The following is a 144,179-nucleotide window of genomic DNA, read 5'->3' as shown; positions in this document are numbered from 1 at the left end:
GCAATTTTAGCCAAAGTGTAATGAAACTAGCCACCAAAGGGCACTGCAGGCCCTTGCAACGAAACGTTTTTGTTATTGAGATGCTAGGGTTGCGTTAATGATAAGTTCTCCAAGTCAAGCAATAATTGTACAATAAAGTTGTTTACTCATACACATTTTATTGCATATTATATATTAGTACATTAGTTACAAAAAGGCTTATTCTCAATATGGTCCCACACCCAAGTCCACTGAAAAAAGACTTCAAATAGGAGCATCAAGTTTGAAGTCTTGAATTGATTTTTTGGGATGTATGGAGAAAAGAACAACTGTCTTATAAAAATACAACGTCCCAATCATAAGAACATCTAGTTGCAAGTGAGCATCTTCTCCATTCTCAACCTTGAATGTTTGAATTTATATTGTGCACCTTGTAAGTGCTTCTTAGGTTGTTTACGTAGTGAAGCTTTACTTATGGAGATATTTTCAAACAAAAGGTTTGAAATAAGAACATTGAGAGGGATACATATTTAGAATAATATACGAGACTCTCATTTAGTCCTAGCTTTGAATTGGGCTATGGAAAGACATAAAAAAGTCTCAACTTCAAAAAGTCTCCAAAGGCAATAAAAAGAAGTTGTAGAAAGCTTTGATCGAGCACTCATATTTCTAAGAAGGCCATTGATGTACAAAAAATGTGCGTGCAAAGGGAAAATGTATTAATTTTAGGTTAACCATAGTATTATGGATGTTATTAGTGAATAAGTCTTTATATCTTTGTTGGCTCGGTCATAATAATTCTTTTGCTAACGTAAGTAATGACGTGCAAAAAATGTGGGTAGATAGCAATCGAGTTGCCAAGGAGAACATTCATCCTGATTGCTAGCCAATATTTGGGGTTGGTTGCAAAGCTACAATTGGGAGAACTGCTAGAGGACCTCTTAGTAGTAAGCATGGAGTGGAGGGGAGCAAGAATTGTTTGAGCTGTGCAGTAGTGGATCTAGCCTAGAGCCAAGCAAAAGTTAGATGATATAGAGAGCTCTTAAAGGTACTTAAAGGTTCTACATTGTTGGGCACCACAATGCTCGCGGCTTGAGTCCTGTTGTCCCCTAGCTAGAGCCTCCAACCTTGCAATGTGGTGTTGGTCGAGAATTGAGGGTAAGCTAGCAAAGTGCAAGAGTGCACAAAGCATGGAAACCAAAATTGACATTCCCTATACCTCTGAGAGCTTCCTCTGACGGACCCTTGCCGAGAGGTGGAAGCATTCGAAAAAAACATTCTCAGGCAATGTTGAGCAATTTATTGCAAGGACACTTTCAGGGCTCCATCTACATGGGCTATCCTTTTCCGAGAGCACACGACTGCTCGTGACTCCAAAAGGGAATGATCACAAAATTGTATGCGAGGGAGGGGCAGGCAAACGTATGATTTGTGGAAGGAGGGATTTGGAAAGGGAAGAGGTTGGTTTAAATGTATGTATCCTTGTTGTGAAAAAAAAAAAAAAAAACACCCCATCCATACATCGTAACACACACGAGAGAGTTGACAAGGTCTATGCGATTAAAAGTTTAAACACGTGAAGAAAAGGAAAACTTGTTCAATGTGACCCTTTTAAAAGTTCTTCCCTGTTGTTGTTTGTTTGTGAAGCTGTTGTTTGTTTGTGAAGCTCTTGGCTATGGCGGACCGAGCTCTTCCCTTCAAACAAGCTCTCTGTTGATCCTCAAGCTTTTTGGCTATGGCGATCCCCCCTCTCCTCTCTTGATCCTGGCTCTTCTCAAACTCCCTGCTCGCATCCTTTCCTCTCCCCCTGCCCTCCGATCCCTCCTCCCCCCCATGGCTTCTTCCTCTCCCCCTACCGTCGATCCCGATGTCCCTGCTCCAGTTGCCGATTCTCAGGCTCCCCCCCCCCCAATTGGTCTCGATTCCGAGCTCGGCTTCACCCGGCCTGAAATGTTCAAGGGCGCCTTGGCCGGGACTGTGCACCACTACGAACGTCATGTCTTCCTGTGCTTCAAGGAGGCCATGAGCTGGCCCCCGCAGGTCGAAGCTGCAGACTTCGATCGTCTCCCCCGCCTTCTTGCCGCTACCCTCAAGGAGCGCAAGAACGACATGCTGAAAAAGGTGCGACGCTAATCAATTCCTTGCCTTGCAATGCCTACTTAATTGATGGATCTTTTCTGACGCACGGTCTGGCAGACTCGTCTCACAATTTGCGAAGGCCGTGATGGCACGGATTCATCGAATGGAGATGTATTAATTTTCCCTGATATGGTCCGCTACAAGTAAGTGATTATTTATTCATCCGTTTGGAATTTGCGCCCGTATTAGCTATTGTCGCTCTCGTCTGACAGTAATGATCTATTGTTATGGCAGGGGATTGACGCATTTTGATATCCAAAGTTTCGTGGACGAAGTTCTTGTTAAGGAGAGAGAATGGCCCTCTGGGAGGCCAGAAAAGCTTGAGGGCGCTCATGTTTTCGTTTGTGCTCACGCTAGCCGTGATAAGCGTTGTGGCTTTTGCGGACCTGTGCTCATTGAAAAATTCAAAAATGAGATCTCCCTACGGGGCCTCGACGGCCAGATCTTTGTAAGACCATGTTCGCACATCGGTGGCCATAAGTATGCAGGCAACGTAATCATCTACAGCCCGGATGCCAGCGGTGAAATTTCCGGCCATTGGTGAGTCACGCGGTTTGATCATCATTTGTAGCGCGCATCTCTGCTGCTTGTTGTCGCTCAAACTGTGATTGTTCATTCGTAGTTGAGCTTTTACACTTTTTGGAGTCTGACATCCGGAATGTTCAAATTGCTTAACGTTCTTATTTAGGTATGGATACGTTGCCCCGGAGGATGTTGCCATTCTTTTGGATGATCATATTGGCAAAGGCACGATCATAGACAAGCTCTGGAGGTTCGTCGCTGCTATTCTTGTACACCTTAAAGTTTTTAAAATACTGCTATACTTGTTCAAGTACTAGGTACGGTTGGACTGAGTTGACAATTAGGTTAAAGACTAGCTCTCATATTCCGTCTCCCTAAAAAAGGACCTTAGAGTTCGCATAGATCTCAAGAAAGAGGAGTCAGCCTACTTTAAACATGTACTGTTCCCCATTAGAGAGGCAAGTGCCCATATGGAGGAAAAACTACTCCAAATTTTCTTATGGGCAATTCAGATTCTAGTGCTAAGATGATCCATTCTCCGCCTCCAAAGTAGTAATATAAAAGGCAAATGTGTATGGATCTCTAAATGCTGAAGTACTAAGTGACGTGGGCCCATTTTAATTTGTTAATGACATTCGTAGCAAACATGTGATAGTTTATGTTGGTGTGATGCAATCCATGATATACATGTTGAAGTTACCTTTGGAGCTCTCATTGTGATGGCACCTGGTTCATTTGTGTTTGGGATGCCGAGTCTCAACTTGTCTGTTTGTGAGACAGACCCTTGACTGTCAACTCGACTGTGTAAGGGATGGAGTGCTGTGCGGTGTCATGGCATACGTCAGGGGTCAGGCTTTGTCATGAAGTGTTGGCTGGCTGTTGATGGGCTCTAATAACGTGGCCAAGTGGCTACAATAGCTGTGATCTAGGGAGTGGTTGAAGTCTTATCAGAAGTACGCAGGTGGAGAAGAGGTGGGATGGGCTGGGTGAGGACTCTGTGGAAGGAGATTTGAGTGGTCAGCTCCTAGCATGAGAGAGAGAGAGAGAGAGAGAGAGAGAGAGAGAGAGAGTTATCTTCGGAAGGCCTCACGGCCTATGAGACAAAGTACACATTAAAAAAAAGAGCGCCAATACATCTCTGAGTATCAGAGAGGGACAAGGCTTGCACAAGGCATCGCAGCTCAGAATTATTATAGCACACTACTATATTCTAGTCCTCTCATAAATGGTCTTCATTTAATCATTTTAAGAGTGTCTTTGGGTCTAGGTTTAAAGTCTCTGATTAGTGCTATTCCCCCTGATCCATCTCGATAAGCAGCCCTCTTTCCCTCTTTCCGAGCTTCTTTCTTTTTGGCTAATTCTACGTCCCTTACTTTGAGCTGGGTTGGGGTGAGCCCCTCTGAAATCCATGTCTTGGTACCTCTCAACTTGTTGGTTTGTATGAGAACTTTGCTCCTTGGTAGCTTTTCCTGGAATTTTGCTTACCTCTTGCTTTCCCTTGCTCTTCATGTCCAAGACTTGCTTCTCCGAAGAAGCAATTCAGAGCTTCGCATCTCTAAGTTCTCGCTCCAAGAAATAAATCTGCTCATGTGGGTCAAGCTTGCTCTGATATCTGTGGAAAGTCAGGGCATTTGGGGGGGGGGGGGAAGGTGTCAGAGCTGGAGAATTGGCAGAGTAAGAGAGTTTCTTTTCTGGAGGAGTTGAAGGAGTGGAGGTGACACATTGCTTCTCCATGGTGGCCTTGGCTGGCTTCCCCCTTAGTGTACCTTGACCCTTGGAGCTGGGCTGGAGGTGTCAGCCTAGCTTAGGGTCGGTATGGCGAACTGCCTCCCCGAACCTACTACTTTTACTGCTCTTAAAAATGCCTTCTGCTGCTTACTGCTTCAACTCTGTTGCTGTGCGGGGGACCTGGAAAAAGGGAGAAAAGGGCTGCTGGAGGCGCGGACGACTTGCTATTGATGTGCGACGCGAGGTGCTGCTACCCAAGGTGATCTCTCTCTCTCTCAGTACTGACCATAAATCTTGGTTAGTGATCAATCATGAGAGTGCAGTAGTTCCTAGTGTCCATGGGGTCCCCTGCTTTGTCTATCGGCACTATGGTGGTGGCACTCCAAGCAGGAGGGAAGCCATGGCATACAGCCAAGGCCTCTTGTCGATGTGCAAAATGCTCATCCCGCAACCCCTCGTGGCTCCGGTTATGGAGTCGACATAATGCAGCCTGCACATTTAATGCGCGAAGTAGGTGGTGTGGAGTGGTACGTCATAGAGCAATGTTGTGTATGTGTGCCAGATAACCAAGCTGGGTATGCCAAGATTAATGCCTTTTTGGCCAGCCAGGGAATGCAGAATAGTCCACACAAGAGCACCCTCTATGTCAGGAAAGAAGGGAGGGATTTGCTCAGTATTGTGCTTTATATCGATGACATGCTGCTCAATCGTACAAATCCTGGAAAAATTGCAGATTTTAAGGCTGTACTAGAGTGGAATTTGAAATGTCAGATTTGGGGCTGCTTCATTCTTATTTGGGCATTCGGTTTGTGTAGGATGACAAAGGCATTGGGTTATTTCAATCCGAAACTCGTGGAATAGTTTACTCTTTAGATTTCAGAATTGCAAGCCCATTTCCATCCCTATGGAGCCAGGGCTTAAGTTGATGCTAATGAACCGTTTGATGCTACTGGGTTGTAGGATGCCTCATTTACCTGGCTACTGACATTCAGCATGCAGTGTTCAGAGCTGAGCAGGTTTATGCACAGCCCTAAGACCTCTCATTGGCAGGCTATGAAGCATGTGTGCAGATATTTGCAAGGCACCCGGTCTCTTGGTTTGCTCTTTCCTTAGGGGAGGTGATGCCCATTTACATGCTTAATGGGGCTAGTGACTTTGATACTCAGTAGTCAATCACTGGTAACTGTTTCTTTCTTGGACACTCGTGCATTTCTTAGTTAAGCAAGAAGCACTCTACAGTTGTTACCTCATTTTGTGAAGCTGAGTACAGGGCAGCCTTCACAACCACAGTAGAGTGTGTTTGGCGAGGTGTTTCATGCATCATTGGAGGAGCCTACTCCGATCCTCACTAACAATCAGAGTGCCATTGCCGTGGCACGGAATCCTGTGATGCATGCCCGTATGAAACACATTGAAATTCACTATCACTATGTCAGGGAGCGGCTACATGCATGGGATATCAGCTTGGTCTTTTGCTCTAAGCAAGAGAATGTGGCGGATCTATTTACCAAAGTGTTTCCTCATCCAAAGTTTGGGGCTTTTGGCATAGCTTTGAACTTATATATGTTTGGTGATTGATATTTACCTTGTACATTGTGACATTATCACTGCAAGGGGTCTTAGAAATATTCATATTTCCTAAGGCAGTGGCCAACATGATAAGGGTTAGGGGCGCTTTTTCCCTTTATTAACTTCCCCCCTAACCTTAGTTAGAGGTTGAGTTTGTGGGTGGGTGAGTCACCACACATGTTTTGACCCTAGTTAGGGTCCATCCTAGGATTTTGTCTCTATGACTACCCTAGGTTTGTAGTTTGTTTTGGTTGCTGCAGTTTCAGTTCAGATTCCTTCATCTCCATTCTCTTGCCTTCTCTTGCTTCCATTTCTAACAATTCTTAAGAGTAATTTTGTTAAGGCCTTTATCATTCACGTATAAGCGAATAGTTGTATCCTTTTTATCAACCAGTAGCACTCGTGCTCCATAAGGAGATTGGCTGGGACGAATATGTCCCATTCGGATATATTCAGTGAGTTTCCAGGCAGCTTCATCTTCCTCTTTCAAGCTCATCTGGTATGGTTGCTGAAATACCTGTTGAGCTCCAAAAAAGCAACCCAATCCTATGGTCTACCGCATGCAAAGCTGATCTAAGAGTTGTCCCCTTATTCAACATTTTACCTGAAATTCCAGCAGTGTATATGTGTAAAATCGAAGCCATAGCAATGGGCAATCCACCGTAGGCTGAGTCCTTAACCTTGCTAGTGGGGCTAGAGTCCACTGATCACATGCCATCCATGGACTGGGCTGATTTCAACGCCATGTCCTTGCTGTCCCAACATTTTAGAAGTTCATTATAACTGGATTTTCAGAATGCAGTGCATTTCCTATGCACAAATTGAAGTTCTCTTTTTGGCATATATGTCGTGTATGACCATGACATGAAAAAGATTAAAAGTCCATCTTCATCATACATTGTAGAACAATAAAATTATCATCATGCGTAGGATGATCAATTTCCATTGAATTAAAAAATAACAAAGAGTATGACTCAGCAAACTCAGAAGCTGTCTTCTCTTTATTATTTGCTGTGATTTTACAATACTTGGCCATAGGGCCATTGAAGTTGGAATATAAATCAAAATGCCAACCATCATAGGCAGATGACACCTGGTGTGATACAAAATCGTGAAGGAGAAGAGCGAGTATTTTTTAGTGTGGAAAAATTGGCTTTTAGCAAAGATGTGGTGTAGCATTTATGCAGAATAGGCAACCACACCTTTCCACAAAAGTGAAGTGTGCTACCCCCGGGCCCCAACATGTGGCATGACCATGCAAGGCCCATGCCACTCTTCACCTTTTCAAAAAGAGGTGGATAGAATGAGGCTTGGACTCCAATGGGCTCATATTCCCAAGTGTGTCTCTAACTTAAGGGTATACACACTAGGTCCCTAACCTCATTCTAGTGCCAGCTCATATTATGTCCAGAAGGGGACATAACACAGCCGACCAGCCAACAACCCCCCATGTCGTCAGCTGACAGGCCAGGTTGCATGTCTGCCACATCAGCAGCCTGCACAGGCTGCCATGTCATTGCCCATACAGTTCCAGGTCAGAAGACCGTGTCTGTTACCACATCATTATTGGGATGAGACAGATTGGCTTCAAGAGAGGAGAGGTTGAATGTCTGAGTGCATACGCTGGCATCATAGAGGTTATCTAGATCATAGTGGAGGTGGATATGGATACAGATATCATGGTAAGTGTCCAGTTTATATGATGAAGGCAAGATACGTGTGATTGGCTCCTAGTGCCAGGGTTGAGACAAGAATGAGGTGGAGGTAGGGTCCGGATGAGGCAATCCATTACATTGAACCCTCTTCCCTTTGGGAAGCAGTGAAACATGTTGAGATAGTGTGTTGTGTGGATCTGCTCCACCCCAGCTGTTGCATCCCTATCCACTAAGTGATACTTGGTGCAAGTGTCCTCTGGTGATACACAGGTGGCATGATTAGAGTCCTTAGTTGTAACAAGCATGGAGACATTATTCGTTGAGTCTCACTCTTGGCCATAGCTAAGTAGCTTAAAGAAGTGGTAGCATATGCCAATACAAAGGACATTTATGAAGCGTAGCATGTGCTGATACAAATGACATTTGAGGAAAGGGGCATAGAAAGATGCCCAGCATGGTATTACCTGCTTGATCTTAAAGGCTTACTGTATAAATGGCGTGAAGCTTCCTTTCCAGAGTTCAAAATCTGTTTGAGCGCTAGAAAGATCGGATTTGGGTTCAGACCATCACTTCCATTCTGCGACGTAGAACCTCTTTTGCAACTTGTGCACTTTTTTCCTTGTTTTGTTTGGCTAAGCATGGCCTCATAAAAGTGACTTTAAGAAGCGGCCGATTGAAGCTAGAACCCTTGTAGCTACATGGAAGCACCTGCACTCGCATACATGCACATTGAAGATGCACTTACGCAGCAAGGGGGTAAAGATGGAGTTGTCGGGGATGCATCAAAAATCCTGTTCACATATGGAAGGGGGTTGGATAAAGCTTACTTACGTTCTGAGAGAAGTTCAATGTATGGTATGCCCTTATTGCTTCCAAAGTTTTGCACGCTGAATATTGAACATTGTTGCAGGGGCCAGATGGGTCTTATTGAGGCAGATCAGAAACAAGCTCAACAACGACGTCTTCAGGTCAATGGTGGACTACTAGAGGATGAGAAAAAGGGATGTTTCTGTAGTCGGTCACATGAAGAGACAAATGGCCATTTTAATGGCAATGGCAGCATTGGCTGTTGTCAAGAAAAGGCTGATAGTACTGAATCTGTTAGAATGAAAAAGAATAAGAAGAGTGGTAAGGACAAAACAGAGCAAGGTGGTGGCTTTGGTCACTCTTGGAGCTATGTTTCTTCTTGTTTTGATTCATGGGAGAGGGGGGATACATTTGCAGCCTTGGCAGTCGCCGGTGCAGTGGCCGCTGTTGTGGTTGCCTTCCGCCTTTGCAGGAACCCACCCTAAACCCAAATACACTGCTGCACCTTCCATCATAATTAATAAAGAAACCAGTAGCTTCCAATATGGTATAATATCGCAAAAGTTCTTCAAGTATGTACACAGTGTTGAGTTGGACAAAAAATAGTCTAAATTACCCATTACTCATGGTATTCTCTGTAAAAGATGCTGGCAACAGAGTTTATATCAGGTAAAGGGAGCTAATTAGTAAGTTTGCACAGATATGTTTCAGGACGGTGACCATTGATCTTCCCTTGGTTTGTGCTCTTTTGGTGGCAATTCTGAAGCAAAATTATACATCTCCTTGATAACTGTTGATTTCTAGTACTGTGTATTGTTGCTGGCGATAAAAATGTGCATCTATTATGTGAACCAAAGTTGTAAATTATTGAGGGTATATGATCTCATGGCAATATTTGATTATAAAGTGCTTCATTTCTTTCAGGCTATCAGAATATAAGAGGCAAAGATGTAGGCTACATTTCTAGGAACTTGTGGTTCAGGCCTCGTATTGCTTAAATCATTGGTCTCTTTTTGAGCTCTATCCAAGGTTTTGTTGTGTTGCGCTATCCAAGGTTTTGTTGTGTTGCGCTACTGACATCCACGTGATTTTTGTTCCTAGATAGTTTTTAATGCTATGTAGCTACATATGTCAATGCTATGCATTTTTTAAAAGACAGCTTTCATCGTAACTGCACAAGGAAATGAGTTTTCTAAAAACGTATTGCATTTACAATAGTGCTACCTGTGCCTATCAGCCACAGAAGTCTATTGTTTTTGGGATTCATAGCTAGGGGCGTGCATTGGTCATCCCTGCTGTTGTTACTACTGCTCCTTTTTCTGCTTCTCAGGTGCTGGAACCTTTGTAGCAAATGCCATATGAAATAGTGTGTTTTGTTTGCAGTGTAGCAGTGATATGGGTATGGGACATTATGTTTCTGAGATCATGGCCTACACTTTCTTTTTGACCCTAAGGGGCTGGTTCCAACTTTACAAACAGCTACCATTTTCTTTGTACTGCTGCTTGCAGGTTTCAAGGATTGCACTCTAGCTATTTTCTGTTGTGCCTGTTTATTTGTATTTCTAACTGTGCATGGTTGAAAAGCGCTTTCAATTGCTTGAATGATGTCATGAAAATCATGGAAAACGTTGAAAGCTGCTCATAAAGAAAATAATCACTGATGCAAGTTGTTTGTGATAAACTAGTCAAAGGATATTCATTGTTGCATAATATCAATGATTTGGGATGATTGTGATGGATAGTGAAAGAATCAAAGCATATGGGTAGTTGCGTATCTTTATGTAGACCTTGCATGTGGGTGCTTTTACAAGAACGCAAATAATTTATGAATATACAGTGCATTATTCATGTGCTGAAATGATGTGTATTAAGAGGGCCATTTTTGTGCATATGTTGGAACAACTGAGAACAGGATAAGACTTTAAAGGTGTAGCTTTATTGTGCAGTGGTGGTACTAAAGCAATAATGTCAATAGTCTTATTTAAATTATCTGACCAGTATTTTTGAGAGGCCTACTTTGTAGTTTGTCCATTGTGGAATTGCCTATGTGAAATGAACCAATACCAAGCAAACAGCATATAGAACTATTATTGATGCAAAGCCACACGAGGTCTGTAAATATCAAGGGTGAGTATCTTTATCATTAAGTAAATGGCAGGTCAGAGGTTAGCAATCGTTGTAAGATGGAATCTTAGAAGTACATTGATAAATGCTATTGTGGAGACTTTGATAATGTGAACATTTGAGTTGCTCTTTTTTTTAAAAAAAAAGCTTGTCGCTCCTAGACTCCACATATTTACTGGCAACTCACATACAATTAATGTTAGTAATGTATAGCTTGGTTAGCTGTTCAATTGTAAAAGTTAGATTAAATAAAGGCACCATCTTCAAAATAAATGTTCATGGTAATGTTTGATGGTGTGGGTGTCAATCATTCAGTAATGATCCCTAATGGTATTGTATATATTCAGGTCAAACTGCTAGCGAGCAAGATAGCTAGCTTTACGCAGCAATTCTTGTTACGTATCTAGCTATGCTAGTTACCTTATGAGTGGTGCTATCATCACACGTCTTGCATGGGAGTAGTTTGAAGGAGCTCAAATTTCTTTGAGTGTAAGGTAGGTAGTGCAAGTGGTGCCATATTGCAAGGGATATCGCTATATTGCAAGGGATATCTCAAAGAAAAGTTCCAAGGAGTGCAGACAGTTGGCTAGAGTATCATACTAAACACTAAGACACTCTTGGTAGATGATGTGGTACTAGTGATCTGAAGAATATGACCATCAAATGGGAGATGATTGAAGCACTAGAGTAAATTTGATCTCCCAGAATTAGCCAACAAGATCAAGATGAAGCCATCATACTCTCGAGCATAATTGGTTGATCAACATCTTGCCAAATTGAGAGGTATGTGCTAAGGTGACTCTCAATGTCCTAGGGGGATATATCTTCCGCCTGGGTCAATGACTTTTGTGCAATCAATGAGGATTGGTTAAGGCTTGGACTTCTTTACCCTCGATAAAAAATGATCATTACTTAATGTATCCCAATCACGAATAACTCAATCTCTCTTCAATCCTAATTGAGGAGATCGACTTATTTCAATTGGCAATCGAGTTGAAGGAAGCTCAATACATCGAGAAGATTGCCAAATGACAAAACATGTTCTCGGTCAACTTAATAGGAGATTGAGAAGGAGAATACACTGCGTAAGAAGACCCTTGAACTCCAATCTATCCATCATTTTTCCTATAATTGTTGTTCCCAAGAAAATGGCAGCTAAGAGTCTATATTGATTAGAAGAAGTCGAATGTGTTGATAGTGCAAGATCCATTTCCATTTCCTTTATAGATGGGATATTAGATTCGTGGTAGGCCATGCGGTGTACTTTATGGATGGCTACAACCAAACCTTGATAGATGAGGACCAACAAGACACAACCTTCATCACAAAATGGGAAGCTTATGTTGACAAAGTGATGCCATTTGGGCTTAGGAATGCCCCCCTCAACAGTCCAATGGTTTATGCTTGAGACAAGTTTTGATATTACCTTACCTTGTGACAAGGTTTAATGACACTTGGGCTAATCAATGGTAAAAGTAACTCAGAGTTGAGGGGGTAAGCTAGAAGCTCAAATGGGCCAAGCACAAAAATGGAAGAACAAGCTAGAAGATATGCATGTCCAGAGCTATGCTAAGTATTTCCTAGATTTGATAGCTCGAGTACGTAAGAGTCATGCTCAAGGTAAGAAAATTACGTGCGAAGTACTAGCTGAAGTGGAGAAATAGAGAGATGGGCGAACATCGCAAAAAATAAGAGAGTCAAGAAAGGAGCAGAGATTATTATAGCAGAGGTTTTTTTTTTAAAGTTCTTCATCGAGACACTAGGAGGCACAAGCTCATCTCACACCGGCTCCTTGAGTTGGATTCGCCTCTATGCAAATGATGTGCTCTTACTCTCCTCTTCAGCTAAGGGCATTCAGAGACACCTAGGCGCACTCCACATCTTCTACAAGAGACATGATCTAAATGGAAATCTTGGTAAAACTAAGGTTTTGATCTTCAACACATCCAGTATAGTCATGCATAGAGAGCAGTTCACCCTTGATGGGTTATAGATCAAGATTGTTGCATCCTACATTTGACTAGAAGTTCTTTTTTTTGGCGTCATTTCATGGTGAAACTAGTCATGCGGGACCGATTGAGTAGGGGGTCCGCTGCGCCTACCAAGCTTTGGTGACAATTCTTTTACTCTCACTTCCAAGATCCTGGGACCAAGTCTCTTCTCGTTGATTATTTGGTTTGTCTAATGGGCATATATTGTAGCCCATGCTAGGGGGCGGTTGATCTATCTGAGGTGGACTTGAATCGAGTGTGGAGAGGCCCTTATTAGCATAGATGATCGGCACAATAAGCCGTCAATTCCACATACATCATTTTAGGGTCCCCCACTCTAGCTTGACATAGCAATCTAGGTTGTGAGTTAGGGATTTTGCTCCCTTAAACTTAGTCCAACGTAGGTTACCATGGTTGTCCTTATTAGCATCCATGACATTAGCAAATGAGGGTGATCAAAGGTGTTGGGATGATCATATATGCAAATGGTTTGCGAGCCTGAGACATCACATGGACAGCTTGATTCCCTTTCAGTCTTAACGCCCCCTCTATTCCGGTCACCTATCAAGAGGCTAACTAGGTCATTTGCGAGGATCTCATAGAACTACACACATACAAGACGTGGTGGTAGCGAGCTTTTTGTGAAGCTCAACTTCTACAAAGATCACTGCCTACAATATCATTGACTTGCTAGGGATCCACCTCCCCTACTTTTTGAGGTTTTTGATTGGGCAGTTTCATGCTTCCTCACACTAATTATCAAGACTGGATGGGATGGGGCATACCTAGAGAGGGCCATATCTACACCCTATGTGATTTATAGGAGATTGAGTCAAAGGATCACTTTGCCTTTAGATGCCCTATGTCATTAGTGCATGAAAAATCTTATTCCTATAGGCACTTGTAACACTATGGACCCAACCCTTGAATTGAGCCATTGATACAATCATATAAACTCACCAATTTCACAAGCACCATGTATAATGTTCTTAAACCATGGCAAATGCTTGTACTAATCTTTCAAGTACAAGTTCAAGGGGTAAGTGCAAGATGTTGATGCATACAATTGTGAGACACGCTTTGTGATGGTCTAGTATCTTTTTACAACCCTTTACATTATCCATGATTATCTATACAACTATGTCTCAACCCATCTCCCTTATGGTTCTGCCAAAATACTTTCTATGTAAACCCGACTTGCTCTCATTTTTTTAATCAACGGACTTATAGAAGGCCTCTTCTCTCACTAATGCAATCATCACATTCAATAGTAAACATCAACATGATTCCAGCTATTGGCCATTGAGTGAAAAAAATGCAGCTCCATCCTGATGTGAGGAGTTTATCGGAATCAACACAATGCAAGTAAAGGAAGCCGTGACATTATTCTGACACAACAATAAGAGAGTTTCTCCAAATGAGAAGGACGTCTACAGAAAAGGTATTGTATGCAAGTAGTTTTATGAGCACATCATACACATACTTGAAACAATGCAAATCAGTAAATGTCATTGCAATAAGCTGGGTTGTGTTGGAGCTCATGTGATTGTCGTAAACCATCCCAATGGTCAAAATTGTTATTTTATAATAGTTGAATTGTTGGATATCCACCATCTTTTTTGGTAAAAGAATTTCATATTAAAAAAATAGAGAATACAGCTATTTCAAGTTCAAACACTAGGATGGTTAGGGTCCTAAACCTACCTGATGGTTTGAATAGCAATGTATCACTGAGCTAATAGGTCAAACACCAATTAATGTGATGTCTGAAACTAGCCCTATGATTTGAAATAAAAATAAATAGCAAACACAACCAGCATCAGCATTGTGGCTACAATCAAAAGGCTCATACGTTGGATATTTCTAAAATTCTTTTTGATGTCCATACACAAATGCTATTTTTTTCAATACTTGTTGGATACGTTTAAATGTCTTTTCAAGGTCTTTTTGAGGAATTGAAAAAATTTCAAAGTCCTTTTGATTCGTTGAAAAGACTTTAAACATACCCAACCTTTGAAGGAAAATAGTATCATTAGAAAGAATTTTAGACATATGCAAGCCTCGAAGGAGAACTGAAATAGCTAGAGGAGGTTTGAAGGAGAAGAAGTCCTAATTGTACACATGTTACTACTCCAGCCACCATTGAAGGAAAATAGCATCTTTAGAAAGACTTTTAGACATATCCCAGCCTTGAAGGAGAATTGAAATAACTAAAGGAGGTTTGAAGGAGAAGTCCTAACTGTACATATGTTGCTACTCTTTGGGCACTACTAATGGGTCTACTAATTAAAAAAATTCAATATCTTTCTACTCAAGCATCACATTTTCTTGCAATTTTTTACTTTGAGTTTGTAATTTTGAGCTTTAATTGGTTCAGCATTTCTGACTCGCATTAGATTAACAAGAGATTGAGAAATGTGAAAAAATCATACACAAAATCATCAAGTTGTATTCTCACCAAAGCTCCTCCAATCTCCCTTGTTTGGTCGCTGCACCTCAACATATCCTATCGAAAATTACAAGGCACGACATTCAACAGGTTTTGCAGTGTAAAATTAGAAGAGATGTTGTGATCCTGCTCGAAAATTGAGCATTTACGCAAAATAGGAAGCTTGGCAAGAATTTTGTAGCTAAATCGAAAGGGATGTTGTGTGTCTTGACATGAATAGAGGCGAACATTTTATAGATGTGGTAGCTTTTGTGTGTAGCCTCACTCCCCTCTTCCCTCCACTCAGCCCCCTTCCCTCTCCCTCCTAGTTTTCATGACCCCCCAGGTGAAACCATCATAGATTGAACTTCGTTCTTCAAGTCAAACTCCCTGCTTTTCTGCTTCTCATCTTGGGATATTGTTGAATTAAGCTCCTCCAAGGTTTCCAAGCCTCATCAGAAGCAGTAATGGCTACTACTTCTAGGGTACCTTCGCAACAACTGCAGCTGCCTTTGTGGCATTGTGGCCTTGTCTGCTATAATTACTTTGGCCTCGACTGCACTCTGCATAGCCTTTGCTACTACTGTTAATTTTGCTGCAACTACCATCTATGAGTGAGAGAGACTTTCCTTCTTCAGATGAGATGCAGTTGACACCATATCGATGGAGCAGAGGACGGCCTTGCTACCTTTGGTTTTTTTGGGCGGTTTGGATTTTGGATGCTAGGAAATGTGCACAAGGGATTGTAGGAAATGTGGCAATGGTGAGTAGGGAGAACATTGAAGCGACTTGGTAGGGAAGGTACAACTTGAGATGGCAGTGGCAAACAAGGAAGCAGCGGACCTGGCAAGAGGGGAGATGAGATTTTTAAAGGAGCCCTAGATCTCCACTTGGAAACATTGTAAATTTTTTGGTTCTACCTTAGGTTATGGACCCTTCCTTTTCACCCCTCTAACTTTGCCCTAAACAAATTAATTCTATTTTTCACTAATTGGGGGTCCCTATTCCCAAGCCATATGTATATGTAAACTTTACATATTCTTTGACATCATGTGTTGTGTTTTGCATAGGGCCAATGTCAATATGGCCCTTGAGGGGTCCCCTTTTGGGGCACGGACCATATTGACAAGCCATATATGTCTCAGTGGCATCATTCACTTAAAAAAAAATAGATGTATATTTCCCATGTACTGTGTTGTATCATAGTTTAATTAACATTCTTATTATCTCTAAAAGTTTAGTTCCACTAGGTTAAAATGATTGTCCTAAACAGCCCGATGATTTTTTTAAATTATGTCTTGTTGTAGTTTAATGAATGTCATTAGCTTGCCCAAATTTCTTTTCCAACCAACCTGATAGTTGAAATAGCTACATTTTTTTAATAGCTTGATTTATGTTGTTAGCATGCCACTAGCTCATTGGGTAGGTTTAAAACCATCTTGATAGTTGGAACATCATGTTGTTATAGTTTGTTTGATAGTTAAAAACTAATGGTTGACAACCACATTGTTTTAATACTTTAATTTATGTTCTTAGCATGCCACCACCCCAAGGTTGAACCTTCCTGGAGGTTAGAACCACATGTTGTTATAGTTTAATATGTTCTTTATGTTTCATTAATTGTTTCACTTATGGATGAGAACCATAGCCCTTCAACTAGGCAAAGGGGCTTGGAGCATTGTAAGCCATGGTATGTCAAGAAACTTAAAGACAAGAATGTGTGCTATTGTGAAATGCATATACATTTTTACTTGGCCCAACAAGCTTTGAATGACTTGGCCTGACAAGCAAATGCAAACATTGTGGTGTGACGGTGGAGCAACATGTTTGTCCAAACAAAATGAGGGAAGACAACCTTATTTCTTTAAAATAGAGGAGATATGAACATGTTGGTATTGAAGAGATCATATTTAAAAAATATGGCTACTATAGTACGAGAGCAATACATTTTTACTTGGCTCGACAAGCTTTGAATGACTTGGCCCAACAAGCAAATGCAAACATTCTGGTGTGACGGTGGAGCAACATGTTTGTCCAAATGAAATGAGGGGAAAAAACCTTATTTCTTTAAAATAAAGGAGATATGAACATGTTGATATTGAAGACATCATATTAAAAAAATATGGTTACTATAGTACAAGAGCACTCAACAGAGGAAGCTTATAAATTACTGTGTTAAATCTATCCCAAAATACACACTTCACAATCTCATGGCTAGATGGCAAGGCAAGCAATTTAGGATGTGCCCTGCTAATTTTCCTCATGATACAATTATCTCTGAGATAGATGTTGGTGAAATTATTCATTTCAAGAACAAAATGAGATACAAAGTGCTCACTAATTTAACAAGCAGATAGCAATTTTGTTCCATATCATGTATAGTCACCTGCATGATTCTTGTATGACTGATACTAGTCTGTCAACTGACTCACAAGAGTTCAAGAAAGTAAAATTCCCATACAGTTTAGATGATAGGGAACATGACGCCTTGTGTATTGAACATGCTTTTCTATTGCATTCATAAAGATTAATTCTAAACACTTGTACAACAATGTTAAAACCATTGTAGTGGTTGTACTTATGCTTATCAAGTAAATCTTATATTTAGCGTGGTAAAATACATTTAAAAGAGTGACCAAACATTGCTTAAAAAGTGCTAAAATTTACAAAAATAGTGCTAATATGTCCCCTTAGAGAACTTTGAATCAAAAGTGGTAAAAAAAGATCTTAAATCTTATAAACACATAATGCTCGAATTACTTAACATGTACATCCACCATTTAGGTTGCAATTAGTCTTGAATTACTTAACTTGTTAACTTGTACAACCACCATGTTGGTTATAGTTAGCCCTAAACCACGTATATTTTACAACCACCGCCATGGTTATAGTTGATCAGAAAATAGCTTATATAAAGGAGAACTGTGTTCTCATTATGTTAATCATCCAAGAACTCGAGCAGAAAGATTTCATTAAAAATTAAACATGTACATCTCAAAAAGTGTTAAAAAATTATCACAATGGCTCAAGCTTGGGCTTCTTCTTCCCTTCATGAGGGGATGAATCTTGCCTTTATTTTTGTGGCCAATTCATGTGTAGCTACTGCTTTCTCTAGATAGATAGTTGTAGTAAGCAAGCACACGTAGTCTCTTCATGACTTGACCATTAGCATATGACAAACTCTGCATACGCCCAAATAAATTTCTACTATTTTGTTGTAGAATTTGGTGGTTTGGCATCACCATTGTGTCTAGAGTAGGCCCAAAACCCCTAAAATGACTTTTAAATCATTAAATTTGGCCTCTTGCTGGGGCCAAGTGCCCAAATCACTTTCTTAAGCACATTCCTATTAGACACCTATTTTGGTTGTTTTGACCCCTCTGGAAGGCCATTTATCACACGCGAAAGAATGCTCGAGTGGGAACGTCAGAATGTTAGTTTTTTTAGTGTCTCTAGAGAGAGAAAGTATTTTTACAAAAAATAAAGAAAAGCATTTCCAACGTAACGTTGGCCTCTCTCTTATTGGAAAATATCTAGTTTTGTTCTAACCTAAAAGGCACCAAAATGAGCTCCATCTTTTCCTAATGCCTAAGAAATACCACCCATTTCTTGTTTTTGAAACACCATGGCATATGCCAATAGAACGAGACCGTACTAGTGGCACCCAATAGCACAAGGGAATGTTGATGGAGAAAGGAAAAGGTAGCAGTTGATTAATGTTAAGAAGATTTTTGAGAGGAGATAAGCTATGTTGGATGAGTATTTCTCCAACTTTATGTAATCAAGCACATACAAAGGGAGGTGTAGGGAAATCATGGAGAGCTTCTAATGTATCTGCAATGCATGTTCTATTTAATAACCTTTAAAGTAAGTACAAGAGCACTTGAGGCAAAGAGTAAATTAAAGAACATGCTAGAGCAAAATTCTTGCTTTTTCAAGATTGAGTAGCAAGGGGCTAGATCAAGTGTGGATGAAGCGACAATCATGGTGAGAAAGGAAGATGAATGGAGAGACACCCATAGGGTGAAGAAGGAGGAAGTTGAATGGGGAGGTAGCAAACATATTTATTTTTCAAGATTGAGTAGCAAGGGGTTAGATCAAGTGTGGATGAAGCGACAATCATGGTGAGAAAGGAAGATGAATGGAGAGGCACCAATAGGGTGAAGAAGGAGGAAGTTGACTGAGGTGGTGTAGAGAGAGAGAGAGAGAGAGAGAGAGAGAGAGAGAGAGAGCTCTTTATGATCACTTAGGAAATTTGACAAGTGTTCTAAGTGCATCAAAGAAATTTTAGTTTTGAAAATTTAGTTTGCTTTTAATTAAATTAAGAGTAGTTGAGCTACCCCATTTATCATAATTTCTTAGCCATTGTGTTAAGTGGGTCAGTATGTCACCAAGATGTTGAAACAAGGTTAAATAGAGCTCAACTGGCCTACCTTGGAGATCTACCATGGGGGAACATAGTTTTATTCATGTTTATGAGATAGTATAAGATCTCATGCTTATAAGGTGAGGGTCATGGGTTGAGTTTTTAATGTTGTTTTGTAATGTTAGGATATTGAAGTGTATATGAGGAAATGGTCCAACCAATATATAAAACATGTTCCGTGATGATTGTGGGTTATTGTCGACATTACCCATATGTGGTCAATAGTAGATCCATGGATTGTTGTGGGTGCTCCGAGGAGCTATTTCAAGTTTTTGCTAGTAATAAATTGTAGGAGGTTTGATTTGTTGGTGGAGTTAGCATGATAATCAATATTAAAGTCACCTATTATGTATGTTTGAATACCATTTTTGTTGTATAGGTCATCTAATGTTTCAATGAGGAATTGAATTTTTGTTTATGGTGACTTTCCTCTAATTTCTCTTGCTACTTTCCCAGTGTACACTAGTAAAAAAACTCGTGGTAATTCATTGTCTGTAATTTCTTTGTGCGAGTACAACTGTCGCAATGCTTGCACAATGAGCATGGTAGTGAATGTCGTTCTAGACCCTGCATTACTAGATATGAATAGGCAAAATTTTTCTTTTGGTCTTAGCTTTTTTTTAAAGGAGAATGTCATCAACTATGGCACGTTTTTCACATTTTGTTTATTGAAACATTTTATAGTATAACTTGTTCGACAATATATGGTTTGGACATTCTTGTTTGCATTGTAATGGATTTGGAATGTTTTTCAAGTGCATCTATTTACAAAGGCCATTCTTGTCATTTTTTGTAGTTACTGTTGTTGTTGTTGCTATGTAGATGTAGTGTCGGTGTTATTGTTTACTGATAATTTCTTGTATGAAGACATCTTGTTAAAATGTGCCTCGTTCATGGTGATAATTTATGTATTTGGAACATACATGTCCTGATGAATGTCATCGAGCAAGTATTCAAATGATTCGAATGGTTAATATAGCAAGCATAGCTCCTTGTAGTGTTCTTCCAGTTTTGTGTTCTTGTCGTAGTTGTTGAAGCAGATTATTTTTCAATGCTTCTTTTGTCGTCCCACCCCATTTTGCAAAGTGAACTCGCTAGCAAAGGTTGCTAGACATGTGCGCTTCAAAATTTTCCCATGCTTAAGATATTTGGACACAATGTCCTCAAAGAATACGTTTGTGCTTTTAGGGCCTAGATTTTGGAGTTTTAATCACCTTTTTAATAAAATTGTTAGTTCATTGAAAGCCTTGCATTTATGTATATAAATTCCCTTGTTGCACTAGTGATGGGTAATGATAGGCAAAGATAGATAGCTTATTGCACACTGCTATGTTGAGTGTTGAGTATCGTGTTGCCCACTTTTTGGATGCACTCATTTGTAGTGACATTTTTTTGGATGTTGCATGTGATTGATGCTTTAACCGCATCATTCATCTCTTGTCAATTTTGGTTATGTAGGACGTACAGTATGAGGATGCTCCATGAGATTTCATGACAAATTTAATATTTGTGTTTGCTTCCCATAATTTTGAAATTGTAGCGTTGGAGTTGTTTGTCTTTATGTCTTTTGGTTGCCCTTTTAAGAATAGTGTAGGTTCAAAAATGCCACTTCAAAGAGCAAGGATGTACTCATCCTCCACCATTTGCAACTTCTCAAGGAATGTGTCATAATCAATTAGTGTTTTTTGTTTGTCTAATAACATAGTTAAAACAATTCTGAGTTTTTTTTTTTGTGGGTGTTTTTATGAGGATCATTTTGTAGAGGAAGAAGCACACAAGTTTCTTTAATGGGTGGATTCAGAAAACCGAACAGACATTTTTTGTTGTTTTTTGTACATGTCTTCTTGTGCTTGTTTGTTTGTATTTCTCTTAAATGGAATGGTAGCTTTGCACTATCCCTTGTAATGTGGTTGTCCACATATTTTGCGAGGATATCCATATGTTGGTGCATTGTCAACCCATAGCAAGCCTTGATCATGTTGGCTACCCTTGTTTTGGAACTTTGTAACAACAAAGAAGTAATAATTTGTTGGGCTTAAAATGGTGTCATCTTATTGTAACAATGTCTTCAATTCTCGAAACTTATGTGCATAGTATTGTGCTATCGTAACTGGATCTTATCTGATAATGCACTGCAAATCAATTGGATTGTTTGTGTTTTCATTTTTTTTCGGGTCATTGCAAAGTTTGCACAAGCAAAACAACAACGGTTCCCACCTTTTCTTAGCAGCCAAGAAAGTCACAAAGAAGGTAGGAGGACCCACAATTGCCAGAGCATTACAAATACGTTTTGTTTCAATCTTTGTTTATATTCTGCTGATGTGTGCAAGCATATGAAGTCTCTGTAACCTATCCTGGACTATAGAAGTTAATTCTACGTTTGCATCCACAAGCGCGGTCTCTGCTTATAGATTGATTCCTTGCAGTTGCCCTTTGCGCATTCGCACCCAGATTGAAGACAGGATTTGTCGGACCAACACTTTCATGGTCTTGAAAAACAAGTTCTCGATTTCACCGGTCTAGCTACCACTTCACAATCTCTTGGTATGTTGTTTTTGGCAATGTATCGTAAGCTCTTTTCTGTCCATAGAAGAGTGTTGGAAATCCTAGCTCTTCGCAATGCTTGTCATAAAAAAGACTAAGGGGTGTAAATCCTTTCAATGGAGCAACCACTACCGGCTTGTCTTCCAAATCTACAACCTATTAGGATGTGTATATTCCATGCACTAATGTGTCTGTCCCTTCGACGTGTTCCATGTCTTCATTGTTTATTGTTGGTGTCATCATTATTCTACTTTCCTCACTTCCTTAGAGGTTTTTGATGTGTTGCATCCATATTGGGTTAACTTGGACATTGTTTTCTTTGTAGGGGGGGTTATTAAGCAATTCATATAGTGCACACATGGTATCCTTTGGCCATACCAACCCATTAGTGTAGTTGTGGTTATATTGTAGTCGATGTTTTATTACAACCATCGTTGTTGCATTATCATCAATGAAACAAGGCAACAAATTTTGGGCCCTTTCGACATTAGCAAACATGTTTACAATAGTACCATGTAGGCCAAGCTGGCCTTTGTATGTCAATTCACGGATTTGTGCAAAGGGTTTTCTGATAGAGATGAGTTGTTCCTCTGCCTTGTTCGAAGAAGATGTATACTTTGTCTTTGTACGGAATCCCATACTATGACAAAAAATTTTTGGCACCACTTTCTTCTTGATCTGGTCATGGCAGAGAGAACAACAGTCTTGCTCCTCCATTAATATGGCATGTTCCCACATGTTCTTGTTATTCATGAACATTTCATGCTCATTTGAAAATTTCATTTTTGACTTAAATGTAAGACAATCGTAGCATGAGTACGCAAAGCTTGGCTTGTCTTTGATTTTGGGATAGTACCGTGCCTATGATTTGTTTATTCCTATCTCTTTTTTTGTACATTTCCATTTATTACCAGCAATGCTGGGAAGTATAATTTCAATGATGTTGCTTGGTGGAGCCACTGTATGGTTGTGTGTTTCGAAACGATTGTTTAAAAAACTGCTTGACCAAGTTCCTGTATATTTTGTTGCAGACAATTTTGTTGATGTATTTTCCAAGGAAATGTTGTTGCTCAAAAGTAGCAACAATTACTATTGTAAGCTCGTCAGGATATGATTCATTATCTGGAGTAGGGCCTTTGCTTCCCATGTGTTGTAAGTGCGCTTCTTTCCATTTGGAAGTATTGGTGTAATTATCACTGGTGACATTGATTCAGTTAGTAATAGTGTAGTGTATTGGGTTTTGTCGAGTGGCCAATCTTTATATGATGAGAGGAGGCTACACACCAGTAAATATGAACAATTTGTAAGAATCACCAAAAATTTTAATGGAAATTTCTTAGGCAATCAACTACCATGGGACGTGAGCATAAACTATTTTGCAGGAGCTTTGCAATGGCTTCTCTATGTTTTGCAAAGTCATCCTTCTCCTTTGTGAATCTTTCTAGGTCACACCAACTTATCACAAGACTAACCTTGCCATGGGAAATGTGAGCTTGGACCATGTCTAACAAGGCGTCGTACTCATATAAGTCCAATTTAACTTAGCTCTTTCTCTTTTTTTGTAGCCTAGTTGAGACACTTGGCCTGTGAAAGTTTCATGTAGTGCTGCTTGAAGGTTGCCCTCTTGGACCGTTGTGAGGACGGTAAAATAAAATACTCCCAAGGTGTGTCAAGCATGCATAAAATATATGTTATTGGCAACATACACGACAATGCCCTCATTTATGAACTCTTGTACTAGCCACATGAGTGTGTGTCTCTTCTCTGCCATGAATGTTAGCTGAAGCACGACATTGTGTGCTTGGTAAGTTTGATGTGTGAAAATAATCAACAATGTAGTTACTACTCTATTATGCACTTACCATGGCCCATGATCTCAGCATTTGGCCCATCCGTGACAATGATTTGATCTGATGATGGCCCATCAAGGTCATACTCTACTTTTACAATAACAAATGCAGGTCTGATTTCCATCAGTAATACAAATGAAGCCTTTGTTGTTTCTACTTGGTTTGGTGCCCATGGTGTATATATTCTTAAAAGATTCACAATGGTAGCCTATTTCACCTTGTATGCAAATTTCAAACAGTCGAATAGTGCATTGTGAAGAAGAAAGCTAAAATAGTGAAGCTTCCAAAAGTTTAGAAAAACTAGGAAATAGCACGCAGAGTGCATGATGAAAACCTACAACACAAGCTTGCACAACAAAAGGTTAATGAGACAAGAACAAGCGTTACGCAATTGTAGCAAAAAACTAGAACATGTAATAAGGACCTTTGAGAGCTTGCACCATGGCAACACTAGGAGTTCATCTACAAGAAGTTGCATGAGGAGGAGCTTTGGCAATAGTCAAGAGGTGGGAATCGACCTCGAACAACTGTATGGACGATTAGGGAAGCAAGGGAAGGAAGACAGTACACAACAACACAAAGCAACTATAGACGCATTTGAAAGACACGCAAAATAGTGGGCGCATCTATCGGCATTGCTTGAATTGAGAAATTACGAGCACTTCTATTTGTGCATGTATTGACGCATCTATTAGCACGTCTACACTGAGAAAATACGAGCCCGTCTAACACTGCATCTAACAACGTGTCTATTTGCGTGTGCATTAGCGCATCTATTAGTGCATCTACACTGAGAATTAGATGCATATTTAGATGCAAAACAGAGAATACAGAAAGTGAGATTTTGGTATACATCACTATTTTCCAAACATTGCCCATGATTACCAAAGCACATAATTTTAACAAAAACATCAATGCTTTTTTCTCGCTTTTTTGCAAACCCACATATACAAAAATTAAGTGAGGTGAGGAGAATGAGACAATATGTAAAATAGTTTTACCAATATCAATGATGGGCTACGGTTCAATCTCATCCTCAATGAGATCAACCCTTGCCAAACTATTTACTTCAAAATCCAAACAAGTGTTTAGGTCTACAAATACATTCAACCCACTACTACTTGTGCTAATCATGTGCTCATCGAAATCAGCATCACCAATGGTAGGCTCATTCTCATAGGTAATGGCCTCAATATCTGTATCTCCTATCTCATGATCATCCTCCTCTCTCGTATCACGGTCATCATCACCTCCATGGCCATGATCATCCTCCATACGCTCCATATTAGTAAATGTACTATACATCACTTTGGAAGGTGGCATAATAGGTATGACATGCCACCATTATCCACCATTGGTTGATAGACAACCTAATTCAAACACAAATACAATCATGTTACTTTCCTTGCATCGAAGGTATCAAATATTTAAAAGTGAATATTTTTATATGTGTGTACAAAACCTGTTCACATTGTTGCGGTAGTACTAGTGTGTCCTTCTTACTTTGCCAAAACTTTATGGAGTCAATAGTTACAAAGCCACTTGCATGGTGTTTGATTGTTGCACTAGGGCCTCTTTCCACCATGTCCTTAAACCACTTTACATCCAAAACATACACAAAGAAGCATCGAAAGTCAAGCTTAATAATATCTTGGATTATGCCACAATAATCATCCATGGCTCCATTGGCTCCGTCAAAGCTAGCAATGACGCCACAATCTTGTGTGTTTCTCTTATCATCAATCCGTTGTGTTCGAAAACGCTTGCCCTCACACCATATAGCATTGAACATAGTGCACAGGACCAAGACAAAATCAATTAAATAAGCAATCCAAATTATTGAAAGCTCCTAACTTATGCATAACATTCTATATACCGACCTTGCTCATGCATCCCCTAGCATACTCCCATTCTTCCATTGTGATATGCATCCCCTCGTCTTTCTTTGCTTTCTCCATTTCGTCAAGTAGCCAATCTACATGAATATCCTTTGGAAGTGCTCTTAGATACTGAGGGTATGGCACACAAGATCCGTGGTGTGTATGAAAGAGGGCCCTTTCTTCTTGTCTTCTTGCCTTTGCATCCTCATATCTTGTTACCCATCTTTTCATCACATCACTATTAAGCATGCAATAGAGGTTGATATTATCAAGCAACTCCGTGTCTATTACTTTGTTGCATCCTTTCCCTTGAGGCACAATAGAGGTCATCCTTAGGTCTTCATCATCCCTCCATAGTCGTGGGAGAGAGCTATCCACATCAACAAGAAACTCAAAAATATATACAATTGACTCTTGTACCAACCAACCCTCGGCCATGCTACCTTCAGGTCTTGCATTTTGTCTCATGAAACCCTTCAAGGTCTTCATAAAGTGCTCGAGGAAGAACAACCATCGTGCATGTATAGTATTGCATATAGCAATCTCATCCACCAAATGCACTATGAGATGTAGTTGGCTTGTGAGATTCATAGAACGTGGAAATGTCTCCTCCACTAAACAAACCACCTCCACTGACATAACACGAGCATTCTCAAGCGTGGTGGAATCTATTTCCTTTGAGCTCACATACCTAGAAATGAAAAAGTACACCATATTAGCAATATGAACACCTTGCATGGAGCATTGATACGCATCACATTTTGTATCATGTACAGTACCTCACAAGCTCGCCCATCTTGTAAATACAATCCTTCACATCCTTTGATGCACTATGAGAAATGCTAGTAGGTACTATGAACTAAACACAGAAGGAATGGTTGATTAGTTGCTTCAAATTCACTCACAAATTTGAAAGGAAAAAGATATTATGCACATAAAATACTTACTTGAAGCATCTTGTGCCAATCATGAGATTTCAAGCCATATAATTGCTCTACACCTCTTTTCTTGCTCTTTGTAAAGGCCCCCTTCAAACACCTCATGCATCCAGTGGGAGTACGAATTGTAGTAATAGCACGCTTCACTGCCACCATCTCTAGCTTTGATAACCTCCACGGTGCACGAGGTAAAAAAACATGCCCATTTGGTCTCTCTTTTGTGGCCAAGCTTCACACATCCTCCCTATGGTACATAGATCCTCCCTTATGCCTGCGGAATCTCGTGTCCCATTCAAATGTTCCCAAATGGTAGATGCCACATTCTTGAAGATATGCATGGGATCAAGCAGGTGATTGATCTTGAGGTGGGACCAATATGGTAAACGATAAAAGATGGAGTATCTAAACAAAAGCTAGTGTTAGCAGGCAATCTTTATTTCTAGCCAATATAGCATACAATAGTTACAAACCCTTATCAGCTCATGCCAAGTGGTGGAGGAGTCATGGAACCATCCCAAATTCTCATCCAATCTCCCGCAGTGAGTGATTGTGGGAGGACTTCATTCCAAGGGGCAACATATCTAGGATGATCAGGTGGGAGAAATCGATGGTGATTCTCATAGATGACCTTATTCAATGCGTCTGCCTATGAGGCAACAAGTGAAGGACCACAAATAGGACATGCATGGTAACCCGATGTAGTGAGACCTAAACAATAGATGCAATTAAGAGTTGAAGGTGGGTTTAGGGTGCCACATCCTTTGCCTACTCATAATTAGAAGTGCAATGCTTACCTGAACACTCGCCATAGCCTGGGAAGTCATGCATCGTCCACATCAAGATTGCTTTGTAGTTGAAGTCTCGTGACGAGGGAGACCTGCTCACATCATGCACCTCGATACAAAGGCTCCAAATAAAAGGCTCCAAATAAACATCAAGATTTTTGACACTATGTTTCCCTGGAATTAGAAGAGATAACATAACATGTCCTTTCTTAATCGCCATAGAGGGTGGAAGATTATAATTCACCAATATCACTGGCCATACACTGTAAGAGGTGCTTTGGAGACCAAATGGGTTCACACCGTCGATACCGAATCCGTCTCAAGCTCCTAGGTTCTTCCTTGAAGCTTGGCCATGTGTCTTCAATATGCTTCCATGCAGGAGTGTCTGCGGGAGTTCTCCACTTGCCATCGGTTGATCGATGGGAGGAATGCCATGACATGAGCTCTGCAATGGATTTGCACTTGAACATATGTTGGATGCGAGGGATTATGGAAAAATGTCGCAGAACCTTATGAGGCATGTCCAAAGTTTTGAGATCTGCTCTATATCTTGCCTCTCCACAAGTAAGACACTCTCTTGCATCCTTATGTAGTCTACGAAACAAAACGCAATCGTTGACGCATGCATGGATGCGCTTGTAATCTAATCCTCCAAAAGAGGTCACATGTTGCCTTGCCATATCTCTTGAGGTCAGTAATTTATTCTCCCTTGGAAGCATTTTACATAATAGCTTGCATGTGAAGACCATAAATGAAGAAAAGCATTTGAGTAATTGACCCACTAGCATAATTCACCATGTTTGCAAAATAGACTTTAAAGCTTACTTGAGTAATACATTCAAACTTGCATTGCTCCATCCATGGTTTGCAAGTTTAGTAACTCAAGGGAGGCACGTAGAACAGAGAATGTGCACCCCTCAAACAGTGGAGTCGATGCTGCGGTAAAAAGATCGTCCTGCTCCATGCTATTATCCCTCCCTTCGTCCTCTCTTTCCTTCTCTTTTCGTGGTAATTTTTCTCTCGTATCTCCTCTCTTTTTCTCTTCTTTTTTCTCCTCTCTTTTCCTCTCTTTTTCTCTCCTTTCTCCTCTCTTTTATCCCCACTTTTTCTCTCTTTTTCTCCTCTCTTTTCCTCTCCTTTCTCCAATCTTTTATCCCCACTTTTCTCTATCTTTTTCTCCTCTCTCTTCCTCTCCTTTCTCCTCTCTTTTATCCCCACTTTTCCTCTCTTTTCTACTCTCTTTCCTTCTCTCTTTTTCTCTCTTTTTCTCTTCTTTTTCTCTTCTCAGCTCATCAGTATCTTCTTTTTTTCTTTTTTCCAGTTCACCATGTGGCCAGGAAGCTCGTCAGGCTCACCTGCTCTTCGGGAGACCATCTTTCAGGAGTTATATAACCTTTTGGGACACCCTCCCAGTCTTGGGGAGTTATACGGCTACATGACAGGTACTCTAAACACCCCCTAGGAGTCGGCACTATAGACTCCAAACCACCCCAACCCCACACCAACTGAGATTACCCCAGTGGAGTCAACACAGCCCAGCCGGTTACACAGTTGAGCCCCTTCCCCCATGCCATCCTATGCCCCTTCTCCCATGCTGTCAGGAGGCCCTTCTGCCTCGCAGAGCCGTCGGCGTACTCGAGGGCGTACTCTTGTGCAGTCAAGACTCGGTTCTCTAGCTACGAGTGGTCCACGTAGTCCCGTGCAGTCGAGAGTCGCTTCTCCAACTATGAGTGGCTAGTGTACTAGCTCGACATGACACAGTAGCAGGCATAGTAGTAGGGAGAGTGGTGGGGGATGCATGGCACAATGCTTTGGGAGGGGTGGTGGTGGGGACGAGGATGATTCAGTTGATTTAGATGTGCCTCCTGGTGATGGTATGATCTACTATGACATCACTCAGACAGGAGGCATCTTGATGGATGCACGAGGGAAGGACATCATGGCCTTCATGCACTCTATAATTGCTAACAATTACAGAGATTGCTTTATTCGCTACAAAGACCATCCAAAGAGGTTGGCTAATGAGATTGCTTTATTCGCTACAAAGACCATCCAAAGAGGTTGGCTAATGAGACCCTCATTACTGTTCGCTCTAGGTATCCTAACCCCCCAATGTTCAGTTCACAGATAAATGAGCCAAGTCAAAGATTGTTACGATACTTGGCAATAAAAGATCTTCGCTTAAGAGGCAGGCACTAGTGGAGCTTGCCAGGCTCGAGGGAGGTCAACCACCACTGAGGGGCCCACCCCACACCGCTCACAAGCATGAGTGGAAGAAAGCAATGAATTTAGTGAAGGAGGAACCCAGTCTGCAGCATGTGGAGGCACAAAGGATCCAAATGGAGCAATATGGAAACATGCATTTTGGAGTAGGGGGTGTTCAATCATGAGAGGCCCAATTTGTAAGTATCGATCTCAAATTATATTGTTTATGTAGTTTATTAGGAGGTTGTTTCTTTGTACTAACCCCTCTGCAAATTGTGTCGTCTTGCAGCTTGATATCGTGGGCAGGTACACTAATCCTATTGAGACATCCTACCACCACCACCATCGGAGAGGAGATACATGGAGGCACTTCTATAATGACGGGTTGATTACTGAGGAGCAGTATATCCAGGCTATTGGAGCGCCCCCTGAGGTATTTGAAAGTAATTATATAATGTCAAAGAAGCAGAAAATCTTACAGATTGGTACAATTCAGTAGAAGATACAACGCAAATGTCAAACCATAGAGTAAAGAAGAAAAGCGAAGGAAGACTCAGACTGGCCCAGCAGGAGGAGTGGAAAATTTACAAGCACAAGCACTTTGATATTAGCAACCACAAGTTGAGAGCCCCTACAAAAAATTAGAGGCATCAAACAAAGATGGAGCACCTTCTTTATTTCTTTCTTATGCTTCATCCAAGCCATGAGCAATCTTCTTTTTTGTTCCGCAATAGCTTCCCTTGCTCCCTTAGTGGTAGAATTTTCCATAACCTCTACAACATAAGTGACCTAAGGAACATGGAGCAACAAACAATTATCATAGTAACTTCTTGAAACGAGACGAATGAAAACTTATGATAACGGGACGTCGCCTCTTAAGCACACCCTAGATGGGGTTCTACTATGCTCATCATATCTATAGAGAAACAGAAACAAAAATTCGAACTGGAAGATGAAAACGAAGCTTGAAAACACAAGAACGAAACGAATAGAGACCCAGACTTCAAAGGTGTGGTATACCTTTCTCAAATTGGCCGCTACTGGTGTCCATCGAATCACCGAATGCCTATTACTCGTCATCGCAACAATGATGCAATTCTGCAGCAGTCCTAGTATGCAAAGACAATGCCCCGACTCACGTATCCTACCAAGTCTTGTAGGAAAGCACAAACATAGCATGTCGCAATGAAGAAGTTGCCCAACACCAAAATAGCACGTCCAAGAAACACCGCCCATAATGATACTACATACGGAGGACACCCTCCATACGTGAACACCTCCATACATGGAAGGAGGATAGCATGGCTGAAGGAAAACCTTCATGCAAAGAAGAATGAAGTTGAGCAATGCCAGGTCGGTTGGGCACCAAGAGATGCAGCGGTTTTTTGACACGTGGCAATGCGTCAATGATACATGCAAAAATAGGCATGCACAGGCGCCATGCTGACGGGATAAAACCTTCATGCAAAGAAGAATGAAGCAGAGGAATGCGAGGTTGGCTGGGCACTAAGAGAGGCAGCAGTTTTTTTAACACGTGGCGACGTGTCAACGATACATGCAAAACAGGCATGCTGCGCAAGCGCCATGCAGGCGAGATACGCGAGGGGCCAATAGACTGACAAGGCGTGTAATTGTGGAAGCAGTCCATGCACATCCAGAAGGGATGGCGCACACCGACCTGCATACATGATGACTAGGCTTGCCTAACACATGTGGACGTCCCATAGTGGCCACGAAAACCAACAAATAAATAAATCACGTCAAACAAACATTTTGGGCATGTCCCTGTCCTTGGGGGCATTGGCTTGATTGATCTAAGAATTTATGGCCCCATCATTTTCTCTCCGTTTCTCTCTCTCTCTCTTCTCCGTCTCTCTCTCTCTCAACTCTAAATTTCCATTTATGGCCCCATCTCTCTCTCTTTCTCTCTCTCACCGACTAAAAAGAGGGCATGTGCAGACTGCCAGACTAGCTAAAAATCACCGAGTTTCCATGGATTTGGGAAACACGCAATAGTGGGGACTCTGGGTGGAGGGGGCAACACGTGAAAAGAAGCCTTGGAGTGCAAGCCAAGAAAAACTTCATATATAAAAGAAGGGACGATCAAATGCATATCAACAGAATCTTGTGACGATGTCTTCTTCTTCTTCCTCGTCTTCTTCTTCGTCGATGGGCGAGCAGCGCCTTCCTCTTGCCTGCAATCGGAGCTTGCTCCCCTTCATGGCTATGGCGCACCTTCCTCCTCCTACTCAGCCTTCTCATAGCCCTCATCACCATCGCAGCCGCCGCCACCACCTCCACCACCCCATGCACAAGCTCCTCCATCACCACCCCTCCCCCCCTCGCCACACCCATCACCACCGCCTCCGCAAGCTCCACCACAAGTTCCCCCATCCTTTCTCCTTCCACCACCCCCCTTCTTGCTGCCTTCACCATCATCGTCCCCCTGCCACTTCTTCATCTCCCTTAGCCGCCCATCCCCCCCCTCCTCCTCCCCCCGGCCTCGCGGTCGACGACCCCTCTTACCGTTTCGAGGAGCTCTCCCTCCACAGCCTCCGCTCCCGTGCCGGCCCCCGTCACCCCTGCCACAGGCCCCGCCGCCTCAGATCCAGAAACACCGCCGCTGCCCCGGGTCGCCGTGGTTCTGCCCCCCCTCCTGGGGCAACAGAACGTGGTGCTCATTCCCCTCGCGTAGAGATGCCTACTGCACCTGCTGTGCCAGTTGAAGACCAAGCAAGACCTTCTAATGCTTGAGTGTGCATCTTTCGAAAGGCTTCCGACCCCATGCCCAATAGCTGTAGATTGCGCTACGCTGGACCGCTATTGGGCAACTTCAGGAAACAGACATACGAAGTAATACTTGCAGAACTACTAGCTTTGAAGCATGATATATTATAAACGAGGCATCTCGACAGCATTCAGATGCTCAAGGGAGTGTGAATATATTTTTAACAAGCTGGTCGATGTATCGCGACCGCAAGAGATTGTTTCATAACACACATGGAAAGTGGATGACGGACATTCCTTGTTTGTAAATAAATTGTACTATGAAAAAACTATTCAAGACAAGCATCTACGGGCAACAAGCATTCGTATTTTGTCCACTGTGTCGGATAGTTTTGAAATCTTCGTCGTTTGTGGAGATTAACGTCATTTTTAAAGCATATTTTTCCCAATAAATAAGCATTATGTTTCCTCGTTTGTGGAGATTAACCTCATCTTTTAAGGACCTGGTTTAATTTTAGTCGTTTAGGTGAACGTGGGATGGAAAACTATTAACCATCCACAATTCACTTTTGAATTGTTAATTGAGTCACGTTGGAGATTTGAAACTCAAGCTCGAAACAATTACCATACCGTGCAAGTTGAATGCAAAATATCGTTGGATGCTATGGGAGTGTTTGGAGGAACTGCAATGTGAAATTTCATGTGCTTCAAATGGCAAAAGACTAACCTTAGTATTCAATGCTCCTAGGGAGGCCATGGGTCATTAGGTCTAATCATCAAATTAAAATCCCTATTGGAAACCTAATTCTAGGACAAGGTAAGAATCAAATAACACTCAATGCCTACCTTGAATCGCCACTGATAGAATATGGGTAGAATTGTCTGAGATGGACTACACTTCAACCATAAATGATTCTAAATCCACTAGATGTGAATTTGGGTTGGGTGATGTATATGGAACCTTCCAAAATGAGATGTAAGGAATTAATTTTTATCAAGGTGACAAGGATCCTATGGTAAGAGAGGCTGATGTAAGAACCACTAACTTGAGAACTCTCGAGGGAGTGAAGAATATTCAAATTGGAACACACCTCAATTTTAGCCTATAGGAATCGCTCATAGAGAGATATTTATGCCCATCTTGTGTGTGGTTTACTAGCTACAATTGGCATTTGGTATATAGTAGTCTTACGGAATTTCCTCCCTATGACCCTTGTTAAAGACATAGTACTCACCTAGTGTGAAGAAGGAGGTCAATAGCTGCTAAATCCATTGGTTTTTTAATCAGACATTATAGTTTAGGGAGCAACGTCATCGAGTGACACATTTTGTCAAGCTGTCTCACCATTAATCTCACTAGTTGACATAGTAGATGGGAGTCCTTTGCCCATTACATTGTAGACTTTTTATCACATGCAAGCTCTTTCTATATCTTTTGATTGTGGATGCTTTACAACTGCTATCTATATTAGGTTGCCAAAAGGTTTTTTCTTGCTCTTCATTGCAGTTCTTTTTCTCAAGAGCAATATTACTAGTCAGATGGAAGTTTATTTATAGTTTTCATCAAAGTTTTTAGACTCTCAGCCTGAGAGTTTTTTTTGTATTCCTATAGCCTCTCTATCACGGACTCCCTTTTCAAGCAATGTTGTGGTTTTTGTTCTTTCTAGCTGCTCATTGAAATTCCATATTATCTTTCTTTCCTTTGACATTTTCAACCCTTTCTTTTATAAAGGGTTTTGGTTAAAATTGTGGAGAACACTCCATTTATTAACATGTGGCAAGCATGTTTAGACATTTTATGGATAAGGTTTTATGGGGTATTCAACCATTTAATTGACTATCTAATTTATAGCCCCTATGGTCTTTTTAACCACATTAAAAAGGGAGTCGTTTTGTGCTTTGTTTATTTTACTATTCATTGGGCTTCAATGGCCCAATATATCTTTCTATTCATGGGGATGTTTATTTTTTTACTCATGCATCTATCACTAAAGTCCATGAATCAATAAGTCAAGTGTAAGAAAAGACGCCTTCTACATCAACCTTTACTATCTTGCATGAGTATTCTAGCCCAAAACCTGCAAAGATATGTTAAAATCTTGTGCAAAATATGGTTATATCTATGCCATGATATCTTGGTAGTCTACAAAGCTTGTTGGATCTACATAGACATGAAAGATACTACAAAATCTTGCATCTACATCAATGTGCAGGATATGTCAAAATTTTGTAGGATATCTTCAACAAAACCAAGCATTTGGCCACATTGAGATATACTGATGGTCACTCTTATATGAAAATTTTGGTAATATATGGAGCTCTCCATTATCTTTTCTTTTATCAATTTTATGGGACAGTATGAGTTCCATCCATGATTTATCCCCATGTATTAAGACTTGTATTAGTGATTGAGTTATAAAGATCACTCTCTAGCACGTGGTTTCAGAATTGGATTGTCATAATTGGATTGTCATATGCATGACGTGTCTTTTGCAAAGGGTATGCACTACCATGTCACAAATAATGACAATGGTAAGACCTTCCTATTTCCATGAAGTCATGTACCTAACAGGTCTTCCAGGTCTTCATATGCTAGGTACATATATGTATTATGACTAGAGAGAATACACACCTAAATTAGGGTCATTAAAGCATGCATCTAAGGCATGTCATGATGAGGTAGTCTACCACCCATCAAGGTGTACTCTCTCCCTCCTGCTCTCTCTCTCCTTCCCTCCCTCTCTCTCTCTCTCTCTCTCTCTCTCTCCCTCCCTCCCTCCCTCCCTCTCTCTCTCTCTCTCTCTCTCTCTCTCTCTCTCTCTCTCCCATCTCCCTATTTCTCTCTCTTTCTCACTCCCTCTTTGTCTCTCCCTCTCCCTCTCCCTCTCTCTCTCTCTCTCTCTCTCTCTCTCTCTCTCTCTCTCTCTCTCTCTCTCTCTCCTTATCTCTCCCTCTCCCTCTCTCGCTAATTCTCTCTCCTCTCCATAGGCTAAAGCCCGCCGTCAATGATATCATTGACTGGGAAAGAGCCGAGTTGATGATATCATCGACGGGCTAGAAGCCCATCGATGATATCATTGATCGGGAAAGCGTCGGGTCGATGATAGCAGCGATCGGGCCAACAACCGGTTGATGATATCATCGACCGAGCGATGTGCCCATCGATGATATCATCGACTGGGCCAACCGCACGTTGATGATATCATCGATGGGCTTCAAGCTAGTCGATGATATCATCAATTGGGGGAGATCCCATCGATGATATCATCGATCGAAAAAAAAGTTAGCTCCCTTCAGTCCAAAAAAAAAAACGGATGCATGAGAAGCATGAGAATTGAAACATAGAGGGTAGAGGGAGAGATGGAGAGCTTAAAGGGGTAGATGGTAGAGGGAGAGATGGAGAGGTTAGAGGGTTAAACATAGAGGGATTGAAAGCCTAGAGGGTAGAATATAGAGCAATTTATTTTTAGAATTGTTTCTTACTATTTTTAGTAAATAGGATAGACTAGTAATCAAACCAATATGTTTTCCAAAAAACAAATATAAAGTATTTTAAATCATATTCAAGCAAACCACCCCCATTTACAAAATACAGTAAATTATATTGAAGCACCTTAAAATTCGATTTCATGACCGAATTAAAAATAAAAAACACTTAACCATAAGAAAATTACATATACTTGGTGATTTCTTTGAACTCTTGGGCGTATTCTGGAAATAATGAGAAACAAATGTGGGAATGTCATGTTTATAGAGAAAACTTTCTATTTTTAGAAATATCTCTATGCTCAAAACCCTAAACCTAACCCTGACTTCTATGGTCAGGCATATAATTTCCACCTTTCATTGTTGCATGGCAGTATTCGGGCATCCCCTTTGAAGCTTGCCAAAGTTTTGCATGGGAGGTTCATTCGACACTACATCTATCTCAATTTCTTCTTCTCATAGTTCCAAGGGTGCTTCCTTTGCTACATTGGATGTATCTTGTACTATTGGTGGAACCTCTTTTGCGACCTTGGATGTGTCTCCTACTCCTTCACCTAAGCATGATGGTGGAGATAGAAGCCCAAGTACTCATATCCATGGACCTGATCTTCCCATTGAAGAGATTGAAATAATAGATGTCACTGCAAGCACGAGAGGTCAACAAGTGCTATCAAGTATGTGGTCCATGTCTAATTTCATTCAATGGCTCTCTTGTTTTTTTTTTTGAAGCTAGAAATTATTTCTTACAAGGGACATCTAATCCAGATGGCTCTTAATGACTGTCACGGTTATCACAAAATGGGAAGTGGAATTCAATCTCATCTATTGAGCAGAGACTAAAGAGAAGACCAAGGAATGTGGACCTCAAAAATTCTAGCTACACAAGAGGGAGAGCTTGCATAATGATAGACACTGCACATCTGAAAGAGACCTGCAATACTCTTTGTTGTAATAGAATGTGCCTGGTCACTTTTGGGGTTGCAAAATTAAGAGTGTTATGGCAAAATTATGTTCAAATGAATAAAGATGATCAAAACTTTTATTTAGCATGTTCTGTAAGACCTAGGGAAAACTATATAAACAAAATTGGATTGAGTACTCATTCAGTTCAAGGATTGTTTATCTCAAAGCATATAGACTTGTACATTGTCTTGGCAATGAAAGGCTAAAAGATTACATGGCCGCCTCTATAAAGACCCCTGCATTTGTATAGTAGGACAAATGAGAGTGCCTGGACCACATGGCAATATGGTATGCTCGTGGTTGCAAGACTTTGTGCAAAAACATGCCGAGCCTCTTCCAAATAGTGACCAGTTGCACTTACCGGATAATTTTTCCAAGCGTGAGATCCATTCCATGTACAAGGATGCCATGGTTATTGCAAGTAATGAGTACGTGACATACCAACATTCTTTTAGGATTTGGAAGAATGAATTCAACAATGCGCTTTGGTGTGTGTACCATATGCACGGACTTGAAGGCCTTGCGTAATAGAAGTCAAGGACAAGAGAGAGGTGTGTGTAATGATTCCGTGAAATTTTCTTCTTTTTGACAAAAATCGTTTGCTAACAAAATCTAATAGTTTTCTATATTTGCAGAAGAAGCAATTGCAGAGTTGCAAATGCAAGCTCTAGAAAGGAAGAAGTTAGCGAAGCATCGCAAGAAGAGCTATCTACAGCCTGATAAGTACATAACCATCATCATTGACGGGATGGATAAAAAAAAGACCAATCTTCCACACTTCAAACGAGTGCCCAAGGATTTGAAAGAGGAGAACTTCATCATATATCACGTGGTTGGATGCATGATCTACCATGGTGAATTAATCCCCACGGTTTATCTGATGACACCAAATGTAAGAAATGATCCTAATCTCATAGTTTTTGTTCTAAATGATGCATTGAGTAATCTTACACAACCTCTTCCAAAAGTTTTGCATGTCCAACTTGATAACACATCAAAAGAGAAGAAGAATCCAGTTGTGTTGGCATACCTTTGCATGCTTGTCGAGAAAGGCATATTTCTGAAAGTGAAATTATGACTCCTTATGGTGGGCAACACACGTGACCATATTGATAAGATGTTTAGCCAGTTCTCAATGAAGTTGAGAAGGAAAGAAGCATGGGATGGGGATGCAATGATCCACATTTTATAGGATGCATATGTGCCAAACCGATAATTACAAACATGAAAAAAATTTAAGAGATTTTAGACGCCTTGTGTTTGGTGACAATGAGCGAATTGATCGATGTATTGAGAAGCTCAACGAGTTAAGCTTTCAACACCAATTTTGAATGAAGAAGGATCAAGAAGGCATGACATTGTTGTGGGGGAAGTTCTATTCCACATCACCAACTTGGGTTCTTGTCAAAGGATTGAAGTTCTTGAAGTGTGCTCCACAGTGTGAGTTGTATGTGGCACCCTTACAACCTTTACAATCATTGAGGGAGTTGCAACGAGCCATGAAGGAGGGGAGAGATGTAAACCCTATAAGTTCAATCAATGAGATTAGAGAAACAATCCATCATGCTGCAATGTATTTTGAAGATGTGTGGACATGGTGGAATCCATTCTTTACATCCCAAATACTTATCAATCACATTAGGGGAGAAATGGGGTCTCAAAAGGGCCTCCAATCAGTCTTTCCTAATTTCAAGGGATTAGAGAGGGATTTGAGTTGTACCAATGAGAGTGCTAGAAGGTTTGGGGCAATGGTATGTTGAGGTGGAGGGTGGGAAGGTATTCAGAGAGCCCCTATTGGTTGCTCCCTTACACTAGGGACCACCCAAACCATCACCCCCCCTCTTAACCCATGTTTGACCCTCCTACCAAGTGCACCTCCCCCACATGAGCCCAACTGCTTGTCGCTGCCCCTGACTGGCACAACTAGGGAGTTCGTCTACATTAACACAAGCCCAACTAAGGAAAGAACATTGTTGTTGAAAAGACGCTGTGAGCTACAAAGGCTAGGCCCCACAAGCACTGGCATATTCTTCAATGACATCATTGCAAAGTACATCAAAAGAGGGAACCACGTAAGAAGCACATGCCTAGCAACATTCGCCAATACCTTCAACGTCGCCAATGGGGTTGTGCACTTGAGAAAATGAATGTAGTTCGATTCAACAACTACAATGTCCACACAAAATCGGAGGACCATTTCAGGGAGCAATGCCTACTATACCTGCCATTCTACAAAAACGAGCACTGTCTTGACGAGGCAAACCCAACATGGCATGACTTGCACAGCACTAACAAAGACGAGATTGGCAGGAATGAGGAAATCTTCAACAATCTAAAACTATACAATAATAGCATGCTAGCCGAAAGCATAAGCATGGCAATGTCACCCGAAACATTGGCATCAGCTAGTGTGAGGGTAAAAAAATTCAACCTACAAAACGAGATGGGGCGTCACCAAAGGGCCAAGGGATTCCAGAGCCCATTGTAGTGTCCACAACATATCATGCCAAACAAAGCATACTATGACATGTACCAAAAAAAAATCCCTGACCAGCGTGCAATAATCGATGACATTTTACTAAAGAAAAGGAACAGGCCAATGGAAAAAATCTTGCTCTTCTTGTCAGGCAATGTGGATTCGGGAAGACTTTTACCACAATGGTAATTGTGCAGGCTTTGCTACGAGTGTTTTCCCACAACCAAACTTCAGACACTGACCTCACTTGAGCAATGCTAATAGCATAGACAGGCAAAGCAACGCGGGGCGTCGGGGGTAGCACGATACACGCTACGCTCCACCTTCCACTACTAGCAGCTTCATATGTGGCCCTTTTGGCAGAGAAACTCGAAACACCATCTGTAGTGTATAAGAACGTTGACATGATAGTAATCGATGAAATATCGCTTGTTGGATTAAACACATTTGTCACCACCGATATGCGCATGCGTGAAATAAGACACAACCACGATAAGCCATTTAGTGGGGTGGATGTCCTGCTTTGTGGAGACCTGTGCCAAGCAAGGCCCTTGAAGGACGACTCTTGGATATTCTCCCAAGAATCAAGAAATAGCAACATACTTGGCTCTTGCTAGACAAGCCACATCCAGTACTACAAACTGAGTAGGTCAATGCGGCAAAGGCCGGGGCCATTCCTTTAGATACTAAACAAAATCTGCATGGGAGAACAAACAGATGAAGACATTGCATTCTTGAACAAGGCACACATGAGGCCCGTACCGCATAGACAAACAATGCCACACCTATTCTACACCAACGCTACAAAAGATCAGCACAACAACTACGTTTACGAAGCAACCCAAGGAACAAATCACATCCTAGTAGCTGTAGATCACAAGCACAAAACTTGCAACAAAAGGATAAGCATACCTTTAGACCCAAGGAAGACTGGAGGGTTGCACCAAAAAATCAAACTCAAGGAGGGAATTCTAGTTGAAAATTTCTCTACCAACTTTGACATTGTAGACGGTATCGTGAATGGGACGGACAGGTGCTTCAGAGGATCTAATACCAATGGCAAACCACCTATAGTGTGGATAGAATTGACGGATAGCACTGCCGGCACCAAGGCGCATGCCGAGCATAGCAACAAGTACGTCTATGAGACATCGAAAAGGTGGACACTAGTAATGCAAATCACAGGGGAGTTCCAAATTTGGAACAACCACTTCAACACAACATGCCGCAAACAGCTCCCTATTCACCCAGCATTAGCAAGAACTATACATCGGACACAAGGCCTAACAATGGGAGCACTAGCATTCGATCCATCCATCTGTACGCATGGGCTTACAACTACAGAGCACTTTCACGCATTCGGGATCCAAACAACTTATACCTACTGCAAACCCTACAGCAAAAGAACATCAAGGTGGACCGCATAGTGCTGCAAGAAATGCAACACTTGAGGGAAGAATCCAAGTGGATATTCAAGGGGTTCAAAAGAATCGACACAACAAGAAGCATGTGCCTCATACAAAGCCTCAACACAAGGTCGTTCAATGCGCACAAACAAGATATCTTGCACATGGCCACATTAATGAACACAATGGTTTTGTGCTTGCTAGAAACACACGCAACAGATGGTAGCCATGTCGCACTTCAAAAACTCAAGCACGTCGCAACAACGGAGGGGCTGGCCCTAGTCACATATTTCCACGAGTCTGTACATCTCTTGCATGTGCAAAAAATATTCAAACAAGGGTGCGAATGGATGCTCACAATAATAAAGCAAAAAAACGAAAAACTAGAAGCAGTCATAAACGTTTACAAATACCCAAAAACAAATGCACAAACACTTTGCGATGCATTGGAAATTCTACTTCTTTTAGTCCCTCCGAACATGGAAACATATGCACTAGGAGACTTCAACATTGATTATCACTCAAAAAGCTAAAGCACAACCGTCTTGAGGCAATTTATGGAATCAAAACAGATGCAACAACTAGTGTTGACACCAACAACTATCCACGGAACCACTATTGACCACATATGGACCACATCAACAAAAAACAATAAACCAACAAGATCGGCGCATGCCTATTGGTCAGACCACTCAATGGTCCACACTAACTTGTAAAAACAAAACAACACCATGTTAAATGCTCAAGCGCATTAAAAAAAAGTACAAAAAACGGCAAAACATGGGCCTATAGGGAGGAATGCCTTAGAAAAAAGTACAAAAAACGGCAAAACATGGCCTATAGGCAGGAACACCTAAGGCAGGCCAATTGAACATAGTTCAGCCTTGTTTTTTCTCATTTTGTTGTGAAGAGAAACATTGTACTTAGCAGGCCTGATTTGTCTCTTTCGGTGTTAGGAGGCTAGATGCACCATGCAGGAATATATTCTTCATGGACAAAGATTGTTTGTTGGCAAACGAACTTGTCTTGATTTTGCCAAGTCTGTACTGTATTGGATTGTCAATGGAGCTTTACAGCCTAGCAAGCACGATCAGTTTAGTGTATGTGCCTTGATTTTATACCTGCAAGCACGGACTTAATTTGTATTCTTTTGGTAGCATCAGCCATAAATTATTGGATCTAGACTCGACGATATGAGGCCTAGGTTGATCTTGCAAGAGAATTTGCTACATGGGTCTGCGCCAGCCCCCCCAACCTACCTGCGTGCGCACCTGCTTGTCCCCACTTTCCTTAGGAAACCACCATGCCTCTTCTTCATCGTCTTTATTGTTTTTCAAATTGCAAAGAATCCACTTCGCTTCTTCCTTCACTGCAACGTTGATATTATAGTACTGGCCAGATAGATGTTTACTTAGCTCAAAAGATGAAGCATGATGGTGTTAAAATGTTAATGGCATTTCTTTTAAGCTAATAAGTGTACATCCCAAGGATTGACTGGTTTTAATTAATAACTTTACAATACAAAACATGAAGCCTGATGTAAATCTGAAACAGTCTAAGTGCTGTAAATCTGAAACACAATAAATACACTCTCCATATTGACTAAGTGTGAAAAATTCGTTGATACTCAGTTTTCCACAACGTGAGCTTAGCTGAAACTGCTAGTAAACCGACAAGATCATCAGTGCTCAGCAGGGATGGAAATTGCATGTAAGCAGTGGACAGTCATCACTCTCTGTGCAGTCTTGATCCAATGTGCAGGACTCCTCCTTTTTATATCGGGTTTCTTTCCAGTGAAACCTGCGCTTAAGGGTATCAGGTTGGTGCACGTACTTTTATTAAGGACTTGTTAGCAGATGTGTCCAGTCTTGGTAATTTGGTTGTTTGAAGGAGTGGCAATTAATGAACTCATTGTGCATTGCAGGTAGTGGTCGAAGTTTATGAAACATAATCAATACTTATACGAGAATGTTTTTTGCCTTTACAGTGGCATTGGGAGTTTGAAGTCTTCCTGCTATGAAAATGTGGATCAAACTCTCAGTCCAGGCAAAATGATTGAATATCAGGTAGGGATACATCAAATGAAGTTATAAGAGAAGCATTCATTGAGTTGCTGCCTGTTATGTACACTTTCAATGTTGAACAAGCATGAACAATATTTTTTCTATGATGACCTTCCATCCGTATGGTTCTACCTATTATGTACACTTTCAATGTTGAACCATAGTAACATGTATAAATAGACCTGTTCATGCTTTTAAACACAAATTCCCTCTGAAAGATGAAGGGAATTACACAATAAAAGCAACATAGTGCGTAGGATAGAGAGGACAAGGTGGGGTTCCCCTGGTGGGAATCTGAATAATTAGTGAAATATATGAAATATATTTTGCTAGGAAAAAGGACAATCTTTCCTAACCAGAAAACCTTGAGATGAGATGATTGGCTATGGTCAATAGCCGTTTACAACTCTTTTACAAATACTTTTTGCTGGACAAAGGAATTACAAGACTGTTAGGAATTAACCTATACAGAGGGTATCCCATAGGCGGAAGACTTAAGAGTGTCCCAAGAATTACAGGCGGAAGTGTTTAACTACGGAATCCAAAACTTCTTTCCTTATATGTACTTCACATGTGTGTGCAAGCCAGTAAATAGACTGTGAATCAAGAGAGGTATAGCACCAACTAAAGATATATTATTGCCCTCAAATGGACACAATACAAAAGAGAGGCTCAGAGTCCCATCAAACCATGGTCCTTTGACCTTACCAAAGGTTGTACTACTCTCACCTTTGGCACCTCTGGATCCCTGAGCCTGCGTGGTCCTCACTGACCTTAGTACCCTGTCCCGATCCTTGCACCTTGCTGCCCTCAATGTCAGCCTAGATGTGCAGCCCTTCCAAGCTCTTTGTCTGCAGTCCTTCAGCCTCCTGTAGACCTCCAGAAGTAGGCTCTTCAGCGCAATGATTCCAGGCTCCATTCCCTCTGCAATCAGGCCCTCTCCAATCTTGGACAGCCTCATGGCATAACCTGTGCCAGATCTGCCCTCTAGAGGATGCACCATCTGCCAGGTACTTGTTTCTTTGTGCTGCCCACACATGTGGCAGCCCCATATCTCATGTTTTGCCCTATGGTTCACCTCCCCGATACACTCCTCATTTGGGGGTTCACAGATGGGGAGGTGACCACCCTTATTCCAACAAAGACTATGTTTCTTCTGAAAAATTGCTGAAGTCAAAAGATACAATTGTCTGAAGAACTCCGATCTCAGCTCATGGCCATAATATGGGAATCCTATCTGGAGAAAAGAGACATTCAAGAGCTCCTCAAAGCATAGGAAGTCCAAACAGCAGCAACTTCAAGAATCTCAAACTAGATACAGCCTTACAACATGGAGTTTGATTTTGGTTTTCAAGAAGGCAGCAGTCTGTCTGCCCAAGAATTTCAAGGAGAGTTGTGAGATACTCCAATGATTCTGCTATAGGGGGGTAGAACACTAATAAATGATTATACTGGTTCAGATAGGTTGAGGATTGGAGTCCAGTTGAGGAAGATATGTCGAAAGATGGAAGCTTCTGTAGTATACATGATCTCAGATTTCATCCTAGAGGGCGAAAAAGAGTAGCAACTTTTATCTATAATGATAGTGGGTTGCAAGGTTAACATATGGGAGCAGATGCTCTTATTGCCATTGATAAGCAATGAGGTACTCGCCAATATTTTGAACACCGCTTTCAAGTGCCTCTGGCGGTCACTTCTAGGGAAAGCGAGAATAATGTTGAAAAACACCAGTGTGGTTGGATGGATGTCCACCTGTCACAAGCACCAAAGATACGGGAAACTAGTGTAAGTTTGAGAAGCCAAGACAAAAAAGTGAGCAGTTATAGAGCTGGGGAGATGGCTATCAGAGATTTCAAGGCTAACCTAAAGAGTTTTGGCCTAAAATTGATGTATCTACTTAGTTGCTTGCTTTTGCCAAATTAAATAGTAAGTTGACAATTGCAAACTAGGTAACATATGCGCTCAATTTTGGAGTTTGATAGAAGCAGAACCTATAGTCTCTGTACCCAGGACTAGTCTAATCTCCGATAGATCTGTCCCCCCAACTGCATGGACATGCGAGCCAAAGAGAAGAGACTTGGTTATGGGGTTCTAGAAATGTGTGAAAGCATTGACACTTGAGTCTAGCTAGTGCGGCGTACCCTCTTCTCAAACGAGCCTGCATGGATGGACATATTGTGAGATCGGGCCAGGGTGGCCAGGGTCAAGCCCAAGTGGCAGTGACAACTGGCTGCCTAGCCACACCCTGCATAAGCAGCCCCAAGGCCTTCCTGAAATGGCCCAAAAGGGCATGGTTTTATAGACAAGGACCAGCAGCTTGGTCGGCCAAAACCGGCCAGCCTGTCGGTTGTGCTGGCCCAAGGTTGGCTGGCTCCCAGCCCTATATAAGGGGCCTTCAGCCCCCCTTTTCACTGACTCAGCCTTCCTCAGTTCAGGGCTCCCAGCCTCCAGCAGCGCTTCCAGCCAGCATATGAGCGAGGTTTGGGTGTCCTATTTCCGCAGCATAGTTCCATCTCCCGCATGTCGTAGTTAGGGGAGTGGTCTCAGCACAGTTTTGTATGCCGATTTGGCAACCACGTATAAATAAAGCAGTGTACTATAGTTAGGTAGATCTCTTGTGTCTCTCATGCTTGAGTTCTCAAGTATGTTCATCTATGTTTCCGCTCAGCTAGTCCCCGCATGTTACACCTTTGCCTCGGCCTTGAGGAAATTGCGGCTGAGGGTATCTATCTATCTGGCTGCTCCACCTCTTTGAGGTTGGCCTGCAGAGTAAGAGCTGGAGAGACATTAGTCATAGTATGGTATGGCATGGATATCTGGGAGGATGTGACTTGGGGGAGAGAGGATGCACTGTGAGTGTGGGGGAGGGGATAGAATTTGAGACGGGCCAAGGGAGTCGCTAGAAGCTGGGTGGGCTGAAGTGGAGCCATCACAGTATGTGGCTATTCTATCTGCCTGATTCTCTCTAACAAAGGGACTACTTTAACAGAAGCCCTAATGCAGCATAATAATCTCAAGACACAGAAACTACAGAGGATGCACTGTGAGTGTGGGGGAGGGGATAGAATTTGAAGACGGGCCAAGGGAGTCGCTAGAAGCTGGGTGGGCTGAAGTGGAGCCATCACAGTGTGTGGCTGTTGTATCCGCCTGATTCTCTCTAACAAAGGGACTACTTTAACAGGAGCCCTAATGCAGCATAATGATCTCAAGGCACAAAAACTACAGAGGATGCACTGTGAGTGTGGGGGAGGGGATAGAATTTGAGACGGGCCAAGGGAGTCGCTAGAAGCTGGGTGGGCTGAAGGGGAGCCATCACAGTATGTGGCTATTCTATCCGCCTGATTCTCGCTAACAAAGGGACTACTTTAACAGAAGCCCTAACGCAGCATAATGATCTCAAGATACAGAAACTACAGAGGATGCACTGTGAGTGTGGGGGAGGGGATAGAATTTGAGACGGGCCAAGGGAGTCGCTAGAAGCTGTGTGGGCTGAAGTGGAGCCATCACAGTATGTGGCTATTCTATCCACCTGATTCTCTGTAACAAAGGGACTACTTTAACAGAAGCCCTAAACGCAGCATAATGATCTCAAGGCACAGAAACTACAGAGGATGCACTGTGAGTGTGGGGGAGGGGATAGAATTTGAGACGGGCCAAGGGAGTCGCTAGAAGCTGGGTGGGCTGAAGTGGAGCCATCACAGTATGTGGCTATTCTATCCGCCTGATTCTCTCTAACAAAGGGACTACTTTAACAGGAGTCCTAACGCAGCATAATGATCTCAAGGCACAGAAACTACAGAGGATGCACTGTGAGTGTGGGGGAGGGGATAGAATTTGAGACGGGCCAAGGGAGTCGCTAGAAGCTGGGTGGGCTGAAGTGGAGCCATCACAGTATGTGGCTATTCTATCCGCCTGATTCTCTCTAACCAAGTGACTACTTTAACAGGAGCCCTAACACAGCATAATGATCTCAAGACACAGAAACTACAGAGGATGCACTGTGAGTGTGGGGGAGGGGATAGAATTTGAGACGGGCCAAGGGAGTCGCTAGAAGCTGGGTGGGCTGAAGTGGAGCCATCACAGTATGTGGCTATTCTATCCACCTGATTCTCTCTAACAAAGGGACTACTTTAACAGAAGCCTTAATGCAGCATAATGATCTCACGACACAGAAACTACAGAGGATGCACTGTGAGTGTGGGGGAGGGGAAAAAATTTGAGACAGGCCAAGGGAGTCGCTAGAAGCTGGGTGGGCTGAAGTGGAGCCATCACAGTATGTGGCTATTCTATCCAACTGATTCTCTCTAACAAAGGGACTACTTTAACAGAAGCCCTAATGCAGTATAATGATCTCAAGACACAGAAACTACAGCATAGAAATGAGAAGAACTCAGAATATGTTCATCCACAAGCGTGGGAAAACCGCTCAAGAATGAGCTGAACACATCCAGCTAGAAGGTGCTGGGCAAAATAGCAATCAAGGACGATTGCTCCATAGTGAGAACTACAGAAGAGAGCTGTATCACACTCCTTCAGTCTGTGGGCCCGTGAGGGGCTTCAGTGATTGTTGGAAATGTACTGGAATAGGCACCTATTAATAGGCATAGAGGAAGGATGGAACACTGCAAGAAAAGGGATGATCCAGTCTGCAAAACACTCCGCTGGTGTTTGGAGACACAGACTGGGTCTGGCCCAAAACAATCGACTGTGGTCTGCTCTGACGACTACTGCTAAGGCTCCGACCTGCTGTTGCTACAGTTACCTACTTCGCGGCCTATAAATAGGCCCTGGCAGTCCAGCCTATCTGCAGTCCTTCAGCCCTCCTGCCATCCTGCCAACCAATCGCCGCATTGCTGCTCCACTTTCTGATGCAGATAGTCCTCCAAACAGGTCTAGACAGTTGTGCAACCCCTTGCTCCTTGTAATCTTACCTTCTCATGTCCCTTGACCCCTTGTCCCCCTCATATGGGGCCCCATAGGTGGGTCAGTGACATTTCTAACACCCCTTCTCAATCCTTTGACAACAAGTCTCGTGTTGTGCTTATCCAAAGTACCATCCCATTTGTACTTGGCCCGGTAAACCCACTTGGTTCCTATAATTTTCCTCTTCAGGGGTCTATCAACCAGTTCCCAAGTATGGTTCTTCAGAATGGCCTCCATTTCTGCCTCCATTGCAGCCTACCACTTTGGAGTTCCCTTTGCTTCTTCAAATGTCCTTGGTTCCACGATCTTCTGGATCTGAACCATCAGAGCACAATACACAGTAGGTGCTTTTTTGAGGCCTGCTTACCTCCAAAGTGCTCTCTGGAATGTCTGTGACTTCTGAATCCTCCAAGGTCTTCTTGGTAGCTTTCTTTTCTTTACTGGGGTCCATTTTGTTGGCTTAGGTGCCTTTTTTTAAAGGATTGTTTGTCTCCTTTTCTTGCATGATAGCAATCCTAGTATTCAGGGAACAACTGAAACTTTTGGTGCGGTTGCTTGTGGCTACACTCTATCTCTGGAAAAACGCTCATCACTAGTTCTTTGTCTCTGGGTCATACAGTAGATAGGCCTTTGATTCCTCATTGTACCCAACAAAGATACACTTCTTGCTCCTGGGATCCAACTTAGTCCTATTTGTTTTCTTCTTATGTACATAAGCATCATAACTGAAAAGCCTTAAATGGGAAATAATGGGCTTCTTACCAAATTACCTATGATAGGTGAGCAGAATGAGGCTATACTGAAATGGTGACAATTTGCCCATATGGAGTCCTAGACCTTTGAACCATATGGTATCCGAGCATGCTAACTCCTCTGTTCCCCCTCCACCTCTAATGGCACATATGAGTCAAGGCCAGCCAAGGCAGTCTCGATGTAGTGGGGCTGAAGTCCTAACTCTATGAAGATATGTGACACCTGGAAGGATGCATCAAGTTTTAGAGGGGTAGCCTCGAATTTTCTTGGTATGGATCATTCATGCAAGAAGTAGAACCTGTAGTCTCTTGACATGGGACCAGTCTGCCTCAGATAGATCTGCCCCCCACTAAAAGGGGCTGCCATACTCCCAGCTTGGGCGTACAAAAGAGTCGGATCCTGAAAATGGGACTGAAAGCACTAACGCTCAAATTTGGCAAGTGCAGCATACCCTCTGCTCCATCAGGCCTGCATAGCGATTCTCATCATGAAGACCCGGGCTGCAAAGAGAACTCTCAAGTATGTACAAGATGCAACAATCTCAACTAGTGTCTTGCCAAAGATGGACTGCTCTTGATGGGCGGCTGCCCAAGATGTGTAAATATTTATAATTAAAAAAATCATTGTCATAAGTATCTGATTTTAAGACTCTTATGACACCTATGCCTAAAGCAACCTGCTCTCAATGTGTAACAATCACGACACACATACAAATGTGCGCGCATACACACACACACACATGTACACTAGTACGCATATGTATATATACGTAGAGATAGATATATTGTCAATGTGGCTAAACAAGCATAAAGAGAGAGCCATTTGTTATACTGATGGAACATTGACATGGAATATTTGTTCAAAAGTTTCTTATCACACAAACATATTTTATGCAATTTAATTATTGTGAAGTTTAATTGGAAATGCCAAGTGGAAAGGGTATGGGATAGTCTGTCGAAGGTGCAAGAAATCAGGCATAATTAGGGAAGTGGAAAGAAATGGTGGAGGGGAGCAGAGATAACTATTGACAGCAAGGTAGGAGAGAGCTAAGGCCCATTGTAGGATATCTTGTGTTGTGGTTGATCTTTTATGGTATATTAAAGTCTTTCTTAGAGTACCTTGCTGATGGAAATTTACATATCTTTGTTTTCATTCATCTTACTATTAGAATGATAAAGCATTATATTGAAAAATGCAATTGCTAAAGTTTGAAGTATTTTTCTGTATGATTCATCGGTGTAAATTTGAAATAATAGCCACCAGCAAAGTTTATGAAGAAATGCAGCCCTTTTCTGTGAGAAAGTATAACATGCATGGTGCATATACTCTAGAAGCTGTAAGGATGAAAATGTAATTGTTTGAGATTTAGTTATTTTTTGAACACTTGCCTCTTCATTCTATGGTAGCCTTATTAAGTTTGTTTCTAGTGTAATGAAAGATGATGCAATCTTGATTGAAAAATAGCTTCTTTTGGCAGGAGAAGATTGAGATACGCCCGCAGTACAATCGTGTTGTCCTCATGGTAGTGCTTGACCTTTTAAACTACTCAATTAACAAGGTCTATCTCGATTTTATATTTACTTTTTGCTCAGAAAGTACCCATCAAAGCTCTTGTTATTGTTTACCTTCCATCAAGCACATTATTGCAATATACAAAGTGATCTAGCATATACTTTTTGAAAAGTTAGGGAGTGATATAAGTGACACGAGGATGCATGAGCATAATCAGAAACAATAATGTTAAGAATGCAAAATGATGAAATGCTAATGAGACATGGAAATAATGCAAAATGTGTATTTTTTCAGTAAATGTACCAATCTCAATATTCAAGCAATACATAATCTTGTTTAAGCACTTTCTATAATATACGGCGTGATCTAAGCGACAAGAAGATACATGAGCATATACTTTTTGAAAAGTTAGGGAGTGATCTAAGTGACCCGAAGATGCATGAGCATAATAGTAATGATAAGAATGCAAAATGATGAAATGCTAAGGAGACATGGAAAGAATGCAAAATGTGTGTCTTTGTTCAGTATATGTACCAATCTCAATATTCAAGCAATACATAATCTTGTTTAAGCACTTTCTGTATGCTCTCTCTCCCCCCCCCCCCTCGTGGCTTGAATGAGTTATCTTTGGTCTGTACTTTGTCACATAGGCCCGCGAGGCCTTCCAAAGACATTAATACATTTTTCTTTCTCTCTCTCTCTCTCTCTCTCTATCTATCTATACTTTTTTTTTTAAAAAGTGAAATCTTATATTTCTATGTGGGAAACCCCAAAAAGAGGTAAAAACCCCACCAATAAGTACAAAGGAAAAATTTACAAGTAAAGCCTCAGAGCAAAAGTCATGAGGCAGCCAAGTAAAAAGTTACAAGGTCAAACTGGAGGAGGATCAAACACAACATCCTCCAGTTTAAGATTGTTGCTTTGTAAAAAGAGATGCAGTGAAGAAACTGCACCGTCAATAAAAACCACCTGTTTTTTGTCCTTGTGATTCTTTTTAATATAAGCAGGGAGCCTGAACTTTTGAATCACAGGGTCAAAAACCTGTTGCAACATAGGATGAAAAGACTCCAGAGAAAAAGAAACATCTGCATGCTGAACAGAAATAGACTCTGGCACAGTCTTCATAGGCATGTGAACTGGATCAACATTTGTACTCTTTGAAGAAGGAGCATTTGACGAAAGAGCTGCATCAGACAAATCATGACCCATCATGTCAGCTTCAGTGAGGGTATCAACCTAAGAGGTAGTAGGAACATCCTGTATAATCCCTTCTTCAAAAGGCACATCCATATCCTGAGGAGAAAGAGGCTGATGGTGCTCAATAGGAGAGGAAGCCTGAACTGCTGCAGCAACAAAAAGATCATCCTTGGATTTATCTACCTTCCTCCAGTAGTGCTTTGGAGCAGAAAAAGAAAGCTTATCTAGGGAAGCCATAGCAAAAACCAGAGGAGAAGGTAGAGGAATCTTGACAGTTGAGGAAGGAGCAAGAGGAGTGGTCCTAGCAGCAGAAGGGCAAGCCCGTGTGAAATGACCAACCTGACGGCACCGATAACAAGCTGTAGGAAAAGATGTAAACTGCAGCCGGATGCGCAAAGGATGAACAAATCCCAAATCTAGATCCAGAGAAGAGGGCACCGGCTGTAGCATATCCCATAAAATACAAATGCGAACATCTCGAGTGGCCTGCAGAAACTCTTGTCTCGAAACATGTAGAGGCCTCCCCAAAAGGGCTGCAAGGGTAGTAAGATGTACGACCAGGGAGGAGGAGGCAGCAGGGCTCTCCATGGTGCTGCACACCAACCAACAAACACACACACACATATATGTATATACACATGTATACACATATATGTATATACACATGTATACATACATACATACATATATAGAGAGAGAGAGAGAGAGAGAGAGAGAGAGAGAGAGAGAGAGATTGGGGTCAAACAAGCTTGTCCATTATGACCAACCTTGTTTGACATCCATATAGATGAGCTTGCAACTTTCATTAGGACCCTAGGAGGGGCTGGCTGCTCTATAGCTGAATCCTTCTCTAGATTCTTCTATATGCAGATGACGTGGTGTTACTCTCTTTCTTAGCAGAGGGGCTCCAATGACACTGGACACGCTTTATACTTTGTGCGAGTCACATGACTTGAAGGTCAACCTTGATAAAACCAAGATCATGATCTCTTGTACAGCCTAGGCAGCCATGCATTGAGAGCACTTCACTTTGGATGGGTTACCGATGGAGGTTGTTGCAACCTACACATACTTGGGGGTTCTTTTCTTTGGGGTGATCTTCATGATGCGACTAGCACTACATGCCCAACTCAGCAGGGGATACACGGCACTCGCTAGACTCGAGTGGCAGTGCTTTCACTCTCAATTCGAGGATTCCCGGACCAAGACTTTTCTCTTTAACCCCTTGGTCCACCCAATGGGTATGTATGGCAGCACTTGTTTGGGGGCCAGACCTATTAGAGACAAATTGGGCTTGAGTTTAGAGGTTTTAGGCTCTCATGTTATCACGGGTGATCCATAGTATGCCTTTAGTCCGACATCAAATAGTCATGGCAGTTCGGAGCATCCCCACTACAGCTTGATGCAATGTTCCAGGTTATCACGTATCTTTGCTGCATCAGGGAGTATGGCTCTTGCACTACAAGGCACTATGGTATGCCATATCCTCATCCATGGCACTGCCAACGAGGGTGACTAAAGATGCTGGTATGCAGGTACCTACAGGTGGTTCGAGAGCCTGGGACTCCACATGGACAGATTACCCCCATTTTAATACAACATTAGGCCCCCTCCGTCATGCTCACAAATCATGAGATGAACCAGGTCATTTGAGAGGATCTCTTATAGTTACACACATTGAGGACCTGATTGGCACCCCGTGAGCTTCTTGTGAAGCTCAATCTTTGTAGTGACCATTGCTGCAGATTTTAGTAGAGGGCTTCATTGATCTACCGAGACACACACGGATCCACCTCCCTTACTCCTTGAAGATATCTATTGGGCATTTCCACATCTCATCACACCGATTTTGCATGGAGAGTGGACGGGTGGAGGGCATACCAGAGAGGGTCGCATGTGCATCCTATGCGATCATCAGGAGATCGAGTCGGAGGAATACTTTGCTTTCAAATGGAATATGAGATTAGAGATCGCTATCATTGCCTATTCAAGGATGGTTTCGGACCCCTATTCAGTCTCTCGTCCTATCTGGATCAAAGATGCATGGCGTCTTTCATCCATGAGGCCGTGTGACATAGGGAGCAATCGATCAAGACACATAGTTGAGATTAGGATGTACAGCCAGACTCCACTCAGATCATGATCATTGAGTTTTTTCAGCCAAACAACACCAACCAGCAAGGGCTCGGGGAGACGGTGGATCCGAGGACCACGACAGGTCAGACTCACTGGTGGGTTGAGGTACTAGCACTTGTTCGTCGCAGGGCCATAGGTAGGAGACCACAATTGACCGTCAGCGCCCCATCACAGGTTTTATGATCACCACAGTGCTGCCAGGCCCCCATCCTCTCCATGAGCTCAGAGAGTTCTCTTTATGTATCAGTATCGTTATTGATTATGGTTTTTTTAACTATTCATCAACGGTGTTGATGCTCATGTAGAGGCTCCATCCCTCAGCTCATTGTATCAGATTCTTTAAGTCTCATAGACCCTTTCATCATCCAAAGACTTTCTTTCTTTCTTTCTCTCTCAAACCTCTCCATCAAGACCTTTGTCACCACCCCCCATGCCCCCATCCAAGCCCTCCCCTCGTCACTCTGAACAGGGATCGCTCCTCTCCTCTTGTGGGGCTCTACTCCCCTTGCTCTCCTGTCTGCTACTAAGCTTCATTTGCTTGCGGCTTCCGCCTAGTGCACCGTCTGAAACAGTGTCCGTGTAGTGCTGCTAGGAGTTAACACCAGTCGTCCTGTCCTTACATTTGATAAGATGCTTAGGAACTACCTTGTTCGTGAGAAGTCTTTTTCTATCAAGAGCAACTTCTGGCCATGAGGCATGTACATTGACAGTTCATCCAAGTAAACAAGCTCCTCAACAAAAACCACCTAACACGTCTTTTAGGTGGCTGATATGAAATGTTGGGTGTATCCTCACACCAAGAGGTAACTACAGCTCATATGTAACATTATTAACTACGCAAACCACACGATAGGACCCGCAATAACCTATGGATACCTTGTAAACTTCACTACTTTGTCATGCCTAAAAAATTTTAGGAACTCTAAGGTAAAATAACTGACGGGCTACAAACACTCAAGGCGATTCGAATAAAGCTGAGCTCAATCTGTTCTCCTTTGCAAATTTCAACATATCCTGCTGCGATTGCAAGAGATTAGCAGTAGCTTGAACTACATGTTTTGTAGACCAATAGTCTACAGAGCCTCAAGTTGAAAGCTATACATAAAAGCAAATGGACTCCGCTTGATGGCATAATGTTTTGCACTATTATATGCAAATCCTGCCATGGAAAGATACTCTTCTCAATTATATTGCTTTGGAGAGAAATAAGCTTGCAGCATATCCCCAAGGATTTGATTTATATGCTCCATTTTTTGGGATGATTAGATGAATCGTACCTTGTAATAGTTGGTACGATGATGAGTGTACGGCCTTACATCGTCAACTCAGATTTGAAACCAAAAACAGTCTTCTGAATGCACTAGATACGCTACGTGAATACCGTAGACTGGTATGGAGGAAGAAACTAGACTTCGTTCATCGAAACGAGGAGGAGCTACTGAACATTTTGTTTAGTAACAACTCTAAGGACTTCTGGTGGAGATTTCTAGAAGGACGGTCCCCTCCGCCACTCATTGACACCCAGATCTGGTTTGATCATGCACGCACACTTTATGGCATCCCAAATCAGCCAGTCCCTAGCCTCTCACACATGCCTCGTCCCACATCCTGCACCCTCTTCACTAGAGGAGGGGTAAAGGATGCTGTAATGAAAATTCATAATGGCCGAGCGAAGCGAGGGGTAAAGGATGCTGTAATGAAAATCCATAATGGCCGAGCGAAGGATCATGAGGGACTATGCACTGAGTTTATTGCATATGGGATTAACCTCCTAGCCCCGATCTTAGCAAAGCTTTTTAATGAAGCGGTGTGTTTGGGATGTCCACACACTTGGACCATTAACACTATCTCACCCATCCACAAGGCAGGGGATCCCATGAGCCCGGAGAACTACAGGACCATTATGATTGGACATGTCATGTCCAAGATTTATGCATCAGTACTTGATTCTGAGGTTAGCAGACTTGTAGAGTGTCGAGGACTCAGAGCAGCAGGACAGGTCGGATTCCGGCATGATCATGGAACCATGGACCACATTCTGACGCTCAGATGTATCATCGAGGAGGCGAGGTCACGGAAGCAGAGGGTTTAATGTTGCTTTGTGGATTTTTGCAAGGCATTTGATACGGTCCCGAGAGCCTGCCTCATACGGCGCCTACAGGACTTAGGTTATGACTAGGAGATCATTTGGGCTGTCATGGCACTTTACGAGAGAGTTTTTGGCAGAGTTCGGGTAGGATCCAGGTGGACAGACGAGATCATGAGTACCATCGGGGTCAAACAAGGGTGTCCTTTGTCGCCTACCTTGTTTGGCCTCTACATTGACGAGCTTGAGACAGTGATGCAGACACAGGGGGGTGTAGGTTGCTCTCTTGCGGGCACGCTGATCTAGATTTTGCTCTATGCAGATGACGTGGCTCTCTTATCTTCCTCAGCAGAGGGGCTTCAGAGACACCTAGACGCACTACAGTCCTTTTGTGAGTCTCATGATTTGAAGGTCAACCTGGGTAAAACCAAGGTCATGATCTTCAATACATCTCGAGCCATCATGCGTCAGGAGTAGTTCACATTTGTGGGGTCATCTGTTGAGATAGTTTCATCATACACTTATCTTGGGGTTATCTTCTCTGGACCGAGCTTCACTATGAGACCCGCGATGTAGGCACGCTTGAGTAGAGGGTATGCCTCATTGGCCAAGCTAGAGAGACAGTGCTTCCGCTCACACTTTCAGGATCCACGCATCAAGGGGTTGCTTTTTGACTCCTTGGCTCACCCAGCGGGGATGTACGGCAGCCCTTGTTGGGGGCCAGACTTGTCGAGTGGGCCCGTGTGGAGCGGCTACAGGTTCTCATGCTATCACGGATGATTCGTGGTAAGTCATCCGTTCCTTACCAGATCATTCAGGCTGAGTTTGGGTCACCCCCTTTACAGCTAGGTGCTGCATTTCAGGTCATCACATATTTGTACCGAGCTAGGGAATATGGGGATTATACCTTGGGGCATAGCAGGCTACCATGGATAGCTCTATCCTCTTCTATGGCACTTGCAGCAGGAGGAGATCAGAGGTGCTGGTATGCACGTACAGAGAGATGGTTTGAGCGACTGGGGCTCCACATGGATAGACTACCTCCCTTCCAGTATAGCATGGATGCTCCGTTCTCTCCCCTCTTATCACACGAGGTCAACCAGGTTATCCGTGAGGATCTACTACTACTACACACTTTTCGGACCTGGTTGGAACCGAGTGAACTCCCAGTGAAGCTTAGCTTCTACAGAGATCACTTCTTACATATCACAGCGGAGGGTTTCATTGACCCACCAGGATACACACAGATTCACCTACCCCACTCGATGAGGATCTCTCTTGGGTAGTTCCGGGTCTCTTCACACAGACTTCGCATCGAGAGCGGCAGAGCAGAGCGACTACCCAGGGAGCGGCGCATATGCACACTATGTGACATACAGGAGGTTGAGACAGAGGAGCATTTCATCTTCAGGTGTCCTGTGTACTATGAGATCCGAGGACGTTTCCACTGCCTCTTCATAGATAGTTATGGGATTTTAGCCCAATTCCTCTCCTACCCAGACTAGCGGTGTTTGGCAGGTTTCATTCATGAGGCACTTAGACACTGCGAGAGGATACTTCGAGCACGGAGAGAGGAGTAGACTTCTTCCTCGGTTGATCCCTCTCAGAGCTCTATCACGGAGTTCTTTTAGCTAGATGACATGGACCCCAACGAGATGAGGCCTCGACATGACCGTGACCCGACAGCTCAGACAGAGGGTCGACACACAGATCACACTTGGAGACATTCCCTCCTTGTTTAGAGTCGGAGCCCGACCAACGGGGGTCACAGTAGCCCTGGTTAGACGCAGAGCTACGACCAGGAGACGTGCCAGGACTGCATCTCTGAGTGGCCGACGGCACTCTATTGCCGACTTCATGCCTCCACTACCTCATCCATCCTGATATCTTGCTATTGCTGGGGATGATGATGATATTGATGATGATGCTGAGATTGATATATAGTCGACCATCGACATGACTATGTTGTACTTAGGACTTAGGACTTAGTATTGCCATTCTGCATTTTTGCATTTTGCATTGGTATGGATGCTCGTTTAGTAGCTCCACTACCACAGCTTGTTGTATCAGGATTTTCACAGTCTCATAGACCCATCGGTCTTCCGAAGACTTTATTAAACTTTCTTTCTTTCTTTCTTTCACACTAGAAATGACCGTAAAGAAACAAGGTGAAGAGTGCACTGCTGCTGCTCCCCGCTGCTCCTGCTGCCCTCCTTCCTGCTCCCCTCCTTGCTGCCCCCTCCGTCCCCTCCTTGCTTCTCTTCCCTCCCCTCCCCTCTACCTTCTGCTCCCCCCGCCTCCCCTCCCTCGCTGCTGCAGCCCCCCCTGCGCGCTGCCTCCCCCCCTCCACGCACAGCCTCTTCCCTCCCCTCCCTCCTACTTGCTGCTCCCCCCGCCTCCTCCCCCGACTCCCCTCCCTCGCTGCTGCAGCCCCCGCCTCCTCCCCGCGCTGCTGCAGCCCCCCCCCCCCGCGCTGCTGCAGCCCCCTCCTGCACGCTGCCTCCTTCCCCCGGTGCGCAGCCTCTCCGCTCCCCTCCCTCCTACCTGCTGCTCCCCCCGCCTCCTCCCTCCCCTCCTTGCTTCTCCTCCCTCCCCTCCCCCCTACCCCCTGCCTCCCCCCCGGCTCCCCTCCCTCGCTGCTGCAGCCGCCCCCGCTGATTCCTCCTTTGCTCATCCTCTCTCTCCCTCCTTCCTTTCACCCACTCCCCTCATATGGAGTACCCTATTCTCCGTTAGGGGTCTCCTGGGCTTCAGGAAAGCGGACGGAGTTCTTCTTGCGTTTGAATCGGCCTTTTCCACCTCGATTGACGAATGGGTTTCCACTCAGTCAATCCGTTACCGCCCACACCGGCCGCGAGAACCATCACTTTCTCAAAAGACGAGCTACAACAGTTGCAAAAGGATTTGGAGCATGAGTGTTCCACGACTCTCTTCGCACGCATTCATGGCTCCCACCCCTCCAAGTCACAAGCTAGAGATTGGATGCTTGCGGCACTTCCCCAGGAGCTCGCCCCCCACCTATTTGATGCATTTTGTTTGTCGTCATGAATTGTTGTAATTGTGATGAGTCGTGATTTTTTAAATTCAAGTCGATGTTAAAGTCTCCAAGAATGTAAGTAACCCCTTTCATATGGATTAGATGAGATGATTGTTTGTATTGCTTTAATGAACGTTGCTATTTTTGTTATTAGATGTTTGTAGACATTGACTATGGTTATTTCTTGTATTGCATCTGCTTGGAATTTTGTCAACAAGCATTGAACCCCTTCTTGGGCATAGTAATCTTGTTCTGTGATCTTATCTTTGGCTTATAGCATGTTGTGATGCCTACTCCGTCTTCCTTAGCAATGTGTTTCGTTTGTTGGGACGAAGTTTCTTTCAGGTATGCCTAGATTCCCCGGACGTCACGAGAGACCTGCTACATGCCGGGTTTCTATTTCTTGGCTACAAGAGGATTTTTTTGTTTCCCTTTCAACTAGGCTTTGACCCAATTGAAGAAGACAAGCACAGAGTTTCTATTTTCATTAGGTTTACTAGTCTCCCCTCAGTTTATCACAGGCTCTTTCAGTTATTGGAGAGAGGTTTGGTGTGGTAGCAGAGATCCCCCCTCTTCTTGGCGAGCCCTCTTCGGCTGCTGAGGCGGTCAGGATGGATGGGGTACCCAGGGTTAGGGTCTTTGTCCAGGACCCTATTATTTCAGATGACCATATCATGCTACAGCGACCCGATGGGTCCTTCTTCCGCCAGAGATTTGAGGTTGCAAGTCGGCAGGACTATTGCAGGATTTGCAGATCCTCGGGGCACTTCGCCATAGATTGCCCAAAGAAGAGAAAGAGGCCCAGAAAGTCCCCCCCTCTCCAAGGGCTACTCCAGTCCCTCTTGCACCCCGCACCACCTCTGGCCCACGGTGGGTTCCGATCGCGGTTAGGCCCTCTACTTTAGATCACACATCCACTGCTTCGGAGGCTATCCCCTTGGAGCCTCACGAGGAGACTAGTGTTCAGGAGCCTTGTTCGACTCCACCCCAGGATCAGGCTGTACCTTCCTCAGCAGCTCAGGTTGTTGGCACCTCATCCGCAGCACTTCTTGATCAGGACTTAGTACAGGTGCCTCCTTTTGTGGATAGAGGGAAGGGGGTCTTACATTCTATCCCTGCTTCGGTAGGAATCCTTCGCACCCCCTCCCCAGGACTGGCTCAACGGAACTCCTTTTCCGCTCTGGAGAACTTCTCTGACCTCCTAGATGATGATTTTGTACCTTCCACTTTCGGAGAGCCAGTTATCGGCATCCCTCTTGAGAGATCTTTCTCTCTCTCTCTCACTTGTGGACTTTCCTCCCCTTGGACCTCGTGTGTATGGCAGGAGGTCAGCTCTGGTGGAGGGTTCTTTTTTCGCCACCAGGTCGGGTAAGGTATTCCAACCCGCTTCCTCCGGCCAATGAGGATAGCCAGTTGGAATATACAGGGATTGGGTGGCATCCCTCATCGCCGTCGCAGACAGCTGATCAAGAATCAGCTCCATCCAGGTGTTTCAGGTGGTTCCCTGGACATGCTTTTTCTTCAGGAACACAAACTGGATGTCAGAGATTGCTCCAAGTCAGGTAAGCTGCTTTCAGGCCGGACTTTTTGGCTTCTTGCCTTGGGAACCAGAGGAGGTACATGCATATCAGTTTCAGATTCTATTCTCCCTCTGATCATTGGACACGGTACCATTACCCCCTCCAGGGCCCAGTGGGTTTTACTTCTGATTGACGGACGTAAGGTTGGTTTCCTCAACCTCTATGCTCCGAACAACAGAGGGGACTGCATTCTGTTTTGGAAAGAGTTGCTCTCGTGGGCTGATATTGCAGATTCGTGGATTATTGGAGGTGACTTCAACATGGTTGAGGCACCTTCTGATAAGCAAGGAGGCAGAGAAGGTGGTATTCATTCCCTCGAGAGAGCAGCTTGGGATGTCTTCTTGTTCAGGTTTAGTGGCAGAGATGTTTGGTCAGATGATGCATTTCATGTTCAGTCTCAGTCACTTTTGTTTTCATGGTCGAACCATAGGGTGCAGATGCCTATCCATGCCCAGATTGATAGATTCTATGTGGATGACTGGGCTCTTGATAGAGGGGGGACAGTTTGCATTGCACCTAGTGTTTTCACTTCCGACCATTTTCTGATAGTTTTGTTCATCTCAGAGCCCCATCTGAGAGGACGGTCTCACAGGATTAGGATCCCCGATGCCTTATACACAGATGAGACCCTCACAGAGGTAGTCTTGGAGATCTGGGTTTCTCACATGCAGGGGGGGTGGCTGGTCCTTCACATGTGGCCAAAGCACTTGCCAGTGTGAGCGACTTTTATCACTCCGTTGCTAGTGCTTGGCGAGGTGAGGTACTCAAGCGGGAGATTGGTATCCGCCGGCAGTTGGTAGCCTTGCAGAGGGAGGAGCAGAAACGACCATCTGATGGATACAAGAGCGCCTTGCTACGGCAAGGGCTCACTTGCAGACATTGCTTGATCAGAGGGCAGAGTATGCCTTCCATGCACGGGAGTCCTTTTGGATACAGATGGGAGGGAGAGTCAATAAACACTTTTTGTCTACACTTGGTCCCAGACATAGTAGAGAGAGTGTTAGGCAGCTTATTGACTCTGACAGCGTTTTGCAGTCTCATCCGGATACCGTCATGCACTTAGCGACAGCTTTCTATGCCTCCCTTCTTTCCGCAGATCCTGACACACAGGCCAGAGATGTGGCTAGAGATGAGATTTGGTAGAGTTTACCTGTGTTGGTCACACCAGAGATGATATGCTCACTTGATGCATGCTTTACCAACATAGAATTCAAGAGTGGTCTCTCCGCCCTTCATAAGGGCAAATGCCCTGGTTCCGATGGTCTTACTCCTTTTTTTACAGCCTTTTGGGATATGATAGGTGATCATATTACTTCAGCCCTACAGGGCATTTGGGACTCGGGTGAGGTGCCTGACTCACTGACCGAGGGACTCATACACCTTATCCTGAAAGGTGGCAACATGACTTTTGTATCCCATTGGAGACCGATCACTCTTTTGGGCACTCTGTACAAAATCCTGGCCAAGGCGATCAGCATCCGGTTGCAGCCCCTTCTTCCAGACCTTATCCATGATACTCAGACAGGCTTTGTGCATGGCTGGAGCATATTTGATAATATATTTTCCTTTTGGGAAGCCACAGAGTGGGCTATGTAGAGTGGGCAGAGGTTGGCAGTTCTACTCCTGGACTTTGAGAAAGCCTATGATAGAGTAGATTGGGGTTTTCTTGAGGGCACTCTTCTACGGTTTGGATTTTCAAATACATGGATTAGAGGGGTGGCCTCCCTTTATAGATCAGCCCACAGCCAGGTTTTGATTGGAGGGGTAAGGGGTGACAGGTTTTAGATTTCCATATTAGTTCATCAGGGATGCCCTGAGCCCCCTTCCTCTTTCTCTTTGTGGCAAAAGCTATGAGTATCTTCCTTAGATCTCAGGCTGAGCTTTATGGGTTGAGATTGCCCTTGAGACAGGAGCAGGAGCTTCTTGACTATGAGTTGGCTGATGACACTGCTATTTTTATTGAGGCTGCTTCGCAGTCACTCAATTCTTTCCGGAGAGCCTTGGATATTTTTTGCTCAGCTGCAGGGGCACACATCAATTGGCATAAATCCTTTGGCTTTTGGATCAGTGATGAGGACACTCCAGGCTGGGGAGTTAACATTGGCTTTTCTTGGATTTAGAGGGGTGTTCCTGTCAGGTATTTGGGATGCCAGGTAGGATTGGGCATCTCTCCAGCACAGCAGTTTGCCCCAGTATTAGAAAGTATAAGGAAAAAGCTCCTTTTTTGGAGCTCAGCCAAACTCGACCTTGCCTCTAGAGTTGTGGTAGTGAACTAGGTTCTGTTGGCCACCGCCTGGTTTGTGTGTTCTTACTAGTGCCGGTCTAGGGATTGCATGACTCAGCTCATTAGACCAGCCAGGAATTTTCTATGGAGTGGACTTGATGGCACGGCAGATGTTGCAGCGAGGGTGGCCTGGGAGACCATTATTCTCCCTACATGGGAAGGGGGACTTAATATCATTGACCCGGACTTGCAGTGCAGGGCATTGCTTTGTAAGGTGGTGGTGAGGGGACTCATGCGTGGGCAGGAACCTTGGAAGGATTTCTTTTTTGGACGCATTCAGGATTGCACACCTACCTTAGGAGATGATTGGGTGGACAGCCCTTGCTGGTTTTTTTCTTCCGCCTCTCTCAGGTCTCCTGCCTCTCCTCTCATGACTGCCATCCTCAAAGCTTGGGGGAGCTTCAGGAACACTCTTCGAAGGGTTCTGCCCTCTATCCTTGAAGAGATTGATAGGCAGCCGATCATTTGGAACGATAGTATACTTGATGAGCATGGCAGACCTCTGGGCACTTCCCATTATATGCAGTGGTTTGGATGGGAGAGAGACCCCGCCTACACAGTAGGCACTTGGAAGGCTTTTATCAAGCTACCTGAGGATCAGAGACTACAGTCCGTGAGTCACCTCAGAGGGGTAGCACGCATGATTCAGCAGATAGATGCAGTCATCCCGGTGGAATGGATAGTTGAGGTGCCTTTTACTTCCACCACTTGGATGGGAGCTTTTTCGAGGATAGCAGTTTCTCTACAGGTGATTGTTCTTTGAGGTTTTGGGGAAGATGCTTTGGTCTTTGACGTTGGGGATGGAGGTATACTCTCTAGATCCACGGATGATATTCTTCTAGAGGTTGCCTTTCAGCCTGTTAGGATTGCTGGTTTTGTGGACCACGGAGCGGGCTTGCAGTGGTACTTAGACCCCGACCCTCTGCTCTTGGCCCTAGGATCCTGGAGGTTGTGGTTATATGGAGGTGCACCTATCAGGTGCTTGCAGTGGGACCGAGGAGAGTGGGAGTGGATAGATCATGGGCACCGAGAGAGGGGGATTCCCTTCTTTCGTTTCACGGTTGGTAATGCCAAGAGATTTCAGCTGAGCAGTAGAGGTTGGATTTCCTCCAAAGCCCCCCATTGGGATAGCTTCTTCATCACCGCAGATTTGCGTAGGAATTTCTGGAGGAGGCTCTGGAAATCCCTCAGAAATAGAAAGATCACTCTTTTCTTTTGGCTTTCTATTCATGGAGGGATTGTAGTGAACCTGTGGAGATCACGATTTGGGGCTGATCCCACTTGCCCTCGTTGTCATTCTGCAGAGGAGTTAGTGCGACATTGCCTTTGGGACTGCAATCAAGCGAGAATTATTTGGAAAGGAGTTGCTCGGATACTCAGCATTTTTCATACTTCCCCTTTCTTCATGACTTGGGACTCGGTCGCATGGTTATCCCTTACTGGGCCCCAGGTGTTCTATGAAGGTGAGCCTTCTTCTTGGGCACTCTCGATCCGCTGACAGGAGATAGAGCCCTGCTCTCTTTAGGATGTACCACATACTCCTTTCAGAGCTTCACATGTTTCAATGGACACCTCTTGGGAGATTTAGGCTAGCATTTTATCTTGGCACATTTGGAGAGCCAGATGCACAGAGGCCTTGGATGACACCCAGATACACCCATCACAGGTGTTCACTGGTATTTGGAGTGACACGGTTCACACTTTGATAGCCATATGGGCTAGCATGCAGGGCCCTTCATGGGCAGCCTCTTCTAGGAGGACTGTATTTCTTCGAGTTTGGAGGGATTCTCCCTTTTTCTCGGAGGTTGCTACCGGATTGAGATGGCACTATCAGCCCCAATCCTTTCTTTTTGGCTCTTGAGCTTTTCATGCATTGCATGGTGTATCCTGTATTCCCGTATGGAGCTTGCTCTAACAGTTTTCTTTAGAAGTCTCTTTTTTGCAAAAAAAAAGAAATGACCGTAAACTAGGATCATGATCATTAACTATTTTTGTCAGCGATCCATATGGACCAAAAATTCCATAAAACAAAAGTACTAACTGTGGAGCCAAAATTGTAGTATTCATTGGAATGATACTGGCCATGAGAGGGAAAGAACACACAACATTGGAGAAAGGTTGAGAAATTGACATGAATTGCACACAACTCAAAATCACGAAGAAGTAATGGGTTTTTTAGGAAAGCCTAAATCCTAGAACTAGATTAAGTCCAAGAGCGGTGCAAGCAATTTTTAATATACCATCCTCTTGGGACCTTAGATCCTTCAATATATAGAATTCATTTACAATCGACGACGGTATTATTCTATCCATGGTGAGCATAAGCTCAACAATCCTCTCTATGATGCAAAATGTTGTAGGAGTTTGACTTGATTCTTATTCCGCCATCCTCACGGGGACCCTAAAGTGCTTCATTAAATTGGAATCGGATTTGTGATTGAAACTCCTTTATATCCCATGGTGTAATCCTATCCATGGTGAGCAAATTCCCAACGGGCCGGTTTATCCACCACTACCCAATTGGCATCATATTTGTAGTTCGTTCGTTGCAATCCAATTATAGAATCCATGGATCCATTGATGTCGGCAATCAAATTGATTTGCCATCCATCAAAGAAAAAAGAGAAGTATGCTGAATATAATCCACCGCAGAGTTCCTATGATATAACCATTGCCTGCTAGGCAAAATATCGATCGGATCCGATGAAAGATCATAGACTTGAAGCTGCAGTGTCACCAATCCCAAACCATTGAATCTCTTTTGGATTAACTATATAAAAGTGGTTGTTGCCACCTTAGGAAGATTCGATTCATGTAACAATGACATGTCAATGAAATTGTGAGCATTATCAAAGATAAAATTAACATGGTGTCTTTGAAAGATCCAAGTGTGAGTAATAAGTCATGCAGGCCAAACATCATTAAATGCAAACCACCTTTGTTACAAGGCATTTAGAGCTACAAGCATCAATGGTGGTTTTTTTAGTATACATACTTGGTATACTAAGCTTTGTAACATGCACCAACTCTGTCTGGGGATGTCCTTTGGCTCCTCTTCTTTTTCTATTCGTTGTAGAGGCTATAAGCCGTTTTCTGAGAGACAGAGGCATAGGTATTTATGGCATCAGGTTGCCCATTCCAGCTTTGGAGGAGCTTCTTGATGCATAGTTTACAGATGATATGACAAGATATATTGATGCAGGGGTAGACAACGTCAAGCATTTGTTTCAGCCATGGAGATGTTTTGCCTTGCTTCGAGAGCTCTCATCAATTGGCACAAGCCCTATGGGATTTGGATCAGTGATACACCATACCGAGAGTTGAGACTGCACATAGATTTTACTTGGTACCTAGAGGGACTGCAATGCGATACTTGGGGTGTCATGTAGGGCTAGACATCATCGTCAGCAATTGGTACCAGTACTTCTGAGCATTTGGAGGAAGCTCTTGCATTGGAGCTCGACCAAGCTATCCTTTACAGGTGGAGTGGTGGTTTCCAACCAAGTTTTGCTTGCTACTATGTGGTACATAACCTCTTGTTGGGCCCTTTCTAGATCTTGCATCGGTCAAGTGAAGTGACTCATGAGAAACTTTGTTTGTTAAGGAGGGGATTGCCACCCGGCTAGGGCGAAGGTGGATTGGGACGACGCTATTATTCAGCCACAGTCCAGAGGAGGGCTATGTAACCACGGTTCTTTTCTTTTGGCTACATTTTTAAAATAGAGAGTAGGTAATAACATTAGCATAAATACCTGTCAAAGAAGCCTGATAAGCGGTCGTAGGCTTCCCTCCTGGAGCTGGTTTGCGTTTAGGGGCTTGTCCTTGTGGAGAACCTTTCTTTCTTGGAAATCAGACTTGTGTGACCCTAGCAAATGAAACAACGTCCCTCCTTGAGACGCAAGTGTGTAAAAACCGATCTTTGCTCCCCCCTATCAAATTCAGCTTCTTCTTGGAAGAGCTGTCCTTAGACTTGCTCTCCTTGGTGCTAGAAGCCAGCAGGAAGAACTCACGTTTGTTCTTTCCAATTGTATCTGAAGTGGCTGGCCACTTTGCTGAGGTCTTCATGTCATCATTAATTAATGGCCTCTTGCAAAGTCTTGTTGTTTTTTATTTGGAGTCGATATGAGTCAGCTAATCCATTAAATAAACCCCCCCGATAAAGTGATGGGATCCGTTTTTGTTGCTCGTGTTTGCAAGTCTCAGAATTTCTGTAGGTAGGTCTCAAAGGTGAGATTTTGCTTCGTCATATCTAGCTTTGAACTTGCCAACGGTATCATAATTTTCTTCCTTCTTCAGGAATTCTTTCCAGAAAGTGTCTTGGAAATCTGCCCAAGTGGTGGTGGGTTTGGGCTTCAACTCGTCCCGCCAAAGGAGTGCTTTGCCGGACAGGTGGCCAAACGCAAGCTGAATTCGTTTGTCATTTGCATAGGGATGGAATTGGAAGTGGAGTTGCCACTTGCACAACCAAGTGTCCACAACCTCCTTTGTACATGACATCTACTCTCCAAAATAAGGATCTAGTGTAATATAGGGACCCACTACCGAAGTTAAAGCATCCACGATTTGGCAGAAAGAAGCCTTGCACTGAGAATAAGCGGGTAATCAGATGCTCAGAGTGAGAGAAGTGGCAAGAGCTGCAGCAAGAAGAACTGGCAAAATCTGATAGAAGGGTATCCGCCGGTACTAGAAGCGAGGAGGAGTTGGAGCAGGATTGCAATGGAGTAGACTGTGCACTGAAGAACCCTTCCTGGAATCCCTTTCTGCTATGCATGATGAAGATAGGTTGCGCGGAGGCTCTGGACAAGGGAGGGTGGGGGTTCGAAGGCTGCTGGCCCAAGCTTGTAGATCTAGAAAAGCTTCCAAAAGCTTAAAAAACGAATTTCGTTTTTCGGAGATATGTTTTTTTCCCCCAAAAGTTTCCGCTGTTTTGGAAAGCATAGCTTTTCCAAAAAAGTTCTCTCTCTTCTTTAGCCATCCAAAGTTAAAGCAGAGGCTATTGCTTTTGGCAATTAAAGCTCCCAAAAGCAATTTCCCAAAAAGGAAAACCCCAAAAACATCTTCCTAAAAGTATGGCCAGCCAATTATGCTACACCCTGTCTCTTCTCCTTGATGTGCCATCCCACGCAGGTCTCCTAGCCTGACCAAGTCCTTGCCAATCAATTTCACAGCACCCTACTCCTCGGAACTCAGCTTGCATTTCTCCTATTCAAGGAAAATCACACACCTAGGATTCATCTTCCCAAGACAAACTTGCCTTAACCCCTATTTGAATTCTCAACGATTTGCAAGCTACTGCTCTTCTTTCCCCAGATTTGGCGGATTCCTCTCTCTGGTTCAACCTTCCACACCACAGGGTATCCTCGCACTACATTCAGGGTCCTCTCTCTGCTACCCCCTCGCTACCCCCTCCGCTACCCCTCCGTACCCTCTCGCTACCCCCTCCGCCATCCCTCGCTACCCCTTGCGCTACCCCCTGCTCTCTTTCTCTCCCGCTACCCCCTGCTCTCGCTGCTACCCCCTCGCTACCCCCTCCGCTACCCCTCCATACCCCCTCGCTACCCCCTCCGCTACCCCTTTGCTACCCCCTCCGCTAACCCCTCCCCCCCCCCCGCTACCCCTCCCCCCCCCCCCCCCCCCCCCGCTACCCCTCCCCCCCCCCCCCCCCCCGCTACCCCTCTGCTACCCCCTCCGCTAACCCCCCCCGCTACCCCTCCGTTACCTCTCGCTCAACAACCCCCCCCCCTCGTTTTTATATATATATATATATATATAAAGAAAAAAAGAAAAAAAAAAGGTCGGAGCTGCGAGCGGGGGTTCTCCAACAGCTCCCACCTACTGCAATCCCTTTCGCTCAACAACCCCCCCCCCTCGTTTTTATATATATATATATATATAAAGAAAAAAAGAAAAAAAAAAGGTCGGAGCTGCGAGCGGGGGTTCTCCAACAGCTCCCACGTACTGCAATCCCTTCTTTGCCCGCTGCTGCCTCCCCCATAATGAAGGGAACAGGGGGATGAGGACAGGAGACTAGGCGGGAGACCCTTCGGTCCAAATTTGCATATGCGTGGAGATGGGGAAGGGGAACATTGACAAGGCGAAAATACAAAAGCAACTCAATCTGGAGGACTTCAACAAACACAGAAACTGGAGTGGTTTGACAGTAGACAGCACCGCGGCCCAGAAGAAAGGGGCCCACCAAAAGTACATGCCGCTCACCACATCCTCGACCTCTATGGTTACTACCACTATTTCACCACCATCATCCGCCTCATCATCTACGCCACCTCTCTCCTCCCCCTCTCCTGCATCATCATCACAGGTCTCCTCTATAGTAGCCTCACCACTGGCCCCACCGGCCACGGCTCCATAGTACTTTCCCCTCGTATCACCTCTACCTCTCAGTCAGCCACCCTTCATCACCTCGTCTGGCCTCGCTACTCCTACATACCACTCCCCCGCCCAGATCATGCTGTCCCCACCCTCAGTACAACCTCAGCAGCCCACCTTCATTCCAACCTGTCTTGAGATCTAGTTCCCACCTGGACTAGGACATCTTAGGCCCCCACTAGATGCTTGGGACTCCCTATTGGCTGAGATACACAACATTCGGGCCTGTCAGGCAGAGCTGACACATTACACCCAAGAGCAAGCCCGATACACCCAGTAGCAGGCCCGCATTATATACGAGCAGGTCATCCTTATCCAGGGACTTAGGCACGACATCACACAGCTTCGAGAGGAGCTCGAGACCCTCAGAGCAGCGCCTGGAGGGACCCCAGTCACAGAGATGGAGGCACAGATAGCCACGATACAGTCGGCTATAGCATAGACGACTAGATGGGTGGACGTGGCGAAACGGGAGCCCGCAAAGGCAACCGTTTTAGCCACCATACAAGAGCAGCAACAGAGGGCTTCGAAGGCCTTGAACATCCGGATACAAGGGATCACGCGAGACAGCACCAACACCACTACGACGCCCATGGAGGAGGCGATCACCTTTGTGACCACTACCATGGGGGTCCCCGACCATGGCATAGAGGGAGCATGGCGTGTTGGGAGAGATCCCAACCGAGAGCAGCCTCTAGTCATTCGCTTCAAAGATTCACATGCTCGACTAGCGACACTCCGACGTCGAGCCGCTCTACGAGAGCATCCCACCCTGTCCATGGACGAGGATTTGACACCACTACAAATTGAGGAGCGACGAGTTCTTCTGCAGCAGCGGGATGTTGCCCACAAGGAGGGGAAATGGGCCGTGGTCCCCGAGATGGTAGGTTGTTGACCGACACCCGTTCGTACCCCCTAGGGGGACGGGGCCTATGAGACTCAGGTTTTTGAGACCCTAGATTGCACCATTTGGAACTGTAATGGTACCTTATGGTCAGACCCAGGGAACTTCTTGGAGTCTTATACAGGACGAGACATAGTCCTTTACACGGAGACACACCAGAGCCCAGAGCATCCACTACCGATAGTCAGTGGCTACACATGGGAGTCAGCCTTCAGGGATGAGACGAGAGATATAGGAGGAGTTCGAGGATCAGGCGGGGTCGCAGTATTGTACAAGTCTTCCCTCGTTGGAGCCATCTCCATTGAGAGGAAGGACGCACACTCCCGATTCATGTGGATCCGGATCCGACGCATAGACATCCGTGACCTTTTCATAGCAATATGCTACTTCCCGCCAGACACATCCCACTTCGCCAGAGTGGCACGAGAGGAGGGTAAGACATCGCCATATGCACCCTTACATCAGGATATCCCAGACATTTCAGCCCGCGGGGAAGTTCTCCTTGTTGGGGACTTCAACGCCAGGACGAGCACGCGCCAGGCACCACTCTTGGACTTCCGAGACGACTCTATCATGCTACCAGACATGGACCTAGACGGGAGCAGGTATGACCAGGACCTCATCGGACCGACACGGGTCTGTTACACCATATGGACACGTGCTCCTTGATCTGGCAGGATGCATGATCTCATCATCTACAAGGGGCTTGACCTATGGCCCTCCTCAGGTGGCTTTACTTGCTTCCCACATGGGGGGGGGCACTAGTGTAGTAGATTACATCATGGGATCCCCTACACGTCACTTCATGTATCACCAACTTCATCGTAGCACCACTCTCTCTAGGAGCTGATCACACATACCTATTCTTCACTATCGCCACCCCACGCTTAGCCATACCACACACACCACATAGGAAGCACGACACCTACCTCGACATACACTTTGATTACAGCCTCTCACCGGCCTACTCTGGACGCCTAAACAGACTCCTAACCTACATCGATCACATACCACTCATAGAGGACCGTGCGGCCCTGATTAGTCGCACACTCCACGAGACTACCCTCCAAATCTTTCCCCACACCACACGGTCCACTAGACCACCACCTCTTGGTTCTATACCCTGCAACAATTGGTACGATGCGGAGTGCAAGGCTTATCGCCGACAGCTCCGACTTGAAACCAAATGTCACCTCCTGAACACATCAAACACAGTATGCAAGTACCGACGTCTCGTACGTCGGAAGAAGCAGGCATTTCTTTGTCGAAATGAGGAGGAGCTGCTGCACATCTTGTACACCAACAACTCTAAGGATTTTTTCTTGAGCGTAGGTCTCCATCACTCCTCACCGACACGAGAGTCTGGCACACGTATGCACACCATCTTTATGATGTCCCACACCAGCCCACCACTCCAGATCTCATACACACACGTCGCCCCACCACTTGCTCGTTGTTCACCAGAGGGGGAGTCAAGGATGCGACATTGAAACTGCACAATGGCCGAGCTAAGGATCACGAGGGGCTATGCACTGAGTTTATCGCATATGGGATCGACACGTTAGCCCCGATTCCAGCAAAGCTATTCAATGACGCTGTTTGCCTTGGCTTCCCCCGCACTTGGACACTCAACACCATCACTCCCATCCACAAGGCAGGGGATCCCATGGACCCGAGTAACTACAGGACTATCATGATTGGACATGTGATGTCCAAGATCTATGCAGCTGTATTGGATGCGTCGGTCAGCCTGTTCGCAAAGATGAGAGGGCTCAGAGCAGAGGGTGAGGCCGGTTTCAGGTGAGACCATGGGACTATGATACACATACTCGCACTCAGGAGTGTCATTGAGGAGGCCAGATCACGGAAGGAGAGGGTATATTGCTGCTTTGTGGATTTCTGCAAAGCCTTTGACACAGTATCTCGAGCTCGTCTCATCACACACCTACAGACACTGGGATTTGATCAGGAGATCATCTAGGCAGTCATGGCACTGTATGAGAGTGTCTCAGGCCGAGTTCGGATAGGCGCAGGTTGGACAGATGAGATCTTGAGTACCATAGGAGTCAAACAGGGTTGTCACTTATCACCGACCCAGTTTGGCCTCTACATTGATGAGCTTGAGACTTTTATGGGGACGTTCGGAGGGACCGGTTGCTCACTTGCCGAGATCATCATCAGGATTCTTCTTTATGCAGATGACGTGGCACTCTTGTCGTCCACACCCGAGGGGCTCCAGCGACACCTGGATGCACTGCAAGCTTTTTGTTTATCCCATGATTTGGAGGTCAACCTTGGCAAGACCAAGGTCATGATCTTTAACACCTCTCGAGCAAACATGCAACGGAAGCTGTTTACTTTTACTTTCGTTGGGTCACCAGTTGAGATCGTATCCTCATACACTTACTTGGGGGTCATCTTCTTCGTCCCGATCTTCACAATGAGACCAGCGATGCAGGCCAAACTGAGCAGGGGATACGCCTCACTAGCTCGGCTAGAGAGACAATGCTTCCACTCCCACTTCCAGGACCCTCGGACCAAGGCTCTTCTCTTTGACTCCTTGGTTCGACCAGTCGGTATGTATGGCAGCCCTTGTTGGGGGCCTGACATGTCAGAGATAGAGTGGACACAGGTGGAGCGCCTGCAGATCCTCATGCTCTCATGGATGATCCGGGGGAAACCGTCTGTACCACATCACATCATTCAGGCCGAGTTTGGTGCTTCTCCACTCCAGCTAGATGCAGCCTTTCAGACCATTATATATCTACACCGGGTTAGATCATATGGGGACTGCACATCAGGGAGACAGAGGTTGCCATGGTTGGCTCTCGATTCCTCCATGAGGTTGGCAGCAGAGGGAGACGAGCGATGCTGGTATGCACGGACTCACAGATGGTTCGTGAGACTAGGGTTCCACATCGATAGGATACCTCCTTTTCAGTACAGTTTAGATGCCCCTCCGGTACTCCCACCCACCATCCCGATCGGGCCACACACCAACCAGGTCATTCGTGAGGATCTCGTGCAGCTACACACCTTGAGGACCTGGTTGGAGCCGAGGGAGCTTCCACTGAAGCTGAGTTTCTACATTGAGCTTCATATGCCTCACTCACTACGGATCTCCATCGGACAGTTTCGGGTATCATCACACCGCCTCCGCATAGAGAGCGGCAGAGCAGAGGGGATTCCTAGGGAGCATCGCTTATGCATATTGTGCAACTATCAAGAGGTTGAGTCGGAGGAGCATTCTATTTTCAGGTGCCCAGTGTACTACGAGATCCGAGGTCGCTACCACTGCCTCTTCATAGATAGCTTCGGGCTCCTTTCTAGATTCCTCGCCTACCCAGATCAGAGATGCCTCGCGGCCTTCATTCACGAGGGGCTCCGACACAGAGAGTACTTACTCAAGCGACGGGGCTTGGCCACATCATCAGACACCTCTCAGAGCAGGATCACAGAGTTCTTCCCATCGAATGACATTGATCGTCCAGTCTCCAGCGGCAGACGTGACAGAGACCCCGACTTGACGATCGCAGCACGACACACGAGACATCGAGGGGACACACAGATCACTCTGGGGGACCTTCCGTCATTCTTTAGACCCGGGATATGTCCCACGGGAGTCACGGTGGCTCTGGTCTTGCGTCGAGTCTCGTCCAGGAGACTGAGACGTACAGCACCCCTTGACGGGCACCAGCGTCCCATCACCGGCTATGCACCAGCTAGGGCGACATGACATACGGAGGATTCCGCTCCGCTCCAGTCCTTTTCTTTTCATTGTTACATCTAGATGTATTTGATTTGATCATGTATGATCAGACTTAGGATTCAGCATGGGTGATGATGCTCGTTTCAGTAGCTCCATCCTTATTGTGATTTGTATCAGGTTTTCTTTCAGTCTCATAGACCCATCGGTCTTCCGAAGACTCTAATAAAATTTCTTTCTTCTTTTTATTTTTCTCCAATCATGATGAAATCACATCCCTAGCTAACGAAATCACAAACTACTGCAAAACCTTCAACAAACTGCGATTTGGCTCCATACATGGAGGAAGATCTATTAGCACCTCTTTCTACGGAAATTCGCACCAAGAGTTGGCTCTGATACCACCTGACACAACCTACTAGACTCGGACCTGCAAACAAACACAAAGAAGCGACCATAGATATGACAAAGTCAGGTGCAGGCTAGCTCACCACCCAACCACGACGTTGGTGAGGAATAGACTCGAGAATTGGGACATCCCCTCCAAGCCACAAGATGAGCTGCTGGCACATCTCCCAACGAGATCCCAACCAGCCTAGCGTCCCATACCACCAGGTTGTGCCTGAGGGCCTTGGATCATCTGCTAGGTCTCTAGGAAGCAGGTGCAGGTCTTTAACACATTCAAGGATCCAGACCAGCAAGGAAGAGCTAAGCTTGCTCCGACTTGCACATTGAAAACTGAACCCCTAGAGTCCTTATATAGGCACTAGCCTAGTGTAACTAAAAATAGCATAAACCCTAATTCAAACCCCAATCCATCTGTGCCCTTGCAACTCAACCTGAGAATCGCCTGCCTAGCCCCAAGCCTCCCCAGGCTTCCTAAGCTAGTCTTGTGTGCCTAAAGCACACATAAGATACTATCCATGCACATAACAAGCGCGACAAGATGTTAGGACGGAGGATGTTGGAGGATGTACGCCTCACAGAGTCAAGATAGTAGCTCAATATCAAATGAGGTGGTACATTGATCCAAATCCATGCACAACAAAGGAGGTGGCTTGGAGGTTTTGGGCTTGGGAGAGGAGACCCTTGCAGAGGCTTCAGTGGGACCTAGGAGGGTGGTTTCAGAGAGACCCTTTCATTCGAGATCCCCCCGATATCCATTTTTCAGCTATAAAGTGAGATTGGGTAGGAGGATCTAGATGTGAAGGATTGATAACATGCCAGCCACCGTAGAGCATTGGCACAGGCAAGGTTTCTTGAGAATTTTCGGTGCAGGTTCTGGGACAGTAGTCATAAGCCAAGGAAGATCTACCACTTTTTTTCGTTGTTGGCACATAGAGTCCTAGCCGTGGGCACCTCACTTGGGTTTGGTCATTTTCCAATGACATGCTCATGATGTGATTTCGTACAGGAGTCTCAGAGGCACGTCATTTGGGATTGCCCATTGGCACAGGAGGTTTGGAGGAGATAATGTAGGTCAAGGGATCAAAAGTCTCTACAAATGACTTCCTTCTCTTGCTATGCAAGCTCCCTACATCGTTCAATCAAGTATGACACTTATTCTACGAGAGTGATGTCAGAGACAACCAAAACAACGTGCATTGCAATAAGATCACATCTCCTAAGAAAGTGATGCAATTTACGAAGAACTACAATGATACCATTGCCTCTTGTGGCGAAAAGGGTGGGATATCATTGAAGGGGAATTTCAAGGGCCATTGTAAGAACCACCTTGCCAAGAGGCCCCACACCACTTCCACATCTGCTACATGGTGCAGAAATTTGTAGTACTGAAGGACAATGATTCTCCCAAGGAAAAGGAGTACTCTCTATGCTTAAAGTATCATAAAGCTGCACACATAGCAAAGAATTGCACTTTGGTTGCCCCAAAGAAAAGTAATGATCTTGAGATAAGAGAAAGGTGGTGCATGTTTATTTTTTTCAGAGAAAAAAAACTTCTAAATAATAAACTCCTTAGCGACACAGACACTAAGGAAATACAACTCCCCAATGAAGGGTACAATATAAAAACACAAGGATATCCCCCAGGCTGGCTGTTCTCTGAGGGAAAGGGCTGAACAACAGCCCCACTCCAGTGGTTTAAATGCCATATTAGATCACCATCTGTGAATGAAAGAAGGGGCCTGGCTCGCATATATTGGTAAAAACCTCCCTCCTATGCCTAGTACAATCCGAATCTCCCTATCATCTGTCCCATCTACCTTTGAGAGTATTAACGATATGTAGCCAAATGCTGGCCCATGTCTCCGAGGCTGATGTGGTCTATTGCTCTATAGCCTGCCTGCACCTAGCTGTCCATATGTACCAGGCAATGATGCTTGCTTGCAATCAGCTCCCATCTATGATAATTTCCAGGTGTTCACATCATCTCTGTCAAGTCCGGAGTATGGATGAAAGTCAACCCCTGCCCTACCAATCTAAAGGACGAACTCACCTGCATGTCTGTAATCTAGGCCGCTGCTCTCCAGGTCACCACCATCTCATCCTAAATCCTAGAGAAGGCTAGCCTTCTAAGCAATCTCATTGAGTTATGTAATTCGAATCAAAGGGTCATCATACCTTTGAAAATTGCATTTCTTGGGGAAGCAAGACTTAATTGGCTATTGAATCATCTCTAGAGTCTCTGACACCTTCAGTTTGATTAGAGATAACAATGGAGCTTGATCCCATTCTTCTTGTACCTCCTAAGCCTCACAATCGCATTCTCCTTTGGCTTCTTTGGAAGCCAGGTCTTGTGCCTTCTCTACGGAGTCTCATCTTCTCAGCTGTAAGACCTTAAAGGTGAGGGTCTTTATGTGTTGTGCTTGGATTGGCATCATGGCTTGCATCATGGCCAACATGGTAGGTGGCGTAATGGGTGCTTTTGGATGAGACTGATTTGGTGTGTCCTTATCATACACTAGATGACCTCCCCACACCCCTGCATATCGACCAGGAGCAAAGGGGCACCTTCCAGGTCCGGCCAGGATAATGAAATGGCATCCGCCAAAGAATTTGGAAGCTGTCATACCAATGTGACAGGCACGTGAGCCTCACTACCCTGTAGGACTTCTTTGTGTAAGCATTGATCTGTACTGACCTGAATGAGATGTGGGGCATGGATATGAGTGACGATGGTGCAAAGAGCCTCATTAGGTGCAACTGCCCGTGGTGTAGCATATTTGTTCTATTGATATGAAAAGAGTGTTACAACTGTTTGTGAAGATTGGGAGCCTTTTGGTGATAGAGCAGTGGAGAGAGCCTAACACCGTCCCCCTTACTCCCTTACAACTACAGACTATGGGGGCAGCACTTGTGCTGTAAGTCCTCACTGAATGATGAAGGCTTGAAACTCTGCTTCGGGACTCAACTGTAGGCCCTGAAGTCCTGCTAACTGACTCTGCAACAATGAGGGGCATGGACCCCTTACCGCATGTAGAGCCTGGAAGGACTGGTTCGTAACTTCATTTTATGGGCTTGTCTGTAACGGCCATTTCACAGAGTGGCCTGGTTTGTGAGTTTGCAGACAGATCCAGGCCAGATCTGAGGCCATAAAAGGCCCCTGTCCGGCTCTGAACATTGCTGTAATTTTCTACAAGGCCTTGGGTGCTAATACAGAGGACTACCACCGTGATACCTTTGCAATCCCCATCTTCTCTATGGGATCAGGTACTTTGTACTAGTGTTTTGTGTTTGTATTCCTCTTGGGTGCAGATGCCCACTTAGAGGATTCACACATTCAGCTCATTGTATCTGGTTTTTTTAAGTCTTTAATAAACTTTCTTTTGTTTTTCTCTCTGTCTCTCTTTGTCTCTTTGTCTCTCTCTCTCTTGCTAACCCTGACACAGGGGCATCATGCACAAGCATGTGCGCATGCACACGTATATATCTTGCATATGTTTAGATAAATTAATGTAAAAGGATCACAACAATATGCATTTTTTTTGTGATAGCTCTGTTTGCAATGAGCTTGGTAGACTTGATGTACACTGCAGACATGATATAAACTATTTTAATACCAAACTTGCATCCATTTGAAAAGCTTCAGAAGTATACCAATTGGCATAGACACAATTTTAAATGCTCGGCATATAGGTTACCTGGGATTGCATTGCTATCTTCTACACAATATCTATATTGTCATACGGTTCAACAAGTATGCACTATGCACTATGTATTCTCTTGTAACTCCAAATAATCTATAAATTAGGCATTTAGATTGATCGAACATGAGGAGCATCACCCTTAAAAGTAGAGTCTTAGTAAACTAAACTCCAAGCGTTTTTTGGGTTTTTTATATGGTGCATTTAGAGTCTCACCAAGGAAGAGTGCCAAGGTGTAGATTTGGTCGAAGAGATACCTTATTCCTATGTAAGTTCTACAATAGGGAAGGCCATGACACCATGCTATCAAGATATGCATGGTGGACTTATGAGTTTAGTTATGAGCCAAAAGGTGAGATTGGTTTCATCGTTCGGTGCATTTTAATTGCAAGCATGGTACTTGGACGCATTTGAGCCATGTTGTCCAGGCTGCTTCAAATGGCAGTTGAGCGGCGAGCCATGAAGGATACAAGTGTGGTGTACATAGTTTTGACCTTGTAAACTTTCTTCTACACAAGGTATTTAGTTGTTTTTCATATATACTATAGAAAATCTAACATTACATTATGGCAGGTGATTGATGGATTGCCTGCAGAGTTTCTTCTTGGTAAAGGGGGTCTTCCCCCATCAAAGGAAATGGTAGCAGCCATGCCTTTCACACAGAGTTTGCTATCCAAAAGGGATGCTGTTGGGTTTCATATCAGAGCTGCACCACCCACGGTGACAATGCCTCGATTAAAGGTCAGTTCTAGATATGCACTGAAAGCTCTTATGCAACTTTCGTTATATTTCAGCATGTTGATTATTTGTGTGAAAGTGCAGGCTATGACATCAGGGGCAATTTCAGGATTCTTGGATGTGGCCTTTAATTTTAATACGCAAGAACTACTTGATGACAATCTTATTGGTGAGGATTATTTTCAATAGTCATGCTATTGCATAAGATCTTTTTTCTGCACTTACTATGCAAAGAAGTTATAAATCTCATAGTGTATGTTTTTGCTTTTGTCTGTCTCCATGTGTGTGATGATGACTGCTTGTGGATACATACATACTAATGTGCATACGTGCATGCGCACATACACTCATATATATGTATACGTATACACACGTGCACGCACTTTTTTTTTTTTTGGTAATATCCAGTGCAGTATATTTATATGCTCATAAATTTACATGATGGGAGGTCTCCGAAATGGAGAGTATCCCAAAGATCAGAAACATAAAAAGAAAAGCTCTATGCAAGAAGCATCCATATCACCCTCGTGGCAGGCATCATATAAGGATTGCCGCAATGAGGCTCGGAAAGATTCATATGACTTGTGAATTTGCCGACCCAAGTATGCCAAATTATGCTCACTCCAGATTGTCCAAAGAGCCCAATATCTCACCCAAGAGAGAAATAATGAGTATTGAGACAAAGACCTCATAAATTTGCCAAAGAGCCAGAAATGTTTCCCAAATCTGTGACTCGGGAAACGGAGCTGAAGATTATCTGAAATTCTCCTGAGGAGGATCCTAGAACACGGGGAGTGCCAAAGCAAATGAAGAACAGTCTCTGAAGGAGCCTGACATCTTAAACATGTCGATGGTGCAATGCGACGTTTAGCAAGTATGACCCCCACTGACAATGTGCTTGTCATACATCTCCAAAGAAAAAGTCTTTGTTTCAATGGCATTTTACACTTCCATAACATCCCGAGATTCTTCCGCCACCATGAGAGGGGCTTCCTTATATGCCAGAGAGAATTAGCATATTGCTGAATCCATGGAGCAGGCTGAAGAAGCCTGTAGGCTTTCATGGAGGTTAAGGCAGGAAGAGGAACAGGATGAGTGCATGTAGCAGAGGGTTGCAATTGCCAATCCGTAAGCCTGTCTGTGTCAGCCACAGGAGGAACAGGTAGAAAAGGATGTAATAAATCAGCAATTTTCTTCCATATAGACCTATGATGCATTCCCAATGCATAGGAAGCAGTGGCCTGAGGAAAAGATAAGACATAGCCCTGATCATCTACCACATCATGTATGTATCTAATTCCCAATTTCATGAGATTGTATGCCCGAACAGGTTCCTGTAAAGCGAGTGGAATGTCAGAGATGGCACTCCAATGAATACCTTCTTTCCTCATTGAGTTTGTCCTCGAGCAATTATCAGGAGTCCATTTGACCTTAGAAAGTACTTGTTTCGAGTTAAGTATCAGAGCAGTAGAGAAAGGACAGCCAGGTATCTTCCCTACAAATCTCCCAATGACAACCTCCCAATGATCAGTAGTCCAATGACCATAAGCACAAGTCCTCATGTTGACACACATGGATGCTAGCATACAAGTCCATGGCTGTTGTTGGCGGAAAAAAGTATGCAGCATAGTCGCCTTCCTTGCAAGTACATGATATCTTATATTGAGAACATTAAGTCCACCATGCATCCTAGGAGAGCACACCATTTCCATCTTCATCAGTCTCAATGCTTTCACAGCAGTTTTTGTCCTCCATAACATCTCCATAGCTTGAGACATAAAGGCTGAAATATCCTTGGAGGACCAATGCAGCAAAGGCAAATAGATTGGACATAGGACATTACAATGGACTGTACTATTCTAAGCCTGACATGAAGAGGCCAAGTAGAAATCTTCCAGTATTCGAGTTTATGTTGAAGTCTTTGAAAGATCCATTTTAGCTGCTGCTTCCTGGTGATATGCCATCCTATGGGGTATCCCAAATGCCTGACTACATCTTTGGAATGCACCACCTGACCTGGCTAAAGAATAGAATGCCAGTCACATTGTTTCAGGGGAAGTAATTTAGATTTGTCAAAATTGACATGCAATCTTGCCGCCAAACCATACAATGAAAGAGTGGTCATAAGCATGTGAACTTCCCGGGGAGAATTCTGTGGCATAAAGAAGGAATCATCAGCATATGCTTGTGCCAAAAAAGATGCAGCCCCAGGGATTTTAAGACCAGTCATCTGTCCTGTGTTTGTAAGATGATCAAGATACATTAAAAGGGGATGGGTCGCAATGGCATAGAAGAGAGCACTAAGAGGGCATCCCATTCTAACTGATCTACCCAATGTCCATGACCGAGACAGATGACCCCCAAGAATGCACTGAGAAGTAGAGCCAGAATAAAGCCAGTAAACTGCATTTTCTATCTTGGGACCAAAGCCCAACTTTGTCATGATTTGAGAGATAAAATCCCATTGAACAGTGTCAAATGCCTTAGCAATATCCACCTGCAATATAAGCACATCTTGATGCGAATACTTAGCATATTCAATTGCAGTCAAGGCATTGGATATATTGTCATGGATTTGTCTTCGCGGCACAAACCCATACTGATGAGGATGAAGTCTCGCATCCAGTATCCTATGAAGCCTATGCACAATCATTTTGGCAATGAGTTTGTAAACTATAGGCATCAAAGTAATAGGCCTCCAATCTGACATATGGTCACACAGATGTTTTTTGGGCACAAGTTTGACAATGCCATGCTTTTAAGAGTGCGGCAATTGATTTCCTTGCAAGGCAACATTGATCATTTGCAAGAGGACTTCTTCAAATCATCCCAAAAAGAAATATAAAATTCCACCGTAAGGCCATCCCAGCCAGGGGACTTGTATTTGCTGAGGTGGAACAATGCATTATCAAGTTCTGTGTCAGTAAAAGGTCTCTCCAAGGTAAGAGCATCATCCATTTCCACTATTCCAAAAACATATTGGAGAAATTCAGTCCTAGCATCAGTCATTTGATTTGATGGGGAACCAGGAGCGGAGAACAATTTCTGGAAATAATTTTGGCATTCATCTTGGAGATCATAGAAAGAGTGCGTCCAAGAGCCATCTTGCTTCCTTACTCTTAGACATGAGTTTTTCTTTCGAGTAGCATGCAAGCCCTGAAAAAAGGCGTTTGAGGAGCAGCCCTTATCCATGAGGGGCTTCATTCTTGCCCTAATATGCCATTTGTGCAATTTCCTCTGATCATTAATAGTCAATTTAATTTGAGCATGTGAAAGGGAATCGTTTTCTAAATCAGAAAGAGGCCTTAAGTGAGAGAATTCAGTCAATTGTTGTGCTGTCCTTTTTGCCCATTTAACCTCATTGCTCCATTCAGTCATATGCCAGTTGCCATACTCCCTAATGACATTCTGCATACGAGAGACAAAACTGTCCCAAGCATAATTCATGTCCTCTTGGGCATGCAAAGGCAAGGGATGAATTGCAAGTCTGATCATTTGCTGGAAATAGTGATGTCGGAAATAAGCCTGATTAACATGCAATAATCTACTGGAAAGGGGTGGCAACTCATCCAGAGGCATGCCAAGCTGCAAATTCATCCACAATGGGGCATGATCTGACAAGCCCAATGAGAAATCTATAAGGAGATGAGGGCTAAAATCTGCAAATTGTTGTGGGTAAAACAAATACCATCTGTCAAGCCTTGCCCAGTATTGTAGTAAGTGCATTATGATGAAAAGTATATCTAGGCACTGACCCTTGGAGAAGCAGCCATAAATCTTCAGCCTGCACAGAAAGAAGCATGCTATCCCATTTCTTCCTTTCCAATGATAGCATATGAGATCTTGAAGTGGTGTTATCTCTTGACAGAGGGGAATTATTAAAATCTCCATAGATGAATGCATTGGATCTCCATGGATATCTGCATAAAGAATCCCATAATGAAGCCCTCATGGCAGAGGTCTGGGAAGCATAGACTGATGCAAACTCAAGAATATCACCATTGACATTACATTGTATGACCATCCATCTGCCACTACTGTCATTGAAGGCTAACTGAGGTTCCAGCTCATGTCTAACCAGTATGTGAAGGGGAAGGAAAGAGGGAGAAGTACAAGAGGGAGAGGGTGAGAGAGAGGAGTGACACTCAAGATGCGGGTGTGAAGTGATGAGCCACACCACAAACTCATAGGTTTTATTAGGATTAGGTTTTCCCCCTATGATTGTCTTACAGTCATAGGTGTCATATCTTTAATAAAGGGGTGGCAATGTGCCTTTACCCCAACAACCTCCCACCTAAAGGCCAATATGCCTAAAAGGGGAAAAGAATAAAAATTACAGCAATATACAGTTACTGTATACAAGACCATAAAATAAGAGTGGTCTCATCCTAATCCTATGATGTGGCGGCAATGTGAAAACCGCTCTGTAGGCAAGCTCTTAGTGAGCAAATCTGCAGGATTGTCATCAGTATGCACTTTCACAAGCTCAAGTCGCTTGTCTTCCAGTACCTCCGTGATGAAATGATATTTCACATCTATGTGCTTGGTCTTTTGATGAAAGACCGGATTCTTTGCCAACATGATAGCACTCTGACTATCACAATGCAAAATTGGCATATCTCCTGTAATGCCCAAATCTCCCACCAGCCGAGTAAGCCATATTGCTTCCTTGCAAGCCTCAGTGGCTGCAACATATTCAGCTTCAGTGGTTGACAATGCAACGCATTTCTGCAACCGAGACACCCATGATATAGCACCTCCTGCAAATGTGAAAATATAACCGGTAGTAGATTTCCGGTTATCTGCATTCCCTGCATAGTCTGAATCTGTAAAACCATGCACCAATGCATCCTGCCTACCATAGCATATGCACAAGTCTTTGGTACCCTTGAGATACCTCAAGACACCTTTCACTGCTTCCCAGTGCCGCTTGCCTGGATTTGCCATATACCTGCTGATGACTCCCACCGCAAAAGCAATATCCGGACGAGTGGCAACCATGGCATACATCAAAGAACCAACTGCAGATGCATACGGAACCTTGGCCATTTCAGCCTTATCATCATCTGATCTGGGGCTGTCCTTACTGCTGAGTTTTAAATGTGGAGGCAACGGGGTACTAATAGACTTCCCCCCCTCCATTTTAAACCTCTGCAGTACTTTGTCAATGTACTCCTTTTGTGACAGAAACAAAAGTCCCTTGGACCTGTCACGAGTAATCCGCATGCCAAGAATATGGTTTGCATCACCCAAGTCTTTCATGTCAAAAGACTTATGCAGTTGTTTCTTCAAAGCACTAATCTCATGCTGAGATTTACTAGCAATCAGCATGTCATCCACATATAGAATGAGTAGCATCAAACTGCCATCCTTTGCCCGTTTGGTGTACAAGCAATGATCGGTCTCACACCTATGATACCCTTGAGACTGCATGAAGGCATCAAACTTCTTGTACCATTCTCTTGGTGCCTGCTTGAGTCCATATAAGCTCCTTTTGAGCTTACACATAAGCTGCTCTTTCCCTTTAACAGCATATCCCTCTGGCTGACTCATGTAGATCTCATCATGGAGATCTCCGTGAAGAAAAGCAGTCTTCACATCCATCTGACATAAATCCATGTCCTCATGAGCAACAAGAGCTAACACTGCTCTCAAAGTAGTCATCTTGACGACAGGGGAAAAGATCTCATCAAAGTCAATGCCCTTCTCCTGCTTAAATCCCTTGGCAACCAATCTGGCCTTATACCTTGGTAAAGCATTTGAATCCACTTTGACTTTGTAAACCCACTTGCATGGCAAAACCTTTCTGCCTGCAGGTAGCTGCACCAAGTCCCATGTATCATTTTGAAGTAAGGAGTCCATTTCTGACTGCATGGCTTTCTCCCACTTCCTTTTCTCTGTTCTTCCCATAGCTTCCTTGAAGCTGGAAGGCTCACCACAATCTGTCAGCATGATAAAATCAGCCACATTATTGGCTCCTGGAACAAACCTGGTAGGAGGCCGTTGTACACGGGTGCTCCTCCTAACAAAATGTTCCGGATTAGGTTGCTGTCCAGCCTGTTCGTCATGCATGACGGGTGGCTGTACCACCATATCTGGCTGTTCTACAGCCCCATCTGCTGGCATATCCAGTGGTGCATCATTGGCAAAATTATCTGGCTGATTTCCAGCCTGTATACCCTCTTGAACAGGGTTAATTTGCAGCAGCCTGCTGCTGCATATAAATAGGCATTCTTTGCTGTCCAACATCATAAATAACCCTCCTGTATTCCACAGGTTGCACGGGTTCCTTGTGTACACTATCCTCTTTAAAGATGACATCATTGCTGCGTATAATCTTCCGTTTAACGGGATCCCATAACCTGTACCCCATTTCACCTTCGTCACCATAACCCATAAAGATGCATCTGGAAGACTTTGGCTCCAGTTTGGTGCGCAGTTCTTTGCGTATATGAGCAAAGCACTCGCAGCCAAACACACGCAAGTGCTTATATGAGGGTGGCTTGCCAGACCACACCTCCTCTAGCACTTTCAACTCCAAAGCCTTGTTTGGCGACCTGTTAATAATGTGAACTGCTGTTTGCACGGCTTCTGCCCAAAAGCCATGGGGCAATGCAGCATAAGACAACATACATCGAACCTTCTCCTGAATAGTTCGATTCATCCGCTCACTTACACCATTTTGAGATGCATTATGAGGGGCTGTGAGTTCCTGTTTGATGCCCTTAGCTTCGCAAAACTGCACAAAAGCATGTGACACATACTCACCCCCATTATCGGATCTGAGGCATTTCAGCCTGCGACCTGTCCGATTCTCAACCTGAGCGACAAACTTCTTGAAAGCATCTAAGGCATCGCTTTTATGCTTCAAGAAATAGACCCACACTTTACGTGTGGCATCATCAATAAAAGTAATAAAATACTTTGCACCCCCTAGTGATAACTGTGGCATCTCACACAAATCAGTGTGCACTGGATCAAGCGGTGCTCTATTCTGGGGAGTTCTCCTCTTATGAGGAGTCACAGAATGCTTGCCAAATATGCAATGATCACAAGTAGGCAAATCTGAAAAAGAAAGAGACGGCAGATAACCCAAACGTGACAGTTCTTGCATTCCTTTAACAGACATGTGTCCCAACCGGCTATGCCACAATGAAACCTTTGGCAGCTCGGTTATGGCAACAACATGATTACCCACACTGGAAACATAAAGAGGGTACAAGGTATCACTCTTATAACCCTCAGCCACTACAACCTGGGCATCATTAATCACCCATTTGGAATCCCCAAATGTGGTGTGGTAACCATTGTCATCCAACAAGCCAGTGCTAATCAGATTTTTCTTGATTTGCGGCACATGGCGGACACCATCAAGCATAAATATGCGTCCATCAGGGAATACTATCTGTATACTGCTAATCCCTGCAATCTGACATGCATAGTTGTTCCCAAGATGAACAACTCCATGAGTACCTGTGTAGGAAGTAAACCACTCCCTATGAGGAGTAACATGAAAAGAAGCACCTGAATCCAAGAGCCAGGTGTGCATGTCATGGCCATCAATAACCAAAGTATGTGTAATTACAGCAGAAGAGCATAAAACATCATGTCTGTCACTGTCACTATCCTCTGCTGCAACATTCACTGCATCCAAGTCATCTGCCTTGGCCTTGCCTTTGCCTTTGCTTCCACTGCCTGCATCCTTTGTTTCAGCCTTCTTGGCTTTCTGATCCCGTATGAACTTGAAGCACTTAGACTTCACATGTCCTTTTTTGCCACAATAAAAGCATTCAATATCCTTTTTGCCACGGGACTGACTGCGGGATTTGGACTTACTAGCAGATCTCCCCTTCTGCTGAGTCCTGCCTCTATCCTGTACCTGCAAAAAGCATTTGAAGACTAGCTGCCCATATTATTTTTCCTGCTCATCTCCTCCATAAGGAGAGAGCTCTCCACATCAGCATACATAAGAATGACATTTGAATTTGACAGGGTGGTCTTGAAAGTGTCCCAACTCTCAGGGAGGGTACACAACAAGAAAGTAGCCTTGAACTCCTCATCAAGGTTCAACCCCTGTGCAATCAGCTGTGTAAAGATGGCATTGAACTCACTCAAGTGTGAGGTCATAGTTGTACCTTCCTTCATGCGAAGATCAACCAGCTTCTTCAACCAATAAACCTTACTGGCTGAACTCTTTTGGGCATACAACTCTGCTAGCCTCTGCCATAGGCCATAAGAGGTCTTTTCAGCCTGAACATTGAACACAAGAGTATCAGAAATAGTAAGCATGATAGCTACCCTTGCGGACAAATCAAGCTCTTCCCATTCATCATCTGCCATGTCAGATGGCTTGACACCCTTCACCCTTATGGGCTTAGAAATCTTCTTTAGCAGAAGTACATTCAAACACTGTTCTGCCCATAATGCATAATTGTGTGCTCCTTCCAATTTCTTTATGTTCAGAATTGAAGAATCACTTCCCCCTGATGCCATATCAGATAAGGAAAGTACCTGAATCCCTGTAAGTCAAAAAATGACTGAATAAAGTTCTGATTTCTCAGAAAAAACCTGCTCTATCAAGAGCCAGAAGCACTCACAATAGTGCTGTTTTTTACTGTCAAAAGAATCTGCACCAAAACAGTAAATTTCCCTCCAGTTACTGTACCTTCTGACACACTGTACCGTGCTCAAATAGGCATAAAACAGTAATTTCAGAATGCTGCAGCTGTTCCACAGGTGCTTTAACAGTGCATCATCATTTGATGAAGCATAAAACACTGCTGTCCTGATCACTTCTCCCACCTCAGATGAGGTATTGCACTGATTTTATATGCATAAACCACTTGTCATACACTGTTTTGTTCACTGTAAAAGAGGCTCCAGACACTTCAGCCTGTCACAAACCTGCAACAGAAAATGGGACAAATCCCAAGCAATCACCCTTCTGCCAAAGGGATAAAAGGCATCTGAAGGTCTCAAACAGTAACCCAAGTGCTCTCAGCAAAATCTGGGCAAAAGCCCCTTGATTTGACACCTGTACCAAGTGAAAAACACCTCAAAACTGAGGTAGCATACAAAAAAGTAGCGCGCTCCTGGCACTTTCACCTGACAATGCAATGCATAAACAGCCCTGTGTACACAATAACAACACAGATCCCAACGTACAGACACTGAAGAGAGAATCTTTTGAGCACTGTCAACGATAGACAGTTAGGGACCGAGTAAACTCGATGCGCCCTGGCCAAGCATGGCTCAACTGAGATTTTTCAAGGTGTCGTACACAAAATGTGACCTGCAAGAAATGTCACTGAATACATTGCGGAAACAAGACCAATGTGGGCTTCCTGGCTCCACACTGCCTCAAGGCATACACTGCATAAGCTTCCAGGCAAAAGCCCTTTGAAAATGTCACCCAAAAGCTGAGATTTGCACTCAGCAAAAGCATAAAAGTCCTATGCAAAATCAAGGCATTACCTTCCCAAAACAAGATAACTGTGCAATCAACCACACACTGTGGTACTGGTCACCTCAAGCACGAGGGACACGAAGGTACTTGCTGTACTTTCAAAACACAGTTTTGAGAACTGAAAATGATCCTGAATGAAGAGCAGAGTGCTCTCTCTCCTTCTCTTTTTCTCCCAAAAAAAAATTGATGTACCTGCTGTACTTTTGTACCTTTGTACTGGCAGCACTGTAGTACTTGCTGTACCTGTGTACTTGTGCAGGGTACAAAAAAAAAGTTTCGAAAAAAAAGCCTTCCTTGACGCAGATCCCTGACGCTGCTCCCAATCGAAAGAAAACCCCTCACTGTCGCAGTCCGTACGGCGGTCCGTACAGTACGGTGTCCGTACGGCTGTACGGACGACCGTACGTCCGTACACGACTGTACGGCACGAGTAGGCTCGAAGCCCAGCTGATGCCCGCGCGCTGCCTGCGCCCACACGTGCGATGCCTACGCCCACGCGCTGCCTGCGCGGCGTTGCCCGCGCTGCTACCTCGTCGCCCCGCGTTGCTGTCCCGCGCTGCAGCCCTAGCTGCTTGCGCTCGCTATGCCAAGGGCACAAGTCCCGAGGGAGGTAGAGGGTATGGTAGGCAGGGGTAGAGGGGGAAGAGAGGCTGGCTCTGATACCAGTTGAAGGGGAAGGAAAGAGGGAGAAGTACAAGAGGGAGAGGGTGAGAGAGAGGAGTGACACTCAAGATGCGGGTGTGAAGTGATGAGCCACACCACAAACTCATAGGTTTTATTAGGATTAGGTTTTCCCCCTATGACTGTCTTAAGACAGTCATAGGTGTCATATCTTTAATAAAGGGGTGGCAATGTGCCTTTACCCCAACAATATGCATACACCTGAGTAGGTAGTGGTATCAGCATAATATATATCGTAACCACCAAAATAACCATGATGACCAACCATGGAGTGTCGATTATGCTCTTGCAAACAAACAATATCTGGCTGCATTTTATGTACATAATTCCATAAAAGCCTCCACTTGGAGACATTGCAGAGGCTCTGTACATTGTATGTAAAGCACTTAAGTGTTTGAGGCATGAAAGAGGTATATACAGCAAAGTATCAGAATAAAACAAGACATCAGAGAGGCAAAGCCTCTGCCTGCATGGGCTGCATTACTTCATGATCCATGAAAGACATAGCATTCTCCCCTTCTGCTGAATCACATATGGGGATGCCCTTCTTCAATACCCCCACCCAATTTTGAAGGACAGGAGCTGAAGTAGAAGCCTGTCCTGGTGAGGGAGAAGAAGCATCCCATTGATGAGATTGAAGGGGGCGTTGCTTCAATACAACCACCTTCTTAGGTTGTTGAAAACCATCCTGATCAATCCCCGCAGATTCCTTCATCTTCTCTTTTCCTTTATCTTTTCCTTTTCCAGCAAGTGACTGCACCTGATTGATTGGTTTGGCATTCTTTGCTCCATTTCTATTTGCTGTCTTAGCTTGCAAATTCTCATTCTTTTCCCGTGTCCAGGGCGGCAAGGCATTGGGAGGGGGCTGATGCAGAACCATTGGGCATTCAGAGGCTAGATGCCCAAACTTGTGGCAGGAAAAACAAGCTCCTGCAAACACGCCCCACTTCAATTCAAAATACTTTTTTCCCAATTGCACTCGCTCAACTTCCACTGCAATAGAAGGAGGGGTAGGTGTATCAGTGTCCCAGAGAATGCAAAACCTGTTACGGTTTCCCATGGGGCGTGGAGGACAAATGACCTGTCCCAAAGAAGCAGCGAGGCCAGGCAACTCTTCACGCATATAGTCTGGGAAGTTAACAACCTCAACCCATATAGGACAATGATGTCGTATAAGACTTTGATAATCCTTGTTTGGGGACCAGGGCATAGCATGTACCATCTGCTTCCCGTAAAACAGGGGAGAGAACTCAAGAAGCCTCTGCTTGCACGAAGCATCTGATAAATGCACCTCATAAAAGCCTCTGGAAGCAAAATACACTCCCTCTACAAAGCATCCTCCAAGGATGGACTTAATCCACTGCGCGACATCATTGGCCGCTGGGATTCTTCCTGGAAAGAAAATTATAACCGCAGTTTGAGACAGCTTCCTGAGAGGATTCACGAGGGATGGCAATTTCAATTTGTACGTGACCTCTGGAACCAGTTTGCCCATTCCTGTCGTGACTGCTGAAAGTCATCCTTAAGGGTGTCAAACACGTATTGAGCTTCCATAGTAAGTTCATCATCTTGTGATGCAGGCTCTGATAGGCGGCGCTTAGCATCTGCGGGTCTTTCTTTTCGAGCATATGTACAAACATCCAAACCTAAAGCCATGATTGAAATACGACAAGACAAGAAGGAAAAAAAGAGCGTACAGACACATGACTGTATGGAGAAGTACAGAAACAACAAACGTGTACGGAGCTGCAGACGTGGTCTTCCTAAAATCTGTACAGAGATGCAGACGGGACTGTACGGAACTGCGAGCAGAACTGCACGGAGGTACGTCCACCTAACCTATACGAAATTTGCAACCTAGGTTTGTACGGACGTATGAACAGCGTGCGAACACTGTACTAACCGTACAGGTGTATGGACAGAAGGGGGAGGCTGTACGGAAACCTTGACGAGGCTGAACACACACACAGACGCACACAAACACACACGAACACACACTCTCTCTCTCTCACACACACTTTTTTTTTAGTAATATCCAGTGCTGTATTTATATGCTCATAAATTTACAAGATGGGAAGACTCCAGAAATGGAGAGTATCCCAAAGATCAGAAACATGAAAAGAAAAGCTCTATGCAAGAGGCATCTATATCACCCTCATGGCAGGCATCATATAAGGATTGCCGCAATGAGGCTCGGAAAGATTCATATGACTTGTGAATCTGCCGACCCAAGTATGCCAAATTATGCTCACTCCAGATTGTCCAAAGAGCCCAATATCTCACCCAAGAGAGAAATAGTGAGTATTGAGACAAAGACCTCATAAATCTGCCAAATAACCAAAAATGTTTCCCAAAACTGTGACTCGGGAAACGGAGCCGAAGATGATCTGAAATTCTCTCGAGGAGGTTCCGAGAACACGGACAGTGCCAAAGCAAATGAGGCACAGTCTTTGAAGGAGCCTGACATCTTAAACATGTGGAAGGTGCAATGCGACGTTTGGCAAGTGTGACTCCCACTGACAATGTGCCTGCCATGCATCTCCAAAGAAAAAGTCTTTGTTTCAAAGGCATTTTACACTTCCATAATATCCTAAGATTCTTCCGCCACCATGAGAGGGGCTTCCTGATATGCCACAGAGTATTAGCATATTGCTGAATCCATGGAGTAGGCTGAAGAAGCCTGTATGCTTTGATGGAGGTCAAGGCAGGCAGGGAAACATGATGAGAGCATGTAGCAGAGGGTTGCAATTGCCAATCCAATAGCCTGTCTGTGTCAGCCACAGGGGGAATAGGTAGAAAAGGATGTAACAAATCAGCAATTTTCTTCCATATTGACCTATGGTGCATTCCCAATGCATAGGAAGCAGTAGCCTGAGGAAAAGATAAAACATAGCCCTGATTATCTACCACATCATGTATGTATCTGATTCCCAACTTCATGAGATTGTATGCCCGAACAGGTTCCTGTAAAGCAAGTGGAATGTCAAAGATGGCACTCCAATGAATACTTTCTTTCCTCATTGAGTTTGTCGCCGAGCAATTATCAGGAGCCCATTTGATCTTAGAAAGTACTTGTTTCCAATCAAGTATCAGAGCAGTAGATAAAGGACAGCCAGGTATCTTCTCTACAAATCTCCCAATAACAACCTGCCAATGATCAGTAGTCCAATGTCCATATGCAGAAGTCCTCATGTTTACACACATGGATGCTATCATACAAGTCCATGGCTGTTGTTGGCGGAAAAAGGTATGGAGCATAGTCGCCTTCCTTGCAAGTACATGATATCTTATATTGAGGATATTAAGTCCACCATGCATCCTAGGAGAGCACACCATTTCCATCTTCATCAGTCTCAATGCTTTCACAGTAGTTTTTGTCCTCCATAACATCTTCATAGCTTGAGACATAAAGGCTGAAATATCTCCGGAGGACCAATGCAGCAACGGCAAAAAGAACTGGACATAGGACATTACAATGGACTGTACTATTCTGAGCCTGACATGAAGTGGACAAGTAGAAATTTTCCAGTGTTCCAGTTTATGTTGAAGTCTTTGGAAGATCCATTTTAACTGTTGCTTCCTGGTGATATGCCATCCTATAGGATATCCCAAATGCCTGACTACATCTTTGGAATGCACCACCTGACCTGGCCAGAGAATAGAATGCTAGTCACATTGTTTCAGGGGAAGCAATTTAGATTTGTCTAAATTAACATGCAATCTCGCTGCCAATCCATACAATGATAGAGTGGTCATAAGCATGTGAACTTCCCGGGGAGAGTTCTGTGGCATAAAAAAGGAATCATCAGCATATGCTTGTGCCAAAAAAGATGCAGCCCCAGGGATTTTAAGACCAGTCATCTATCCTGTGGTTGTAAGATGATCAAGATACATTAAGAGGGGATGGGTTGCAATGGCATAGAAGAGAGCACTATGAGGGCAGCCCTGTCTAACTGATCTACCCAATGTCCATGACCGGGATAGATGACCCCCAAGAATGCACTGAGAAGTAGAGTTAGAATAAAGCCAGTAAACTGCATTTGCTATCTTTGGACCTGTCATGATTTGAAAGATAAAATCCCATCGAACAGTGTCAAATGCCTTAGCAATATCTACCTGCAATATGAGCACATCTTGATGCAAGTACTTAGCATATTCAATTGCAGTCAATGCATTGGAGATATTGTCATGGATTTGTCTTCACGGCACAAACCCATACTGATGAGGATGAAGGCCCGCATTCAGTATCCCGTGAAGCCTATACACAATCATTTCTGCAATGAGTTTGTAAACTACAGGCATCAAAGTAATAGGCCTCCAATCTGACATATGGTCACACGTGTTTTTTGGGCACAAGTTTGATTATGCCATGCTTCCAAGAGTGCGGTAACTGATTTTCTTGCCAGGCAACATTGATCATTTGCAAGAGGACATCTTTCAAATCATCCCAAAAAGAAATATAAAATTCCACCGTAAGGCCATCCCAGCCAGGGGACTTGTATTTGCTGAGGTGGAACAAGGCATTATCAAGTTCTGTATCAGTAAAAGGTCTCTCCAGGGTAAGAGGATCATCCATTTCCACTATTTCAGAAACATATTGGAGGAATTCAGTCCTCGCATCAGTCATTTGATTTGACGGGGAAACAGGAGCAGAGAACAATTTCTGGAAATAATTTTGGCATTCATCTTGGAGATCAGAGAAAGAGTGCGTCCGAGAGCCATCTAGCTTCCTTACTCTTAGACATGAGTTTTTCTGTCGAGTAGCGTGCAGGCCCTGGAAAAAGGCTTTTGATGAGCAGCCCTTATCCATGAGGGGCTTCATTCTGCCATTTGTGCAATTTCCTCTGATCATTAGCAGTCAATTTAATCCGAGCATGGGAAAGGGAATCATTTTCTGATTCAGAGAGAGGCCTTAAATGTGAAAGTTCAGTCAATTGTTGTGCTGTCCTTTTTGCCCATTTAACCTCATTTCTCCATTTGGTCATATGCCAGTTTCCATACTCCCTAATGACATCCTGTATACGAGAGACAAAGCTGTCCCAAGCATAGTCCATGTCCTCCTGGGCATGCAAAGGCAAGGGATGAATTGCAAGTCCGATCATTTGCTGGAAATAGTGATGTCGGAAATAAGCCTGATTAACATGTAATAATCGACTGGAAAAAGGTGGCAAATCATCCAGTGGCATACCAAGGTGCAGATTCATCCATAATGGGGCATGATTTGACAAGCCCAATGAGAAATCTATGAGGAGATGAGGGCTAAAATCTGCATATTGTTGTGGGTAAAACAAGTACCATCTCTCTCTCTCTCTCTCTCTCTCTCTCACACACACACACACACACACACACACACACACTTTTTTTTTTTGTGTGGGAAGAAATCTTTTATTGCTGTAGAATAATTACATTCATAGTTACTTCAAAAAACGAAGTAACTACTACTCAACTGAAGATCTCAGTATAAGCTCTATATACATCCTGATCAATCAAACGAGTCTGAAGACAATCATAAAATGATTGTTGCAGAGATCGTTTGAAAAAAAGAAAAGATGAAAATAGTGGATCACCAAAGACTATGATTTCTGTCCATCCATAAAGTCCATAGGGTCCAATAGCGCACCCATACAAAAAATAAATCAAATCCCTGTCTCTCTGGATGAAAGCCAAACAACCAGAAAAGTTGAAGCCTCTGTCTGATGAGAGCAATGAGATCAGAAGTGTTTGGACAGGACCAAAAGATATGAAACACTGATTCAGTAGAGTGCTGACATCGGTGACAAACAGCTGAAGCAATATGTCTGTGTGCGAGTAATTGTCCGGATGGAAAAATGCCAAGAAGAACTCGCCATAGGAAAAGCTGTTGTCGTAGAGGGACTTTGTAATGCCAAAGGAGACACAGCCTTTTTCTCCACCACTTCATTGGGCGATCTATATGCCAAACAGTATTTGCTTTGTGGGAAATCCAAGGCGGAGGTAATAACACTTTATACAGTGATGACACTGTGATATGTGAGAGCTTCAGAGGACGGGCATATAAGGAAGGAGAGCGTAAGATCCAATCCTCAAGCCGATTCTGAAGTTCCAAATGGGGTACTGGCAAGTATGGTTGGAGCATTGCTGAAATTCGATGCCATAAAGGACGATAATGAGCTCCCAAGCCATATTTGCGAGCAGCCATAGAAAAGGATAAGATTGCGCCATCATCTTGAAGTACATCCGCCACAGATGAAATGCCTTTGAAGGAGAGAAAATAAGAACGTCGGGGTTCTTGTATGGCCAAAGGGGGGTGGAAAACTTTAGACCAAAAAATATTCTCTATCCTCAAAGAGTTGCCCGAGAGAGAGTCCCTGCCATGCCATTCCAAATGGGATAGAATATGTTTCCAATCAAGAAGCAGACGAGAGACAAAAGGGCATCCTCTGATCTTGCCTTGGATAGAGCCAAATAAAAAATCCCACTGAGTAAGCTGCCAATGCCCAAAGGCAGATGTATGAAGATGTAATAAGAGAGAGCGGATCATGAAAGCCCAAGGCTCTGATCTCCTTGCAGAAACTGTATCATCATTTTCCCTTTGTGAGCAAGTAAATGCATTTGAATATCAAGAATGTTCAGACCTCCGTGCATCTCGGGAGAACAGAGACGATGCATAGAGAGTAATCTGAGACTTTTCTTGCCATGTTTTGAACACCAGAAAATTTCCATGATAGCTGACATAAATGAAACCAGATCTGCCTTAGTGAACATAGTGAGAGGCAGATAAAATTGTATGTATGCTATCAAAATGGATTGTGTGATTCGCAGGCGAACATGTAATGGCCAAGTTGCAAGCTTCCAATATTCAAGTTTTGCCCTTAACTTTGCTAGCACCCAATCAGTTTGTTGTGAGCGGGTGAGTCCCCAGCCTAGAGGATAACCAAGATGTCGAATAAAATGAGAAGCGGGGACAATTTCCCCAGGCCACAGAAGGTTGTGCCATTCCTGTGCATGTAATGGCAGCAATTTTGATTTCTGAAAATTTACCCGAAGGCCAGCAACCAAACCATATGTAGTAAGAGCATGCATAATCATGGACAAATCAGCCCGAGTATTTTTTGGAGTAAAGAATGAATCATCAGCATATGCTTGAGCAATCATGCTGCGACTACCAAGAATCTCCAAACCGTGCAACTCATCAGTGTCCAAAAGGTGATCCAAATATTGAAGCAGTGGATGGGTGGCTATGGATGGGTGGCTATAGCAAAAAGTAAAGCACTCAGGGGACATCCTTGCCTGACAGAGCAAGCAAGAGTCCAGGATGGGGAAATATCTCCTGAGAGTATACAGGCAGCTTCACTATCTTGATACAGCCAAGTGATGAGCTGCTGCATTTTTGTGCCAAAACCCAATGCTTGCATAGTCGATGAAATAAAATCCCACTGAACAGTATCAAAGGCTTTGGCAATATCAATTTGCAGTAACAAAACATCCTGCTGTGTGTATATTTAGCATATTCAATTCCAATGTAGGCATTAGCAATGTTATCGGTGATGTGCTTGCGCGGGACAAAGCCATATTGAGCAGGATGCAACCCATCATGTAAAATCCCCTTTAGCCGATCGACAATCATTTTGGTGGTGACTTTGTAAATTACGGGCATAAGAGTGATAGGTCTCCAATCTGCCAAAGACTCACAAATTTGTTTTTTGGGAAGGAGCTTAACAAGACCTCTCTTCCATGTGTCCGGCATTTTCTGATTTTGCCACGCAGCATTCACCATATATAGCAATGAATGCTTCAAAATAGGCCAGTAGGCTAGAAAAAACTCTACTGTTAAACCATCCCATCCAGGGGATCTCCATCTGCCACATGATTTGATCGCATCTGACAGTTCCCTCTCAGTAAAAGGTTCCTCCAATTCCAAAGCTTTAGGAGGGGAAATGATAGGAGAAACATGTTGCAACAGTAAATTTCGTGCATGCAAAATCTGTTGCGAGAGAGGAGCTGCAGAGCCAAATTGCTGAGAGAAATGATGCACACAAAAGGAAGCAAGCTGTGACCGTGAGGTAGTCCATGATCCATCGGGCATAAGCACTCTGCAAATTTCTGTTTTGATTCTCCTCTGATGTAAACTTTTGAAAAATTCTTTGGAAGAGCAACCTTTATCTGTAAAGGCTCTTTGTCTTGCTCTAGTCTCCCATTTGCCAGTTTCCTTTGATCATTTAGTTTAAGACAATGTCTGGCCTGGCATAGTGTTGTTTGCTCATGCAAGGACAAAGAACGGTGATGACTGAGTTCAGTGAGGTCTTGACAAGTAGATTTGGCCTGAGCAATGGTTTCCCTCAGAGTCTTCATGTAAGACTTGCTGTAAACTCTAATCACCACTTGCATTTTAGAAATAAAAGTATCCCAGGCACCATCAACATTGAGATGGCTGCTAGAGGAAAGACAATGAGCTGCTTCAGTAACCATTGCCTTGAAATCAGCATGTTGCAAATAACTATTGTTTATGATGAGATGTCTCCTGTGTGGCAATCTATCATCTGGCATGTTATGAAAAGATAACCGTAACCATAGTGGTGCATGGTCTGAATGCACAAAGGCATAGTCAATCCACATTTTGCATGTGAACTCCCCATTTTGTTGGGGAGCAACACTATACCATCGATCCAGACGTGCCTGATAGGCTGAAAGAGCATTATGTTGAAAAGTGTAGCCCGGTGACAAACGTTGCAATTCCTTCCAAAGGTCAACCAGATCCAGATGCAGAAGTAGTTGAGACCATGCATGCCTTTCAGGAGATAACATATGATCATGTCTGGAGGTGTTGTCTCCCTGTTGTGGAGCATTATTGAAATCACCACATATGTAGGCATGATATCTCCACGGATATTGTTGCATGGCATCCCAAATTGCAGTTCTTTCTCTAGAGGACTGAGGTGCATAAACTGAAGCAAATTCAAACACCTCTCCTCTAATAAGGCATTGGAGAACAAGCCATCTGCCTTTGTTGTCATTTAATGCAATGGCTGGTTGAAGCTCATGTTTGATCAGAAGGACAACCCCTGAGAAAGAGTGCTCCCCAGCATAAAAAATATCATATGCACAGTAGTGTCCTGTCTTGCCTGCATACATATGTTGGTTGTGTTCTTGTAATGCCACTATGTCAGGCTGAAATCTGTTGATGTACAGCCACACAGATTTCCATTTCCTACTGTCACACATGCCCTGGACATTGAGTGTAAAACATTTGATGTGAGCAGTCATATATACAGGTATTTATAGTAATGTAACAACTATGTACAGCAGCAAAATTTATGAGGTCAGCCTTGCATTTCTATCTCAGGGTCGAGACCTCGCGCCTGAGAAGAAGTAGCCGCCTGAGAAGTAGACAGCAAAGCAGCAACCTCTTCTTCAGGGAAGAGTGTTCTGCTGGCTGTTACTGCAGCCCATGTAATCCCAATTCCTGTGTTTATCTCTGGGGTATTCCCGCTAGAAGAGGCACCAGTCCAAGTGCGGGGGGGTGGAATTCTTCTAGCAGAAATAACTTTTCTTGGACTCTGCCAGCCATCAGTTGAAGGTTGCTGTCCTTTGGTCGAGGATTGAATAACAGGAGGTGAATGTGATGTGAGATTCCCATTGGGAGCCACTGGAGCTTTGCCTTTATCGTGACTCCCAGCAGGCTGTCTACTACTTTTATTTTTGTTGGCCACTGGAGTAGGAACATCTTTAGTGGGCATAGAAACTGACAGAGTGGCACGAGGCATTTTATGTAGATTCATTGGACACTGTGAAGCCATGTGTCCAAACTTTTTGCATTCAAAACAGGCCCCTGCAAATAAACCCCATTTGAGTTTATAAAAAGCACTTTCCATGTTCACATTATTCACCGTGACTGAATAAGAGTCCGGTGTGGGATTATCAGTATCCCAGAGAATGCAAAATTTGTTTGAGTTGCCATTTGGCCGTGGTGGGCAAACCACTTTACCTAAAGATGCTGCAATTTTAGGCAAAAGCGAGGCCATACATTGGGGGAAATCAACAACTTCAACCCAAACCGGGCATCTGTGTCGGATTAAAGCCTGATAGTCCCTTGTGGGAGACCATGGCAAGACATGCACCATTTGCTGCCCAAAGAAAAGAGGTGAGTGTTCCAAAAGCATTTGTCTGTGGATCTCATCTACCATGATAACCTCAAAAAAGCCTATGGCCGCATAGTGTACTTTACGAACAAAAGAGCCAGCCAATGTGCGTGTCAGCCAGTTGCCTATTTCTGCAGCAGGTGGCATCTGGCCTGGAAAAAATAAAATGACTGCATTCTTGGCATATTCTCTGACCGGATCCACAATTTCATCAACCTCAACCATGAGGCCAACTGAAGGAACCGAGTCTTTCCACTCTTTTCTAGTATCTGCAAATCCTTCATGCATTATGTCATATACCAGTTGAGCCTCAAGAGTCTCATGTATCGGGTCATGCTGACCCTCAACCTGCTTTTGTTTCTTGCAGGGAGCCGAGCGCTCCTTTTGAAACGTTTTTTCATATGAATACTTTGCCATGACTTTGTAAAAAGGGGAACTTGAAAATGAAATACCTGTAAAAGGGCAGTAAAAGCCAAAAAAACCAGTCCCAAAAGAAGTATTCACAGGAGGTCCACCAGAAAGGATAAGAAGAGTATAATGGGGAAGAAAACAACAGATGGGAAAGTAAGATTTTGGCTGGAACACAAGACGTTTAGAGAAGACAGCAGAGCCCAAAAAAACAAGGATTTGTACGGTTAGAAGTAGGGGATTGTACGGATGGAGCTGTACGGAGGGGGCAGGTGTACGGCCAAAACTTTGAGAAGAAAGTGAAACGGGGACTGACGCAGCAGTACAGAAAAGTACAAGCGTACGGACGCTGTACGGGTGCCGTACGGCTGTACGGACGAGGCTTCACAGGGATTTTGGAGAGGGACGAAAAAAAGACAACGAAACACCACGCGAGCAAAGCACGAAGACCTAGGGAGCTATGGAAAAGGAAACGGGCTGTGCGAAATGGCCTGTATGCTGTACGGAAAACGCCGTACATGCTGTATGGGTAGCCGTACTGGTTGTACGGGACGCTGCAGAAAGCGTCGACGATGCCTCAGCTCTTCTCGACGCTCTCGCACATACGCACCTCACACACACACACACACACACCTCTGAGCAACACACACACAAACACCTCTCTCTCTCTCACACACACACACACACACACTACGCGCAGGCACGCACGCACACACACACACACACAAACTGTACATATACATATATGTATGCATATACATATATGTATGCTTATACATACATTTGTACGTACACATGGTATCTATACGTATGTGGGTCTCTCCATACATAGATAGATAGATGGGGAACTATACATAGATCTATGCGTATGTGGGACTCTTCCATATGCGCCTATTTTTGTTTTTCTCTTTTATTATTATTGCTTCGTGCACATGTTATTGATCACACTTGAGTTTTTGCGTGTTCTTTGTATAGGATTTCACACACCAGCTAGCCATCTTCTCTATTGAATCCAGTTGATTGGTCAGCATTGGTTTTGTGACATCACTTGCTATGGTTGATCACCATCTGTCATGAGGGTGTGAGTTTGAACTTGCATGTGGGCAGGACCCTAGAAAACTGAGTGGGCAAGGCCATGTAAAGTTTCCCCTAGGGTTTACTGACTTGGGGGTGAATTTGTGGATTGGTCCAAAGAGGGGGAAAAGGACCCTTAGAATTCAAGTTGGGCCATTGGTTGGCTCCCAAAAATTGCCCCACTAGAGGGGGCAATGGGGGCAAATGAAAAGGAGGATGCCACGTGGCATTTCCCATGCTTTGGGATGAAATTAGCAAGGAACCCTGTGAAAGGACCTAGGAGATTGACGTAAGGCTGGTTGTGGAATGATGATCGGAGGAGTTCACGTAACGCAAGGATTTCTGTAGCGTGCGCTGATTTTAGTGTGTTTTCCCAATTTGATCATTTTTTGATATTTTTGGGGATTGTTAATGACGATCAGGGGTGTAGAAAAGGATCATGCGGGGGCTGATGGGGGTGAACAACTCGTGTGATGGAGGCTGGTCCTTGGGATAACAGCAATGGAGTACGGATTGTCCGTATGGCAAACTCCAATAGGCGATGAAGTCTGTACGCTGCTCACAGGGCCACGGGCTGGTCAAGATCAGCATACGGGAGCACAGGCTGGTCACGAGCGTTTGCATGCTTGTGGGTTGGTTGGCCACCACACACACAGATATGTATGGATGCTCTTAACTGTATGGGCTAGTGTACTACATATGGGTGCATAGGCTGTGTATGGACAGCTCTTGTACGGCCAGGAAAGGATCTGTATGGACTACTATAGCACGAGTGTGCGGGGAGTGTCAGAGCTTGCACGGGCAGGTTGCCTTGGTTGCATGGACAGCTGCCATCGCGGTAGCATGGGAAGATTGTCTTTCTGCTGGTATGCATAAGCTCGAGAATGAGCTTTGTTGGATGCTCTGGGTTGGGTAGGAGTTCACACATGCTCCTCAGAAATGGCTCTTGGCTCTGAGCTGTTTTGGAGAGCCACTACGGGCAGAGTGATGCACGGTCGTTTCTACCGGAGAGAGATGCAAGCTCTCGAGGCTGCAGTCTAGTTTTGAATGCTTTCATTTATTCCTTTGGGCACATCAGTGGTCCATTGGACATCGGAGGCTGGCAAGGGAGTTGTGTGATCCCGTTTGGATTGCTAGTAACAGCTTCAGGCTTCATACTAGAATTGGGACTGATTTGGATGCCTATTATAATGTATGGTGTGAGTAGAACACAACAAGGTGGTTGCTTGGGGCACTGACGCCTGCTGAGAGTGGGATGTGCATTGAATGCAAGTGTGGTTGATTCCACTGTGTATCTTATCTGCAAAGCTCTCCAAATAACAAAGAAATACTGAATGGGGCCAATCTGTGTCCTTGTTCTTGAGTAGGAGCACTCTAGCTCCCAATTTGTATTTGCAATATTTGCTGAGTTTTATTGATGTGAAAGCATTAGCTGGTTAGTTGTCTATTACCGCCCTCTTTTTGGCCTTGATGCTGGTTTCACCATGTATGTTTACACTATCTTTGGTATGGTGGTGACACCTTGGGTGGACGGGGTCGCCACAACTAACACTTAATATCACGGTATATGACAAGATGTTAGAAGCTATTGCATGAGGTGATACCACGTGAGTGGAATTACGACTCTATTGACTAGTCTCTTCTATAGAAGCACCCTTGACCCGCTCATTGAGTATCAGCATGCTGTGATGTTTTGCACTTCTGCAGCATTTTAGTAGGCTTTTTACATTCTTCACTTAATTTCCAAATACCTTCATACTGACCTTGGAGGTGAACCTTGGTGTTTTAGGTAATAAAACTTGTTTTAACGAAGTAGGGTGAGATCGCTTAGTTTTAAACTTGAGGTAGGTGTGGTGTCTGAAACAAATTACTTCTTTTTGGTGTTCATCCTAGATATCAGGTAGCATCTTGATGTACTTGTTGTTTAAGCCTAAGGTGGGAGCCAACATAGGTTATTTTATGTATTCTAGGTCTAATTCGAATCAATTGTGTCCATGTGTGAAGTCATGAGGCAAGAAATAAAACGGACGTATTTAAAGCTAGTTATTAAATTAGAACAAATCAATAATCCTGTTTAATCAAATAAGCTCTAAGTACTAACTTGGCCTTTTAATTTACTGAAAGCGTTTTTTCATAGCTTTTCCACACATTCAACTCATTGTATCTCATTTTTTCAGTCTTATAGTCCCTTTGGTCTTTCAAATACTTTAATAAACGTTCATTTATTCTTTCTTTCTTTCTCTTTTTCTTAAACTCCTACCATTCGTTTCATCTTCATCCATCAATTGGAGCTTGCCATAGCCAGCTTCTTACTCTGTGCCCCCTTACTCAACAAAAATTTCAAATTTCCAATATGGAGAAAAGGAAGAGACCAAAAGCACTATTAGACTAGCTTTTCTCTCTCTCGCTTTTTTTTGTGTGCGGGTGGGGTGGGGGGGAGAGGGGGGGGCAAGGGGTATGTGGCGCATTGATGAGGCAGCCCCTTCCCTTTGCGTTGAATTGGCATCTGTCAAGCAACCAAAGAAACATAAATGGGTCTTCTAATATAGCTTAATTGAACACTTATTGGTAAACTAAGGTTTGTCCCACTACTCGTTGGGTTTGCCTGCTACTACATGCTTCCACCTCGCATCCCGCTTGCTTCCTCAAGGTACTATTGTTGTGCGAAGCTCACTTCAAGCTGAATTTTTAATTTCTCCATAAAAATGTCATGCAAAGGTTGTTTCTGCTTGCTTCAGTGTGTTCACTCTGCAACCCATGTTTGTGGGTTTGCCCGCCCAGGAGAGGCAGAGAGAGAAAGAGATGGATGCTGTCCAGTACACGACAACATGGAGGAGGCATAGGGCAGGTTTGGGCCTGTTGTGGGCTTGTGTTAGGGCCTACCTAGTGCTTGCACTAGGCTGCCATCATGGCACCTAGTAGGTGCCCTGGTTGGGGGCCTTTTATAGCCCTAGCCCTAGTTGGGGCATTTACTTTGAAGGGTGTTTTCAGATCGAACGAGTGGATTGTGTGAAGGCCAGTTTCTTGGAGGTCGAAGGAAGAATCCTCTTCAATCCTCTCAGCCTCGTCTTCTATCCTTCCTCCCCTCTTTCTTACCTCATTCCCCTTCTTCTACCCTCCTCCCCGATCTTCCCCGTTCTTCTGTCCCAATGGCTTTTCTGCAGGGACTGGCAGAAAACAAGATGAAGTTCCCGTTTTACCCACGTTCCCTATCGACCGTCAACTAGACGGGAACAATTATGGCATTTGGCGTGTCATGATGGAGTCAATATTACAGTCCTACGACTTGGCGGAATTCATTCTGGTAGGTGTATGAAGGCCAGATCCCCTTGATGAAAGTATAGGTATTCTGGGTCAGAAGGAATCCAAGAATTAGGCTTAAATCTGGGACTGCGTCAATGCAGGGTACATTCCTGCATCTTCTTGAACTGTACTCCGATTATTATTAATTATGTAAAGCACATGACGGCAGCCAAGAGTATTTGGGAGCATCTGGCCTCCCTCTATAACAGGACTTCCCCTATGAAGTGGGTCTCTCTTGAGGTTCAGATGAGGATATTGGATCCTGCTAAGTCTTCCTCTATGCAGGAAGATATCAATAAGCTTCAGGAATTTTAATAGGAGATACTTCAAGCCAGGAAGGAGATATCATCTGAAGATATGGCCATTACTCTGCTTTTTATTCTTCATTGATCACTATTGGTAAGATGAGTACTCTCACTTGGGAAGAATTGGTGCCTATGGTGCTGGATCAAGAGGAGCAGTTTCAGAGTTCCTCCCATGGCGGTGGCTCGGATGCTCTGGCAGCTCCGCAGTCGGGCAAGAATCAAGGTCATCGAACCCCTTATACGAAGCAAAGGAGGCACTTAAGGCGGAGCAATCCTGTAATCATTGTGACAAGAAAGGCCATTACTAGAGGAAGTACCCTTATCGGGTCAACAACAAGGGTACTGGTTCTACTGGTTCTTCCAAGGGTCCAAGTTATCACTATCGCTTTTGTGCATATTGAAATCATTGATTCTCTCACTTCCTTTATTGGAGGGGGGGTTATGTCTCTTCAAGCCAAAGGTTTTCGGACCTGGATCGTTGATAGTGGGGCATCCCGTAATATGAGTCCTTCTCCAGCTGGGCTAAAGGATTTTGTGATCTCCGGTGGGGATGTCTGTATCGGCGATAGCTTCCTCTTGGCAGCCCTCATCTATTGTGGAGCAGTATCCCTACCTGCCCAGCTAATGCAATACTTGGGAGGCTTTGGCATCATCCTGCATGGAGATGATCTGGTTCCATCCATCCTCGTCGATGTTTTCCCTTTTCTATTCCAGTGACTTTTCAAAAATTGATTTTAGGTGGGAAAGACTGTAACAAAGGGGTTAGTTTTAGTGGCTTTTTAAATGGCCTTGTGGTTAGTACTGTGTGCTCTAGGCTGGTCAGGAGATGTCACATGGCAACTTTTGGTAGTATCCCATAGATACAGTTGTGAAACAGCCTGCCTTAATTTTATAAAAGGCCTGGCTGTCCCTTTCATGATCTATCACCATTATAATGCCAAAGTTGGATTTGAACAGCAGAGCTTACTGCTCAAGCTGTAATTCATAATTACAGCTTGAGCAGTAAGCTCTGCCGTTCAAATAAGGAAATAACAATTGGCTGTCCTTGTGCAGTCCCTCTTGTAAGTCCAACCCCTGACTTACTTCTCCCCCAACTTGAAAAGGTGTTCCCTGTTCACTTCGGACTGAGATGCCAAGACTCTTAGAACCCGTCACCCGCATTGGTCTTCACGCGATGGACATTCAGCCTCCTGCTCAGCAATGTACTTCTTGCTAATAAATGGAAATGCTGTAGCCTAGGCAAATACTATCTGAATTACTCATTTCCTGCTCTAGGGATTGAGAAGGACTAGTCTAGGAATGTCTATCTAGTCCAAAACAGAGTTAGCCAAAGTTAGAGCGGGTTTCTGTTTCAATAACAACGAGATAGTGCCCAGGAATCACATAGTGCTAAAATCAAATCCAACTTCTTTCTGTAGTGTGTACTATTGTAGAAAGAAAGAAATATATATTACCCCTTCGGAAGGCCTCACGAACCTATGAGACAAAGTACAGATCAAAAGGCAAACACCAAACAGCAATTATAGACTAAGAGTCTCTAGGGAGTGCATATGGCATCTCCGGAGTTCTTATAGGTTAGCTATGAGCAGTAAAAGAGATAATCAGCCTGCATTACATCAGTTTAAGACTGAGAATCTCTCAGTTTGGATTTGAAGTCTCTGATTAGTGCTTTTCCATCTCTGTAAACAGCCCATTTTCCTTCCTTGCGAGCATCCTTCAATTTGGTCAATTCAGTGGCTTTCATCTTGAGTTGAGTTGGAGTGAGCTCCTCCGAGATCCATGTCTTGGTACCTCTCAGCTTATTGATTTGCTTGAGAACCATGCTTCTTGCCATCTTCTCATTGAGAACTAATTATGCTTGTGAACCCTGCTGGACACTACAAATTTGTCTCTTAAGTCCCACTCAATCTGGCGGGTTGCTTTTATAATATGATCAATCTTTTGTGTCATGCTCCCATCATGCTAGCCCTCGGGTAAAATCCTCTGCATAGACTTCGGGTATTAGCAGCCCTGCATGGTGGCACTCTTCTCAATCTTTGTTTTGGCCAAATTACTAATTATTCGCATGGGATTGTGAATTAGTTTATTCCACCAAAACTCAACTCCTTCAATATCCAGTAGCTAGATTGCATATGTGGTCCCTTCAGTTTTTGTGCTGAGCAGAATGGTATTTGGAGACGTGCTTTTTTATATGGAAATCTGAAAACTTTGTATCATGGATAAATCTTGGTTCGCTTCTTAATGCATAGTTTTTTTTTTTTCCCTTGAGAATTATAATGTTATTTAGAATGGTGATGTCACTTTAAAGTTTAAGCTTAGCTGTCATTTTTGGGATTTCAGAGGCCAAAGAAAAGCATTAATTTGTATGATTGGATATATTATATATATATATATATATATATATATATATAAACTTTAGCATGACTTGGTAACTTTTGTTCTTGATCTTGGTGTGTTAGGTCAGTTGGCACGGGCAGGCTGGAAGATGCTCATGTATGGTGATGAGACATGGCTTCGCTTATTTCCCAATGCATTCATCCGCCATGATGGTGTCAGCAGTTTTTATGTATGGAGCTGTATATTTCATTTCAAATATTTTTAACATTCATGATCTTGATGTATCTTGTTATCCTTGAAGAGCTATGTAAGATGATACAATTCGTTCCATACTTTTGGTGGTTTGACTTCATTGAAATTTGTGGTGTGACCGACGCTCTTTGCCCTTCTTTGTTCTATTCTGATTTCTGATTTCGCACGTGGATTGTCATCTACTTAATGAATTCCTTATAAGAGACTATTTATGGGAGCATCTATACCTGTGAGTATTTTCGCAGGTGAAGGACACAATTCAGGTGGATGAAAATGTAACTAGACATTTGAGTGAGGAACTGACTACCGATGATTGGAATCTCCTTGTAAAGTCTTCACCCTCTTGTGATCTATTGCTTGAGCAATTTAATTGTATTGGTAATTTCCCTGGATTCGAAAAAGTGATTATTAGGGCCAAAGTGCACCATCTATCCCCGAGATGCAGAAAAGAGGAAGGAGGAGGTGTCTTCACATTTGATGCTTTTACTTTTTATTCCTATCATTAATGTCGGAGTGAGTGCTATGTTTCATATGCTTTCAACTAATTCTGATGCAGATTCTTCATTACTTGGGCCTGGATCATGTTGGCCATCTCGGAGGTCGTAGCAGGTAGTATGCAATTAGTTTTTCTTTCTGGTCTTTGTATGCATCAACAATAAATGTTATCGGCATGGTGATTCGAAATTGTTGTGCATGAAGCCCTTTGATGACCCCAAAGTTGAAGGAGATGGATACAGTTATTCAGCATTTACATGCATCATTGATTGAAAACAAACCAAAATCTACAAGCACTCTGCTGGTTAGTATTAATTTGATATTTGAATAAATCTCACAAATTCCGGCTTTTCCTAAACAGATTACAACACCATTAGAGAATCTGCAGGCGCACATTAATGTTTTTCATAGGCATGCCTCACGTTGTGTCGACTTGGTTAATTCATTTGTGAAACCACACTTGTATTGACCTTTTATGGTTGTAAGAAATAAACTTGTTTCAATCTCATGTTTTCTCATGTACTTTGAAGAATCCACCAAGGCATTGCTTAACACCCTTTATACAGCATGTTTGAAAGGTGAGAAACTTGGTTTTCTATTGCAATCAGCCTCCCTGAAAAAGCCCAATCTAGCTCTTCGCAAGTTCTATGCATGCTTGAGCTCTCTAGCATAAGATGCTCTCGGAAGGAATCGTGCTAAGTGTTGCCATCATGTTTTCATCCTACGTTGCTTTTGCCATGGTTTTTATGATGGCTCCTTCACTATGTTTGTGATTTTATCTATAGCCACCATACTGACCACTCTCACCCATTTGTCACTAATTTCTTAAGGGCTTCCAATTCATTTCCTGTGTCTAAACTCTCGTGTTTAAGCTAAGGCACCCACATGCTTCCCATTAGCCCTACCTTAATGGTGATCTCTGTATCTTGGAATCTCCATGTTTTCATCACAATGGGGTTTAACGTTCTGGTCACTCTTGTTTGAAAGAACTTTATAAGGTCTAAATCTCTTTATCTAGAAAAAGTTACATAGGCTTGTCTCATTCCCATGACACATAGGGACATTTTGTAAAGCTTAGGTATTTCCATATTTTGCTTGCTACATTTTCTAAAATTTGTGCACATGTTATTGATACAATGTGGAGATTTCCTTTTTGCTAGGATTCTACAAGACCTTGGTCTATCACTTCAATTCAGAGCATATACTCAAACAATCATTAGTGAGATTTAGACTAATCATGTGTGGATCTCTCATTGTGGGATTAGACTTGTATAGAGGATTGAGAGTCACACAAGATGCTTTCAACTCCTCAATGAGGAAGAGCACTCATGACTTGGGGTGACTTCAATCAGAACCAAAGCCTGTCTTATCAAGATTAGGAGAAGTAAAATATAGTGATGATAAGCTCTTTTCTTAAAATGGAAGCAGGTTTAAGACCAAGAACTTGAGACTTTAGAACTTCTCTCACAATACCTTTAACTGAAAGCCATGTTGATTTCATAGTAAAGAGCTTGACAAGAGAAGTTTTCTAAAGTACATAGAAGTACCTTAATATTATATCTTTCAAAAACCTTAATAGAACCCAAAAACATAAGTCGATCCAAGAAGTGTAACCTTGTCTTTTGGTCTCTATCGGCGAAAATTCTCTAAGGAGAATCACAATAAACATGATGCCTTGGTCTAGAGTAGATGCAATGTTTCTAATAGGGGAATCACAAGAAACATGGCGCATCGGTCTAGGAGTAGATGCAACTTTTCTAATATCATCACAAGAGGATGGGGAAAAGTAACAGGAATGACTTTTAGCTTGCACACTTGAGTTGGATTACATAAATGTTCCTAGTGTTGGATGAGTTCTCCAAACCATAGGATTCTTTTGACTACTCTTTAGTTTACTCTTATGATGAGCCGACTTTGCCTCTAAATTAAAACCTGTAGAAAAGAAGGTACGTAAAGTTTTGATCCCAAGAAGTTCTCAGTCCTAGCTTCCTTGAAAATTTCTTTCAGGTTAGCGAATTTTCCTTCTACATGCTCAATAGGAAAACAAGGAAAGGATTCAAAACAGATTTTTCCATGTTGCATTTAAAGGTTTCAAATATCCAACCAAAGAATGAACTTTCCTAGCTTTCCCTAACATGCTCTTGAAAATGGACGAAAGCATACTACTATAAATATTGTAGATAAAATAGATTGCTTGGGAGGTATGAATAGGACTGAGAGGTTGAGGGCTGCAAAGATGTTTACTCCTAAGACGTCTTGATTTATTGAGAATCCTTGTATTGTTATTTGTATAATGTGTACTCACCGATGTCGACTTTAAATTAGACCATCTAATAGAACATTTCTCAAAATCATGAAGTTTATTAAAATTCGATCTAGCTAAGAAATCAAATCTATCTCTAGATGGGTTTCTCACATGTCTAGAAGCAAATCCATGGGTGGAAGAGCCAGAATAACGTAACTCATGAGAGTTGAAATTTGTAGAAGTAATATTTAAAATTTCAGTAGTCAAGATGGTGTTTAAGACCAGGCCCGCCTAAAGGTGAATGACAAGGTTGGAAAGGGCAGTGCTGACCAGAAACCCCACTTTTTTTAGCGGGGCTGCCGCAGAGCTAATGAGTCCCTAACGAGGCTGCTCGATATTTACAAGCTTTGTGAATTTTCCAAGAAGTGTGCTTAGCTTTTAGGGGCTTATTACAAGGCTGAAGGGCATCATGTGTAATCCTGGGTTGAGAAATACAGATTTGTTACGTCCACGGTTTTAATTAGCTTGAAAAAATATACACATGGGGATCTTATCATGTAATAGAAACAAAACTGTCATGAAGTATGGTAGACTCATTGCAGGCATTCTGGATCTTTTCCTGGTGTACTAAGAGAATGATTTTCACAGATGGTGGTCAGTGATCATGGCATGACGCATGGAGGTAACCATGGAGGTGCAAGTTTTGAGGAGACAGATTCTGTAGCACTGTTTATAACTGAAGATAATTTTCCAGAAGATATGATCACTGCAAACAACCAAGCTTTCCAAGTATGATTGTGTCGTCTTTTTTGCAACATGGAAAGAATTGCAATCAGGTTTTCAAAGATGAAGCTCTGGAGCCTTTGTAGCTCAGCTAAAACAAAAGTCTATGTTACTTGATTTTGTCTTGTTGATAAGGTTGATTTGGTACCAACTTTGGCATTACTTCTTGGAGTTCCTATTCCAATCAATAGTGTTGGTGTTCTTCTCCCTGAGCTTTTCAAGTATCTGACAGGTAGGCTTCTCAAAGATGCCTTTAAAGTTGTTTTATGAATTGTAATTTTGTATGAACATAAACCATAGTTCTGATCTCAGACGGCAGTAGGTTAAAACAACATAAGAATGTTAGGAGGGCTTGCCTGGTTTATCAAGGTATGAAATGCAATCATAAATAAACCGTTCATTGGGTTCACAAGTATTAAACTCGTGAATGGTGAATCACTGCAACAGTGAAGGAGAAGCTCTGGGCTCTAGAAGTCAACTCCTGGCAGATAATGAGATTACTCAAAGTTCGCTCTCCCAAATCTCCATGTCTTATGTCTATTTGCTCCAAAGAAGCAGATGCTGCTGATTTACAGGACAAAAATGGTGATAAAGAGATGATCAAGTTTTGCAACCTGTTTAGGGTAGCCAGAGATCTACACCAAAAGTGGGTAAATCCACCATGTAGCAAGTACGCACTGAACCAATATTTTAAGCACATCAGTAAAAGAGAATTTACCTTCTTCAGCCTTAAGAGATTGTTGTCTGTGTTTAGAATCTTGTTTTGAAGGCAGAGTGGTATGCTCGTTTTTTGTTTTTTGAACTTTCAGGGGCAATTCAAGCTGGAATAGAGTAAAATGGGAACAAGTGGCTACAGCATATCTGTCATTCCTCCATGCTGCTTCAGATTGGTTAGCAAGGGGAACTACTGAGGTCTGACCTTCCTCAGGATCACGGACACTTGGCATTTTATTAATATCTCTTTGTGATTTATTCGTGCTTGTTTTGTTATTAAGCTAACATCTCTGTTGTCCTGTCTGAATACAGAAGAATAAGCTTTTCATCTACAGTGGTGGTTTGTTGATGATCATTTCACTGGCAGTACTTGTAGGGATCTCATTTTGGATACATAAGGCAGTGTCAGGCGTAGCTAAGGATAATGCAGGATTTCAGACCAGCAAGCTTGAAAGTTTGATTGCTCTTGCTGCAATTTGTGCACATGCAATTAGCTTTACTTCTAGTTCTCTGGTAGAAGAGGAGCAGTTTACCTTGCATTACTTTGCGGTCACCTTGTGGTTGGTATTCCTTCGTAGAACATGTCAGCAGGCAAGCTCATATCAACATGCATTTTTCTGCAGTTTAACTCTGTGTTGGATTGAGTCTCGTGGTTCAAGCAGCTCCTTGAACGGTGATACTTTGGATGGCAAGTTACCAGAAAGAAGGGGCCATGTATATGAAAGGAGAAGAACAATCAGCCAGATTTTTTTGATAGTTATAGTGCTACTAATAGCAAGAATATTGCGAAGCTGGCATCGAAGTGGTGTGAATTGGGCTCATCTTCCTGATGTGGCAAAGTGGTTGGACCAGGCAGATCCAGTAGTCCTTCTGGCAATCAGGTTGATGTCTCTTGCCTTTGTAACAATGATAAGCTGCATGCTAATTCTGGAACGAACCCCAAGGGATTCCATGCAGAGGTTTGCAGCAGCAAGTTTGAGTACAGCCACGCTGCTCATACTTCTTTACAATGTATGGACTACTAGAAGACCAGTGAGAATGGCAGAGCAGTGGGCTACTTTCTTCGCCAAACTTGTGTATTTTGTTTTGGGTTGGACAGCCCTCGTTGTTCTTTTCCTCTCCCCTTGGTTTCTATCTTGTTATACTGCAAGGATGGATGTTTTGAAAGAATTCAAGAAGACAGGGAGGAGGGATCGCTTGGCTAGGTCAGAACATTGCTATTGGCTGACTTTCTTGGAAAGAGAGCAAGTATGCCTTAATTTTATTGGAAAAGTATTCATCTCCTCTTGGTGCCTACTGCAACTCCTGCTTCAACATTCTGTTAACACCATGCCTGTTGTGTTGCTGCTATTGCAACTGCTCTCTGTCATAGTCTTCTTCAACAATGCAAGCTGCACACATAGTTCTTGGTTAAAAGTAAGGCAGCGACTCTTTCTTATTCACTGCCTGCATCTAGCAACACTCACTGAAGCCAATCCAAAGTACCAATAAGAAAGAGAGAACTTTTTCCATTTTTTGTGTGTGTGTGGCGATGCAGTGGACACCTGAACTTTTTAATTCTGGTATTTCTAGGATGCTTCTTGTGATCTGGCAATAGATTGCAGTCAATAGCCATTGGTGCATTATCTATGTGCGAATTCACACTAAGTACTAAAACACTAGCCTATACTGATATTTTTCAGGTCTTGACATTATACTGGATGGGAGCATCTGGTCATTTTGGCATTGGCAATACTAACACACTTGCAACTGTCGATGTTGCTGGAGCTTATATTGTATGCAATTCCATAGTTTGGTCGCTTTTTCAAGAAATGCTTAAGCAGTTGTTCTTTAAATCTATGTGGCTCATCATCAGGAAAGCGATTGGCTGTGCAGGGACTGAGCCGTCATTCAATTTTTCTATCAGGGTCATTGGCCTTTATAATTACATATTCATCTCCATTTCTGTTCATGATGGGGGTTCTATTGGCAACCTCATTTGTGGACATCGATAGTCGATTTTCTGCTGGGAAAACAGTACCTAAACAGATTCAGTTACAAAATTGGCAATTGGAGGCGATTGCTCTCCCATGTGTTGTTCCCTTGGCTCTTAGTTCTGTAGTATTGGTAGTGTTCACATCAGTCATGGTTCTGATGCAAGGTCACCTTTTCATATGGAGTGTCTTCTCTCCCAAGTAAGCTCCTTTTCAATTGGGGATTTGTCAGCTGTTTAAATTGGTTCATTTGTTGTAGATTCAAGCATGCCTTTGTTGATTACAGCAACACAATTTCATTTGAAAAACGTCCTAAATTGTTTAGTGGCTTGTCCAGGTACCTCTATGTGTGTTTTACAGTCCTGTGTACATACGCGGGAGTGATGATCAATGCATTCATCTCTTTCTATACAAGCTTAATTGTTCAGAAAAACTTGAATTTGTGACTCACTTCAGAAATCGGGAGCTGAATATGAGAGGGGACTCCCTATCTTCAAAAATTGGCGAACAATGAAAAGAGCAAGCTGTTTTAAAGCCGGTATATTATCATACTCATAATCTGGATACTCTTTCTTGGGCACAAAGAAAACAATGAGAATTTGGACAACTTTTACTGTTTGCAAGTCTATTGTGCAACATAAGAGTATTAACTGAAAAAGCCTCATCTTTGAAAGTATATTTTACTAGCTAACATGAGAACAGACTTTTTGGTGAATGCTATGAGAAAGGTCGAAGATATGTCTCTCTGAAAAAACAAAAAAGGACAAAGATATGTCACATGCACACACAAGCTAAATGCATCATAAGCTATGAAATACATGTATGTCTGGAAATAGGCATCAAATGAATAATGTTTTTAGCACTCTCTTCCACTGAATCATAATCCCTGTAGACAATTCAATTGAGGCTACAGAAAGTCCGTATGCATACTATGTATTCATGGTGCTTGTGGGATGTGCAGGAGTCAGGTATCTGCAGTCTCCAGGACAGATAATTTTGCAGTCTTCAATCACTCTTCTCCAACTCAGATTTGATGCTGATGTGCTGAAGCATATAGTACCATTGTGTGGAATTTTAGAACAATCATTTTCTTATTCAAACTATGTATAGTGGCAAAGGTTGCAATATGTTTGCTGCAGGTCACTCCCTAGATATTAAATCCAGGGTTCATGATCTTTGCATAGTTATCATGATCTATAAACCAGAGACGTGCTAAATCAGTTTACCTTCAGAGTTGTGCAACCAAGGACAGTTTCACAGCCCAAAAAACAATTTGGGATTTTGCTCTATTTCTCTCACTTTATGAGAAGAATTTCAAAATACAATCAGATTCTGTACACATTTTTTGGCTTAGCCTGGCAGAGTTCTATTATGCAGATGAATTGTACTAAAGGGAGAGCAAGGGCAGTGCCTGATAGAACTAACCTAAACCTGGGCATTATGTGATTTCGGTGGAATTCCTGAGGCAAGTAGAGGGAAGGAGAATGTGTAACGAGCCGTTTGGTTTTATAAGTGCTCCTGACATCCACTGCATATTATAATACATATCCAGGAGCTGAAGACTGTCTCAGTTGAACAGTAAAAAGGGCAATTTCAAACAACAAGAGTGGTGAAGATATGGTCAACTGACATTATTCAGATGCCATGTCATAGATTTCATCAAATTTTCTTGTGGCTCTTGCAAATCTCTCGAGTATTTTTACGTTATATTTGGGTTGATCAATGATGAGTGTGCTGGATGATCATTCAACCCTGAGTTGGGTTCTAGTTCCAAATGGATTGTTTTCATGTTTAATATTTTCTGGGCAAAAAGCATTGCTATATTATAATTATTATCATAAAGTTGATATTTACAACATCTGGATGTCCTTTGTAACCATCCAGAACCCCTTGGTAGGAAAAAGGTACACAGCAACGGGAGACTTTTGTCCTCCACAAGAGAATAGAATAGCGGCAGCATCATTCAATTGTAGAATAAGGAAACTCTCATGGCATCCTGGTCCTCCTCAGCAGATGAGCGGCCAGCAGGAGATATTGAGTATGAGGCCGGCATCCTCTGTTCATTGTCTGAGAAAGCGCAGATTCCTTGATTGAATTTGTTCGATTGCTTTATTTTTCTCCTAGAATACAACTTCAAATATAATTTCTGGGTTAGTTTTGACAGTATTAAATGGAAAATCGTTCTGGCAATCCACATGAAGCACAAGGCATGAGCTTTGTGCCTTTCAATTTTAGAGGCATGCCTAAGTAGAATAGCTACCCAATTGAACACGTTTCCACAGCTTTCTAACAAGGAGGCAACAAACTGATTATATATATCCTCTAATGAACATGGGCATCTCTTACACTTCCCATTACAATTTCCAATTCTTAGCCCTTTTACACTTGAATATTGCAATTAGCCATAACAAAGCTGACTTATTTTCTGGGATATCATTTTGTCAAACAACTTCAAACCCTGTGCTTACACAAAAAAACTATCTGCTCTTCATCTAGGATTAAGACTCACCCTGATCAGTACACATCGAAGGCTGTCTATTTATACAGCAACATTTGGGTTTGCTTACAGAAAACGAAAACCGTACAGACTTGGATGGAAAAAGAGAGAGAGAGAGAGAGAGAGAGGAGAGAGAGAGAGAGAGAGCTTATCTGAAATTTCTGTATAGAATTTTAGTGTGTAAGCTTGGACAGACTGGTGAAGGAACACAAAAGAATACAGCCAGTCCAGTTCCCCTTTTTTCATAAGGAGCCACGAGCCAAAAAAATATGAACACAAAGCTGTAGTAGACAGAATCATAAAACATTCTTCCACGAACAGGCAAACTTCTAATTGCGCCAATCATAGATGAAAAGCAGAAATTATGCGATGCAGATATATAAGTTACGGCATTGCTATTAGTTTATGTATGTATGATGATTTCAAATTGTCACTTCTATAAGTGTCTAGTTTGGAATGGGAACAAGTTATAGAGGCTTTGCACAAGAACGGAAATGTAGGTCTAATTGTATGCACATGAAATAGCCTTGGATAGCCAACCCAAAAGGAACTCTTTCTCATAGTAAATGTGGTTGCCACCCTTCTAAACAGTACCATCTTTGCATAGCTTGAGCCTATTTGTGAGAAGCTCTCACATTATTTGTAAGGCTGGACTTTCCTTTAAGTGTAGGCCAGGTTTTCCATCTTATTTCCTCCTCTAGAGTTAACCCCAATATTGGGCATCTTTCTTGAAAAGGTACCAAGCTTTGGGCCTTTCCTCACTAAGAAGAGCTCTCGTATGAATAGTAGATCCCAAACGGAGTCAGGGCTATGAATAAATCCTTATCAAAGCAAACTATGTGTGATTTAATTGCTTCAAAGAGAACCACAGGCTCAGCATATTGAGGTTTGTTTTATATGCAGGTAGATATATGCTCTATAGTGTCTTCGTAGTTGGCAAGTTAGTTTTCTCTTTTTTTGTACTATCACAATATCATTTCACAAATGTGCATGCTATTAGACATGCATGGCTTAGGTACGGTTCATTAGATGAAGTTCAATAGGGAAAACATAGAGAAATTTTCTTCAAGATCAATTTAGCAATAGAAGAAAGAAATTAACACATTATGAGCCCTTGATGGCTTCTTTTGCTTGAAATACCATGGTTTTCTAGCAACAATGTGACAAGTAGAGTCTTCTTGTTGCCACTTTGTAGTAAAGTAGTGGCAACATTTCTCAAACAATATCTGAAAGAGTTGAAAGTGAATTAAGGAGTTCTCAATCGTGTCAGACCAAGTTTCCATTAGTGTGAACGTAAGTACCTTCACCAAATGCACCCCAAAATTTACTAGCCTTCAGTCATTATAATGGTTTATGCATACACCAAGTCTCATCTAAATGAAGCTTACTACTTAAATAGCTTTTCAATATGTGCACCTCTTGCTTTTAAGTATATCTTAGCTTTACGTTCAACTCTAAGGCAATTATAGAATTGCGTATTGAATCACATGAAGGCTAAAAATTGCAACTCTACACAATTTGATGGAGAAAAACTAAAAATGAGTGTGTGGACATGTGTGCTAGGTTGTACGATAAGAGCTCAATTCTCCCAGGATGTGCAACGCGCATTGTGTGTGTGTGTGGTGTGTGTAGCTCATGTAGGTGAGAGTGTGAGACGATGGAGAGCTCTGGAGCCCCCGCAGCCCTAGTCGACCCTCCGTCCCCCTTTGTTCCCTCCCTCGTTTTGCCCGTAGTGCTCGTACAGCCCTCGTCTTCCACCTTGCAGCCTTCATCGCCATCCGTACAGCTCCCGTCAGCTGTACGGAATTTCGTACAGTCTATACAGCCCCCCTGACCCTTGCAATTATCTACACAACCTTCGGTTCAGCCCTTCGTATAACCCTCCGTCCGGGCAGACGTGGTGCAGACGCTAGTACCTGCTTCATCTGTACCTGCAAAATCTGTATAGATTTTCCCACCCATACAGCCCGTACAGGCTCTTGAAACATCTTTCGTTTTTTTTGCTTCCTCTGTTCCTCCTGCTCAAGTCTTCATTCGATGGAAGCGCGGTGCTTTGCCTTCTTCATCCTCTTTCAAATTGGCAAAGCTTGATCTCGCAGATGGCCCTTCTTCTTCCCTACATCTAGATCTTCTACGTCAGTTATGCTTAGCCTCTGTCACAGATGTTCCTTCATCAGGTTCCCCGTTTGTTTGCTCTTTGGATTTTGCCCTTCTGGTTTTAGGACTTTGACAGGCTCAGTAGTTTGGAGTCTGTCTCTACTTTATGGGCAGGGTTCTTTTCGTCGCTCACTTCGTCGTTGGGCTAAAGTTGCAATGGGTCCGGATTGTATTTTCTCCTTTGTCTTTATGGGCAAAGGATTTCATTATGCTCACGTTTCTTCGACTGATGTGGTGGAGCGGCTAGTTAGTCGTGTTGGTGTTCCTGGGGCTGGTTTCTTCGCTTATGTGATGCCCTGGGATCCACTTTTCGATCCTTCTGCTACCCTTCTAACTCACTGTCCGGTTTGGATTACTCTCAAAGCGCTGCCCTGTGCCTCTTCTTCAGCATCTTCCAACTCTTGCAGCTTTTTTGGGAAGGCCTCTTCATGTTCCGAGACAGGAGTTCTTGCAAGCTTCCTGTGATGTTCGCCTTTGCATTTTGTGGGATATGACGCAGCCCATGCCATCTACTCTGGATCTTGATTTGGGATTTGCTCATCCGATGTCCATCATGCTGCATTTTGCATCTTTTCCCATTGCATGTTATCGGTGCCTATAGGTTGGTCATTTTGCACGTGATTGCCCTTCTACATCCAGGCCCATTCCTCCTGCTCCTTCTTCAGCTGTCAAGGTTACTCTCCCGTCTCCTCCGATTTCTACTATGGCTTCTTTGGAGAAGCCTTCTACTGCTCTGAAGCACTATTGGAGGAAGGAAGATAAATCACAGGCAAATCTTCCTCTTGCTGAAGAAGCTCATGTTTGCACCCCTTTTGAGCATCATCAGTCTCCTTCTACTCAGGATATGGATGTACCCCTTTAGAGGGGATTTTACAGGATGATATGCATGCTCTCTCTCAAGATGTTGCCCCTGCTCTTACTCAGGTTGATCCTCAGAATGAAGCTCAAATGCTAAGTCCTGCTTTATTAGATGCAGCTTTTTCGTCGAAACATACAATTGTTGATTTAGCCTCTCTGCCTTTGATGCCTGTGCCAAAGTTTTCTTCTGGCCGGGATGCAGAAGTACCTTTTGTACTGGAATCTTTTGATCCCATGTTACAATAGGTTTTTGACCCTGTGATTCAAAAATTTTAGGTACCAACCTATATCAAGAAGAATCACAAGGCCAAAAAACAGCTTGTTTTTATTGATGGTGTGGTTTCATCACTGCATCAGTTTTTACAAAGCAACAATTTGAAGCTGGAGGATGCTGTGTTTAGTCCTCCTCCAGCTTGATATGTAACTATTTACTTGGCTGCCTCATGACTTTTGCTCTGAGGCTTTACTTGTAAATTTTTTCCTTGTACTTATTGGTGGGTTTTTAACTCTTTTGAGGTTTGTGTGTGTGTGTGTATGTGTGTGTGTGTGTGTGTGTGTGAGAGAGATGCAGCCATTTGTTCCGGTTCCTCCACTGTTTGCACAGGACAGATTAATGGACTGGAATTTGACTTCCATACCTCCTGCTGCATACACACTTTCGATACACAATCTGACTGCTTCGAAGGTTTACAGATTTCTTCTTCCACAGCCATGGATTGACAAGCATGCCAACACTCTTTGGAATTTGGATAGGCCTTTATCTTGGTGGCAATCCCGTCTCATGAAAATCTGGAAAACCAAATTGCCATTGAAACAGAGGCTTTTCTTTTGGAGATGTATAGTGGGAGCCTTTTCCATTGGGGTGAAATTGGCAGCTCGCCGCATTGCTTCTCCTTTCTGCCCCCGTTGCTCTCATCCTCGCGAGACAGTTCCTCACTTATTATGGTTTTGCCCGCACTCTCGCACATTGATCACTCAGGTTTCTCATTTACTGCGGCTTCGGTTCCCTTCTATCAGATTTGGGAAACTTTTCTGGATGTTTGGATGCTGCTCATCTCAGATGTCTCCATTACTCCTTTTCTTTCATTGGACTCGCTTTTGGGTATTATGGACCATCTGGACACAGAGACTGCACTCTAGGATGGGTCAACAGTTTCCTCAGGCATATATTTTCTTCAGAATGTCCCTTAAGCAGTCTTTACATGACAGTATTGCTGCAAGGGATTTGGATGCTACTTGCCTTGAAGTGTTCTCTACTTGTTTTTGAGTTCTTCTATTGGGCTCTCTTTCGGAGTTCTTTGCTAGTGTGTGGGAGACCTCCCATATTGTAAATTTATGAGCATATAAATACAATGGATTTTACCAAAAAAAAAAAAAGTGTGTGTGTGTGTGTGTGAGAGAGAGAGAGAGAGAGAGAGAGAGAGAGAGAGAGAGAGAGAGAGATTAACGCTGCAAGAGGCCTCACGGGCCTATGAGACAGTGCGAATCCAAGAAGTACCTCATACAAGCCACTGAGGGCTAAAGCAAAGGGTTCACTAAGACCCTTACTGAGAACTAAAAGCTGGAAACTGAAAGCAAAAGCTAAAATGCTAACATGCTCAGCTAGTGAACTAAGTGTTCAAAGGGTAAATGAGACTAAAAGAACATGATACAATGAGTTGAAAGGGTGGAGCCTTTAAGCAAGCTCAACACCCAAGATGGATACAACATATCCATAATCATAGAGATACCAATACATAAGAAAACCTCTTTGGTTCCATGGAGAGGCTATGATGTGGCATCATTGTGATGATCATACGAAAGCTAGCCAAAAAGAACATCACATTCTGATAAGCAGAAGAGGCAAGCCTAATTGGAAACGAGATGAAACTAAAAATGAGTGTGTGGACATGTGTGCTAGGTTGTAAGATAAGAGCTCAATTCTCCCAGGATGTGCAACGCGCATTGTGTGTGTGTGTGTGTGTGGTGTGTGTAGCGCATGTAGGTGAGAGTGTGAGACGATGGAGACCTCTAGAGCCCCCACAGCCTTAGTCGACCCTCCGTCCCCCTTTGTTCCCTCCCTCGTTTTGCCCGTAGTGCTCGTACAGCCCCCATCTTCTACCTTGCAGCCTTCATCGCCATCCGTACAACTCTCGTCAGCTGTACGAAATTTCGTACAGTTCGTACAACCCCCCCGACCCTTGCAATTATCTACACAACCTTCGGTTCAGCCCTTCGTATAACCCTCCGTCCAAGCAGACACGTGGTGCAGACGCTAGTACTCTGTACAGATTTCCCCACCCGTACTGCCCGTACAGGCTCTTGAAACATCTTTTGTTTTTTTTGCTTCCTCTGTTCCTCCTGCTCGAGTCTTCGTTTGACGGAAGCGCGGTGCTTTGCCTTCTTCATCCTCTTTCAAATTGGCAAAGCTTGATCTCGCAGATGGCCCTTCTTCTTCCCTGCAGCTAGATCTTCTGTGTCAGTTATGCTTAGCCTCTGTCACAGATGTTCCTTCATCAGGTTCCCCGTTTGTTTGCTCTTTGGATTCTGCCCTTCTGGTTTCAGGACTTCGACAGGCTCAGTAGTTTGGAGTCTGTCTCTACTTTATGGGTAGGGTTCTTTCCGTCGCTCAACTTCGTCGTTGGGCTGAAGTTGCAATGGGTCCGGATTGTATTTTCTCCTTTGTCTTTCTGGGCAAAGGATTTCATTATGCCCACGTTTCTTTGACTAATGTGGTGGAGCGGCTAGTTAGTCGTGCTGGTGTTCCTGGGGCTGGCTTCTTCGCTTATGTGATGCCCTGGGATCCACTTTTCGATCCTTCTGCTACCCTTCTGACTCACTGTCCGGTTTGGATTACTCTCAAAGCGCTGCCTGTGCCTCTTCTTCAGCATCTTCAAACTCTTGCAGCTTTTTTGGGAAGGCCTCTTCATGTTCCGAGACAGGAGTTCTTGCAAGCTTCCTGTGATGTTCGCCTTTGCGTTTTGTGGGATATGACGCAGCCCGTGCCATCTACTCTGGATCTTGATTTGGGATTTGCTCATCCGATGTGCATCAGGCTGCATTTTGCATCTTTTCCCATTGCATGTTATCGGTGCCGATAGGTTGGTCGTTTTGCACGTGATTGCCCTTCTACATCCAGGCCCATTCCTCCTGCTCCTTCTTCAGCTGTCAAGGTTACTCTCTCGTCTCCTCTGATTTCTACTATGGCTTCTTTGGAGAGGCCTTCTACTACTCTGAAGCACTACTGGAGGAAGGAAGATAAATCACAGGCAAATCTTCCTCTTGCTGAAGAAGCTCAGGTTTGCACCCCTTTTGAGCATCATCAGTCTCCTTCTACTCAGGATATGGATGTACCCCTTTAGAGGGGATTTTACAGGATGATATGCATGCTCTCTCTCAGGATGCTGCCCCTGCTCTTTCTCAGGTTGATCCTCAGAATGAAGCTCAAATGCTAAGTCCTGCTTTATTAGATGCAGCTTTTTCGTCGAAACATACAGTTGTTGATTTAGCCTCTCTGCCTTTGATGCCTGTGCCAAAGTTTTCTTCTGGCCGGGATGCAGAAGTACCTTTTTTACTGGAATCTTTTGATCCCATGTTACAATAGGTTTTTGACCCTGTGATTCAAAAATTTTAGGTACCAACCTATATCAAGAAGAATCACAAGGCCAAAAAACAGCTTGTTTTTATTGATGGTGTGGTTTCATCACTGCATCAGTTTTTACAAAGCAACAATTTGAAGCTGGAGGATGCTGTGTTTAGTCCTCCTCCAACTTGATATGTAACTATTTACTTGGCTGCCTCATGACTTTTGCTCTGAGGCTTTACTTGTAAATTTTTTCCTTGTACTTATTGGTGGGTTTTTAACTCTTTTGAGGTTTGTGTGTGTGTGTGTGTGTGTGAGAGAGAGAGAGAGAGAGAGAGAGAGAGAGAGAGAGAGAGAGAGAGAGATTAACGCTGCAAGAGGCCTCGTGGGCCTATGAGACACTGCAAATCCAAGAAGTACCTCATACAAGCCACTGAGGGCTAAAGCAAAGGGTTCACTAAGACCCTTACTGAGAACTAAAAGCTGGAAATTGAAAGCAAAAGCTAAAATGCTAACATGCTCGGCTAGTGAACTAAGTATTCAAAGGGTAAATGAGACTAAAAGAACATGATACAATGAGCTGAAAGGGTGGAGCCTTTAAGCAAGCTCAACACCCAAGATGGATACAACATATCCATAATCATAGAGATACCAATACGTAAGAAAACCTCTTTGGTTCCATGGAGAGGCTATGATGTGGCATTATTGTGATGATCATACAAAAGCTAGCCAAAAAGAACATCACATTCTGATAAGCAGAAGAGGCAAGCCTAATTGGAAACGCGATGATTTGCGAGGTTACGGTAGCATGAAACTTGTGATGTGGCCTAGATGATGGCCGTCATGTGTGGTACGCTGTCTCCTAGCTAGCGCTCTAAGTTAGACAAGTGTGATTGTCAACCTCATCAATCGTGCCTCTAGTTTGGTGAGCATGGAGGGAAGGCCCCCTAATATCTAGTATGTGCCTCAACCCGTTGGCGGGTTTGTTGTGGCTCTCTCTCTAGTCCCTGAGTTCGTTATCTCTTGAGGCTTGTTGGTCTGTGTTGTATGACTAGAAAAGCTCAATGATCCTGCTCTAAATGGAGTCTGGTTGTATAATCTGATCTCACCTATGCACCTTGAGAAAATGCTCCCTCTGTCAGATGGCCTCATGAATGAAAGTCGCCAGGCATTCCTGGTCTAGGTAGAACAAGCGACTAGATAGGAGTCCAAAGCCACCCCTGACAAGACACTGGTATAGAGACCTTGAATCTCATTTTATAGAGAGCATCTGAAGGTGAAGGGCTCCTTTGACTCGATCTCTAATCGGCCACATAAAGTACAGATGCGACCCTTTCTGAGTATGTCCTCAACTTGCCGATACGAAGTCCATGTGAGGAGACATTGAATTGCCCAATTGATATCCTCAAGAAATGTTGGGAGGTGGATCCATGTATATCCTAGTGGCTAGATGACCTCCTCTAAAATATGTAAGTGGTGGTCCTTGTAGTAGAAACTCAGTTGTGCAAGAAGCTGGTTGATTGCCAACCAAGTCCTAAATGTGTGTAGCTGTAAGAGATCCTCTCGAATAACCTAGTTTATCTTGTGATAAGTAGAATAGTGGGGGCATCAATGCTATACTGAAAGAGAGTTAATCAATCAATGTGCAGCCCCAAACTCTCAAATTATCTACATGTGCATGTCCACCATCTCTGATCTCCCTTAACCACCAAAGACATAGATGAAGATATGGCCGATAACCTACGTCATCCTGTGAGACAAGAGCCACAATCTTTGGCTGAGTAAAGATACATGGTAACTTGGAATACTGCGTCAAGCTGAAGTTGGGATGCTCCAAACTTAGCCAGGACTATCTGATACATGACTGAAGGCTTATTGCAGACCATCCTTATAGCAAGAGAACCTGAAGCCTCTCTACTCAAGCCCAACCTGTACCTAACAGTTCTAGCCGGCCTAACAAGGGATGCCCATGCCCTACACACCTGTTGGGCAGACCAAGAGCCAAAGAGAAGAGACTTAGTTCGAGGATCTTGAAAATAAGAGTGAAAGCACTGTCACTCAAGTCTAGCAAGCTTGGCGTTTGACCTACTCAAGTTGGGCTTACAATGTCAGTTGCATCATGAAAATTGAGCTAGAGAAAAGAAACCCCAATAAAGTATAGGATGTGACAATCTCCATCGATGATCCACCTAGTGTGAAGAGCTTTTTGTGCATGTCTCATGTGTTTTGCAGAAAGTATGTAGTGTCGCTGGAGGCCCTCTGCTAAGGATCAGAATAGGAAGACATTATTTGTGTAGAGGATGATTTGGATCAAGAATCCATCTCTCTCCTCTCGCTCTCGCTCTCTCTCTCTCTCTCTCTCTCTCTCTCTCTATGTGTGTGTGTGTGTGTGTGTCTATCATAGATAATATTGCAAATGCATATGTTGGTATAGAATATGCCAAATATACATAACAGGATGTTTTATTATTGTAGGTTGACATTGCTAAGGTTTTTGACACAATCCAATGGGATGTTATCTTGCAAACTATGCGTGCTTTGGGTTTTGGTCTCAAATTGTAGCATCTTATTAATTGGCTTTACAATGATAGTCACGCTTCCTGCATAGTCTCTGGAGATATTTCTGAAGCATGGACTCTTTGTTGTTCAGTTCGTTAGGGATGTCCACTTAATGCATTGCTTTATGACATTGCCACACATCCCATGCTTCCATATATGGATCATTTGGTGGTTGCTCTATGGATTGCAGATTCCTGGAAGTGGTACTATGATTTCTCAGGCTATGCTGATGATTCATTTTTCACTCCTCAGAATACTGAGCAGGATCTATCATCCCTGATACATGCATTATCTATTTATGGTTTGGTTGGTGGTCTTCATGTTAATTTTCAAAAATCTAAGTTACTACCACTGCATTCCACAGACTTGCATTCTCACCTCTGTTCACCAAAAATGCATGGTCTTAATATTCTTAACCTTCATGTAATTATTCTTGCTCATAAAGGCAAAATCATGCTGCAATTTATACAGGGTTCTCAACCTTGGGCTGCCATGATGCATCATTTGCTCTCACATCTTACTACTCCTACCTTTGGATATTGGCAGCCCATCCCTAGGATTTCATTTTGGGATCTATTGATGGTAAAATCAAGGGTTGTCCACCGGTTTCCACTATGTTGATGGATTGGAAGCACATTCTTTCTCATCTGGAATGGCATGGTAGGGATTATTTACAGGGAAACTCCTTATGATCTGAGAACATATATTGGTCGAGGGGCTTTTCCCCTCCGTTGGCTTTGCGTGAGCCTCAACTTTTTTATTTTCTAAGTCTCAAAGGGATCCATTCAGTAGTAGATGTTGTTCATGATGATGGGACCCCTCTTTCTTTTCCTTTGGCTGCTGCAAAATATAGTCTTAGCATGCACTATCGTCCTGTATGGCGTCATATTACTTTTATGCTTCAAGAGTTTTTACCAATACCTCCATTAGAAATTGAAGACCGATTTCAGGACTACACTCTTAATTTGCCAGGGTTGTCATGCCGCCCATTATGACTGTCTCATATTACAGTTTCTTCACTGTACGAAGTTCTTTTGCCCTTGCGGCAAATAACCTTTGGCATATTAATCGTCCTGTAACATGGTGGTGAAAGAGATTGTACGGGATTTGGCATTCAAAAATTCCTCTTCGACAACAGGTCTTCTTATGGAGAGTCTTGCTAGGAGTTCTTCCATTTGGGCAGATGCTAGCTCATAGACATATAGCTCGGCTGTTTGCCGTAGATGCTTGGCTCCATGGGGAATCAATACCTCATCTTTTTTGGCATTATTCTCATACACTTTAAAGACAGTGCTTGTGAACCATATTTTCAAGTGCCACTTTTGGAAAGTCTTTTTGGTTGTTTGGGATTCACCCACATAGATAGGATTTTGATCTATTTTTCATTTGGGTTCGATATTGGGCACTTTGGACTCTATGGAAGGATAGAAATCATAGAGTTTTTGGTGATCCAATTTTTTCAATTTACTCTATTTTCAAGCACTCTTTGCAGCAATCTTTTAATGATTTCTTGCAAACACAGTCTATAGATCATGATGTATACTTGTCATATATTGAGATCTTTTCTTGATGCATTTGGGCACATCCCACTTTGGGATAGTGACTCTATAATGTAATGCAAAAAAAAAATCACAAAATAAAATAAAATGTGTGTGTGTGTGTGTGCGCGCACGCTCTATTTTTCACATGGGTTCGATTATGAAGCCTTTTGAGAGTCTACTTCTTCTATGTTCTTTTTTTTTTGAATGTCACTCAGGCAATCCTTTTATTATTGCCTATCTGTTCATCGGTTAGATTATACTTTCTACGTGTCCTACAATGAAATTTTATATCTTGTATTTGTTGATCTCCACTTTGGAGATAGCCTTTCTGTAATATAAAGACACATGGATTTCACAAAAAAAGAGTGTGTGTGTGTATATACATACATACAAATATATACACACATATACATACATACATACATATATATATATATATATATATGGAGACAACAGCCAACCCCCCCTAGAGTCCTAATGAAAGTATTGAGGTTGTCTATATGGAGGCCAAGTAAGCTTAGTTGGTGAAAATAGACAAGCTTATTTGACCCCAAGAGTGCTCATAATCTCCTCTGTCCACCCTATGTCGGTCCGAATCCTACCTGACACTCTCTTATAAAGTGCCATGATTACCCAGATGATCTTCTCATCATACCCCAACTCCTATAGATGTTTAATGAGCCAAGCTCTAGGCACTATGTCGTCCAAAGCTTTGTGAAATTCCACAAAGCAACAGTAACCCCTCTATCCCCATGCTCTAGTCTCCTCATGATATGCGGGTATTGATCTAGAGTCCCATGATAAGTCCAGAAGCCCACCGGTCCCATGGCTTGGAGTCCCTGAACCTCTGCAAAATAGCTAACCTCTTTGTCGAGCATTGATGCATACATCTTGGGCATGACATCTCCAATCATAATGGTCCTGTAGTTTTTTTAGAAGAGAGAGAGAGAGAGACATGAATAAAGTTTATTAAAGTATTCAAAAGACTAAAGGGTGAAAAAACTAGATAATGAGTTCAATGGTTTGAGCCACTAAGCGAGCATCCACCCAAGATGAATACATATGCTAAACACAACAATGAATATCTGAATCCATGGGGAGGAGGAAAAATTTATGGTCCTCTGTATGCTATCTGAGGAACCCAGTCCACCAGGTGGCTAAGAATGAATAAGAGAGTCTTGACAGAGAGAGGCTCTTGTGATAATAGTGTTGCATGATACAACATTGACATCAGTTTTTATTATCGATCGAGAGAGGCTCTTATGGTAATTAGTGTTGCAGTGCCACGTAAAACCCGTGATATAGCATTGCCATTGGTCAGTATCTATGATCTCTTATTGTATCCTAGGAGTGGCTCTCTGTCTAACAAGTGCCACTATCACACTATCCATGGTCTGGCAAACATGGAAGATTCCCAAGCATTATCAATGCTGACATGTTGGTGGGTTCATGTTTCTTCCTTTGGGCCCTGGCTATGTCACTCTTTAAGGATTGTTGGTCCGTGCTATTCAACTCGAAATACTTGGTGATCGTGCTTTGGGAGAAGTCTAATTAATCCCCTCAATCTCATCTATGTGTCCTAAGTAGGTGGTCTCTATGCTATACAACCTCATAAACATAGTCGCTAAATGTGTGAACCAAGAGGTTAGAGAGCGCTCTCTAGAAAGACATTGGTGAGGGCCTTGTGTCTCAGTCTAGCTTTACAACATCTTGTGCCATTCTAGAGTAGCTGTTGAGTGTATTTATGGTTCATTGTAGAAGGTGGATATCCTACAGACTAGATTTTTGAGATATCTTCTAAACTGCAATTGTTAGAGGGGCTTCTTACAAATAAAAATTTAGATAAATTTAGAAATAGCTTCATGACTTTTGACTTATTTTTTCCCTTTTCATATCATTCATTAGGTAAACTAGTGTTTGCCTCTTATTAATCACTGTTACACTACAGAGTCTAGTCCACACCAAGTAGTTGGTGTGTGCTTTGATGTTGGGAATAATCGTATTTCATCCAATGCACCTTTGGTCATGTGTAGGTCTATAAGAGCTCCCAAAGTAGGTGTACCCATGAAGGACTCCTCAATCTAGAAGCTTGGTGCAGCAAAGTCTCTTCAAAAAGCATTCCAAGCTATCACATGTAAGGGATACACTAAAGGTAAGTTCTGTTGTTAATGTTTAGTCCCTTTAAGCACTACTTATTTGATTAAGTTTTGGTTTTGTAGAAAAAAAATCTTTGAGACTCTCAAATGGATTTCAGGTTTCTTTTACTCAAACCATACTCTCGACTTATTGCTGCAAATATAGGATATGCAATGAACCTTTTTTCTTCACACATGAAACAATGTCGCCTACATTGATGTATGTTAATAACATGGATAGAATGGATCACTTGTATGTTTTTTATTGACAATGCAATGTAAGAAATAGCATGTATTCAGTAAGGTGACATTGTCTATGAATACATATGTTTGCATTGGAATCATCTCAACAGTGTTTGCAACACAAGTACTTCATTATTCACTTTTGTTGAAATCTCATTGTCTTCTCTACATATACAAATAAGTAGTAGGACATGTCAAGTATACAAAATTTTAAAATGAGTTAAGTAACATAAGCACTTCAATTGCAATATCACCAATCCAAAGAATAGTCGTGATGCACCTTGAAATATTGGAATGCATTATACAAGTGAAACATCTGCAGTGCATATTGTGTTTATGAAGCATGTAAACTATGTATGAATGAAAACCCAAGAGGTTGGGAATCCTTCCTGATACACATAGGAAGAAAATAGGGTGGCACTTAATTTAAAAAACATCTTCAAGATTGGATATCATCTTCCAATTATGTGTGTTGATTAGAAATGTTTGGGTGATTTGAAAGTTCAACATGTTGCATAGCTAGGTACATTTTGGATGCTCCTTCCCATTAGACATAGGGATAAAATAGGTTAGTAGTTAACAAGTGAAACATCTTTCAGATTGGATATTATCTTCCAATGTGTGTTCAATGAAAATGGTTGGGTGGTTTAAAAGCCAAACACGTTGCTTATCTAGGGATATCTTGGGTTGTAGCAAGCAATACATCATCAGTGAGGAAGTTAATTCATTTTGATCTCCAACAGAGAGGACTTTCAATTTTCCATCTTTGCAAAGTCCAGACCAAAACTCTAGGGCATTGGTTCCAGCTATTGATCATGTGATAGGATCATGATAGGTGGAGGCAGCTCCTTTCTAGTGCTACACATAGGGGATCTTTAAGTGTGCAAAGAAGCTCATCTTATTCATATCAAGAAAATGAACAAAAAGCATGATTCAAAAGCCCAAATTTATTTTTAGGAAAGGGAGTTGTAGTGTTCTTGCTTCTATTGGAGGATAATTCATATGGTTCATATGCAATCACTAAACCAGCACTGTTGATTGTTGCGAAGAGCAAGTGCCACTTGGTTCCAAGTTGAGAAACCTTGAGCGAGTCCAAAGTACGTTGAGCATTGTAGGCATCTACAAATGTGCAATCCTAGCAAAGCAAGGCATCAACGTGGTTGCCTCATATCTGGATCAATATCTCAATGTCCTCACACAGCAAGATATGGTAGTCAAACATGGGATCTTCACGATATGATGGGCCATGTCACATGTGTAGCAAATGGGAATGCTGCATCACAACTAACTTGAATTATTCCACAAGCCACACATTGCAATCGATCAATTGTGCATTGACATGCATGAAGTGAAGATGCAAGAAACTTGGAACTCAGCACATTTGCAAAGGTTAGGAGATGTTAACAAATTCATGTGAACTAAAGCTGCTAAGGAAACTACCTTTCTACCATATCCTAAGTCCGAGACCTAGCTTGTGAATGCTAGCTACAAATGTGGATCTCTTTTTCCCTCAAGAATTTCTGCTAAAATTGTGAATTCAATGAACCCAAGTCCATTCTTAGCTCACTTCACAATGCCATCCTTGTGGTACCCTTGAGTGAGTTACGAGAGCATATTCTTACGCTTAGCTCTACAAAGTAGAGCTACAATTCAAAAAGGAATTTTTTAGCATTTGTAAGATGTATTTTTAGAAAAGCATGATTTGGAATAGGGTGGATATGAAAGGGTAGTCACTGTTGGCATGATCCTCATTGTATGTGGCACGATCTTCACTGTGAAAGGGTACTCACTGTGGCATGATCTTCATTGTATGGACCATTGAAAATCATGATACAATCCACATCAATCTTTATGATCACAAAGGACATAATCCCCATTATAGTAGATATTGTCCCTTTCCTTGCTCAAATGAGTGAGATGCCCATGGTAGGATGAGATGGATGTCTCACAAAGAATACTTATAGTGCCATCAAAAGGCTCACCCTTGACCACAATAGTCATGGAATCTGCATGGAGTGAGAACTTTGGCATGCCACTTTTTCCACTCCCTTTCTTCACAATTGTGGTACCTTCGATTCAATAGAATGACTCTAGCACCAAAGTGTCCTTGAATGTATTAACATAACCATTAGGAACCACTAAAGTCACTTGAAATCGCTACCACAACAAATGACAACATATATGCTTTGATTGAAAATAAAGAAACCAAATTGCAAACTCATGATTTTATACTCATACGAGATTCTATTGCCACACCTAATACATATTGCACTATGAGATAATTTGCAAAGTGCTAAGTTCGCTCCAATAATGGAGTATGAGAAATATTGTTTGGATGATTACAACACACAAAACTCGACGAATTCCTTGCCTCACACCGACAAAATACGGATGTAATTTGTTGCTTGTTCTTATTTAAGCATCACTAGTACCTTAGACATGCACACAATATCTTGGTATAAACTGGCTACAAAATTTAAGAGATCTTCACCATTGTCTATCAATGCATAGCTCGTCTTACTAAACAAAACTCGAATTCAAGTGATTCTTGATTTTTTGACACGATTCTCTTATGTGTTTGGAAACAACTTCAAGGTGATACAATTTTACACTTTAAACATTAAGAAAGTGTTCCATGTGGGCTCCAATGACTCTGAGCAAACACATGATCTACTACTTGATTGTGCATGCATGCCTAAGATTATAGCACTATTGGATCCTTTGGCAAAGAAGTGCACTTGTACATTATTTGGAACATTGAGGTTGGTGGGTAGCTCCTTCATGAACTAGTTGTGAAACAGCCATGGATTTTTGCAAAGGATATGGCAAACATTTATAACTAACAATGTCCACATAGAAGATATACCAATGAGGCGATAGAAAGAAAAGTTTATAGAATAAAAGCTTCCTGCAATTTCACTATGTGAATGAACAAGATGAAATTCATTGATCATTTAGAATCAAATGAGTATCCCACTATGAACCAAGATGAAGAAAGATCAGATCATAGAAACACAAAATGATGATTGAAGAAAATATCGTAGCACAAGAACTCTTATCAAGCATTGTACATGAAAGAAATAAATGATTCACCTAGATTTTCTTGCATCTTCTGTGGTTCATTAACATTCAAAGGTAAACTTAAGAAACCAAACATGATAGTTGTACATTTCTTGAATGAGCATGGCTTGCAACATGATGATCCAACCTATACCCAAAGAAACATTTGTTTCATATGCATGAAGCAAATTAGAAATACTAAGCTTCGCACATTATGTACCAAATTTCCAAAGGAAAAAACATCCACATCCAAGCTAAATGATATCAAGGCTTGATTGATAACAATAATAATCCCATTTTCACAAATTCGAGAGTTGAGCTTCGATGGCCAATATAGCTTGCACGGAAGTGCTATAAACATTTTTGTGGATGTCGATCGAGTGCAAAGAGTCTTTCCATGATTCTTAATATGTGGAGACATAGTCCTTGTTGCAATCAAAAGGATCTAGAATACACGCATAGCTACATGCGTGGTCTCATTCATCGGACTCTAACTATTCATGCATTGAAAGAACTAAGGGGTACTCCCTTATAAAAAGAAAACAACATCCAAGTCAATTTGGTTTGGATGCTCCACATAGCAAGCTTGCAAGAATCATTCAAGGAATATGATCTATAGATAGATAATGATACCTCTGCAACTGCATTCGAGGATCTTTACATAGACACATGGGTCCATGGATTATAAATTGCCCAGCAAGTTGTTGACTACGAGGACAAACCAATAGTAGTCACAGAGTTAGGTTTCTCATCGCTTGGAATTTTCAAGGATAAGTTTTACGAGGAGCTTGCATATCCAAGATATTTAGATATGACCAAAATACGTAACTACAAGATACCAGAGTGCACGTCAAACTAAGACATTTCTTGATGGGAGCTCATGAATAAAGATAGATGATTTGCAACATCGATAGAGAACCTCTTCTTCAAGACAATGAAAATTCTTGTGCAGCACATATTGTCATCGATGGGGATATGCATGAGAAAATGTCAAAGGGAAACAGTTAAAGAAAAGAAAGATATGTTCAAACACAAACATCGATAAAATTTTACAATCAAATATTGGAAATAGTCACTTCACGTGCTTCAGGACATCTATAGATTACAAGCATAAGCTCAAGAAAAAATTATTCACAATGGTGAGACAATTAGGACCTCCAACATTATTTGTTACCTTCTCTGCTACTGTAGAGAAATTATGGGGGATTGCTTACAAGTACTAAGGCAATAGGCACGGCCCATGGAGATATCTGTAGACTACATTGGCACAAGGGATCTGCTCTGATAAGACCCTGTTACAACCACAAGGTATTATGTGCACATATTTCAAGCTATGAAATGCCTAATAATGCAAAATGAATCTATAATTGGCAAATTTGTTGATTAGTTCTTCTTCACAGAGCTCTAGAACAGATGAAGCCAACATGACCATGATTTTCTATGGTTGGAAGATGTACCACAGTATGGGGTATCTTCGAAATAAAGAGATGATCGAATTCATAGACAAGTATATCACAATGGACACCTCAAAAGTTGAATTTCCTAACACAAACATACAAACACATAAGCATAAGAAATCTTGCACTAGAAGGAATAAAGCATGTAGATTTGGATTCCCTTGACCACCAATTTGAAGAACAAGAATTATTCTTCCATTGTAGGAAAACATGAAAACCCGAGACCTGACGGAGCAATCAAAACACATAGACGATATACTCCAAGACCCAACAACAATGGACATTGACTTTGACACATTCCTACATAAATTGGACCGCTGACTAAGGAACATTACACATCCTCACATTGTATGTAAGAGTACTACAATTGACAATACTATCACCGAAGGATCCTAAGGACAAATACACTAACAATTGAGTAACCATTTCAACCCTATCATATCAAAGTTGTGGGAAGCTAACAAATTTGTGCTTAATCCACATGGGGCCCACCCCACATAGCTCTTCTACACAAATGCATCAAAGGACATGCATAATAACAAGATCTTTAACATCCTAACCTCATAGCTACATACACTACAGGCAAAGGATATGAGACATAAAACATGCAAAACAAGACAATAGAAATACCAAACGACCCAAAATCCATAGGAGGTTTGCACACAAAATTGAAACTAAAGCTTAGCATACTTGTATAAATTTGTACAAGAAACTAGGACATAGAAGATGGCATTGTGAATGGTGCAAATGGAATATCTAAACACTCAAGCACCAATAACGAGTGTCCCATTGTTTCGGCTAAATTCCTTGATTCCAAGGTAGGTAAGAAACCATGTGCTCGCAACATTTCCCTCTACAAAGAACACATAACACACACATGGACATTATTGCTACAAATTACTAGAGAGCTCCAAGTCGGCAAAAACTATCTCAAAATCGTTTGCGGCAAACAATTTCCAATACAAACCATAGCAACAAGGACCACACATCGATTACAAGGACTCTGTTGTTTGACCCAATAAACATCAGAACATATGGCCTCGTATACATCGCAATTTATCGAGTGATAGGCCCTTCGAATCTTTACCTCCTTAAAAATATTAAACCAAAACATATAAAGGTGGACTCAATGGTAATCGAAGAAATTAACCGCCTAAAAACACAGTCACTGTGGATCCCTTTGCAAATTAACTTCTCCAAAAGCATAGAAAAATTCAAGATTTTATAGTCACTAAACACAAGAACATTCTATTCATACAAGGCAGACATTCTACAAAGTGAAAGCATATATATTATGCTTACAAGAAACACATGCAACACCCTCATAAAACAATAGTAACAGCATCTCCACAACACTGGATTGACCACATATTTCAAAAGCTTTCTCATAGTAGTGCACACAAATAGCACACCTGAACGAGGGAGTAGAGTGCCTACTAGACAAATTTAAATAAAATTCTCACTACGACTTAGCTATACTAAATGTATACAAGTCACCAAAAGCAAAAACAAAGGAATTACTTCATGCAATTAACAAAATCTTTTGCTCCCTTGACAAAGACATAGACATTTACATTGAAATACCATTCTTCTATGTTGCCACTAGTGGAGAATGGCAATGGTGTCATTCTCTAAAAGACCACATGGAATTTCTCCATGTGACATTCTCCACAAACTCACAGGTAGAATGGCACTAGTGTCATTCTCCACAAACTCACATGGAGCCAATCTCCATGTGACTTCATGGAAAATGGCACTGGGTTAAAACTCCACAACACCCCGTGTGAGACATGGCACTAGTTTTAATGTTAGTGGGAATTTGTGGAGATCTACACTAGTATCAATCTCCACAACACCACATGAGGAATGACACTAGTGTCATTCTCCACAATATCATATGTGGTTGTTGAGAATGGCACCAGGGCCATTCCTCACATGGGGTTGTAGATAATAGTAGTATTATCAATGTGTCATGAGCATTTCAAAGGGAGAATGGCACTAGTGCCATTCTCTAGGACTACCTATGTGATCTTGCAACTTGGAGAATGACACTAGTGGCATTCTCAGGGACCTGCTAGATTTAACAATCAACTTTCACATGATTATTGAAACAATGTGAGTTAGTAGAGAATGGCACTTGTGCCAATCTCAATGTGAGTTTGTCTTGAATGGCACTATCTCCATGTGAGTTTGTGGACAATGGCACTGGTGCCAATCTCCACAACCAAATTCTCCCAATGCCATATGATAGTTGCATAGGAGAGACATTTGTATATGGGAGACTTTAATAAATTTGAGATGGTGGCTCTCCATAGGCCTTTATGGAGACTTATGGTGGCTCTCTATAAGGCTTTATGGAGAATGGAGTGGTGCCAATCTTCACAAACTTAGATGGTGCCATTCTCCACAAACTCACATTGAGAATGGCACTGGTGCCATCCATTCTCCACAAACTCACATGGAGCCAATCTCCATGTGACTTCATGGAAAATGGCACTGGGTTTAAGCTCTTCAACCTTTGGTGAGGCATGGTACTAGTTCGAATGTTAATGGGAATTTGTGGATAATTGCACTGGTGTCAATCTCCACGACACCACATGAGAAATGGCAATAGTATGATTCTCCATAATATCATATGAGGTTGTTGAGAATGGCACCAATGCCATTCCTCACATGGGGTTGTAGAGAATGGCACTATTATCAATGTGGCACTAGTTCCATTTCCAAGGGAGAATGGCACTAGTGCCATTCTCTAGGACTGCTTATGTGGTCTTGTAGCTTGGAGAATGGCACTAGTGTCATTCTCTAGGACCTATTAGATTTAACAATCAAATTTCACAAACAATGTGAGTTAGTAGAGAATGGCACTGGTGCCAATCTCAATGTGAGTTGTGTTTAATGGAACTATCTCCATCTAAGTTTGTGGAGAATGGCACTAGGGCCAATCTCCACAACCAAATTCTCCTAGTGCCATATGATAGCTGCAAAGGAGAGACATTTGCATATAGGAGACTTTAGTAAATTTGATCATGGAGAATGGCACAAGTAGTACTCTATATGTGAGTTTGTGGAGAATGGCATAAGTCCTAGTCTCCACATCCCTTTGTGAGGAATGGCACTAGTGACATCCTCCAGGTTCTCATATTTAGCTTTGGAGGAGAGCATTGGTGCCAGTCTTCACAACCTCTTCTAAGGAATTGCACTAGTGCCATTCTTGATAATCTCAAAAGATGTGTACATTCATTTGTGAATTTTTTGATTGTACTCTTTCTTAATGTGAATATTTGCTTGCTTTATGGGTGCAATAATTCATAATGCATTGATGATGTTTAAGTATTCATTCTATTGATGTTGTTTCCTTGTTTCTTTTGTTAACAAATGTTGTAAAAATGGCTAGTCAGGGAAAGATAAAGTCTATAGAGGTGTTGGTTTTTTATGGGGTTACTTTTGGTAGGGGATGGTATTTAGACATATACAATAATGAGCTTCATAAGCTCCACAAGATTCATTGTTTTGTGAACCTCCAAGGAACAAGTTTTGAACATGTGGGACAGCTCAAAGATATAGAGGATACCAAAGCTAATAAAGATAACCTTCCTTGTCCTAACATTCATGTAGTGGGTGGCAGGGTATATCAATTGGATCCCACTGGCTATGATCATGTTAGAATGAATACCAATGGAGAGGATACTATGATATCTAGGGGTTGGAATGTTGATCCAAAAAATTGTTCCAACCAACAGATATTGGAATGATATTCTTCTATAAACAAAAAGGCTAAAAAGTGTTTAAGAGGGCTAAGGTAAACCAAGTCAAGGGATCAAGCAAGGACACCATGGAAGAGAAAAATACAAAGATGGATGGGGAGGAGAAGGATACAGAGATGGGTGCAAAGGGTACCCTAGAAAATGAAAAGGATGCAATGATAGGTGAGAAGGGGGATAAATAGAATGCAGCTGATAAAGTCATAGAAACAAGTTAGGGAAATTTTAAGAGTGCTTAGGTGCTATTCTCCCGATGGGATTGGCACTATTGGCATTCTAGATGGTCTCATATGAAGAATGGCACTAGTGCCTCTCTCTATGAGGTTATGCAGAAATGGTCTCATATGAAGAATGACACTGGTGCCATTCTCTCTATGAGGTTATGTAGAAATGGTTTTTTTTTCAAGCTCCTTTTGAAATTCCACGTGATGCATCAAATAGATTGAAAATGTATTGTAATAACTAATTTGCCAAAGTTTGGGTTTGAGTGCTTTCTATAGATCTATTGGGATACGGGGAATGGAACTAATTAATGAGGTTGTAGTAACTCTCCATGGCATCATAGGGAGAATGGCACTTGTGCCATTCACTCTATGGGGTTATAGATCATGGTGCGCTTTGCCTATATTAAAGAGAATTAAGATGTTTCACAATATACAATCTTCAAGAACATGGATTTAAGTGCATTGTACATATCATTTGGGACATGGGGATTGAAATTAGTGTCATTCTCTCCTCCCAAAGAGGATATAGAGAAAGGCACTAATTTCATGGGTCTGACTCCAAGATGAAAATAGATATTGCAAAATATGGGCACATTTGTATTGAAGCCATAGATGATATAAAATAGGAAAGGAGCTATTTGAAGACTATGAGTTTTGATTAAAAGCATTGTATTTCTTTGTGCATTCATTTCCTAATGGGAATTATTACTTTCTTACCAACTATGCAATTTGATACCTAATTGTTGTGTGTGAATAATATTCTAACGTGTTCAAGGCGATGTTACATTTTCCATAACCCCTTGGGAATAATATTATTGTGTGTGAATAATATATGAACATGTTCAAGGAAATGTTTTATTTTTCAAAACCCTCGGGACTAATGACTCTTGATAGAGCTTCAATGGCTCTAGTACCATTATTATGGAGAAGTGGCATTGGTGCGATGCCTATGGGGACTAGAAATGCAAAGTTTCTCTAGAATCATGTATCATCAAACAATTAAGTTTTCAACCAAAAGTATAACTTTTGTCTTTGCAATGAGAAATCCATGTAACATGCAAACTTGTACTTTAGCATTGAAGATTGTTTGTGCAAATATTGGAAGTGCACGATAAATGTTTGTCATTCAACTTGTTTGAATATCAACTACATGTCCTGCATTCCTCCTCCTCCTACAGATTTCTCGTCTTTCTCCTTGCTTGGTCAAGTTTAAGAATTTGTACAATGTGATTCCAAATTCATGGGTTTTAATTATACTATGGAGTTTTTTAAATGGTGTTTATGAATACCATATGGACACCAATAAGCTTTATGACATTACGACGGATCACAAAATTAGGTATGGGGGAATCTCCTTGGCTTTGGAGATTTGGAAATGAAAGTCTCAAAAATATTAAGGTGTTTGTAAACACCTCTTAGGTTTACGAGATCAGTGTCATTCAATCCAAAGCAATTGAAATGCAAATCTCCATAATATAAAAGCTATTAAGGTGTTTCTAAAGACCATAAAGCTCCAAGAGATGAGTCTCACTCAATCGAAGGTGTACATGAGAGGAGCTATTTACAAACTATGAGTTCTGATTTATGACATTGTAATTAATTACGTACTTTCATGCTTAATTTGTTGTGTATGTTGTTTGATTGGATAATCTATGAACAAGATCAAGTAAAGCCTTTTTGCCCAAAAGAATAAGAGATCAAGTAAAACTTTAAGCTCATGGGATCAAGTAGGAATGGCAATGGTGCCATTCTTCCCAAGGGTATTGTAATGTTTAAGAATGATGATTGATTTTAGAGTTTCCACTGAGTATCAATATTAGTGAAATTTTAAAGAGATATTATTAAGGTATTTCTGAACACCACTACAACTACTGTGAGTTTTGATTATCATTATGTACTTCTGTGCTTAATTTTTTTTGTATGTTGTTTGATTGGAAAATTTAAGAACAAGATAAAAGCTCATGGTAGAGCTTCAAGAATGGTCCTAGTGCCATTCTCCCATGGGACCGTGGAGGAATGGTGATGGTGCCATTCTTGCCAAGGGTACTGTAATGTTTAAGAACGATGATTGATTTTAGAGTTTTCAAACAAAGCGAGTATCAATTGTATGTGAAATTCCAAAGAGCTATTATAAGGCATTTCTAAACAGTACTACAGCTCATGAGATGACTCTCACTCAAATGAGTGTGGAATTTTTTCTTTTGTTGAACGATAATTTAGTTTATACACCAATATTCTATTTATTGTTTGAGAGCATAGTTCATATTTCATTCTTTTGTGAATGAGAATGTAGTCTATTTTACCTATTTCTCTTGTTTTTTTGTTGAGAGAGACTATAATTTCTCCCAAAACTTCTATTCTAGGAATTGAGATTTTCTCCAATGATCTAATATGGTCTTCTCTCTCTCTCTCTCTCTCTCTCTCTCTCTCTCTCTCTCTCTCTCTCTCTCTCTCTCTAACTATCTATCTGTCTATCGCTCCCTCCCTCCCTCCCTCCCTCTCTCTCTCTCTCTCTCTCTCTCTCTCTCTCTCTCTCTCTCTTCGTCCCTTCCTCCACCTCTCCCTCTCCCTCTCCTTCTCCCTCTCCCTCTCCCTCTCTCTCTCTCTCTCTCTCTCTCTCTCTCTCTCTCTCTCTCTCTCTCTCCCCCTCCCTCCCTCCCTTTGTCCCTCCCTCCCTCCTCTTCCCCCCCCCCCTCTCTCTCTCTCTCTCTCCTCATACCATGTCAAACTGCTAGCATGTTTAATTGCACTATCAGACTGTGCGTGTCTATCACGCTCCTTGACACATGGCATGAGGACATCGTGTCCTCGGTATGTCTGGAGTGTGTAGCCATATGGCAGGCTCTAGAGAGGGCCATGTTGGCGACTGCCCCATCTCCTTGATCTCTCTAGTGGTTGCCACGTCGAATTGCCAGCAGCTGTCATCACAAGGCTTATCTCCGCTTGGCCTTTTGCGTCTGGGTCTGTGATGTGTTAGTCCACCCTCGTTCGCATTTACTTTGTGCCATGCTAGCTCGCCATGTGGCAACTTCGTGTTTCCATGTGGTGACTCTGTGTCAAGGCTCATTGACCTCTCACAGTCACTCAGTTTTGTTTCTAAATTTGCGATCACCATGTGTCATTTTTATCTCCTCCTCTACCTTTTTCTGAGCCTCCTCCTATCCCCGAACCTCTAGCCTCTCGTTGAACCTCCGCTTCATACCAAACCTTTGGCGAACCTCCCTCCTTGCCATCTGGGATTAGTCTCCTTATAGAATAGTAATAAGAGGCTTATAATATTACTTAATAGGCTAGTGGTAGGGCTCACACTTGGCGAAATGAAGGTTTTGAGTTCAAATCTTGGTTTTGGTTCTTGAACATTTGGAGAAGTCCCCCCTTTGACATAGTCTTTGCATAAAATAAACTAAGCTATGGAGAGAAATAGGTTAATTAAAGTATATATAAAATAAGCCATAAATAAACATAGCTTAATTAAGCCTCCATGCACCAAAGATAATTAATTAATTATTGAATTGATAAAAAATTTACATCACCCTTGTATTTTCAAATAATCAATAATTTCTTGTAATATCATAAGCCGTGATTCGAAGGTTCTATTCCAAGTGAAACTAAAAATGGTTGCTTGCAAGAATTTTATTATGGAGTATGAAGACACCATATAGGATTAAGAGTTCATTTAGAATTTTAAAAGATCTTACCAAATTTTTATTGGGCAAAGATATAGTATCTATGTGTAATATAGACTTGTCTAGCTTGCCAACTATTCAAAACTCCCCCCATGGAACCAACAGGAATATAAAATTACATCATTACAACAGAGTCATTTGAGCTAGTGGCTTATGATATAGGATTAAGAGTTCATTTAGCATTTTAAAAGATCTTACCAAATTTTTATCAAGCAAAGATAATAGTATATGTGTTTAATATAGACTTGTCTAACTTGCAAACCGTTCAAAACTCCCACCATAAAACCAACAAGGAATATAAATTCCATCATTACAACTGTGTCATTTGAGCTAAGTGGCTTATGATATGAAATCCTACATTACAATTGAGTCATTTGAGCTCTATTGGCTTATGATGTAATGGGTCCATTTCCTACTTTGGCAATGCACAAGCACTACATTATATAGTCCCACAAATTAAAGTCCCAACATATTATCTTACAAACTAGTGAATAGTTAACCACTAACGTTAACACTTTACTAGTTGATAAGAGCTACAATTTTGAATTTAAGGTCTTACAAAATTGTATCAAATAAGTTTAATAGTGTTGACCAAGTATTTGCTAACTAACTACTAAACCATGTTAAAAAGAGAACTGCACCACTATAGACTAAAATGTCGATGAAAATGTGACCTGGTTGTATAATAAACAATGATGCAGTATTATGTGCTCACTAATGATCAATGGAATTAGTTCGTGTATCACTCAATGTTGTGATTTAATGGAGCGTCATAAAATTTTGATGTGCATATTAACTAAATGCAAAGATTACAATGCATTGACACTATTTTATAAAAACAAGTTTAATCATATATGGTATTCTTGCATAAAGAAAAACTATAGAGTGGAGTTCAATGATTGAAAATTTGTGTCACAAGCATTCAAAATCTCTAATCAAAAGTGTGAAATTGCTAGAAGGCAAGTGGTGGAAGCCTCAAATTTACAAATAATCTTGATCACATTACATGACACACTTACATTGGCTCATTTGTGTGTGCAAACATCTCACTTGCGATCAAAATGCTAAGCGTTTATTGTAAACAACATATCCAACAACAAATCAAGATAGATCTTTCCTTTATGGCCTTGGCCCTTTGAGACTCAAAAGAGGCAAAATACAACAAGGAGAGATGGGATCTTTTGGCAACTTCGAATTGGAATACAGACAAAGAAAGTGACTACCAATATCTATAGGTATACTCTTTCACCAACTTCTCAGCAACAAGTAGACGAGACGAGACTTAATTACAATACTCAAAGCGATGAGCATTGCCCATGTACTAGGACATCGTAGGCTCATTGCATTTGGCAAGAAGATTGAAAATTTGTGTTCCCACTAGCTCGAATACATGATGCATCTTGTAATACGGCTCCTTAACAACCTTGATGACAAGGATGAATGCCATAACTTGTGTCCTAGTTGTAACAAGTGCTCATCACCTGAACACTTGTGCAAGCTCATGACTTACGTAACATAAAGAATATCCGACACATATTTTGAGAAGATTCTCCCATTGCATATTTGAAGTTCAAAATCACCAAATTATTTGAGAGATTGTGAATCCATCATGTACGGGTTCAATCCCCATTGTTTGCCCATTAGATTGGAGATTTATGGTCCCTTTCTAAACTGAACATTGATCTTTCGATTCATTTGGGCTTCCCACCCATACCTCTCGATAGGATAATGGACCTACCACCCCTATGTCAATGTTGTCCATCTCTAATCATGTGGAAATCGAATTGCTGAAATTTAAGAATCATCGAGGACTCTTTTGGACGATCCTCCTACTAGCAACGAAATCATTTCCTCTGAATGATATCCATTCCATATGGGTTGTCTCTTCAGCAAAGTGAAGAAAATTCGATTCATTACGCTAGATTTGACCTTCTCCTACGAGAAGTGGAAGGTATTCCAAATACGATGTCTGCACACACAATTTTAAACAAACAAATAGTAATAGTTCTATGGTTGATAACTATCAATTTATATTGAACTCACCAACAAGGCAAAATTTAATAACATGCATTGCATATGGGTTGTCTCTATGAGAAGCATTTTGGCTACGACATAGCCATTATGAAGGGTTGTATAAAGGCAGTATGTGGCTAGTAGTTTTGACTAGACCCGGCTATCAACTTAAGCCTCTAGCCAAGTTAGTTGGAGATGTCTATAGTAGGGATTGAAAAGATCCAAGAGGGGCTTATATATATCTAGAAAAAGGCAAGGAAGGACCTGACCATGGCCTAGAAGTTGCCTCGAGTTGGTGAGTAGTGACTTGAAAGCAAACAACTTGAAGTGAATATATTATTTGCTGCATATGGGATATGGAGTGCAATGAACCTTGGACCCCACTCACAATTCCCCCCGTACTTGCCAAAATTTGATGTCGTATCCCTAACCCAATGGATCTCATCATACAGGCTTTCAACAGGACAAAAGCATTCATTCCTCACAAGCCCACTGTTATGGTGCCCATCTAACCTAGGTGTAGGAAAGCTTCTTAGCTAAACAATTGTAAAGCTTCTTAGCCAAAATCATTCTGGGCTTATGTAGCGATCATAATACTCCAGGAGTATTTTGTTGAACACAGCTTGTGCATACTCCAAGCTTTCACATTTTCCATACATTTCAACAAGAAGGTTACTCAAAAATCTATTATCTAGATATCCATGCCTGTTCATGTACCGATGCACATGCTCACTCTCAGAACTAAACAAGCATCTCCTCATTCAAGCTTTCAAAATAGTAGTCATAATTCCTTGCAAAGACAATTTGATTGTGCCAATCCATTATATGTATATGACAAGGGTTTCTAGTTTGTAGCTCCTTAAGCACCTTCTTTGCAACCTTAGACCACTCACAATTCCCCCTATACTTGCCAAAATTTGATTTCGTATCCCTCACCAAATGGATCTCATCATACAGGCTTTCAAGAGAACAAAAGCATTCATTCCTCACAAGCCCACTCTTATGGTGTCCGTCTAACTTAGGTGTAGGAAAGCTCCTCCTCATTCCTAGATACTATTCTACAAGCTTGAAACCATACAAAGTCAACGCACCATATAGCTCAATGCACATATACGTAGAACAACGACCACCCAAGATGTTGATATGGCATGTTAGCCATTTTAACACTAATACCTAAATGAAAATCGCTATATACTAAATGCAAAGTTCTATATCCCAAACTCAAATTGCTACATGCTATATGCAAAATACTATGTGCAAAATATAAAATCATACATTCCTAAATGCAAAGTACCATGTGCAAAATGCAAAGTGCTATGTTCTATATCACAAACTCACTAAGTGGAGACTAAGTGTAAAATGCAAAATGCAAAATGATATGAACCCAAGGAAGGGCACGTTCCTTGGTCTTATAATTTTTGGAGAGAAAATGTGCCAACTCTCCCCCACACGAATGTGTGGTTAAGTTTATTAATTTATGTGTTCGATAAAAAGTGATATGTGCTAAATGCAAAATTTCATTTATTGGTTCGACCACTTACTATGTACACGACACTACGACTTTGGATTCAGGCCACACGAATGCAATTCACCTTGTTTGTTGATGCATGTGTAGAGTGAGGGTTTGTTGCTTGCTGCCGAAAGTGTTGGGTGTTAAAACGTTTTGTGCATTCAAGATTTGGTGGCGTGTAAGGAGCGTGCGGAGTGAAAGTAGCTTGGAGTGCAAGCCAAGAAAGTGCCACACCGTGATGCATTTCACGATACTATAATAAGAGAGGAGAAGGTTCATTTGGTGAGTCGCAACGCAATATGCCGAGCTCATCTTCCTCATCTTCTTCTACCTCAAAGTCATCGTCCTCCTCCTCCTCAGCTGCCTCTATGGACCTTCACTGCTTCATTGACCTCAACTCCTGCCACCCCAACAACAGCAGGAGCTTCCACCACTCTCCTCCTCCTCATCAGCCCAGTCGCATGGTTCATCACCATCGCCACCACCGTAAACACCCCAAGCACTCTCCCAAACACCACCACCACCACCTTCGCTCCCCCCCTCCCTTCCTCCTCCCTCACCTCCCCCCCATTCACCTCCTCAAACCCCACAAAAAGCTCGCCAAACACCTCCGTAAACTCCACCGCAAATTCCCCCCCCCTCCTTTCTTCCACCACCCCCCCACTTGCTGCCTCCATGCCCATCCTCCTCCTCCTCCTCCCGCTTTTGCCGCCGCTGCT

General features: G+C 42.8%; 2 protein-coding genes across 4 annotated transcripts; both read left to right on the top strand.

Moving 5' to 3' along the window:
• The first annotated feature begins 1,639 nt into the window (after positions 1-1,639).
• LOC147883510 (altered inheritance of mitochondria protein 32-like) lies at positions 1,640-9,098 on the top strand. Its single transcript, XM_087399382.1, has 5 exons — positions 1,640-2,100; positions 2,176-2,261; positions 2,353-2,658; positions 2,807-2,890; positions 8,503-9,098. The coding sequence occupies exons 1-5, from the start codon at positions 1,813-1,815 to the stop codon at positions 8,882-8,884; spliced, it is 1,146 nt and encodes a 381-aa protein (XP_087255508.1). The 5' UTR covers positions 1,640-1,812; the 3' UTR covers positions 8,885-9,098.
• A 32,439-nt stretch (positions 9,099-41,537) lies between these two features.
• On the top strand, positions 41,538-112,719 carry LOC147883509 (Alkaline-phosphatase-like family protein). Of its 3 annotated transcripts, none has more exons than XM_087399429.1 (18): positions 41,538-41,628; positions 42,260-42,447; positions 42,616-42,694; positions 49,845-49,889; positions 77,876-78,043; positions 78,125-78,209; positions 105,855-105,961; positions 106,230-106,310; positions 106,541-106,593; positions 106,684-106,783; positions 109,373-109,513; positions 109,643-109,739; positions 109,955-110,177; positions 110,317-110,419; positions 110,534-111,637; positions 111,904-111,996; positions 112,097-112,395; positions 112,532-112,719. In XM_087399429.1, the coding sequence occupies exons 2-18, from the start codon at positions 42,326-42,328 to the stop codon at positions 112,638-112,640; spliced, it is 3,009 nt and encodes a 1,002-aa protein (XP_087255555.1). In that variant the 5' UTR covers positions 41,538-41,628; positions 42,260-42,325; the 3' UTR covers positions 112,641-112,719. The 3 variants fall into 3 exon arrangements, with proteins under 3 accessions (XP_087255555.1, XP_087255556.1, XP_087255557.1); XM_087399430.1 differs by lacking the exon at positions 41,538-41,628 and adding an exon at positions 41,668-41,728; XM_087399431.1 differs by lacking the exons at positions 41,538-41,628; positions 42,260-42,447 and having other exon boundaries at positions 42,674-42,694; positions 49,832-49,889.
• Positions 112,720-144,179: the final 31,460 nt, after the last annotated feature.

The sequence above is a fragment of the Dipteris shenzhenensis genome, chromosome 28 (assembly GCF_047967505.1).
Source record: "Dipteris shenzhenensis isolate YYH24624 ecotype China chromosome 28, Dip_SZ_1.0, whole genome shotgun sequence".
In the NCBI taxonomy this organism is placed as follows: Eukaryota; Viridiplantae; Streptophyta; class Polypodiopsida; order Gleicheniales; family Dipteridaceae; genus Dipteris; species Dipteris shenzhenensis.
The sequence above is the reverse complement of the archived record's forward strand: the minus strand, read 5'-3'. Positions and strand labels throughout refer to the sequence as shown.

Excerpts from the sequence above, each read along its gene's own strand:
- LOC147883510 (XM_087399382.1), top strand. The coding sequence starts at position 1,813 with ATGGCTTCTTCCTCTCCCCCTACCGTCGATCCCGATGTCCCTGCTCCA. Across the intron at positions 2,659-2,806 it reads GGTGAAATTTCCGGCCATTG|GTATGGATACGTTGCCCCGG; the intron begins GTGAGTCACGCG and ends GTTCTTATTTAG. Across the intron at positions 2,891-8,502 it reads ATCATAGACAAGCTCTGGAG|GGGCCAGATGGGTCTTATTG; the intron begins GTTCGTCGCTGC and ends ACATTGTTGCAG.
- LOC147883509 (XM_087399429.1), top strand. The coding sequence starts at position 42,326 with ATGGAAATTGCATGTAAGCAGTGGACAGTCATCACTCTCTGTGCAGTC. Across the intron at positions 78,044-78,124 it reads TGACAATGCCTCGATTAAAG|GCTATGACATCAGGGGCAAT; the intron begins GTCAGTTCTAGA and ends GTGAAAGTGCAG. Across the intron at positions 110,178-110,316 it reads GTAAATCCACCATGTAGCAA|GGGCAATTCAAGCTGGAATA; the intron begins GTACGCACTGAA and ends TTGAACTTTCAG.